The 109,367-nt window shown below is 41.6% G+C and overlaps 1 protein-coding gene across 3 annotated transcripts; it reads right to left on the bottom strand.

Moving 5' to 3' along the window:
• Nucleotides 1–24,052: 24,052 nt before the first annotated feature.
• Nucleotides 24,053–59,808, bottom strand: KCNJ15 (potassium inwardly rectifying channel subfamily J member 15). 3 transcript variants are annotated; one of them, XM_074929181.1, is made up of 2 exons: nt 59,733–59,808; nt 24,053–26,158 (listed from the first exon to the last, which is right to left on the bottom strand). In XM_074929181.1, the coding sequence occupies exon 2, from the start codon at nt 26,140–26,142 to the stop codon at nt 25,012–25,014; it is 1,131 nt and encodes a 376-aa protein (XP_074785282.1). In that variant the 5' UTR covers nt 26,143–26,158; nt 59,733–59,808; the 3' UTR covers nt 24,053–25,011. The 3 variants fall into 3 exon arrangements, with proteins under 3 accessions (XP_074785282.1, XP_074785290.1, XP_074785274.1); XM_074929189.1 differs by lacking the exon at nt 59,733–59,808 and adding an exon at nt 46,954–47,167; XM_074929173.1 differs by lacking the exon at nt 59,733–59,808 and adding an exon at nt 26,509–26,649.
• Between the last annotated feature and the right edge of the window lie 49,559 nt (nt 59,809–109,367).

The following is a 109,367-nucleotide window of genomic DNA, read 5'->3' as shown; positions in this document are numbered from 1 at the left end:
GTTGTGCTTAGCAGCACACTTCTGCGACTCATGACTTTGGATAGGAAGCTGGTCTGTTCAGTGGTCTACAAATTGCCACGCACTGTTACAGCACAACTAGTAATGAAATAATAAAGTGGTAGCACAGCCTCAGAGAGGACTACTCTGGGCTGGCTTCACCCATAGCCCTTCTGGAGGGCAGCAGTTTGCTGCCTTTTGTAAACTCAGGAAAGGCCGGACAGCAAAAAAAAAAAAAAAAGCAACTAAAAAAAAAAAAACCAAAAACAACCAAGCAACAACAAAAAAGGACTTTACAAAGCAGACCCTGACTGTGGAAATGCATTGTGTAAAGAGTATATATTTGAAATGCTTTGGAACAAAACACGTGGGCATGGGGGAACTGAGTGTTTTAAAATGTCCTGACACTAGATGGTGCGGTGGGTTAGAGTAATCTCCTCTTTGCCGGAGGCCCTCTTTGGAGCACGTTTCAGGCCAGTCCTGAGGTTTGGCAGGACCGTACATGTTTGTCAGCCTTCGCTCAAGAGGCACCCGGGTCTGAAGCAGCCGTGTGGTTTCGGGTGAGGACGCAGAGAGGTGCTCAGCTGTTTGCAGCTGTGCCAGCCCACTCTGACGCCAGTTCCTCTTCTCTTTCACTCTCTTTCATTAACAGCATCGTTGCCCAGAATTTACAGACAAAGCAAAGCTAATTACCAAAATTAATCATCCCCGAGAGGACAGAGGCTAACCATTAGTGCCGAAACAGGCACTGGATCGAGCCTCGCTGTGCTGCTGCAGGGACTGTTTCGCCGCACGTACTGACACGGGTGGGGCGGGCCGTGGGTGCAGAAGTCAGCATGTGTGCATCACTGTACCAGGGCATCGGCAACTTCATCTGCCAAGTGCTGAGCTGCCATGGGGAGCCAGCGGCGCCTGCCATGCTCACTGATGTCAACAGCGGCAAATAGGATTCGGTGCTTTGAGGATGGCTTGGCACCTTGCAGGCAGAAGGCTTTCATGTGGTTTCTTGGGTGTAACTGAAAGCAGCTTTTGGCCCAAGGGAATGAATATTTTTTGTCTTCATATATGCCCTGATTTTTGTAATCATGCTGTTAAATATGTCTTCTGGAGAGTGTTAATTAGCAGAGGATATATTTTAGTTAGTTCTTCAGAAGCCGTTGAGTATGGTTGTTCAAGGCATGTGTTTTTCCTCTTCTGAAGAGATGATTTTCTTTTCATCAACACACGTGACAGCAGCATACTGGGGGTCAGAACAATGACTTCTGAGGGATTTCTTTCATGACGCCATGGATTAGGCACATTAAATCCTACTGACCTATGTTGAACTCTGTGGTCTTCAGGCACTTCAGCAGTTTTGGTCACTTTCCCATCACCCCATAAAATATTCTGAGTGCAATTTAAACCTGTCCTAGTATTTGATACTTACCTACTTATTAGACCCTTCTTCAGTTATATGCATTAGTGGTCAAAACTGGGACATTGTGAGAGAGCAAAAGGTGCCTCCAGTTGAGGCATTGCTTTATAACTCATGAAAAACTGAAAAGGAAGTAAATGTGACACATTATAATAATTGAGTAAGGCTGTCAGCACAAACCATTATAACTGTTGTTCTGTAAATGTCGCTTTCTGTGGTCCATGCGATGTAAGCCTGAGCTTAGCTTCCCAGAAGAATAAAGTTTCTTTTAGCACATGAAAGAGGCTTTCAAAGCTTGAGCTTTTAAAGCCTATGGAAAAATAGGCATTGAAATGATGCACGAAAATAATAAGCTTGGGGAGGGAAAGAGGTATAAGATAATGATCGTAATAAAATGGTTACGGGCATGATTTCACCATGAGGAAAGCTGCAGCAGGAATCTGAGATTGTTTTATCATTCATCAAGAGGGACAAAACCTAAACAGTTGGCTCAGGAATATTTTTTATGAACAAACAAGGCAAGTTCAGTTTGCTGTGACTCCTCGATTCAGTTCTGAGGTGGACAGGGACCAGTTGCTTATCTTGCCGGACCTCCTTCATTAGCAGAAGTCACAGGATTTTATCCGGCCACTCCTGCAATGAACTTGACACTAGGAGAACAGGTTCCTAGTTTTTCATTAATATCCAGGCAGAACTACGAGAATTCTGTCACTTTCATCAGTTTTAGCACAAATGTGTGTTTCTGCCAAACATTCAGCCACTACTGTGTTTGTTGCTCTTTAGTTCCTTTATTTGTTTACTGTCTATAGCAAATATTATGTTCTCCCCTGTATAAGTGCCCACACGTCAGTCAGGGAATAAGAAACAATCCCACATCCCTGAGGTGACTCACACACCTCGTGGATACTGAATCATCATTAAGATGAGGTGAACATGTGGTGTGCAAAGCGGAGGCTGGAACATTTTCAGCCAAAACAGTCAGAAAATACTGGTACTCATTAAGGAATTCACGGGAGGGGAAAAAGAGCAGCTTGTGAATGGTTATTTACAACCCAAAGGACTAAACTAACAATTCCCAAATGTTTCTGGCTGTCACCCCCATTACAGACTATTCATTTTGTGTGACCCCAAAACCACAGAGAAATATAGAAAATTCAGCTTAACTTTGTCTAGCTCTAGCCCACAACCCATCCTCAGCAGTCTCTGCTCCAAGTCTGGGCACTATTGACCTAAACTATTATTTGCTTAGTACTTTGAGCACTAACAATACAGTGGTACACTGTCATACACCATATACCATCAAAAACTCCCTTTTTGGACTGAAAATAAGGCTCTGCTGTCCCTGTCATCCCCAGGAGAGGGCTGGAATTAGTGCCACCCAGCTCCCCAGAAGATGCTGCTCAGCTGTCATGGGCCGCCTCCTTCAGAGTTTCCACAAACATCCAGGTTGAGGAGGAGCAAGGATGTTCATCAATAGCTCCCAGGCAAACTCATCCCCTGTCTGGGCATGGTGCAGGTGGAAGCCATGTGTGTCTGATCATCGTGGTCCAAGCAAAGCCAGCTTCTCATCGGGGTCTCAGTATGTGAGCTCGGAGGCAGCATCTTGTTGAGACAATGGCCGGTCCCCCAGCAGCACTGAACACAGGCAAAGCTTGATTGTGGCAGCACAGCATGGCACAGGGGATTTTGAAATGTGGGCACAGCACAGGGGATTTAGAAACTCCATTCTTGAGTGACCTGGCCAAGGCTATACTAGAAGCACACTGAAATTGCAGGAACTGAGTCACAGATCCCAGCACAAGTATTCATGATGGATGCCTTTATAGGTTAAAAATAAATCCTCCTCAAGAGGTGCTTTTTTTTTTTTTTTTTTTTCCCCATATGAAGGTGATTTGGGGGGGGACTGTTTTGTTCAGAGTTGATGCATGATGTTTTGTTGTTGCTTGAACTGAGAAGTGCATGTGTTAAACACTGTTCCAGAGCTGTACCCGATTGTGTCCAGGTTAATAGACAAGCTTTTGTTAAAGACATTGTGCAAACACATTTCCACAAGACATTATTGTCTGGACACATGAACAAATATTTGCCTAAAAAGTGTAATTAACTATTGTTCAAGAACTGCCACCTGCCCCTTGGTTTTCTTGTAGAAGGGACTATGTTTTACAGCATTGCCTTCAGCCAACATTTCCACGGGAGCCAACTCTTGACCAACAATTAAGTAAACATTCAGCTTGCTGTCTTTTTTTTTTTCTTTTTTCCGCCAAGACTGCATAGCCTTTTTATAATGAAGGAAGTGTTACAAAGAAAAGGAGTAAAGGCAACAGCCATGCTCCAGCAATAGTGCTACAGGGAAATGATATACGTGGGGAATGGTAGTCTAACATGAAGGACACGCTGGAGTAGTCATGGACAAGAACAAGCAGCAACACAAAGGACAAACTCATCTGTGTTGTCAAGTTTATTGTATCAGCTGAAGCTATGAGAAGTGATGACAGTCATGATGCCAAGGGATGGACGGACAAAAGAAGACTGTGCAGCTGTCTTGTAATATGTGATGCATGACATGCCAGGCGGTTTGAGCAGGAGCTTTGCAACCTCCTTTTGCATCTCCAGTAAAGCTGCCCCAGACTGCAAATAAATGACTTCAGAGATAAACACTTGCCCACCTGCCGTAATCTTAAAGATATATTTATACAGAGAGATATTTTTGAAAGCTACACACTATTTCAAACTGGAAAACCAAATATTTTTGTTTGAGAATCCTGAAGTTAAATATTTTGTTGGTTAACCATTGTCTTCTCAGTCCTTTCTGGTTGAAGTAGTTCAACAAGTTTGATGAGAAATCACCAAAATATTTGGCCAATTAAAATAGATATTTTTCTGATTTAAATCCTTTTGTTAAACATGGTTTAATTGAGTTCCACTCATGAATGGCTGTCCAAACTGATATTTTTTTTTTTTTCATATTTATATAACATTTATTTCAAATTTCTTCTCCCCAAAACAAGTGATTTTATATCCAGGCTAAGCTGTGCCACAGGTTTTGTGGAGGTAGTGACTGACTAGAAATATGTAATTGCACCCATGATCCCCATGACCCTGGCTGTTGTAATTCTGCTGGCCTCAGAGCTCAGCAGATGAGTTTCTTTGAGCCCTCCTTTGTCTCTTCCCCTCAGACCCCCACTACCTGCTGAAATTGTCCCATCTTTTCAGAACTTCATCAAAATTGTCCTAATCTTGACCCTTATGTTCCCACTTGTACTTGTCTCATTGCAGAAAATATGGCCCATGGAATCCCTGCTCTGTTAAGACCTGGCTGAACCACTGAAATAGCTTGACTTTGCCCTGTACTCTTCTGTACTGTCACTGCAACCCCCCCAACTACCACAGCTCTTCAGAAACGTAGTTCACACATGGTGGTCATTATCTCTATCCTTGCTCATAAGATATGATTGCCAGGTAAGGAACATCTGGTCCTATCTAAAGATGACAAGAGTTGAGTGAAGATACCTGTGTTTACATGGTGGGACACATATACTGACCTGAGGCCCCTGAATTACCATCATCTTTTCCTTTTGATCTGTAACTGTACTTGTGTTATGGTAACCATCGATTCTGTTGACAAGAAGAGTAAAATAATGTTACCAAAACTTCCCCAAAATAGCCTCCTCTCCATCACTTGAGAAGCCCTTTTTCAACACCAGCTGTCAACTGCCCACAGCAGGAAATGCTTCCTCCGGTGTGTTTTCCTCCTGAGGGACTGTTAGCTCTGAAACATGCCATTGTGCAGAGCATGGATTCAATACACAAAAGGCTAAAAACTGCACAGCATCCTGTCCTTGCTATTCATAAAGTGGAGTCCTTCTCTCACTCTGCGGCACAGTGAGGGGCCAAAAAGAAAACCACAGGTGCCTAACCCAGAAATGCCATTGTCATAGCAGAGTCACATCTCTGAAAGCTGAATCCTATACTGAAGGTGAGCACGCTGAAAACAGAGCAACAGTTAGAGAGCTGACATGCCATCACTGCCCGGAAAGAGAGGGAAAAGAGACATTGAACTTTTTCTTTGCACAAGGACTACATGATCTGCTAAGCTGAAAGGAGGAGAGGTGCTGATGAGTTATAGTGATTTCTACCAGCAGATTGCCACCATTACCTTGCCTACCTTCTGAGAAAATTATTCACACTTGTCCTTTGCTGTGCAAGTGGCTTTACTGGCATAGTGCTCTAGGTTTCATATGGTAATGGCCTTGGCAATGTCTCTGCTGTCCAACCCATTTGGAAAAGGGAGCTGAGGTGAATGAAAAGTGGACCACAACGAATTGCCATTGAACCATCAAGAGTGTGAAGGCAGCAAATGCCCAGAAATGTCCTCTTGCTGCTTATATTTAGTCACCATTGAGGCTGCGCTGGTCCATAGCACACTGTGCCCTCTCTTGAACCAAGGAAAATCCAACAGTGTCTTTCCCGCCAGCTCAGGATCCAGGGAGACATGTGCAAAGGTTTTGCTGATGAAAAAGGAAGTAATTTCTTGATGCATGCCAAGGTTATAATGGGGGGGGGGGGATTTGCGCAACTGGGAAAAATCTAGACTTTTCTTCATCTCTCTTGAGGAAATTGAGAAGCTCTGTTGCCAAATATCTGTTGGGAGAATCAAGAGGAAGCAGAGGTGTTTATTCGCCGAAGGAAATGGGAGGGCTCAGCGGCTGCAGCAGTGACATTATCTGGGCGCGGGGCATGCACAGGGCCATGCTGGGACTCTCATCCTGTTGCCTTGCTGGAGCAGGAAGCTATCATCCCTGAGCCTTACGTCCTGCCAGTGCCCATGTTACACTGAGCCTCAGGGGAGACATGAGCCCTGTGGGTTTTTTTATTTTAACCTCTGCTTCAAAGACCACGTGTTTTTCTGTATGTGTGTCTATGTGAGATTTGCTTCTCATCCATGCCCTCCACAGCCCTCTTATTTGGCTTTTCCTGTTGACTGAAGGCTTGGTGCCACTCTGTAGAAAAAAGAAACAAAACACCAGAAATGCCTCTCTGTGCATCTCACTCATCCTCTGCTTTAGCTTAATAGAAATAGCTCTGTGAATTTTATTGAACAGAACTGTTCAGGCTGTTCTACGATTCATAGTTTGGGGGTTTTTCATTATACTGCTTTTATCTTCTCAGGACCTGTTCATAATTCCAGGAGTACATTATATCACATGATCAATATATGGTGCGTGTGGTTTGGTTTTCCTTTCCCAGAGGAAAAATCACTTGTGCAATGTTGTGTTTTGATTTAGTCTTTCAGGGGTTTCAGAATGCAGGGGTTTTTTTAAATATTCTCATTCCTCTGTGAATGTGTATTAGAGCGTGACAAAGGCTGAGATGTGGTCCACAGTTTCTGTGGACAGATGATTTCATGGTGCAGGACCAGCTTCCAAAGCAACTTTTTCTCCTGAACAGAGGAATATTAAATTTATGGGGGTAAGTTATTGGCAGTGGTAAAGTCATTCTCCAACTCAAAACTTGGGGCAATTTTTTTGAGATGCTGGGCTCAGGCCTGTGGCATGCCTGTGGCAGCTGGAATTGCAAAGCAGAGCTGCCACAGCTTTCTCTTGCAATTAGTGTTCCCATGGGCTGATGGCTTTATGGTTTTGCCTGTGGTCTACATCATAAGTGAGGAAGCCAAGGGAGTGTAAATGGCCATGTCCTAAAATAATGGCAGTTCATAGACAATGGAAGTTGAACAAAAGTGTTGTTCCTTGCTGCCATCATGCATTACTTAACACACAGGGAGGACCTGGCAGGTCCCTAAATCTACAGGCTAAATGATCTGCTTCAGTTCTGCAGATTGAGCCCCCAGTGGCTGCAGTAGAGCTGCAAACTCTTCCAACCACTGCCCTTGGCCAACCAGCACCGCTTTCACCCTCCACTTTGGCATTGGGTCAGAAATTGTGCTCTTCCCTGGTTATACTTGCCCATCTGGTCTGAAGAAAACAATGCTTATCCATCATTGGAACACCTCAAAGATCTGTTAAATAAAAATGTAAATGTTAAAGAAAAGACAGACAGCAATTATCTGGCATGTTTTTTTGGCATAATGCCCCTCTGGGAAATGTCAGTGCTGTGTAAGGGGTATAATTACCCCTGTTGAATAGGGAACTAAAATGACAAAAGCCTCTGTGACACTGGAGGTCTAGGACACATCATCAAATTTCTGCAGACACACTTGCTTTTCATTTTTTTCCCAGGACATCCCAGTCTATGAAACCTGTGAAACAACACAGAGTGCCCACAGAGCCCAGCCTGGGATGGCATGTGCTCTGCACCAGGTCCTCGAGGTGATTCCTGCCAGGCCTGCCCAGCTGAGCAGTGCCACCTTCAGCACAGAAAAAAAAGCGTCCACAAAAGCAGCCTGTGTGTTTACACCCCTATATGGGGCTGAACCATTGCCCGGTGCAGTCAGTGGGCAGCTCACCCCTGAACTGTATGCATTTCAGACAAGGCTCAGGGTGCCCTGGATCAGACACCTTTTTTCTTTATGTGTGAGTGCAAGTTGCGTTACTTTCCATCAGCTGGCCCATGCCCACTCCTACAGAGCCTTTCTAGGAGAATCTAACCAAGTTTTTAAAGTATCTGCCCATTTACAGCAAAACCACATTACATTATTGCAGATCCTATCAAAGCTCAGGGAGTATGTCCACAGAGCAGCATGATTTGGCCTTTAAACAGGAGCCCTCTTACTAAATTGAAAAATGCTGCAAAGACAAAGTCTTGTAAATAATTTATTTTACTTGGGTAGCTATGGAAAAGGAGAGCAGAGCAGGAAGGAAAGGGTACTTGCATTTGCAGCCAGCAAGATTGATATCAGCTCTGCAAAAATATCTGAGAAGGGATCAGAGAAAAACTGACAAAGATTGTCCTTTGTGTGTGATCTGAAATAACAAAAGGGGATGTAAATGACTTCCAAAGTAAACAGCAAACCTTCTCTCTTCTTTCAAGACATGTGTGACCAGTGGTGTCAGCAGCTCATGCCCGGGATCACGGTGAGGAGAGAGGCAGTGGGTGAAGCTCCGCAACTGCCAAGGCCAAGCTATAGCTGCCGTGTTGATAGGGAGCACCACAGCCCCTGTAGCTGCCATGTCAGGGGCAGGACTGTGTCAGAGCACAGGGTGACAAGGGAGCATGCTTTGGCCCATGAGATGCACCTGGAAGAGGAATATTTTCCCGTACAGCCTCATTGCTGCCAGTTAGCAAATGAACAACCTGTCTGACCCAGAGAGATCCACATGCTCTCTGAACCTCTCTCCCATGCCCTGAACCCCTGCTCTCTGTGTGCTGGGGGAGGCATGCCCCATGTCCACACAGGTCCCACAGGTCACCAGGCACTGCCAGCTGCAGGTGAAGGCACCTTCTTCATTGCCCACATCACTCTGGGCAGCTGGGCTTGTTTATGTGAGGCATTCTGACTTCAGGCAGGGATGGTGCTCTTCAGTGACAGGCACAACCTCCAGAACCAATGACTTTTAATTCAAGCAAATCCACTTCAGAGAAAAGGAAAAACAGAAAACCTGATTCTAGCCCCTTCCTAAGGGTTGACCCTTCCCTGCTCCTAGAGAGGCCTATCCCATCCTTTTCCTTTGCAGAAGCAAACCTGTCACTTGCTTAAGTTTACTCATCCTCTTACCTCCCACCAGCAAGTTTTAGTTCTCTAATGTCCTTTTGATCTCAAGCTTCACCAACATATAACTTTCAATGCACTGGAGACAAGACCTCTGAACCCAACAGCACTGCTTACTATCTTTTGATATAACGTTAAATCACCTTACCCAGGAAACTGGTAGGTTACTTCCCTGTTTATATTTTCCACATACTCCTTTAAATTAAAATGTACAGTATCTATTCCTGGACGCTGATAGAGTTTATACGGTTTCTCTTAACCACCTTCATAAAGTCATTAAGTTTATTACCTAATAATATATAGTTGGGAGTCATAAAATTTATTTACATTAGATAGTTTTCCAGGTATGTGGAAGGTAATTCAGCACCCCCAGCCTGTGTTCTGATAAGGTCAGACGGTTTCCTTAAAATACAGGAAGTTTACCAGCAAACCAATTTTTTTTAATCAAAGTAATATTCCTGCCAGCTCTGAGATATTTCTTTATAATGTGTTGACTTTCAAGAATAGTGTACTTTGTTCCTTTGTTCCTGTCATGCTACAGTAAGCGTAGCTGTTCATGTTTTTCTTTCCTCTTGGACCAAAATGAGCCACCTGAGAGCCAGCAGCCAGCCATTGCCCTTGGGAGGATGGGGGTGACCAAGCACTGCAGTTCACGCTATGCATCAGCACCAGTGATGCCCCCCTGTGCTGTGTGTCAGGACAAGTCCTGAAGTCACCCTCAGGTCACAGCTCACCTGACAGGGTCTGTGCTGCAGAAACATGTCTTTTGGCACCCGGGAACACCTGAGCAGGGATGCCTCCTTGCCCCAACAGGGACCCTGACCTCCCTGGATACCTCCCCTGCACAGGTGGTGGTGGCTGTGGGGGAGCTAGAGCGGAGCCTGATGACGGTTCATCTGGTGGGGGGTCACCTCAGGCTGCTGTCCGAGCATTACTGCTCTCATTTCTTTGGCTTTTGGTTGAAAGGAAGTCTTTGCGAGTAAGGCAGTTGCCTGGAAATCAGCATCTATGTTCAGTTTTGAGCTCTGCCATGGACTTCCTGAGATAGTGTGGGAAAGTCACACCATCTCGCCGTGCTGCACAGTGTCTGTCTGTGAAGGGGGAAGGGAAAGATAATCTCTCATTTCTTCCTCCCTTTGTTCATTTTGTCCTTTAAGACTAGCTTTTGAGGTTAATGGATGCTTCTCATAGCATGTATGACTATTCTGAGTTTGGCCAGGGCCCATAGGTGTTACTTTAATATAGACAATAAATAGTAATAAAAATAGCCTCGAAATTGCTGTCACCAGATATGAACCAAAAAGAAGTTAAATAAATGACATGCAGCTGAACTTCTATGGCAGTAGAAACTTTAGTTCTCTCTGTTATGTGGAGCTCCTATGGCAGGTCAATGTGACAGGTTCTTGTAATGGCACTAAGAAGTCTCACAATATTTGAGTTTTTCTGAAAACTTAATGTCCTATGGTCAGATGGTCACAGCTGAGTGTCAGCTTCCACTGGAAAACTGTTTGCTTCTAATGTTCTAGAGAAAAGCTTTAAAATATTAATCCTGGAGGAAGAGAGAGAGATGGAGAGTGAGAGAGAAATTGGAGGAGGGGAGGAGAAGAGAGAGAAAGCAAGGGAGAAAGAAAGAGGGAAAGAGATAGAAAGGATAGAAAGAATGCAAGACAGAAAGCGAGAAAGTAAGTGAGAAAGAAAGCAAGCGAGAAAGCAAGCAAGCAAGAAATAAGTATTTTCTTGTTTTTAAGGTCTCATGATGTTTATGCCAGTCTCAAGATCTCTAGTGGCCTGATTTGTGGTTACTGAATGGATATCTTTGGCAGCACAGGAATCTCATTTAAGACTTTAAACAATTACGTTCTCAGAGTCTCCAAATAAAATTCTCGTGCTTTAACAACAGTGGAAAAGTGAAAGGCTTGGCTTCTCTCCCTTTTGGATCAGCACTGGAATGAACGGAAAACCAGTGCTGTGTGCTGCACTGATAAAAGAGCAAACAGATTTGTTTCTAGCAATGCTGGGGCATGTCAGCTAGGAGGACCCAACGCATATTTCATCCGACTCTGCTGGTCTGTGGACAGATTGTGTTGTTCCTGCCAAAAAGTGTGTTTCTTCTATAAGCTGAGAGAGATGCCACCCTCATTAATTTTGAAGATCCCATCTTCTTTTTTAGTGTGTTTTTGGACATAGTGTTGTAAGAAGCTGTGGAAGGAAGTCTCACAGAAGTGAATGAAAAACTGATGATAAGCATCCTCTATTAAGCCCTTCTACTACAAAATCAAATTCAAAGAGCAAGCAGCCATGCATATTTATGGTACTGCCATCTGGCACAAGTCCCTTAGCCCAATCCCAGTGACCTGGCCAGCGCAGCAAACATGCTCACCTCCATAAACCATAGCAGTGCAAGTGCACACTCACACCCCCCCCCCCCCCCCCTCCCCCCAGCTAGATCAAGACAAAGCCCAGACCCAGGCATAGTCTAGGTATCACATAGAGGCTAGAAGTCACAATATCTGTCAGAGATCTAGGGCTTTGAACCCCACTGGCAAACCTGCTTCAGTGGATACTGTTCAGCATAAGAATTAGAAAATCATAAGGCTCACATAGTCTGGTTTTAGGGTTTGACTGCAAGGTCTTCTGGTCATACCATGGAAATCAGTGGATGCTGAGGGGATACTCTGTGTCCTGCTCTGCTTCATTGTGCCCCAAATCCAACAATAGCATCTGTTTTGGTAAGAATCCCCATCAGATGAATCCATGAGTTTTCCACTCCTCAGTTATGACTATGAACTCTAGTCCTGGGTCAGCTTCGAGCCACAAACCAAATCTAAACTTAATCTGGATGCAGACCCAGCCCCTTCCCCCGTTCAAAACATGCAGGAATTCCAAAGGCAAATTTTGGAATTTTCCATGGTTTGTGATAGTCTCTGTGGAGCAGCGTGTGGGCAAAGCAAGCACGTAACGTGGCTATTGAAGGCCAGATGAGTGGAAGCAGTTGTTTGCGTTGTGGGTAATACCTTGGAAGTCAATGAGGCTGCTCTCTAGGGAAAACATGGGAAATCAATGGCAGAATCTGGCTCTGTGTCTGTAACCTTCTATAACTACAGGGTTCAGCAAATATGCAAGAGGCAGAACTAGCAGGGAGCACTAGAGAGGCTGCTGCTAGCCCACTGCAGACCTGTTTTCTCCATGTTTGAAACCTTAAGGAGGAAAAAAGAAAGCGAGTGTTAGCTGTATCTGAGTTTCCCATCCTTTGGATTGTTCACCTCTAGGAGAATTTGCCCTGTGAACATCTGCCAAAGTGGAGCAAACTATTCAAAGTGGGTAAAAACTCTGTGCTATTCAAAGGGCTTACACAAAAGGCTTAGCCAGCTACTGAAGCTCATCAAGTCCCCATACCTGAGCCCTACTAGGTGAGCTGAGCGACTGCTTTGGTGGGCACAGGGCTGCCTCCCTGCCCAGGAACACCTGTTAGCCATGAATTCTCAGCTGGTTTTAACCTAAATGCCTCTTAGAGTGTTTTTTCCTGAATGTATTTTGCAAAACTGTCAAACTTCAGACATGCAAGTGTGTATGAAACCCAGTGGTGGAGTTGGTTTGGGAAGCACTGCGTCAGTTTGCCTAGAAACTGTTTCAGACATATATACCACTTAGACAGCACAAATGTTCAAATTCCTTGGCTGCTTTCTGGAGTCCCAGGTCTTTACCTTGGCTTCAAATCTGGATCAGACCAGAACTGCTTGGGAGTGATTTTCCTTTAACAACTACTTTACAGATAATTTACTAGCAGTTCAAGCTGTATATTTACTTTGAAGAGCAGAAACTCCATCTTTCAGATAAGATTACTTCCCTACAAGTAAATATTGGGCAGAACATAAGGAAGGGAAGAAAACTGCAGACAAAATGAAAAGGAAATGGCTGATCAGGCTGTGAGATAGTTCAGGTTGAAGTACCTTCAGAATCAGTCAGAGAGGAGATTAGAGGGGAAAAGAGTTCATGGCTTTGTAGGACCAAGTGTAGTGTTCTACACTGTCTTGTAATCCTTGTATTCACCTGGCAAGGTTACTAGGTTTAGACACTGAAAGTTAATTCAGAGACAATCTGAAGAGCTAGTATAAATACTATTCAGCTAAATGTGGCTATTCACTGTAGCACTGTCCAAAGTCTGTTGCTTGATAGCCCAAACTCTTGAACAGAATAATTAAATCCCTGCCTAGAAGCCTTTTCTCTGTGGAGGGGGTGCTACACCACAGGGCAGCAGGTACCAGGCTTGCCCACTGTTCCTGTGAGAGAGCTTTCAGAGGAGCAAACATTTGTAACAAGTTCTTTTGGAGCGAACACCATGGGAAGCATGCCAGGGTGGGGAACCTGGGAGAGAGACAAAGTGATGACGAGCTGCATCAGCTGCAAACCTGGGTGCCGCATTTCCATGTGGTGCTTAGCTACCCTGGTGACAGACATGTTATAAATACCTCAAGACAGACCCATTTTGGAGGGGTGCCTGCAGCTGTGGGGAAGCTGCAGATTAGAAATTCCAGCTGACTCGTCACAGGCATGAAAAATATTTCCCAATGCCACTCTGTGCTTGGGGGGGATTTTCTTAAGCAGACGAAACTTCACTAGTCTCATCAAACTGCTGTTAGAAAGGATTGTGAGAGCTGCATTCAGCCTGAAAACTGATTACTGCTGTTGTCAAAGCCAGTGTGATGTAATGCTTGCTCTTGGAGCAAAATAATAAGACTAGTGGGGAACTGACTGTGGCTGAGAGGCGAAGGCTCCAGCTGGCTGTTTAATGCCATCACTGGCTTGTGAAATGGAGGGGCCAGTAGAAGAGCCCACATGCGTACCTAGCTACTAGGTCATGCAGTCCAAAATGTGCTTATAGGGCTTATGTCATCCACATGACATTCGCCAGCAGAAGTCTACAGGCAGGATTATGTCACTACACTTATTCCAAACTATATTCAGAGAGACTAAGTGTCTACCTTCAGTAGCATGCTTTAAATTACATTTGACATCCAGTACAATGTCCAAAACATCCCCACCTATTTGTTCCTATGCTTTATGCTCCTAAAGAAGTGACCATCACACAAAGCCTATCTCATGATGGGTTGTCTGTGTAGGTGCCTACCTCATGCGTGATAGCAATATTGACAGCACAGTGCACCTCCTAGGTGAAAAGTGAGACAGATTTTATCTGGAATTATGAACCTCCTAGATCTAAAACCTTTCCAGGATAGACTGATATTACTACAAATGCAACTGTGAAGACTCTTAATAGGCTGAAAGCATTTTCATTTTTGAAATATAAACTTTTACCATCCTGACGTTTCAGCAAGTTCAGTTCCAGGCAGTACAATACCCAGGACACAATGAAGGCCTCGCTCCTGCGCAAACAACGGGAAGCAGAGGAAATGGTGCAAAGCCACACTGGAGCATGCACCTTCCCCTTCATGAAGACATGAATGAGAAATCATCAGGCTGAATCATTTCTTTCTGATAAACGACCCGGTATTAATTAAACCTAATCACCCTAGCATAGCTCCTTATATGGCTGTTAAATTGTTACCAGCTTACTGATGATCATGTTTAGGAAAAGTAATTGGGCTACCTTTTTATTGTCATTGTCAGAGTTTTCCACCCCTCACTACCTTGTTCCTTCCTCCACCACAGATCCCTTACATGTGCCAAATGCCAGATTAACTATTCATGGGGCTGCTGTCTGCCTGAAGGGGAAGAAATCTCCAAACTGAAGAAGGAGGCAGGTGCAATAACCATCTTTAATAGGGTTTTTCCTCCTCATCGATCACTGGTGGTGCTTACAAGGACAAACGAACAAACAAGAATAATATGGTGCAAAATACATTTGCTTCCCCGTAAGTGCCGTTTTTCTGCACTACCACAAAACTCCTCCTTGCCCAGACTGATATTAAAATCAGGCTTGTAATTACTCTTGGGGCCCTGATTACATTCACTCCTTCCCTTTGCCAACAAGTAATGTATATATTTTTTCATATATATTTTATGTGTTCATAAAAATCTATGCCCCACTTGACATCTATTACCTGGATTGAGACTATTCATTCAGCTGGCCAAAAAGGGATGGAAATCTGTGGAGCATTTAATTTGCCACAATCCACATATGATGGTCGTTTGTCAGGTTGATAATATGAACAAATCCAATAAAAAAAGCAATTAGCCTATGGACTTAAATAAAACAAAAGAAAGGGGAAGAAATACCAGGCCCTCCTGCATAATTCTCTCCTATTTATTATTTTTGTCTGTGTGGTCTTGTGATCACAAATATTGCCATTATGGTTTACATTACTTTCCTGCATGTATCACTGAGCAAGGGGTTTAGCACCAAGACCTTCTAGTAAAGAGAAGATAAAAAACAATGCTTTGAAGGTCTCCTCTGAATTCAAATGCCTGAACTGAAAATGGACAGTGTTGAGCCAACTCAGAATTACTGCTGCATTTGCTAGAGCTAGTAATGTCCAGAGTTATTTCCGCTCTGCTCATTTACAAGTCATGTGATTTCATTTCTCCTCTAGCAGCACTCTGGTAAATGAAAACCAGAATTATAATCAAACAATCAATTTTATTACATTGCCACTGTGTGAAAAAGAAGGTTTCAAATATTAAGCAGCATTTTAGATAAGGAGAGTGAGTAAACTGTGACTGCTTCAACAACAACAAAGAGAGAGCATTTAAATAAGTGATTGTGGAAAAGAACTATTTCGTATAGTCAAAATGTAATTGGGTACATAACATGGCCGATCTTCTGATGGCTGTGAAAATTTAATTACCTTCCGAACCACTGAATGAATTATGCAGCCTCTGATCGCTGCAGAACAAAGTTTATAGGCCAGATTCACTGTTGGCACAAGCAGTTACATTGGCTTCCATGGAGTTGTCATCATTTGTTCCAGCGGTGAGCTTGGCTTGCCATCCCTGCAGCATGGATTGAGAGTCCTTTGAAGTCAATGGAAAGGGTCTTTGACTTCAAGGGACTTTGGATCGTGCCTGGTGTACCATGTGTTTTGCCAGCAAGTGAATTAGTTATACTGCAGATCACCATGTACATACATATTTGGTGTCGTGACACGTACTGACCTGGGAGTGGGACTAGAAATGCATCCCTAGCAGCAAATACTCTATTTCTGTAACGCAAGCCCGCATTTGGAGCTAGTCTCTTCACATTTAGAATATTTCCACTCAGTGCCCAGCCCCTCAGTTTGTTTGCAGTATAATTCCTTCTAGTGTGTTATTCCATCACCCCCTCAAATCGCTCAGTAACTGCCTGAAAACTGAAGCTATTTTAGATGAAGCTTCATCGGAAAAGATGTGGTTATAAGCTAACATATTCTTGCCCTGCACCAGTTGTCTGTTCTCTAAACCTAGCTGTGAACATAATTTTCCCAAGAAAGCTTTCTGGCAGAAGTTAGGTAGGAGAAGGATGATGGGGAGCAAGCTCATGCATTTAACCACCAGTTAATAGCGTTAAATTGCAGAGCTTGCTCTTGTCAAATACTGTCCAACCTGGGTAGAGAAGGTACATGTGAACAATGCAGTGACTCCAGTCATCACTTAACTAAAGAAATGCAGAGAAAGTACAATGAAACATGAAGCTTTTCATAAGCTCTGCTTCCCAATGACTTGGTGGGGTGCATCTCTGCACCTCTGCATCCCATTCAGGATGCATCACCTGTGTTGTTCTCAGACAGACCTGTATCCTGTCCATCCTGGGCCTGTGGATGGAGCCACCGATCACATCAGTGGAAATCCACCTTTCCTGCTGACAGTCTGAGGGAGAAAAAGGATTTTAACTTGTCCATCCCAGCACAACAATGTTTGTGGGAGAAGGAAGCCAAGGAGAGAGGAAGACTGAGCAGACATATAAAAAAATAACCAAAGGCTGTCCTATCAGTCAGGAATGGCAGCATGGGCTGACCAAGGGAACTCAGGAGGACAACAAAAATTGTGCTGCTAACAGTGGTGTTTATCTCGATGGACAAACATCAGCATGAATTTGAACTATCTCCTGGATGGTAGCAGGATGAGCTAGAAAATCTGACACACACCACTTCTCAGGTAGCATCAAATGTATTAAAAATGTTTACATGCTTGATGTGACCTAATTGCAGCCTCACTGAACTAAAACTCAGGTGTCCAGCTTTGACATTTGGTATTGACACCTCCAGCTTTGACCTGCTGGGTTACCCTTGCTGTTTTGCTATTCTGTGCCACAGCTTCCCAGTTACGAAGAGGAATGACAGTAAATCACAATGACTGCTTTAATAAAGCACTAAAGAACCTCCTCCTCTAAAGAAGAGCAAAAGCAAAATAGCCAAAGTTACTATTATTTAGCAGCAGTATTCAGGTATGAGATGGATACTTGGTAAATGGGATGGTGATATCAGATTGCAGGTTTAAAATAGACACTTTTAGAATATGCAAGTCCGCAGATGAACTTGTGAAATACCAGTTCAGTCACTGACAATGGATTAGCAATGAATTCTAAGTTCAAATTCCAGCTAAAATGCCAAATTTATCGTTGTAAAATATAATGTTTAAACAAACCTGTATCTGACACCAACTGATCACCACAATACAGAATTAGAGCTGGCCACAATTCTTCGGGGCTAGCGTGAAACTACTGGAAGTTTAAAGCTTTTTCATGTTTTGTCACAATCTTGTTAATGGGCTTATTATGGGGGTTGTAAAATTTCATTACAGCGCATTCATTTCTTGAAGAAAATGAGGCTCATTTTTCCAGTGGAAATAGCCTGGTCTTGATGATGCTTCTCTCTACGCCAGAGAAAAGGTTCAGCTGGCTTCTTGGAACAGCTTTATGGCCTCTTTGCAACGCTAGGCTGCTGCAGAAAGGGGAACCATGGAGCCAAGAATCTGGCCTCTGGATTTCAGTGACATTAACACCCAGAAAGAATTCCTGGGAAGGACCACTTCCACGAACAAAACTGGAGCCATTCCTCGCAGTCTGGGACTTGTCTGCACATGCAAATAAATGCATCTGGAATAAGATAAGGTGTAAATTTAAAGTAGGAGAGTGGTAAAATGTAGTAACCCATGTGGCAATGTGCTTATTTCTTTTTTATTTCTGATGGAATCGGTCATGAAAGTCAGTGAGGTTGATGCAGGGAAAGACACCCGCATTCCAGTCTCACAGCGTCCACGTGTACTATGACTCCAGACTGAGTTACTTGGAGTTGTTAAGTGATTGTGCTGGAATAATTCCATGTGCAGACAAGCTCTCATTTTTCTGTAGAACTGGGGAATGGCAGAAGTCTATCAGGGAATAAATTCATCTTGTTTATTTCCTCCCAGTACTAAAAATTTGCCCAGGCTTGTGAAGTTAGTATAAATAAAATCCCCAGGATAAAGGAATCAGTGTTTTATTAATGGACATTTCACAGCTGAGTAAACTTTTTTGCAACGTATCAGCTGGAAGATTCAAAACACAAGTTTTCAAAACGTAAGTTTTGAGTGTCTGTTCTAGCTTTCAAGCAGTTTGGTTGAAGGATAAAAGATCAGCTATCATATTCACCCTGATATAAGCCAAAAAATGGGTTTAGGGCAATTTTCTAGGAAAAAAACCCCAACTTGCCTTATACTAGGTGCAATTCATTTGAAGAGGAAAGCAAGTCTCCATTCTGAAGTGCTACACATTTAGAGAAGGTATTTATCTGTTCCTCTTTTTCTTTCCTGTCTTTTGATAAACGTTTTCCTTATTTTTTTACCAGCCATAAATTGTCATAATAGGCACCCAAGTCTACAGCTTTTAGACATGCTTCATGTACATACAGAACTTTTAGAGATGGCGTTTTTTATTCACTGATATTTCAGGTCATTTGGTGTACAGAACAGAACCTCTCAAAGTGAATTCATGGAAGAAAGCAGAGGAGAGAGGGAGGGAGGAAGAAACTTGGGTATCTCTTTGGAATTACTCTTAACCTCCATTCTGACCTTCCCCAGACACTTGATAGTATGCACTGAGATTGAAATTAATGATTCTGTCACATGAATATGAGTTGGACATGCTTTGGGAAATGAACATTGCCTAAACCTTTGTTTCTCACAGAAAAGCAGCTATACATCTGCAGCTTTACAATGAAAAACTATCTTGACTTATAACAAGCATCTTTCATAGGCCACTATGGTATATACTGTTCTTTCCAAACTTTGTCTACCATCAGGGCAGCATTTATGATACTTTTTTTTCTGAAAATAGCAATCTAGTTTTTTCCAATAACTAGCAAGATTGGCCATTTAGCATGAATCACCTAATTCATTCCAGATCTTGGACTTTGATATTTATTTTAAGAAATTTCTTATTTTGGAGCACAGAGAAGGGTACATTTCACAGACCATTCTACTGATTTCATTGGGTAAAGAATGAATAACAATTCCCTCACTTGACAATTGTTTTTTAACTGTAGCTGTTAAGTGAAATCTTAGTCTGTTTATGATTCAAGCATGTATCTTTGTTGCAAAGGAAAGGTAAATTAATTAGGATCCTAGTTAGCATTAGATAATTAGGTGCTTAATATGAGCAGTAGAAGGGAAAAGATGTTGAAATAGGTCTATGGGAGGTGAACAATTTGTACTGTAAAAGCTGTTAATGAGTGCTGGAGCCATCTGACCTCTGCTAAGTCTGTTTCTCAGACACCTCAGCCCTTTTTAATGTATAGCAACTCAGACTCGCTGCATTTTAGTTTGAGGCTGGTGTGTTCCCGAGAGAGAGTATATATACAGTGAGGGTGGCTGAAGACAGCTTTATGCTGCTGTCCCCATCAGACACTTCTGCTCTGCATGAAAGTCAGCAGAACAGAACACACATCTTGCACCTCCACAGTGCAGGATCTTAGCACCAGCTTACTTCCCTGAGCTGGTTTTGGTTTCATCAGAGCCTGCACATGACTGAATCTTAGCTGGAGTCTCAGTAGTGACAGGCAGTGCTCCATTCTGCTGCTGGTCCTGAGAATGCTGTTCCTGGGCAAAGGAGAGGAGTACAGTCTTTGACCACTCCGAAAGATTCATGGCCTGTCAGTCATAAATCACATGTTCTTAAACACTTTCCTCCTCTCAGTATCACTAATGTCAGTCATCATGTCATATTCTATCTGGATAAACATTTACAGGGTATAATAAAGAAGGAATGAATTTGACAGTCATGCAGTATGGTGGGCTGTACAGTGACCACTGCAGAATTTATTGTTAAAGAGGAGATGCAAAAAGCATATGTGTGTTGCGCTACTTTTGGAATTACATTGTTTTGCTGCATGTAATATGTGCTAATGCAGGACAGGGCAGCTCTGAACAGTCTCTGCTGAGGGAATACATGACATCCTGGAAATGTTCCAAAAGCTCTTTCAAGCCATTTAGGTACAAGATGTTCAACCAGTACCTATTGCATTAAAAGGGTTCTTGGTAATCTAATATTTGCAGAGAGTATCTGCTGAAGGCTGAGCAGGCAAGTCAGGGTAACATTCCTTTATTCATGTAATCCCAACACATGAGTGTGACCAGGACACGACTGCTTTGCAGCCAAACAGTTTATTAGCAATGAATAAGCAAGAGCTAGAGCATACACTATGCTTTTTTAAGCTTCTCTCCATCACCGATTTGATAGAGTGAGACTCATCACAGAGTCTTACCTGTTCTCTTTCAAGATCAGACTGTCATCAGACTAACACTGAGCAAACACATTCAGAAGTCATCAGGAACATTTGTTCAAATACAGAACTTGCATTCACTTTTCCCAGACCTCTGAGTCATCTCAGCAAATATGAGAGGTTGTTGTTTGTTTTGTTTTGGGTTTGTTTTGTCTTTTTTTTTAACCTGGCATCCTATGGAAGTGGCAAATGTCCAGTCATACAGCCAAGTATGTGTGTGCATGTTTGTTTTTTTTTTTTTTTCTCTCAATTTTTCCATTCTGCATCCCCTCCCCAGTATCTTTTGGACCTAATGAATATTTGCTGTCTTACATCTCTTCAGAAAATTAGAGAACCACATTTTTCTGAAGACCGCTATGTTCCCCTGTCAAATTCTTGGCTTTCCACAAATATTGTCATCAGTTTGGAAGATGAAGTGTGACATTTGTGAAGGATGGTGGATCTGACTGTGGCACAGTCAGCCTGCAGTGTCTGGGGGTTCATTTCTTATCTTCCTAAGTCACTGAAAGGAAGAAACAGATATGAAATTATGCTTCTTCAATCACCCACTTCCAAAGAAAAAATAAATTAAAAAAAGAGGGGGAAAAAATAACAATAAAGTATTGAAGCATAAGCCAAAGCAAACAGTTCAGAAACACTCCATGGACTTAAATGAGTTCTCATTCAGCTGCGTACTGTACAAATCCAAAGGATTAAAAAAACTCTAAAAATGTTCTGGTCACTCATGAATAAAAGAAATAGGAGTATGTCGTGTTTCTCAATAAATTTTAAAAAGTAAATTTTGATCTACCATGACTATTTTCTTCTGAATGGTCTAGTGACTTGAATGGAGGATTTACTTGAAGGACATACTCATGCACTTAGTGCACACAGGGATGTGGGGCTCCACTGCTTTCTTTTGTCCCTGATATTTTAGATTCAGATTTCATTTAAATTTATTCATAAAGTTAGTACATTTTAGAGACCAGTATAACCATCAAACTCAGTGGTTCCCAAAGTGGTATCTTCCATGTGTGGGGCAGGGAGAGGAGTGAGAAGGTGCTGCTGCTGGCTGTGTAGGGACCTGACCTGCTAGAGCTGTGAATGCTCTGCCCTGACGCCCTGGGGACCAGCAGACAAGAAGGCTCTCACACTCTCAGTCACCATGTGGGCAGGACAGTACTAACTCATGAGTAAGGCAGCTTTGGGATGGTCATGAAGTTTTGCTTTCTGCTCCATCCTGTCAGTATTCAGCTGAGGTAAATCACCACAGTTACGTTGACACAACCAGAAGAACTTACCACAAGCAGTGAGAGGTTGTGGTTTGCTGGTGATTCATATCAGATCCACATGTCATGACATTTTTCCACTACAATTCAGTACTTTGCAGCTAAGCATACTGCTCCAAGGCCACTTCTGGTCTTCTTAACTTGTAGATAGAGCAATGTAAGTTATGCTTGCACAAAAGCAAGAAGGAAAAGTACAGATCATTGCGAAGAAAGACTGCGTTCTGAAGCTGTAATGAATAGCAGAGCATTATATACTATACAATCTCTCACTACCTGATGAAGGTTTGCTTTGACTTTGACAAAGATTTCTAGTGTTCTGTTTCTTCTCTTCTTTCTTGACTTGTACAACTGAAAGTTCAGAGAAAATAATTTCTGTGATGCTTTTTTTCTTTCCAAGATTTTGGCTTATGGTGTTTTTAATTTAGGATAACCTAATGACTGGAATGCTGTAGTGAAAATAGTGACTGAACCTTGGGATTAGTGTACATGGGGATTTAAGTCTCTACCTGCTTCCTTAGCTCCCAAAGTGAAGATCCTAAAAAATTACTGCTCAGCAGCTGTCAAAGCCTGGAGAAGCCTTGTCTCTAGGCTCCTAAAAGGTTGTGACAAAAGTCCCACATAAGTACATTGCTGCAGCTGGGTACTCACAGGATTTCCTAGATCTGACACTCAAGAAATATGTAGGCCCACTGGGACTTGGCATGTGTATACCCTACACGGCTTAATGCACTAGGATTTATTGGAAAGTGTAATAACAAACAAGTTTATTCAAATCAATGGAATGCTCACCTGAGAGATACAAATTGGCATGTCTCTATTTCCAGGGATGGGAAGAGGATGGTGAGAAGGGCATCAGTTCATCATCAGATATTTCTGGAGAAGAACCAGCTCACTTGCTGTTGGTGAAGCTGCTTTACAGTTAATACACAGCTGAGACTATGACTTTAGGAATGATCTGAGCCCTTACACAGATAAGAAAGAATTGGAGTGTATGTTTGATTATGAAAACATGGAGGCTAAGGCTTGGCAGAAGAAGAGTTAAGAGACCTGCACTCTTTCACCTCAGCATCCCAAAGCAGTCTATGAGGTGACTGCAAAAATTTATGAAGCATGTTTCCTTGCAATGAAACAAGTGTCCAGACGAAGTGAAGGAAAATTGAAAATTAACAAACAATAATTTATACATTAACATCCTCTATATGTGGTTGCAGATGAAAACTTGTGTGACAACACAGCATAATACACCAGGAAATTCTTTCCAAAAATGCTAGGCGATTACCATGGTTTGAGAAAACTTGGTCACATTGTAGTGGGTAGGGAACCTTCTTGGATTAAGTTAAATCGCTCTCTTCGGACAGGTACTTGGATCTCTGACTTCTCACACAGGAGAGCTAACCATCTACTTAAGTGAGCAGTTTTAAGTCTCTCATGCTCCCCCTTACCACTACCACCCCCTGCAGTATGTGCTCCCTTCTTCTTGGTGCCATGGCCATCTCTGTGATCAACTTGCTTCATGCCTCTTTAGGCACAAAGCCAGACTCATTTATTGTATAGAATATGGCACACTGAAGGAATGCATTCCACTAGGCCACACAGTGCCAGGAAACTAAGCACATTAACAGTAAGCTTGATGATGCCAAAAGTCCTTTCATCACTGCAAGGCTTGGTGGCTCTCAGGCCAAGACCTGGCCCACAGACCCCAAACTCATACTTAATACAGTTCTTCCTTGCCAAAGCTTTAGAGAAACAAAATCTATAGAACTCAGAAAGCTACCAAAGTGATATGAGTCAGAAATAATTTCTAAGTCCCATTAAAAAAGCTGACCTACATATAATAGGCATGCTACATGTACACCACTGCTACCTGGTTTGCTTCCTGTAATCTGACCACTTTAGTGACCTTTTGAGTCCCTGAGTTGGATGCAACTGCTTATGCCAAGCACTCAGCTCTTTCAACATCTCTGAGGTACCACACCCTCTCCCCGTGACACAAAGAGATCAGGAGCTGCTCAAATGAAATTCCTTTATTAATGGAATGGTTTTAATAGAATAAAAATGAAATGGATGAAAGGAATGCTTGTCCTTAACGGTTGCCAGAAAAAGTAAATATTGTCTACAGACATTATACAGGTTTCTTTTAACCAAAATTAAATATGGTCCATAGCAAAGCAAGCAATCTGTAGAAATGTACTGTTATGCTGCTATTACAAACTATTTACATTCGATAAAAAACAGGTGTCTCAGAGCCAGCTTTAACCTTAGTCGATTACTGTTATGATTCTTTGTATGTTGCCCTCATTTCCCCTTTTTACTATGATATATAAATCAGGCATTAACAAGGTTAAAAAAGTGAGTGATCACAAAACAAGCTCTGAGTAGCAGACACAGAGAGCGATCTCCCTTCCTCACCACCCAGCACGACTACTCTGTCACCCTCCTTCAAGATTTAAGGAGTTTATCACATTCCTGCAGCTCTTCCCACACCCAACCATTTGTCTCTCCAATCAACTTACTTTAAGTGCCAGGAATCTCTGTGAAGGCAATACCTGGTACAATAATATACACTTTAAATATATGTATTTAAAGGAGCATATTTTTGTCTAGCAGTACTGTGTGCTGTCTCTGCGAATACATGTTCACAGTAAAACCATGTCAACTAAATATTTGAAGGAATCAGCACAGTATATCCAGTTTCACTTTCCAAACGGAAAGTGGTATGTCTGCTTTTAGTGGTGGTATAAGGCAGCGACTTAATACAAATCCAACTTTGCTAAGTCAAGATCATGGACAAAGAAATCCTGCCTAATTACAAAATACTTGATTAACAGCTCAGCCAAAGGAACAGGTTTACTATACACCAAACGTTTTTGCTGGAAAGGACTTCACTGCTGGTTTCATAGAAGACATACATCACAGAGAGCATGTTTTTTTCATTTTGCAAAAAGGATTAATCAGAACAGTTTGTCCATTCAATCAAACATTGCTCTGCTGCAATAACATTGTTCTCAGTTCCCTCTCTCTTTGATCCTCCTGCCTGTATTTCTCCTCTAGTTTTTGTTTTTCAGAGTCCATACTATAAAAAGTGGAATCTGTGCTTCTCCTAATCTTCTCAAACTGACTGAAATCTGCAACGTACTTTCCATTTGGAGAGAGAGAAACCACAGGCACGAACTCATAGCCCCAGTGAATCTCCTCAGGGATGTAGGAAGTCCTGCTTTGGCAGACAGCGCTGGTAGACTCCACCGTGGCGTTCAGAAGCACCACAAGCTCGAAGTCCTTTTCCTTGAGATTTTGAGGTGTCAGATCTCTCAAAGGGCTGCTTTCATCCAAAATATGGTAGAAGGTTAAAGGCAAAATGAGAAATGGACTCTCTGAAGAGGAGTCAACATTGAACTTGACACTGGCTTGATTCAGCAGGATCCGCTCCCCTTCTTTGGTTTCATATGTCTGAAGAAGCTTCCCAGACAGCTGACACTGTATCAGAAGACTCTTCCTCATATTTGCTACTCTGATCACCAGGCAAAGTTCTCCATTGTGCTTGGTAATGACAGCACAGTGGCTGAATTTAATAGTCTCTGCCCGTTTTTTAGGTCTTGCAATTTTAGCCAGAAATGTCCCTGTGATGAAGATTTCAATCAAGGTGGTGATGACCAGTTGGGCCACAAGTAAGAAAATGGCATGAGGACACTCCTCTGTAATGAAACGAAATCCATAGCCAATGGTCGTCTGTGACTCCAGGGAGAAGAGGAATGCCCCAGTCAGAGAGTCTACATTCTTGACACATGGCTCACGCTTTGGGGTGAATTTGTTTATTTCTAAATCACCATGAAGGAATGCAATGGCATAGTAGATAACTCCAAAGAGGAACCAGGTCATAACAAAAGTAGCAGCAAATAAGGTGAGTTTGTACCTCCACTTCATGTCTATAACTGTAGTCCACAAATCTTGAAGGTAGAGTAGGTAAATGCCATCGACTTTGTCTATGCGCACGTTGCTGTGACCGCTTTTGGACATCACACGGGGTTTGTGTGCCTTGAGCATGGCAGTGTCGATGCCTCCATTAACCAGAGGGATGCGGGACATATTAATCTTTGTGGTTTCCATTCTCACTGCTTCAGTCCTAAGGAGAGAATAAAAGAAGATTGTTACTTAATGAAATCAAAGCACATAACCGATTCTGAAAGCATTTGAAAATGTTGATGGAGAGAAGGCACAAACATAATCTAAACACAACAGCAGTGAATAAAGACAGTTGGAATATAAAGTTATCATCATACAATTTGACATTACAAATAATTTTATATACATTTTCCCAGTTTAAAAAAAAAAATAAATCATTCTTTGATTCTGGTGGCCACTAAATATGGAGAAGTAGGTTTCTTTATGATAGCCTGCAAAAGAAATTTGACAAAGCTGAAATTTTATATTAGTACTTTATTTCTGTAAAATGCATTAAATTTTTTTTCTTACGTTTCTCTAGAGAAGAGGCTCTTTTTGATTACTGAGCAGGTTTTCTTTAATGCCCTGAAGAGAGACATCTGATCAAAATTAAAGTCTCGTCAATGCTTGGTTTAGAACGCAGATCCAGCACACCGCCTCTGTCTCTTCCTGCGACGGAGGCAAAATGAGCCAGACCAGCTTTCACTGTGAACAATTAACTTCCACAAGTGATTTACTCAATCGGATCTGGCTCTTTGTTACAAACCTACAACTAACCTAGAGGGAAACAAAGCAGACCTGAACACATCAAAGTCGAGTTTTGGAAAGGAATATTTACACCTGAAAACACTTCGAAGCTGTTTGCACTTTACAGCACTATGATTTTAAGCTGTCTAAGGAAAAAAAAAGGAAGCAATTCACAAAGTCAGCATTCTAGCCGTGGGCCCTGACCTGCGCGAACCCAGCAATCATTGGACCACCCGACTCCTGAAGTTTGTTTACTGTGCATCAGTCCGGATGGAGAGTAAGTGTGCGGACACTCAGGACTGAACAAAGCCCACAGAGTGAAGCAGAACGGTGCCTGTGCCAGTTTGATGAGGCTTGCAGGACCAGACAGTGATTACGTAGAGCAAGGACAGTGCATGTTATAGTCGTTTCCAACAACAAAACTTCCTGCTGATAAAAACAACAAAGAAAAAAACAACCCATGCATCCTTTGTGCTTTGGCAGGTCATACAAAAAGCATTGTTTTGTTCCATTGTTTTCCTCAAAAAGAGCCTTAAGTAAGGGATTCGTTTTCGTGAACCACTGAAAAAAAAAAAAAAGAACGTCTTCCTTATAGCTACTTAAAAGAATTTTGCAGGAAGTACAAGATATATTTGTGGTACACACATGTGCCAGTCCAGGACATCAGCATAATTGCTCACTGAAGTACCTTTCCTGTTATGTCAATCAAGGAGAATTTTTGTTTATGGCCATACTCATCACACCGTTGCAGGTTTTCTGGGAAAGGGTAATTAAACTTAACTCACATTAACACCTGTAGGTCATTCCAATTTTGGTTAAATCACCAACATTTCTCTTCCATAGCTTAGGAGCCATTGCCATATATATATATATAAATATATATATATATATATATAAATAAATATATATATATATATATATAAATATATAAAAGAAAGGAATGCATCAATGATCCCAGTAGGAGATTCCTTATGTGACAGTCAAATCAACACAGTGCGCAGCATGTCCGGATAATAAACAGGAAAAAACCTTCAAGTGATCTGAAAAAGAACAACGGGAGGAAATGGGGGGGCGTAGGAGGGGTAAGGGTGGGAAGAAGCGTACATGCAATTGCTCTTTAGACAAACTCAAAATCAAGCACGGCTGTCAGTGCATGGTAAATATATGCAACCTCTAATGTGAAACCTTTTAGGAAAATGCATACTGCTTAGTGAAAAGCCTCCATTCCCCACACCAAGCCTCACACTGGATAAGTCATGGATATAAAATATGTGCAGAAATCTGTCTCCAGATATACACATCTTCCTTCTCCATAGCCATTGCTTCCAGGCACAAACATTACATTGTCAGAACAGATTTCACTGCTACAAATTGCTAGGCAAAGAGATAGCTGGCCTCTCCAATCCAGTTCCAGGGACATATCCCCATCCCATCCCCCTGCACAGCCTACCTGGACGCCTACTCCTGGGAGCAGCTCCCAAGGGCTGGCGGCTCCTCCTTCTCTGGAGGCCACAAGGATGGAGACAGCCAAGTCTCCACCTTTCCTCCTCAGTGCTCCAGCTGGTGGGCTTAAGCTGGTGGGGCAGGGACGGGGCTTGTAGGCTTGGCAAAGAGCAGACTTACCTGTCTTGTGCACAAATAGTGGGCCTGTGTGTAATAAATCTGGCATGTTTGGGATACGCTGGGCATGCTGTGCACAGCAGCTCTGCCCCACATACACTGTGGCTCTGATACTGCCTTCATATACCCAGCTTGGTATGCACACACCACACCATTCACCTGCAGCACCAGCTGGGTCCACAGTTTCAACCCGCACAAGGGCCTGGTAAGAGTTCTTGCCCTGCCTCTGCTCTGCTCTGCCCTGAAATACATTGTTCCCTGTGCAGGAGCCCTGAATGGAGAAAATCCTGAGACTGCAGCCTGCCACATTTCCAGACCCAGTGGAGGACACCTAACATCAGACATACTAAAATGCCATAGCAGAAGAGTTACCCCCACCAGATGGGAGACAGGGAGGCAGTTCCAAGGCACAATGTCTTCCCTGGGCTATGCCAACAGATGGACAGCTGCAAAATTTGCCATTTCAGGCTTAATCTGAAAAGTAAAGCTGTTCTGCTGCCCTAGGCAATGTCTGGCACGCTCCAGACTGTGTTTCAACTCACAACCAAAGCCGTTTCTCACTGTGCCTTTCTCCTGTCCCCATGTGTAGAGTTGATCTTGCACATGTGAGGTCAGCATGGCAGAGCTGTTAGTTTTGGAGTCTGCCATAGATGAAAGAGGCTGTATCAGAGCTCCCCTGTCATCTTTTGTGTCCTCCCTTGATTTGTATTTCTGTATGTGACAAAGTTACTCAGCTTTACAGTGATTTCCTGAAATGGATCCCAGCCAATTTCTGGTGCTTTTTTTGGTAGTAGGGTATTTTTTTGTGTTGATTTGCTTCCTATTTTTTTCTCTTACATCACTTTTTCCTGTGTGATCCTGAATTCCTCTAGTGCTTTTTTCCTCCCCAGGGAAATTAATCTTGGTTTCCTTTCCCTGCAGAAATACTTCACTTTTTCTCTGACACACTGATACGGGAAGAGAGGATCTGTCACGCTGTCTTGGAGCAGCACTGCCTCTGCTCCCCTCCCTTATCACTGGCAGCAGCCAGCAGCAGTCATCTGGGGAAAGAAACTCTGATGAAACCAATAGCGGAACAAAATCGGGCTTCAGACGAGGGTTTTCCCCTGTCATCCACTTCCCCACTGCTTCCTGAGTGAAGTGACCAGTACGATATCCCACAATAAATCATTCATGGGTGTCCATATGTATAAACCCCATGTTATATATAATACCTGCATTACTATTTCCCATCTTATACCTTACACAGGCACCTCAGATACTCTACACCCTGACAACCATTCCCAGGACCTCTGCCGAAATCTTTTGGTTTGTTTGGTTTCTACTCCTTTCGCTCTAAATCAGAAAGCATGTCTAACACAGTAAGTTTCTATAAGCAAACAAGCCTGAATCAAAATAGTAGTATACATTTTTAAATTAAAAGAACATCTACTGTCCATTAACTAACTGATAAAGTATTTTTTATTACTGTAAAAAAACCCTATTGAATCTGTAGCTGCAAATAAAAGTGAACTGAAGTAGAGTTAAGGAAACAGATACTTCAAGAGGGAAGAAAATAAAACTGTCTCAGACTTGTCTAGGGCTCTACTGTCCTGTGAATTATCTCCTTTCCTCACCAGCCCTTTGGAACAACCAAAGGAAACTCCCCATCAGCACACATGCTGGTAAGGAAGTTTAGTGCAGACAAAGTCAATAAAACATAGAGCTACATACCAAACCACCAACCATGAATACCTTGATATTAAGGTAATTCCAGCAGCCAGGGATATAACAAGCACATTAACACTGCTTCCAGAGACCACATTTTCAAGAAGTCAAAGCCAGCTTGCATACATGCAAAAATGTTCCTGTTGCATGAAGCCAGATTTGCTTGTGCAAGATCTCTTTTGGCAGACACAACTGATTAAAAGTGTACAGGAGCATGACTTTTCGAATGGCCTCAGCTGTTTGGTTTTTCTCAAATCAGATAAGCTTTGCCACTTGAGCAAACCCTCACGCACGCTTCATTGCCACTCTGATACAGGGGCAAAATTTGAACTGTTTTTTCAACCAGCATAAACCATTAGCAGGCTTGGCATTAAAAAAAAAAAGCAGGGGTGAGGAAAGAAAACATTGAAAAGAACTACATAATCTTTAGATCTTTCCTAGGTCTTATGTGGTTCAGTAGGTTATAAAAGCCCCTCCTGAATTCTCAGTGCTCTGCCTAGCATGAACACCCTCCTCCCTTTGGGCTATGAACCAGGTTATGCTGCGCAATTGTCAACCAGCAAAATCCTCCTCTGTAGCTGAGTTATGGAATACGAAAAGAGAGAGCAGAGGTAGAGGGAGGGAAGGAGCGGTTTCAAAAGGATGCTCCACCTCCACCACCAGCTGCAGCATGCAGTCATACAGCCAGATACTGCCGCTCTGGACTTCATAATTGTCCCTCAGTGCTAGGACTGATCAGTGTTGAGAGTGGTGATAGGCAGGCTGGCAGTCAGTCATATTGTGAAAGGTGCTGCCTTTAAAAACTAAATTAATGCCTTTTTATTTTCTTTCACAAAAGGACTGAGCCAAGAGAACTGTTAAATACACCCCTCAAGTCAAAATCGGTTCCCAAAGCTCTGCCTTTAGCTCTCCATCCTTCTATAGAGCCACCTGTCAGCACAGGGCAGCCCTGTGGATGGTGACTGTCCCCAGGCTTGGGCACCCAGGAACAGTAGAAAGCAGAGTCGCAGCCGAGCCTGCAGGCAGGGTAGTGTCAGGGGCTGAAGAGCTGACTGCATCAGAGGTGGGGGTGAGTGGCATGGTGGGGGAGCTTGAGGCATGTTTTTCAACACCCACGTCAGGGCCAGGGCAACACCCATTCACAGACCAATGTTCAGAAAGTGAATATCCAAATCCATCTTCATCTCTCCTAGGCTGCCTGCCTGACATCTGGCCATGGAAGGTGAGTTAAAGCTGGAAAAGTCTCATGGTACATTGTTTCTGAGGGAGATGTTTACAGGAATCTTGTTCTTTTCAAGGGCGGGATGTAAGGCTTTGCAACAACTATTGATTTATGTAGATGAGCCTTGGAAACTACAGTGATGTAAGCAAATAGGAAAACAACCAAGCAGGCAGAGAGAAAGCAAGAGATGACTTAAAGCTTATTGAGGTTAATGGAGAAGCTCCCAGTGATTTCACAGGTCTCTGGATCAGGCCTCCAAGTGTAGAAAAAAGCACATACCACTAGTGTCTGAACAGCTAACACACTGCAAGTGAGCCATCAGTCCTTCCAAAAATCTGCCCTCCAGCCTCTGCCCTGGGCTCTGCAGATGAACAGGGGACTTGGCTGTACCGAGCCTTCAGTCCAGGAACCTTCATGTACACTAAAGTCTTCTTTCAGAACTGATCAGTTTCTGAAACTCTCCTTTTTGTGTTTGGTAATTTGGTTTATATAATGCCACTGGAAAAGAGAGAAAGGTTCCCCAGAAACCTGTTCTGCTTTTTTTATTTTTACAAATGGTTTTCTTCAGCAGTGCAACATTCAATACTTCTGAATGTCTCCCTTGCTGGCATATTGTTGCTTCAAAATCTTTTAAGTTTCAAACACTCCACTAGCACAGTTTAAGCATTTAAAAACTGCCTCTGCTGTGATGCTTTTCCCACCCTCTAACCTTTTCCTCGTTCTTGCTGTGCAAACCTTACCTGGCTCTTTCTACACAGGCAAGTCTAAACAGACTCTCGAGAGCCTGTCCTTTCTGTTTCTGGGGAGCTGGGTGCCAGAATTATTCTGCAAGGCTGAAAGGGACATTATTGTTGCATTATGCTTATCAAACTCACACCCTGTACTTCCACTTTCATTTACATCTTTGACCTGATGTTGGAACATCAGTGATCCCTCACAGTAGGCCTCTGGCACAGGAAAACATCTCAATAACACTACAGAGAAGGAACGGAGCTAAGGGAGGACAGGAGTCTTGTCCTATCCCAATCAAGGTAAGGAGTCAATACTAAGGCCAGGACCAGACCTTCAGAGAGCTTAATACCTAATGTTGTCCTGTTCTGCAGGCACTGCCACTATTTCTTCATTCTTCACTTCTAGGATGCCTTTGGGGGCTTTTAGTAGCCACATTCTGTCCTCCCTTCTCCCTTAGGTATTTCTCTTTTCCATGAGAGTATCTCTCATTATCCTATTTTCCCCCATTTTGCTTAGTATGCCGCTGCTCTCCTCTTTCCAGCAGAGTACCTCATTTCTGGCTCTTCTTGTTTAGACATGAGATAAACTAATCCATTTGGTATCTTATAGGGTGCTTTGTGGCATGCCCAAATGGAGACTGTTGGGCATCCAGCAAAATGAGGTGCAGAAATGGAGACACCTGTACGTGTGGAGCACTTCCAGCACAAAACAGAAGCTGGGCAGGGATTTTCTGCAAAATAGTTTTTCACTTAGTCAACTAAAGCCTACCTAAGTCCTACTTAAGTACTTAATTCCCTTTTTGGGAACGGGCCCTTTGCCAGCCAGCGGCTCTGGCCGCTGAGAGAATGTGCTTTCACACAGCTCCCACCGCCTTCTCCATCCTGGCGTGAGGACAGGCCACCTTGCTAGAGCACAGCTCCCAGAGGAGCACTGGCTGCGCTGCTCTTTTCTCTGATTTCAGGGCTGGGGCTCAAGGTCGCTGAGCTGTTTTCCCAGAGGCCTATTTTACTTCTCTTTATGCTTACTTATATACTGCCTGGTATAAATCACCTGGCTATAATCTGACCCCATGAGCTCATGTGCCAAGGGAGTTTCATGTTTCTGTACACAACCAGGGGACAACTGTGTTTCCTTCTAGTATTTTAGCCACATGATGGTGGGTTTTATAACAATATAGAAGATAATGAGTCTGAACCCATCTGCTGCTCGGGTTGTTAAGTCCAGCAAAGTTCACAGGGAAGGGAGCCCCTTCCCAGGTCAGTATAGAGCACAAATGTACTGAAATGGGCTGCTGTCTGTTTGCTGGGACTGTCATTCCCTGCTCACTGTAGGTTGGCTGTGTTCTTGTTTTTCCTTCTTTCACAGCAGGTAAGGGACAGCACCTTGTTTTTAACCTCCACAGTATGTACCCATCACTTCGCAAGCTGGCAGATGCCTACTCTACTACTCAGTAATAGTAATAATAAAGTTAAACTGAGAGTAACTGACTTGCCAATCCACAGTTGGTTTGAAATTTGCTGGTTTTGTTTCAGACCTGAAGAAGGGTTAGTGGGACAGAAAGTTTGTCTGCTTTCCTTGCTTGTTTGTTCGTTTTTTTTGTCTGAATTCATTTCTGGTCTAATAAAAATCTGCTTTCATTTAAAAACAAATAAGCAAACAAAACCAAAACCAGACATTTACTCTAGATTTTTAACTTAAATTGTCAGCAGGTGGCTGAAAATGAACAGTAATGTGCCTAGTCATGGTTATGCAAGAGGCAGGGAGAAAAGTTAGCACTTTGCTGATAGTTCATGAAAGCTGGCTAAAACATCTGCAGTCTGCCTTCCCCAGGGCCACTTCTTCTCCCTGTTTCTTAGCTACCACAGTTGGTACATGAAAGATATTTATCAGGCAGCAGTGGGATGTTTCAAATCTTTTAGAGAGGTTTGTGCCTCTTTTTCCTTTCTTGGAGTACAGATACCCTGAGCCTCAAACCCAGCATTGGACACCAGGACCCAGCACCAGCCTTGTCTCACTCGGAGGAGCAGTGTCTTCAGCTCCTACCTGTATGCCAGATGTACAATATGAATACATCCAGTGGCTCAGCAGCTCTCTTTTTAATTATCATTTATGATGCCAGTTCATCGCGTGATATATGCACTGTATCCCAGTCAAGTTGGGTTTTGTTTCTTAATTAGTCATTGCACACCAGTGCTCTCATAGCTCAGTGTAGGTGTGGCCGTGAGGTGAGGCTCCCTGAAGGGTGTCAGGCTTCTGCTGTGGCAGATTTTTTAATGTGCTCTCTCCATACAAAAGCTGCATTTCCTGCAAATCAAAGCACTCCTCTAGCCCATACCATGAGACATTATGCTGGTGGAGGAATGACCTTAGTACCCCACAAATATCCCACTGTATGTACACATTCACAAACACTGGCCAAATAAACACGTCTATAATTATCCATCTTTATGCAGTCACTAAATCTCAAAACTGGAATACCAGTCTATGAAAAGAATTTTCCACCAAAAAAAATATTTCTGTGCCTTTTACATATGTAAAAACCTCAGTAGTATTGAAAATAATCATAGGGCTGCAAAAAGCAAGGAAACTGGCAAAGGTAAAGAACATTTTATTTAAAGGTCTGTATACCGGTAACCTTTTGTTCATCTGGTGCCTAATGTAGACAGAATCAAATCTAACTGGGGAAATAGCACACCTTGACCCAGCAGGAAGGTGAATGCTGTTACAGTAGTAAAACTTCTCCTCTGGGACAGTTTCTGGGTCTCTCTTACCTGTGTGGTGTAGCTGCTTTATGCTGCTTCATCTAGGCAGAGTAACAGTAAATGCAAAGTAACCTGCTAATTAAGCCAAATCTGTGACTTCTCTGCATGGCTAGGACATATCCCTGAATCTGGCCTTCTGATTTTTGCAATACTACAAAGCACATTTCCAAGAAAGAAGGATAGGTTTGTCATGGTTTCATCTTAAAACTTGTTACAAGCTGATTTTCTCAGGAAGTTATTTGGTTATGAAGAATTGCCCTACCTGTGTGAACAAGTTCATGCTGTGGAAAATATTTTCAAAAAGTGACTCTTATTTCATGCTAGCAAAATGCAGCCTCTGAGATGAAGTATCCACTTCCCTCACCCAAACCAAGTGATTCTTAAATTGGATGTCTTTCTCTCTGAGGCAAAGCACAGGTGATACTACTTACTTATTTTCTGATAATGGATTACTTTATTGTGAATTACAAAGTGTGGCCAGTATTCTCTTTGAGAGACACAGCAGCTTCAAAAATGTTAATTCCTACTCCATTTTCTTTGCACTACAAAGATTTCAAATTGCACCATTTCCCTTGATTGTCCAAGTCTGATAAACAGAGAGCAAGATCTACTTGATCTCAAACAAATATTTGGTAGCTACTTAATAAAAACAAAACGTTAAAACTTTTAAATGCTGGAAAGAAAATGCAATAGTGTCCAATAAAATCAGGACATATGATATTTCACAGGCAAGCATATATATATATATATGCATTTACATAGAAATAACAGGTTCAGTTTTACTATTTAAAATATTACTTCAGTGTATGTGTGTTTTTATAAATGATGAATTGCCTATTCTGCAAAGCTCAAGCAGTTGCAAATGTAGAGTATCAATGTGGCAGATTTTTGTGTATCTAGAGTCAGTTGTGAATCTGATTCTTCTTTTATGTACATTTTCCTTTGTGCCATTATTGCCCTTAATAAAGTCTCTAGATCTTGACACAAAATAATTTTCCCAAATGGCAAGTCTCGAACACATCTGCAATGACCAGCAACCACAACCTATGCTTATGGTCTCAGAGCAAATTCCAATCCTAGTCAAGTCACCCCTTGATCTTTGCCAAAGCACTGCCCAAACAGTCACAACACAGTCCCCAGGAGGCCACTGGTGTCACCCTGGGGCTCATGCATACTGTCCCCATCCCCATCTCCATCCCTGGCCCCATCCCATCCTGGCTCTGCCTCTGCCCCCAGCCAAGCACTGCCTCCTCACTGGCCTCACAGAAGGCAGCCATAGCTCCCTGCAGGGACAGAAATGGTCACAGGGGTCCTATAAACCTTTAAAATGCTGCACCGGGATATAAACCGGGACCTTTCACCTGCCTCTTTGAAGTGATCAGAGACAAATTAAAAATATCAGTGACACTCATATTGGTGTAGGGTTGCTTATTCTCAGTACTGCCCAAGAGTTTTATTTCAGGGTAGGTTTCTCTTTTTTTTTTTTTTTTTTTTTTCCCTGACCAATCCATGGATGTGGTTAATTTAAGGTTTAAAAGGCTTTTTCTCACACATACACACACACACCCATATATGTTTTCCACTGAAGTCTGTGCTTTTTCCTAGACCCACCCAAATTCCAGTACATAGCTTACTTGTGTGCCAAGCTTTCATACTCTCCCTGCAGTGAATGGAAAAATGCCCTTTTTTCCACTTCTGCACATTTTGGGGGGAGGAGGAGGAAAGCATGTAGAGAAGAGGGAGGAAAGACCTCCAGAGGAGTTTAGATATACCTGTTATTTCAGAGCAGAAACAGGAGATAGTTCCAGCATCATTCATGGGAATAATCTGTTTCTGTCCACAGGTGGAGGGGCATGGGGTGCAAACCCCACTGCCTGCTTGGGACTCAGCTGTATTAGATGAGTGCTAAGAAGATTTAAAATTTAAACATCATAGAGTAAAACTAGCATAATCTGCTGTCTGGTATGTGTTTCCTTTCTGTTTATATGAAGTACTTTAGTAACACTCTTGAATGCACTGATATTTTATGAGGGGGATAAAAAAAAAATAAATCAAAGCTTAATGGTGAGAAATGTTGGACAGTTTTAAATGGAAATGATAGTTTTCAGCTGTGTCATTCTATGCTCTCTTTAGTAGGGTATTTCAGGCCATAATCATCTTGGTAAAAGGTGCTGGACTGAGAGCAAAGGGCTTGTCTTGTCACCTACAGCAGCCTGGCAGGGATAAGGCTGCAGGACTGCCTCCCACCTTTCCACCCCTGCCCACACCTTCCCTCCTGCAAGGGCTGCTGTTGCAGCTCATGGGGTGGCAGGAGTTGCCATGCCATATGCCAGCCAGCAAAGCTCTGTTCCCTCCTGCTACTGCATCTCCAGTGGGAACTCCAGGGCTGTAACAACATGCAAGCTCCGTGCAAAGCTTTTTCTATTGCACTCTCCTCCGTGGGGATTCTCTGATGTCTGGTTAAGGCTCATCCCCCTTGATTTCCTCTTCTCAGTGAAGGCATTAATAAAGTCTCTCTGAGTTACAGAACCACCTAGTTTCACAAAGCTTGTTGGAACGTAATTCATGAAGCCTCTGTTCATCTGCCAAGTTAAGCTGAAGTTAGCCCGTGGATTTAAATATGTGGGCTGTTTTGTATCCTTTCATTGTGAGGGGATGGAAATGAAAATATGCTATGTTAATTATTTCTCTTTTCCATCAGAAAAATGTTATCATTGTACAGAACCTTATTGTCACTCTTATGTTGCAAAAATTGGAATAAAAATTATAGGCTTTTTTAAAGACAAAGATGTTTCCTGAGTTTCTTGACTAGGAGGTTACACAGCCCAGGATTGTATGTCTTCCAGATAAACTCCCAAGGAATCAGAGGGAAAAGAATATTTGTTTTCCTCATTGCTTTCCCAAATTACTCAATTCCTGCCAATTTCCATGACACAGACCCCTCAGTCTGCTCAGAGACTGGCTTCTGAAAGGGAGGAAATAGCATGAGTGTACTGGTGCACATCAATGTTTTTTTATTTTCTCGCCAAACCAAAAATATCAAAACAAACAAAAAATGAAAAAAAAAAGTTTCAACTTTTCTGGCAAAATAAAAAAAAAAAAAAAAGGAGTCATTCTGGACAGAAGACACCGTTCAAAGCAAAACTAAACCTTTCATTTTGCTTTGACATTTGTATAGATATGTGTTGTATGTGTCTAATTTAAATCAAGTGAGGAACAAAACACTGCTTGAAATGATAGATCTCAGCATCTTGCTTCCACAAAGTCAAAATGAAATGCTTTACCTTCCAAAATTGTTTTCAGACTTTTTCAGTCTAAGCTGCTCTATCTTGTTCATATGAATTCATTATATCTTTCATCTGGCCTAAATCTGCATTTTCAGCCCATATGACTTTTGGCTGAAAAATCTCAGCCTACTGTAACTCTAAAGACCACATGAGTTTCCCATCTGGTTCTGTGACAAGTGAATCTTGTGCAATGAACTACTGTCCCTCTAGGAGAACACAGCAGAAGCAATGCCTGTCCCCATTATTGGGATCTGGGGACGTAACTGTGCATTCACTAGTCATTTTTCTCTGTCCTATAGTTTCTTGGGAACCTCCATAAAAGCTTTGTGGTGCTATGCTAGAACAGGCTGAAAAAAAGCAGTGATAATGTGCCCAAACAAGAAAAAAAGCTCATGCTGTTTTTCAAAGTTGCTACATTTCCTTATACTCAAAGGAGATTATTTTGCTTGTTTATTTACACATACCTTATCTTTATGACTGCTCCTTTATGATCCCATGTCATCTCAAAAGCTCCGCAATCTTTTACAGTTGGGAACTTGGGAAGGTCTAGCTTTGATCACTGAAGTAATTAGACTGAATAGAACATTGTTCATGTTCTGCTGAGAATAGTTTCCGAGTACATTCAGAATACCACAAACTTATTTTTAAAATTCTACAATATTCAGCAACTTCTACCTTGTTTTTTGTAAGTTTTACAGATGCCATGAATTTCAGAAGTCACTTTGATGTTTTCCAAGCAGCCTGATTTATGAGAACAAAAAATACCACCATTGCCCAATTATTTTCTGTCGCCTTGTTATAAGGCTTGATACATCAACAGAAATATAGTCTGGCTGAGGAGTCCAGGCATAAAGAATAACTGGGGTATGAAGAAATCAGCTACATCTCCCACAGCAGATCATTCTTTCAGTGGAAAAAAATCAAACTTTTTGATCTCTAACCCTCTGTGCTTTTCCTGTAATTTTTAATTAAATGAAGCTTCCCTTTTCATTGAAAAATATACTTGATGGGAAATGTGTAAGTGGACCTAGTAGATGCTTGTATGTTATTTTACTGCTGTTTATATGTTAGTGTTATTGAACAGAACTCATATTTTGTAAAAAATTGCTAAATGTTAAGTGGTTGCAAAAAGTAGCTAAGCAGGACTATGAATATATCAAACTGCAGCAGCATATTTCAAATGTGGTTAAGATAGTGCCATTGCTGAAAGTCCCAGAGACTGTGACTCCACCAGTCAGATGACAGCTCAATGGCAATGCAGAAAACTCCTTCACTCACTCTTCTGTTGACACATTGTCAAATCTAGTCTTTCCCAAAAGGACATGTCCTTTCTGAAACCACTCCCTCTGCTCCACTTGCTGTATGGTTCAGAATTCTTGTCTGTAGGCAGCCTGGTGCCACAGTATCGCCAAAATTCATCTTTCCTTCAAGTCCAGAATTTCAGTTTATTAATTAACCATTTCAAGATTTGCCTCTTGTTCACAGTCCTTCTCATCTGTTCCATGACCAAATCACTCAAACTTCTAGTATAAAAATCTTACTTCCTTTCTTCCATCCTGACCATTATTTTCTCCTTCATTAATGCAAACATCTCTTTCATTATTTCATACCATAAGGCTCACAGCCTAACATTTCCACAGCTACTGCCCTGGCCCCCATAGCTCTGCTTTCTTTTGCTCTTTATTGGCATTTCATTCCTCTTACTCATCAATGCCTACACATTGTGATTTTTAGCTCCCTTCATGTTTTAGACTTCTCTTACACCGTTCCACAATAGTTTCCCATTTGACATACATGAAATTCCCCCTTCACCAGCTTCCAACCAAATCCTGAAAATACACCTGTTTTAAGACACATTACAACTTCAGCAAACATCTGCTCATTGTTCATCTAGTAGGTTCCTTCTTTGTGTTGCATCATGCCTCACTTGCTGTTAGATCTGAAATCATTTAGAGCAGATCTAAAGTTTTCCTCTTGTTTGTTCATCTGACTGCAAAGCATGTTGAGGAACTACAGCATGGTGAGAAATAACTTGCTCTGGTTATAGGCTATGTTCAGCATCAGCATTGATAACAAGTGATTCATTTTCTTGGAGACACTCCTTTTCCAGGATGTCTCTGCCTGCTACACACCTGGGATATCTTGAATAATGCTTCTTTATCTAACAGTAAATTTCATCTGAAAGAAATTTTGAGCTATGCTTTTCTTAAAATTTGACTGGGAATATCAGACATCTGGAAAACTCACTGTGAGACAGTAGTTCTGATCTGGCTGCCAGGTGTCTACCAAACTGAGTACATGCTAAAGGTACATGCACTGCAAGGCCTATTGTTGGTTTCTGTAGGTCAAAATTTCTCTTTTTTCACATTAGTTCTCTAAAAGGTTTCAATCTACTCTGGGGTAGTCTTCTCAGGCACCAGAGTCAATGGACAGAGCTGGACACCTCCACACAGTAAGTGTGACTCTTCATCCTCTAATGCCTGGAGATGCCCATCTCCTTGCAGCGCCTGATGAGTTGAGACCAGATCTTTAATTTTCAGATAGCTGAGATGCATCTTATCCTTGCTTCCGTACAGCAAGGCCAGTGCTTATGAGAGGTGCCAAGGTTACTGCTTGTATGGACATCAACTGTTTCAGTGTATGTGAAGGTACCCCTACTCTTCCTGGAAGCATGAGGCTTACATATGTAAATAATGTAGTACATGTGTGTATTTTAAGTAGGAATATCCTAAATAAATACAGGTCACTCTGACTTGTGCTGATGAAGCCTTTCGGGTTAAATCCTGTAGAAGATGCTGTACAGTGTGAATCCAATGTAAGATTACACAACATGACGTACTCTTTCCATCACATATACAGTTTAATTATTGTAAAAGAATGCAAATTACGCACTGAAGCAGATGAACAAGGTTATTTTGTAAAAGCAAGCTATCTAAGAATCTAAAGCAAGATATAGGATATGTCTGCTCTGTTTTACAGGTTCTTGCCTATCACATTCCCTACCAAACATCAGCTTGCTTGTCTATGCCATCAATATACACACTGCTACCACGTCCCTTACCAAGTATGGAGTTCTCATGCTTGTCCTGCTAAAGGCTCCCTCATCCATGATGTTCTTACCTATTCACCTCCATCTGGACCTGCCTGTGAACAACCTGCACCCTACATCCCTGTCACCACTGCTTCTTTTGAAGGTTCCACTTTTCACGGTGCAGCTCAAATCTACCTCCGTTTTTTACCACACCTAACTTGCCATTCAGCAAGATGGAGCTAGTAATCAGCTGAAAAGAGAAGATGACTAAACCAGAGCCATTCAGTGGCATGTATTGTCTTAAGCTGAGCAAAGCCAAAGATCAGAAGTAATTTCTGTTAATAGCACCTGGAGTTTTAGGAATTGATCAAATCCTGAAACTTTGACCATTGTTTTCTTCTGAGGCTGGGGAATGAGGATCTGGTCCTTCTTCCAGGTTTTTTTTGTGGATTTCAGTGTTAATGTTTGAGCTCATATAATGTCTTATTAGCAACATGCTTAAATCAAAGTTTGTAGTGACAACACAAAGGTTATTGACTTCTGTGACAATGTCAGTCTTTCTGTGACAACTTGGGTGGTTAACAAGATCGTTAAGATCATATAAAGCAATCAGAAATAAAAGCTTTTCTTATATTTTGCAATAATTGTTTATAAGATCTGAAGAAGTAAGGTAGTACTGAAAGGCATGGTGTACCCCTTTTACATTTTTACTGCTTATAAACCAGAAATATATCTGCAAAGGCAGAATCCCACACCAAGGTACAGTAGGAGGATATATCACTGGGACTGCTCCACTGAAATGCTTTCTGGATTTCTGCACTTAAACACTAAGAAATGGTCTTAAAATAAGATTTTATGTTCCCTATCATCTGAGACCTTACAAAGGGGAGGCAGATTTACTACTGATAAATATTATTCTGGGTCATAATGAAGTCACAGCTTTGGTCATTTTACACTGACAAGAAAAGAAATCAACACTAAATTTTAGACTTTTTTTGTTCAAAAAAATATATATTTAAGGTTCAGTATGTCTTTTTGTTGTTTTGTTGGTTTGGGTTTTTTTTTCTTCTTTAAACTTCATCAACAGAACAGAGTAGGAGTGAACTTCAAGGACAAGGCACTTCCTTAAGACTTGGGATGAAGCACAGATAATGTTGCTACCTGTACTGCGGAAAGGGACTGAGTTTTGTAGCCTGAAGTGTGTTGGTATAATTATCTCAAGAAGAGCAAGGATATGAGGAAAAATAAGATATATTACTAGGATTCCTGACAGTTCAAAAGACTTTAAGGCCTCTGCAAAGCTAACAGAAGTATAGCATAATTCTATGAATTTTGCTTGTTGAAATCTGTTCTCACAAGATGAACGTGGAGCTCATGGTGTGATGCCACCAGCTTAAGAGCTCCTTCTGGCCTCTACATTTCCTATAGCAGTATAAAAGGGCCACAGTGTGAATGAGAACCAGACCTGAAGCTTTTTTTTTGTGCATTATACATAGATAAAAATTGCATTGTTAGCTTTCCCACACCTGCCTGAGTTATGTTCATTCTCCTCTGGTCTTGTGGAAGCATTTTACATTGCAGGCCATTTCAACCTTGACTCTTTTTTGTGCCTTGACAAGAGCTTTCAGCACTTTTTACATAGCACATTTCACAGGTAAGAGACATATTGAAGGCCAGCACCCACGAGCTGACGTTCCCTATGTTGTAACTTATAAATGGAGTCCCTTATAACATCTGACTTTCTACTTAATTTTACAGAAAGAGAAGTTGTGAATCTAAAAACAGTAAGCTGGGAGCAGTCAAGAGACCAACTACCATGTACCACAGAGGCCACCAAGTGTGCCACTTAATGAAACTCAATATAGAAGTAAAATAAAATATTGCCTTTAAAGTTTTTATTTTTTTCATCCTAAGCTTTTGCATTGTTGCAAGAATGTTTTGGCGTTTGCCTAAGAAAAGGAATCAGAATTGCAAGTGCTCTGTATCATTCAAACACCTCCTCCCATATGCTGATACACCTTTGTTGTGTGAATGAAGCCCAGCCTTGCTCAAATGCTGTGAAAGTTAGAAAGCACATATTTACTTGTCTTTCCTCGGTCCTTTTATCCATCGCTGCAGTACCCAGAGCTGTGGTTTGACTGTTTAGTGTCGAGAGAAGGGACTGTTGATAGGTTTGGTGTTGAAGCGTATGAGGAAGGAAACTTTCAGGAAACGTTATTTCAGGATAAGGCAGCAGTAACCTGAAGCCTGTTTGCTTGGGTGAGAGGCTGGAGGGGGTTCAGAAGAAGACAGCTGGCATGGGAGTTTCCAGGAGTAAGGGTAGGCAGCTTTGAATGGGATCACAATGAACAGAAAACAAGGGGACACTTTAGGGGGACCTTTACAGACAAGGTCAGAAAAAAAATCAGAAACATTTTCTTGGTTGACATTTTTTCTTGGAATATGTTGACTGAAATAAAAATCATTTAAGCAGGAAGAATACTGATCAGAATGTTGTGAACATATATGTTTTTGTCAGGCTGTGTAATTAGAGTGAGAAAAAGGGAAAATTTTGATCATATATATTTGTCCCTTTTGTCTTCATGACCTCATGCTAATGATACACATTTTAAGTCATCTAAGTAGGTGTACTGTTACATATACTGCTTCATTGCAGATTACAGTCATTTATTCAACAGATAAACATTTTTATCATGTAGCCTCAATGAAAAAGTGTTAATTGTAGATAAGTAAAAGTTCATAATGTAAAACCAGGGAGGTATCCTGCAAGCTATGATCTAACCAAGAGTGAATCACCTCAGTTAAAGCAATGGAGATTAAATTAATCTAATCAGACCATACTATTGTTCCAGTCAAGACTTATTTTACTTTATCACTTTTGATTTACAAAGAGAAGGTAGCTTACCTAGGCTCTCTAAGCATGGACAAATCTAGCTGACAACCTCCATGAGAAAAACAAACCAGGAAGGATTCAAGTGTCATTTTAAAAGGCACCAAGCTGCAGTTCCCAAGCTTTAGACCTCCCCTCCACCTTAAAAGCCAGCTAAAATGTAGTATGCCCTGAAGGTCAAATTGCAGGGGCTACTTTGAACCATGTGGAAGAAAGACATTTCTTAATCAAGAAGCCTTCCTGGGAGGCAACAGAAAGGCAGCTGGCTCTCATACCTTGGCAGACACAGTGCAGGGAGGGAAGGGGCTTTGCAAGTAATGAAATGCCTAGAACAAAATGACCAAAAGCTCACCACTGACACCAGCAAAATGAGTCAGATCTCCTCATCAAGGAGGCCAAGGGGATTCTCAAGACTTAGTGACTAAAAGATTTCAAGGCTTCCCAGTATCCCCAAGGGTGCCCTGCAGACATAGGGAATCTGCACAGCACCATGGTACTTCCCTGAGATACATGCTGAGTCCAAACTATGTCCCTGCAGTTCCGTTTCAACTTTTCACCAAAGGCAGCCCAAGGTTTCCAAAGGGCTCTGCTGGAAGACCAAATTTGCCAAACACCTTTCTACCCAGCAGGTAAAAATGACTGCAAATGTGTTATCCCAAAACATATGCCTACCCTCTTTCTGTCCAAGCATTTATTTTGTCCGGTAAAGGATGCTAATATTTACAGCATTCATGTCATTGCTTGCTCCCTCTCTGTCTGACCATGACCTCTAACTTACCGTGAACCTCAGAATCTGCTAGTCATACAAAGACAACTTCATACACTTAGGAGGAGGGAAAGATACTATGGTTCTTACTTGCCGTTTTTATTTCTTCCTCTAGCCCAATTAGTAATATATCCACTGGTTTTGGCTGTTCTCCATGGGTGTTTCACACTATTCAGCTAGATAGGTATAGAATGAGCAGGCGTTTCTAATTCATGCAAGCCAATACAAGGGAGCTTCTTTTTCCAGCTGTACGGTGTTTACTCCAAGAGCGTGCACATGCTTAACACCAGGCTATTTACCATATTAATGATACAAACACATTGAGTGCTAAAATGATCCTCAAGCCTGTAGTAACTCATTCAAGTAAGTCATGAATGTTTTCTCATCTCAGTTAAGGACAGCTCAGGAAGAAGATATCTTTCAAGTGTTTAACATTTAGTGAATTCATTTGGACTGAAAAGGTTGATTTTTAACTTACACTCCAGCCAATATTTTTTTCTAATTTTCATTTGCGCAGTATAGCCAATAAAGTAAAGACCTTTCCCTCCATTAAAAAAAAAAGTAATCCGTAATCTTCTTTGTTTTTCCTGGAAGTGAATCAAAATTTATTTCAAAATGTTCTGAGGTTCAACATGCATAACAGTTAAGTTACTGTTTTTCTTGGCCCCTCTCAAGAGTACCACATGGTACTTCACAGCTTTGGCCTCTACCTGTTCCCAAAGAACACAGCCTGTCCATGTGAACTGTGTGTATAGAGAGAAACAGTACAGGAGGAGGGAATAATATTCCAGACTGCTTTAGTGAAATCTGGACAAACAAAAATTTCGTCTCCAATCAGGGCTGTGGGTTGATGGCTTGTTTGTTTCATTGCAGGAGCCAGGATAAAAAAGAACTATTTGTTTTCATTTGAAATTCTATAAAAAGTAACAGGACTGAAGTATTGTATGTATGTTGGAAGACTGAAGCCCAAGTCATCTGCTGCTGTTTTTGTCTCTAGGCCATGCCTCATTTACTGGGATGAAATTCTTGGGGAAGTTTTTGGTCTCGTCTATACTCTGCTTTACAAAAGCGATGCCAGTTTGTACTGTACAACCAGCACTATGTTACATTCCAGACTTGTTTCCTCCCTCCTAGAAGCTAAGTATTAGAGAGTGCAGAGAGCACAGTGACATTTCACAACCAAGGAAATGAAGAAGACATTTCTGTAATAACAAATTACCCCCTTTCACTCTCAATTTTAAAAGAAGAAAGCACAGATAATAATATCACAGGAGAACACAGATAATAGGCTTGGTAGATAGGTATGCAGGCACTGTGGTCAGAAAGACCCTAGAAATACAATACAGCCAAAGGCAAGCAAGGAAACAAGGTTAGTTAAAAAGTAATGTAGATACCCCTGGTTCACAAAGGAAAGCCAGCTTTGTTCCTTTTTATGACCAGCACGTCATGGAGAAAAAGAGAACTTATCTGTAAATCTCTTTACAGCATGGTCTCTATGTGAAAATAAAAAGGGAGACAAAAACGAGCTACAATGAAGTAAAGGGGAATTTGCACCACAGGCTCAGACTGTGATTACTGAGGATAAGCCAAACCTGTTGTAAACAAGTATAATATGAAGATACATGCAAAAGTTGGAAGAAAATGCATGACGTTCTCCAACTCAGACATGTTTACATTCTTTATACCTACCACAGAAAACTTACATAATCTTTTCTTATACAGATAGGTAACAGGGACTGGATAAAGTTCTAGGCAAGCTTTCCCACTATGTCAATGAAAACTGATTTCTGCATTGAAAAAAAAAGAACAAAAACTGACTGAAAGATATGCTTCTAAGACCCTAAAAAGCACTATGTATTTCTACAAGAAAAAGAGTCTGGCAAGCATTTACAAAGACACATTCAGTATCTGACCCCCTCCCCAACATACAAAAATATCAGCGAACATGCATTACAAATCTCACATTCAGGAGCTTGCATCGGTGGAAAGACCAAACCATGACAGCTTTTGCTTTATCATTGCTAAACTGCCTGTATCTCAAAGTTCACATGAAGGCATAATCTTACAAACATTTTTCTTTTACAGACAGTTTCTAAATCCTTAGATTACTAAAATAAGAGAAAAATAGGAAAAGAACCTACGCATTAGCTTTCATTCCGCAGTTTCCAAAGCACTGTTAAGCATGTATGCATTTTTGACAAATACCTCTTACCTGTAAAAGAGCAATGTTCAGATTCCTTACTAGATGTTATCGTCATGTCAAGTCAAGCAATCTTTTTTATAAGAGGTTGGATGTCTTTTCAATAAAGCATGTGTGAATGGTTTAAAAAAACCCACAAAATACAACCCTCAGAGAGTCTCCCTTCCCTCACTGTCAGTCAAAAACAAGTTGGAATAAGTCTGAGTTGGAATTACCTGAATAAAGAAACTGAAGAGAGGGAGGGAGGAGAGGGAGGGAGGGGGAAAGAGAAAGAAAGAGAGAAAAAAAAAATAGTCCGAGAGGAGACTCAGTGATGTCAGCAGTATGTCTTAAGGAAATCTACAGCTGAGCCCGGCAAACTTTATAACTACATAGCACTCAACACCCAGTTATGTGGTAAGCAAATACCTGCTTAAGAGGAAACTGATGTACTTTTAAAGAAAGTCAGTTAATCTTTGAAGAAACTTTAGCCAGGCTGATCAAAGTCCCTTAAAGGCCTTATTGCCTAAATAAACAAGATTACCAGTGGTTGTATAATGTTAAGAAAAGAGTAAGAAGAATAAAAAAATCAACATTATTGATTTACCCCTTTCCTGTTGGCAAAAGGGAGGCTGAAACTCATCTGAAATAAATTCATACTATGGTTGTAACACACTGAGCTGCAGCAGCCACGGACACAGCTGAAATCCCTGACCACCAAAGTTTCCAATCTGTTTAGCCAATCTGATGACTTACTCTGGGTTTGCTTCAGTGCCTTTCTGCTCTTGTTTCCTAGATGCAGAAAGCACAGATAGCGTTATTTAGAACTGGCAAAAGTCAGGTACCTTGAACACAGCGAGGAAGAGGTGTGGATGTTTGCCTTCTGTAAAGCCAGTACACTGCCATTAGTACCCCTCTGGTATTTGATGGGATTCCCAGAACCGAATGCAAACAGCAGCAGTGAAAGGGAAATCACTGCAGCTCTAGAAAGGCTTATGTAATAGCCCTTGGATATCATTCTTCTGTGCCCATATTCCCAGGGATAATGCTTCCAGGAATTACATATCTCCGCAAGCTAGTCTAATACACCTGTAGCTCAGCACCACCCGCAGGGACATCCCATGGTCCAACCGATGTCAGGTGAACTTCATTCCGTTTTTCTTGGAGGAAAGAGGAGATCAGCACACGGGGTGAGTGGTTTACTAACAAAATTCTGCCCACCTCAAATTCACAGAGAACATATTAGCAACAGAAAAATCTCTCCTTTCCTCAGCAGCGTTGGTAAACAGACATTTAAGTGCTGTTAACAGACGGTAATAATGTCGTGATAGGCAACCACAGGAAAGTGGAGGCTGGAATTCCGCCGTCAAGTGGTCAAGTATGTAGGCATTCAGGCAGTGCCAGTAGGCAGCAGCTGTTTTACATTTAAAAGGACAACAGTTAGATGTGATTTTTTTCACTTTGCCAGAGACTAAAGAATTTCACACAGCTTGGATTGTTCCCCAAATCCATGAACCTGTTGCACTGCTATCTCTTTCTCTATATTTACTATGAGGGAAATCGCAACACTTCCTATCGATTTTCATTTTATACGTATAAAAAAAATGCTTGTGAATGTCTTTTTCTGCTTTCAGATAAGCTCTTTTGTTTGCAGAGCCCTCTGCAATGTCATGGGATGTAGCACCTGTACTAGAAATTCTTTTTCACTATCCACTTAAATCAAGTTTAGCTATAACTGAATGATACATTATTAAAAATCCCCAATTACACCTTTCCTCTTTTTTCCTCTGGCAAAGTTTGCGAAACTGCCCAGATCATAACTGAATACGAATATTCTAATGTGCTAGTCCCACACATCCCCCAAATCATCATCTGTAGCAACGGTGCCCGTGAATTCAGCTTTAGTGTGAGTGGTTATTAGAAGAGCATAACACGAGGGTATGCTCTGAATGATGCATTTCACACATTGTGCAAACACACTACAGTTTAGTCTTTAATTCTTGTGCTGTTTTACTAATACCCTGTGGATCCCTATCCCATTCTAGAAGACAGAGCAGCAGAGCAGAGGGTAGTCTATAACTTGCATGGGCATTTCCCAGCTTTGCACGCTTGACTTCAAAATGTAAATACCCTTCTTTGAACACAGTTTTTCATTCTTTGTTTAGCAGAGAGCCCGCAGGTGATCAGGGCTCTTAGGAGGAAATAGTGACTACAAAACCTCTCTCCCAGGAAGCTATGAAGAAGCTCCAGAAGCTGACTGACTATGCTGCTCATGGCCATGCAAAGTGGTCTTCCAATTTCTCATTCCCCATTTTCTCTCTGCTTTACCTGTGCTGTCCCTTCCTTACATTTGCACCATCTATGGTGCTTGTCCGACACTCAGTGAATCCTGTCAGCTTGCTAAATCAGACAGAAAGTCTGTATATCTGTTAGTTTCTGCAGGGTTACTTCTCTTCCAGTCTAGCGATCTGAGGCACCTCATCTAGAGGTCACCTGAGTTTGGGAGCTCCTGCAAGAGGAGTGATAGAAGCATGTGGCCAGCAGAGGAAGAGCAGGACATGGGTTGCCACAAGTCAGCTGCCTGCCAATAATTGTCTCTGCTCAGCTCCTATTCCTCCTTTATTACAAGCAAACTATCTTAAACAAGCATAGTTTCCTGTTGAGTGACCACACACTCCTGGACTGTTACTACACTGCTGCTGAGGTGGGCTAAAAGGAGAAACTAATTTGTTAGTTCATGCAATCCAAAACACATAAGTTCATATGTTGTTTCTTCAGATTTACCTCTACTGAAAATCTGTCTCCTTACAGCAACAACAGGTAAAAGTTCAAAAGTTTGGGCTAGATAAGTTGAAATACTTATCCAAACTTTTTCAATCAATAAAGCTGAGCAGGAAATCCCTTGATGTTAAGAGGCTTGCTCAGGGTATTTTCTGTTCTTATGTTGGCTCTGGATAGACTTAAGTTAGGAAAAGAGACAATAAAACTAGAATACCTGGCAGAAAAGTTAGTCCTACACATCAGATCTGCACCTCCAACTTATCCTTGATCCAGAAGTCAGTTTTTCTTTTACTGAAAAAGTGCTTTGGGCTTCTCATGTGGATAGTGACGCTCAGCTCATGAGGATGTGCACAGTGAGAAAGGGGAAAAGTCACAGTGACACTTCAAGCCTTGTCTCTTTTTCTCTGTTCCTGTGAACCTCAAATTAATGAGTTAAAAATCAGATACAGGACATAAAGAAATTGGAATTGTTATATAAAACCAGACACAAGACTAGAAATTGACCTTGTACAAAATAAGTTCCAGACATCCTGAGCAGACATGTCACCTGAGAACTGCTAAAAACCTATTTGTACTTTTATGCACCTAAATATCTCTGTACAGCTGAGCCTTGTCTACCCTTGCCCAGATCCTTGGAAGTGCTGAGGAGCACAGCTCTCAAAGAAATCACACCAGTGCCTAAACACTGTTGCATACATGGTGTCTCAGGACTCAGACTCCCTCTGTAACACTGGGAGAACAGTACAGCCAAACCTTAGAAACATGTCATGAAAAATACAAGATGGAAAGAAAAGCATAAAAATGTATCTCTTGTAAGAGTGCATTTATTTGCAGTGCATTCTCCAAGTCAAAACAAGGTGGTAAAGCGTTCAGTTCTGTTGGCTGGAGGCCAGAACTGTTCTGCCATGATTCATGGCACTCTGGCATTCTGCAGCCATTTCAGTCCTGCAGCCCAAACACTGCTTTTACGTTTCGGTACTATACTGCTAGAACTTAGTTTTCTGCATGTACCAGCTGGCTTTCCAGCTTAATCTATACAAGCTATTTTTTCTCCTTTTATTGTAGGCTTTTGAAAAATTGCATCAATAATAACAAAGACTTCAGTCAGTAGAAGTGTTAGTGAAAAGCTGGTAGGAATGCTGCTTAAGTTGTCCGTGTACTCATTACTTCAAAATGTGTCTTGATTTGAAAGCAAGTACTATAGAACTAATGCAACAGAAACGATCCAGTTCATATTATCATTAACAAAATATAACACACAATGCAGAACTAAGCCCAAATACCATTTTATCAAGCATTATTTGAAATATACCTTGTCATTCAGTATGAGACACCTCCAGGATTAAAACTACATTTCTTAAAAATGGTAAAAAACCCCAAGTTGCTGTGCACATGAAAGAATTTGATTCTAAAAGTAAGAAACTAACCTGAAATTTATTTTCCTATTCATAAGCTTGCCGGAAGACCCCTTGCAGCTAAATTTTCACTGACCTTCTGGTATGGAAGTAGAAATATATTCTTTCCAAACCAGAACACTTGAATTTGAGACATGTGAAGTATTTAATCCAAAACTGGTTCTTGTTAAACACAGAGAAACTCTCCTGTGACTTTGCACTTTCTTTACTGTGTGTTTTCTTTAATTGTTTTAAAAGTCTCCTATTTTTTGTATTTTTCCCCTGTGAACTATTTATCTAAACAGTAAATCAAACCATTCACCTGCTTCTTATTGATGAAATTCTTAATAAAAGAAGAATTGAAAGGGCTAAAATTCATTACACATATTCCCATGAAATTAGGTAAAACGTTGGACCTGAAGGTGCTCTAGGAAATGCAATTCTCCAAGCATGTGAATGCTAATGGACACATGAATCTTCACCCCCTAAAGAAATCAGAAACCATGTTCTCACTGCATATGCGTGCTCTTAGGATGATTGATACACAGTTTTCCATCTTCTTTCTTTTCTCGCCTCTTTGTTGACATTGCAACAGCGGCCGACCAAGGAATTCACAGCATATTACCTAGCCTGCTATGGTTTAAAGCGGTGGTTTGCATACAAGCCCTCTGCCATATGTTCCTTGCATTATGAGAGGTTGTGGCTGACACTTTAGTTCCTAAGGGAGATTTGTGCACATGAAAAGCATATAATTGGAACTGGATTTTATTCCACTTGATGAGCTTCACACGGAAGGATCTGGCTGAGGAGGGCCCAGCTCTGTTCTTAATGAAGCAAGAAGTGACCTTTGTGGAAACCCTGTTACCGCAGCAGTTAATGCTTTCAAAAGCTTCAGCTTCACCCCAGGTAATCTGGATTCGAGAAGACTGCAGTTGCTGAGATGTGTCTTATCAGTTCACATTAGAGAAGGTGGTTGTTCTTCATCCAAATGGCTCGGGGTTTCAGAACCTCAGCAAGGCTGCTGTTCTGCTAGGGAGGGAAGGATTTTAATGACAAACCTCAGCTTCCAAATTTAAGCTTCTGCCAGAAGTGTTGTTTCTGGATGACAGAGGTACTGATATGTTACCGCCCAAGATGTCAAAAGGACTACCAGATAGCAGAAAGCTCTGGAGAAAAAGCAGCCCCTTGAGAAAAGCCACTCATTCCCAGGTGTGTTTGGCTGCCTTCTTCCTGGATGCAGAGACAAGCATCCTCCGGTTTTGGTTCTAGCCCAGAACTGAGGCAGATTCATAAGCAGGAAGTCAAATCCAAGCTGACTTTCCACACCAGAATGAAAATGACAATGGGCTTCAGATCCAAGAGGGATTTCAATTTCCCCTCCCCTGTCATTCTGGTCAAAATGTCCAAACCAGCCAAAATTTTCACCTCAGATTCCTGGAACTGGGCTACATGGCTTTGCTTTCTGAAACTGTGTGGTGGGTGCATGCTCAGTTTGCCACATCATGAGCCATCAGGATGTATAAATGTCTCCATGGAGATGGTCTGCTCACACTGCTAGTAGCACCCCAGCAGGCAACGATGCTTCCTGTTTATGCTCATTCTTATGGGAGTAAGAGTAGACAGCTCTCCAGGTCATTCAGGTCGTAGGTCTAACATAACATTGGTTTTGTTGCAACAGGATCGAATCCACAGTCATGGAAAACTATGCTCTGCAGGACCCAATCCTGAAAACTGGTCTCAGCTACAGCAGGATATCTGGCCTAAGAAATGGCCCTGGGTTATGGTCCAGAAGAGCTGCTCCAGGGGATGCTGGGAGAAGCTGGATGGGGTGAGAAGAGCTGTCTCCCAGAAGAGCTGCTGGGAGGATGCTGGGCTGAAAGCAGTCAGTTGTGAGAACCACTGACCACAAAAAAAGAAGGCAGCTTTTTCTGATCTAGCATTTTCCTCCGCTTGACCCATGATGGTCAGTCCCCCTGGTGTTCTTGTGGCTTCTCCTCAAGTGTGAATTTCCCTAGTTAGAGCTGCCCTGACGACCAGAAATCCTTCTGGGAAATGCTGGAAAGCCCCACGTCTAAGCCATTTGATCCCTCCTTCTATTGATGTGTTTTCTGTGGCACAAAGAACATTCCTCAGTCAAAGAGAAACTTGCATATTCAATACCTCCTAGCTATATCCTGTCACATATCTTCAATAGCACACTTCAGAGGACAGCAAGGGGAAGGGAAATCTATCCCTGTCAGCTTTGTTTATTGGGGTCATTGAATTTGGAGAGTCCACTCTGAATTCTCCACCATGGGGCCACAATCTCTACTTCTCAAACATTTCTTTGCAGTCTCCAGGTAGGTTAGTTTTTTTCCTTACTTTTAAAACTCAGTGTTATTTTACCGGAACTCTGCGTTGGAGTAATTTGAAAAATAATGCATTGGAAAATTATTTTCATGAGCCGCAACAAAAGCTGTGTGAAAATACCCATTCTGGACTTTCTTTACTCATTTTCTTTGAGCTGTACAAGCCTGTGACTATTTGGGAAAATAACGTTGCATTACTACTACCAGTTTCAGATGCCCAGACTAGTTGACCTCTCAGGAAGCAGTACTAAAAAGCCAGCACAAGTTAAATGAGTACCTTTGTGCATTTTAAATGTGTCTTCCTGGAAAATAACTTCTGGCTTGAACAAAAGGAACTGAAGTGTATACTTTTGCCAAACTTTATCAAAGAGGATTGTGAAGTGAGGCTAAATGCAGCTATTGAGGTTGACAGAGCATATGACACTACTGAAAGTGCACAAAGAGAGGGTAATAAAGGGGACGGTACAGAGTTTGCAGTACAGGGTGTATGTACAAAGACTATCCCCAGGCTCACTATCACCAAGACAGATCCAGGCATCCCTACTACAAAAAGATTAGGAAAGTGGTCTTCCAAAACCAGAGTGCAAACATTTGTCCAGACAATGTGAAAAAGACTCAACGTTTAGATCAAACTTTGTAGAAAGCAGAGTTGTCGTCATTTACCTATGGAACTCAACTTTGAGAGGAAGTAAAATATAATCCATGATATTACAGGCAAGAAAATTATTGTTTCGTGACAAGAAGATGGCACCGGGGTGTTCGCCGCACCCATTGTCACTGTGATTGCACCACAGTTTCCATCGCAACCTTCTATTTCATATGCCATAAGCATTGCAAAACGCTGACCTTTGGGGCTGCATTTTTCCATGCTTGCTCCCTGCCCCAAAGGTGAATTCTTTCAGAAAGTCGGAGCAAAATCTTTTCAGGGACCATGGCTATTACGCCCGTTGCCAGGACGGCTTGCCTGGGGCAGATTATATAGCAACTGCTTTGTTCCTCTGAGCTATAATAAATCCTACCATCCATCATGTAAAGCAGAAAATTAAAAGCATGAAAAGCAAATCAGAGCTCTCCTGATTTTAATGTTTGCAAGGACTGTTTAGGCTTGCAAATGGCAGCAAGTAAAGAGAAGAGAGATCTAACTGGGAGATACCGAACTGAGCAAGATTCTCCTTTAATGACAATTGCCAACACTACCATATTCCTATCTTGGGTTACAGAGACAACTACTGACAAATGTTGTTAAATATAGCCTTCAAGACACAGCCACACGATAAGCCACGTGACAGGAGACTGGGTCTGTTTTTTCCCTTTGAGTGTCTCTTAAATGGGATACTTACTTTTCTCAAGCAGTTCATTAAGAAGTAAAAGGGTGAGCATTCCCACCCACTGACATAAGTTAGCTAGTTTCCTAAAAGGGTGGGTGGGTCAGTACCAAGGGCATTAGATGCTCTGCATTTTCCAAAAGCAGGACACTTGAAGAAGCCTTAAAACATGGATATAGATGCTGAACTACAGGTAACCGTACCTGAAAAAGCTCTCTCAGGGCTTTAAAGACCACAGACTATGCATTAAAGTAGAGATGATGAGCAGCACTCAAAGCCAAAAACAATCCTAAAACAAAACCCCATACCTACTATTAAGACGTAGCATCCAGGTGGCCTTATATACCCCCCCACATTCTCCTGATTTTATCATTTAGGTAAAATATGTCTGAACGATACTGTACAGACAGGAAAAGCCAGTCTTCTTACAGGCGGTAATAAAGACTAGAGCTGTCCAAAGGTCTCTGGGAGTGCAAATGTATTTGTTTCAGTAGATCTAGTCTGTGAGGATGCACAGCCTCCAGATTACAGCTTCATTTGGTGCCAAGTTGCAGGCAAAGAAAATTTGATTACAATATGATCTTTAATACTGCTGAACAGTTGATTAATATTCAGCTCTAAGTTCGTCTCTCATGGTTTGGTCCTACAGGGATTTCAGTCACAGATTTTAAAGAACAAGCTGCATGAATATCTGAGACAGGCTTTCTAGAAACATATAAGATGGCTTCAGTAAAAAATCACAACAGGTATACAGGAGTCCAAAGACAAGTTACACTGAAACCTTATTCACGAAAACATTTGCAGGCAAATATGAACGATCTGTTGAAACGCATTCTCTCTCTGCATCTACCAGGCTTTCAGCAGACACTGAGAACAGAGCAGCATTGCTGCTTAGGGACTTGTTCCTGGGGACGTGTTCCTCCACTGAGTCCAGTCTGGCTCACATCCCTGCGTAGGGCACCCAAACCCATTCAATCTATTTCTTGTTGAATTGACCTTGGCTGCATTTGCATGACTATCTCTGGCATTCTGTTATCTGTTTGATTTCAGCAGTATTCCCACCATCATAATCTTTTCAGGTTCAGTCGCTCCCATGCCTAGATTTCACCTCCTACCCTCCTTCCAGTTTCCTCATTTGTCTCCAAATGATTACACTTTACGTCTGTTATTGTTCCAACTTCAGCCTTTGACTGGTTATCTACTTTAGTTGACTACACTGTTCAGTCCACAAAAACATACTGTTCATGCAGTCTTGATACATTTGTATTTGACATTATATATAACACTTTAATGCAATACTTTTAATCTCAAACACAAGAGAATGCCCAGCAAAGATTAAATTTACAAGGTACACAAAATAATCTGCTTGTTTTATAATTTCCTTTTCCTAGTTGCAACTAATTCATAGACATGACAACTGTTAAATAATTCCTCCAGTTTTGTATGCTGTCTAAGGATATGTCAGATATGTGATTGTAGCTTGACATCAGACCATCAGTGGCTTTGTTCTTTAATACACCTAGCATTTGTAGTACCTGATTAAAAGTAAAAGGAGTGAATTCATACTGGTTTGTCATTCACTAAACTTTTATATGAAACAATTTCTTAATCCCCATAAATCCTTACAGCACTGTTATGTAGCTATTCAATCATAGCTTTTATCAGTGCATTTATGTGGATCTCCGTGTGTTTCTTCCACTTTCCACAGCATATCTGAGCTGAATGCTATGATAAATCCAGCAGAAGCAGTGACAGCGGAGTCACAGTGGAGTGCCTCCACTCTCTATACTTTTCCATGTACTGCTGGAGTACTGATATCTTGACCACTGCAACATACCCTGGTTTGAAGTCACACTGTCTCTTCCCCCTACTCGGCAGCTAACTGCAGCCTGTTGACAATTGATTTCATCAGGACAATGAACTTATACCTCTGGATTGCTTGGAATGAAAGGAACTCCTTTCCTCAGGGTTCACTCAGCTATTTATTCAGCTACCTTGAACCTCCACTTGCTCCAATATACCTTTGCAGATTATTTTTTCTGCTTTGGCAGAATTTGTTCCTCCAGACCCTAAGAGGCCAGCTATGCTATTCATCTCTTCTTGGAGGACATCTGCTTTTAACTCTTTCTTAGAGCAGAGTTTTCTGATGAAGGAACTGTTTCCATTCAAGCGTGTTTACTGTGTTTGCATTGCAGGATGGACTGCAAGCTTCTAAAGCTGGCTAAGGCAGCTTTTTTCCTCTATATTTACTTCACCTTTGTGGTATGTGGTTCACCACTCTTTTTTCACCCTAATTGTTGGTATTATTGGCCCAACTGCTTTTCCACAGAAATTAAGCTATAGCACACTGCTCCTGTTCCTTGTTTTCTTGATCTTCCCTCTGATCTTCCCCTGCTTGTCCAGCCTCAGAATGATTTGCTCAATTTTCTGCAAGATACTTTTACTTCTTTTGTTTCCTTCAGGCTTGGCTTGTTTACATTTCCCCCATATTGCCTTGTTTTATTGCTCATCTAGACTGTTTTTAACTATGTGTACTTTCCAATAACTTCCTTCACTTTGTTTTTTATCACTTCCTTGAATATATCACAGCTGATCTGTAGTGAGATTTTTTCTTCCTTGCAAGTCAGTGGCCTGAAAAGTCACCAAAAACCACCTCAGAAGACTGCCTCTAAGAGCTCTCATTTAACACAACCCTGTACTTGGACACAAAAGGTTTGAGGTGCTTTCCACAGGTGAACAGAAGCAGGAAAGCACTCCACCTTGACTGAAGCCATAATGTTTCCACTGAATAACATGGATAAGATGCTACAGAGCCAGGTGCGGTGGGGACACAAACTCCAAGCAAGCAGCTCACAGAGCTATACAGGTGAGTCTGTCTCAGGGGACAGCCCTGAGTTCCCACCTGGATGATGGAAACTGTCTTGCTTTGAACAGCAAGAGGGCAACATCTGGTCCTGGCCACACAGCAGGCCCTGACGTGGCTCTCCTTCCTTCTGCACAAAATAGGCTGGCCAAAAAGGCACCCACTCTGTCCAGAAGAATGCAGTGAGCCACACTGATTTTTCTGGAGCTTGGCCATCAGGCCTAGGCCATGGAAAGGGCTCTGGATTTCCAATAAGTTGAACCTCCAGGAATCTGGAACTATCAAAATGGAGTGAGGCAATTTAATTCCAGCATTGGCAAGACAGTATTTGGACGCAACACATTACAAGATGTCCTGCCAGTTCTGGTTTTGGACACATACTCCAAAGCAGGTGAATCCTTCCTTATTTGTAGTTTCACAGCGAGTAAAACTTTTCACGGAGCTCTAGCAAAGATGAAACTAGCTGGCTGCTAGAACAAGAGAGCTGAGAGAAGTGGTCCACCTTGAAAGAGCTACTGTGCCTGTTGCCAGCAGTTTCTGAAATGAAAGCAAATTAAATTAAAATAATTGTAGCCTACCACTCAATATGCATTGAGACAGATACCTGTGTGTAAGCAAAACCTGTATTTGCATACACAGACTTGTACTAGATGGCGTATGTGTTTTGTGTGCATGTGGGCACACAGGAGCAGAGGTACTTTCTAGGAATGAGCTTTTCAGACTTTCCTTGTCAGACCAGACCACCTTCACCTCTGTGATCTCAGATGCCCTGGTGTTTGCTTCTCCTGGATTTCTGAAACCACTTCACTTCAGACTCTCATTTTTATGTCTCTGCTTCTGACATATTTGCCAATCAAAGTACATCTCTATCTCCCTCACTCTCTTACTGTCATGTTAAGAGTAGGCCAAGTATTGTGGACTTTGGCAATTGAGTCCTAAAAAAAATTAATCTCAGGAGCTTTGTTATAGAATAAAGAAGGTTGGGCTGGATGGTGTTGCCAAACGTTGAAAAGCTTCCGTAAAAATGTACATTTTCCTATAGTGCTACAAAGCCCATATTTACCGAATAGACTGTCAAGAGTCCAAAGGAGCTTCTACAAAATTTCTGGTAAATAGTATTTGTTTTAAGAATTGATAGGCATGCCAAAAACAACGTACTGCATTTATCAGCTTGGAACTATTACAATCTTTTCAGTAAATAATATCCTGGTTTCTGAAAAAGCCTAAAATGTGTGTGTAATCCAATTGTGTCACCTCTCATTTCCTTCAAAGAGGGGGAAAAAGGCAAAACTAAGTCTTAAATTCTGTTTTGAATTAACTGCCACTTTGTGACCTCTTTGTGCAAAGCTATTACTGCAAATACTATCTCTGAGATCATTCAGTCATCTCTGATCCCTGCAACGCATAACTACAAGGTAGTTAATACTATCGGCACTATCAACTTGCATTTGTGCAGGGCTTCTCATCCAAAATGTTCTAGCTCCTTGCTGGGTGATCTTCTCACCGGGGACCAGGCTGTGCTCTCCAGGGACAGGCTCATACTGTGGGTGCTGTATTAATTATTGCAAAGCACAGGGCATCTGGGAGCAGGGGGGAGCTTGTATCATACACTTTAACTCCACTTCAGTGTGCCACTGTTAAAGCAAATAACCCTCCCTAAGGTGAAAACCAGCAACAAGTACTCTACAGTGCTGCACAGCCATTGAGAGAAGGACTTGAAGAATATTCCAGGTATTATTCTCAATTCCACTCAGTTCTTTTTATATACCTCTGACAGTATGGAGAGACCTAAGTGTAAGAAAGGTTCAGACTCTCTAACAGAAACTGCAAGGCTAGAAGGGGTACTTAAACAGAGAGACTTGGTTAATCAAGCTTTGATAGAGCCCTAATTCTAGTCAGGACAATCTGGTGTGGTAAAAGCTTGAACATTTCAATTAGGATGATTAAAAACCCAATTAATTTTCATTAGAATAAAGGCAATTTAAACTCATTACACTATTCTTTGTTGTCAGTCATGCCAGCCCCTCACTCTCTGCATTCAGCCATGCACCCAAAAATACCTTTCCACACTATGCCATTTATTCCTGGTCCTCCTCCTCACCTTCCTCAGCAGACAAGGGCTCCTCTTCTCAATGGTATCTTCTGAGTGTGTTAGCAGTTGCCGAGGATTGTGAAGCTCATCTCACCTCTCTTCTGCCCTGCTGGTTACTGAGGGTCTGTTGTTTCTTCTAGTCAAACCTGTTTCTGAATGCTCCTGCAGCTTTCTCTCTCTCAGCTGCTGGAGAAGGTTGAGGTGGTGAGCTGGAGAGCTGGAGAGCAAAGAAGAAAGAAGAGAATTTATACTTTGGTATTTTGGAAGCTGGAATCCAGGGAGAAGCTTAAGAACGTGACTTGAGGCCAAAATGCTTGGCTCTCCAGTTACAGAGTGGAGAGAGGCAGGTTTATTCCTATCACAACACTGTGGCCCATGTCTTCTCAGGAGCTGCCAGCATCAGTGATGTGTGGTGGGTTCAGAGGAACCTCTCCTTCTTGCATCTCCTTTCCGCAGCACTGTGGGAGGAAAGGGATAACAGAAGAATTAGCAGCAGTGCAAGAAACTTGCCTGAGCTAGAGTGGTCTACTGTGGAGCATAATACATACCACATTATGAGAACATGTGCCTGGGAGTTATTATCGGGACATCTGGCGGTTACAATTCCTCCTGTCACTGTCCTCCTCAACTGTCCTCCCTTCCCCTCATTCCAGCAGACTTGTGGCCCTCAAACTGTTAATTTGGTCTTTGACTACTATTTCATTTATCCCAGCTGCTGAGTTAGGGGAAAAAAAAAAGCAGCATCTCACTGAAAACAGATGCTACCTCTGCACTAAGCGATAAATTAAATACATAAAGCATGGGTTGTTTACAATGTTGATTCTTTGTAAATTTTTAGTGTTTTTATCCTTGATATTAAAATTCCAAGTACATTGTATCACTGTATTTTTGATCTATCTGGATTAGTGAAATAGCCCGTTGGCATTTCTTAAGAGTTCTGTAAATTAAATGGACTACAATTTACCACAGAAATGATAGTAAGGAGAAAAAAAAAAATGGAGATCTGCTTTTATTCCCATAGAACATATGCAGCTTTTCTAGCCTGCATTTTTTCACTGTCATTTACATTTCTATGTTATTTTTCCCTATATCCAACATGGATAACTTTAATGCACTGGAGTAAACCACACACTCCCAACATAGACCTGCATACACAGATGCACAGAGAAATACAGCTCCACGCAGAGATGCTGGACTAAAGCCATTCCAGCACGCTGTTCTTCTTGGAGATTGCTGGCTCCACAACAAACAGTGATGTATTTTGTTATCTAGTTAGCAGGACTGAGACAAACACATTTGTTTAGTACAGTGCAATAGTCAAAGCTGACCTTAGAGCCTCTGAGAGAAAAAGTGCTCTTTTTGTTGGAAACACCTGATCAGTGTTTACAGTTCTATGGAAATACAACAATGTGCATAGTACAATAATCCTGAAAAGTCAAATGAGAAATGCCTGTGATTTTCAGGTGTCAAAGGTAACAGACGATCTTTGCAACTTCTTAGATCTATGGAAACAGAGAAACTCTTCTCTTAGAAAAGACAGGCAGGGAGTTTGCGGTCTGCCAGGGCCATCAGAATTTGGAATTTGTTAAAGTTTCAAGGTTTTGTGTCTCAAGTTACATTAAACAGAATATGTATATGAAAGCATATCAGTGTCTACATTGATGTATGCTGATTTTCATCTCAGTAATATAAAAAAATAAATTACAACAAAAATGGTTTGGCAGCAAAGCCGTCTTCAGACATGGTTAGGGCAATATGAGTGGAAGAGTGAGCTACGGTCAAAGTCAAAGCACGGCAACTGCAGAATTTCATGCACTACATGTTTATATAGGTTTTCATCTCCTTTTGCCTCCTTTGGCACTTATGATGTATGCCCCAGGCAGATCCAAGAAAGTTGCCACAGACATCCTGGAAATCACTACATCTGGGGTCCAGACTAGAGTAGTGGTGGGGTATAGGGAGGGGGTAGTGGCAGATTCTCACAGGACAAGGCAGTCCCAATGACTGACGCTTGCGGTCCTTTCATTACACCTTCTGCACAGGACTTAGATGGCTCAGTCACTGTTTCGCCTCATTTCTGTGAAAACTGTCTGAATGCAGATGTGAAAAGTCTGTCACGCTTACTTCTCACAATACAAGATGGGGCAAGATTTACCTTTGTGCTGTTCTCCTTGGAAAACTTGTAAAAGAGAGCTACATAGTTGAAGCAGATAATTTGGCTAGTTTTGATTTGTAGATAGGCACCTGGCGTTCTGTGTATAGCCCAGACTCTGAGATTATGCTTGTTACTGATGTTAGAGAGTTCAGAGAAGCCCTTATAAGCACACTCTTGTATGTTCTCTGCTAAACCAAGGGTAAAGTAACAGGAAATAGCAGGAAGCCCTGATCTTTTTGATTCCTTTTGGGCAAATCACCCGAAATCTGGAAGTCTGGTGTCATCCAAATCCTTTACTGGAGTCACACTACTCAGAAATTGCTGTAGCCCAGTTGGAGATCAAGGCTTCCTACTCTGTCCTGTTGCTTTACCTCTGGTTTGCTGGACAGCATGCAAGAATGTGCTTATGGGGGCATCGAAAACTTAACCCTTAGGAACACAGGCACTCAGAAGCAGCCTTTTGCAAACCTCTTTGGGGCAGTCACGTACTCTTTTTGTCAGAACTAGGACAGGTTTTGCAGTGGTTGGAGATGGTGTTCGTGATTTATAGAGCTATCGTTTACACTCTCCCCCAAGAACTAGGATAACTGAATGGCTCTCCTCAGTCACAGAAGTCTTCTGCTCAGGAATAATCCCAGACTATGCAGACACAGGCTGAACTCTGACCCTGTGTGTTCCTCCCTCCTGTACAAGCTGGCTGCTGAAAACTGCCATATACTCAAGTAAAGCATCACAGGTACATCTTGTGAGGCGGTTTGATTTCCATCAGGGTGTCATAAGTGTCCTGACCTGAACACTGACCTGAATACTGACCTTGTAGCAGCATAGTCTCCTGTTAGTCTAGGTAGAAACTCAGGCTTTAGCTGGTTACAGCAGGAAAATCCTGGCCATATGCAGAAGCAGAGCTGTGTGTCTAATGCGTTGCTCTAAACTGATCAGAATTACAAGCCTATTTGAAATTATGGATCACCAAACCAGTCTTTTCATCCCAGTCACTTCAAAAATAACTTCCCTTGTTAATGTACTGGGAAGGTTAACGGATTGCCAGGAAAATGATTTCCTGAAACTTATTTTTTGATGATCTGACTCGTGAGTGGTTAGTGAGGGTCAGTTGATCACTATGGGTTTTACATGTGAAGAAATTAATCCTTTCCTATTCGTATCTGAACAACTGTCATTGCTTTTTCCATAGATCACTCAGATATAAAATCAATTATTCAGTCCACTCATTTATCAAATAAAAGTTTTTATATGCTTGTATTCTCCTTGTCACTGGGCAATTGTTTTCAGCTAAAACTGCTTGTAGTGAAACTACAACTATAGTCACTCTAACAAACCCATTAACTGCAGTAGCTCTTATAGAGTCCCTTCTTTCTACTTCTTGTGAAAGCCAAAACTCAGTGCTAGTGTGACACCCTAGCAGGCAAACAGGAATCCAAAGGAGGCTTCAGCAGACAACTGAAACCTTCTTGTACTTTTACTGAGAAAACTACACTGTGTTTTCCAAAAAGCAAAAACTGTGCTCATTTTTTGGAAGACATTATGACAATGGTAAAACCTATATCTGAAAGCACATGACAAATCACTTCTGATAGCACAAGGGCCAAGATTCAGCACATATTTGTCAAACAACCTTCAATCAGCAAGTACAAAAGCTGTCTGCAGTGCAGCAGGAACCACTGCGGTATTAAATCTTTGGTTCAAGAACAGCAACTTCCACAATGTTTAACACATCAGTAAGATTCCTGTTATGTATGAACTGTATTCTGGCTATTTTTTAACCATTCCTGGTGAGCAAAATCCTGAAAATGTACACTGACTCAGTTGTTAAGTAATCCTAGGATGAATTCCTACCCTTAAGTAATTGCTCTCACAGTTCTTACATCCTTTTTCAGCAATTAGAGGTCCAGAGGTTAACTGAGGATCTAACCAGCTTCTTATAAATATGTGAGGACAAATCCTGCTCAGTGGCTCATTCACTGACATGCCTGCATGAACCAAGCCATCAGGATCTGCCCATTATCATAGTGAACAAAAGAATGGCCATGAAATTCAGTGGTGAGCGAGCACCACTGTGGGAGAAGGTGCTGAATCAGGCCTTTATCTCAGAATAAGTTAGCACCAGTCAAGGGAGTTGGGGAATGAAATTGCCAGTTTAAACTGCAGTGTAGTTTTTATTTAATTTGACAGCTTTCAAAGTATACATCCTGTAACATTTTGCAAAAAAAGCAAGAACTGACTGTCATATCGGGGTCCTGTAAATGTCTCTCACTACCAGAAATAATTAGAAAGTGTAAAAGTATACTTTGCACTAAGAAAAAATAAATTAGGGTACAGTGATCAGATTTTCTCTGTGTCAACATGAAGATCAAGGTCAGAAAACTGAGCCAAATATCCTCAGCTATCTTTTAACACAAGGGCCTTTTTTCCTTGTAGTACTGCCATAGCAAAACAGATGCTAGAAATTCTCACTCCAAAACTCTTTGCTTTTCATCCAGTTTTAAAGCTGTGGTGACGTTCCAAGTTAAACTCACAAAGGAGAAAGAAATATGCTGGTGTTTTCATTGTAATATGAATTTTCCATTGAAGATGTGGTTGAATTAGCAGTTCATTTTTTCACTATTACTTTAATTTGCTCCTTGTGGTCAGTCTTTTTTTTTCCTTTCTATAAAAGTCATGCCTCAGTCCTACGCCTTTTGAGACACCTCAACATAAAATGTTTTAAAGGGAAGGGAACTGTCTAATTATATGTCTGTAAAGTGGCTAGAGAACTTCATTTGTGTGGAGTAAAACAAATAAGAGAAAATGTGGAGGAATGTGCTGCTGAATGAATGTGGACATACCCATCTTGTTCCCATAAATGGTCAGTAATATGAAGGTGTTGGGAGTGATTCCGAGTCTAGACATCCATTATAGGTTTGTATTTTCAGCCCCTCTTTTAACTTGTGCCTGAAGTAACGGATGTGTTCACACACTGGGTCATTTAAAACAAGGCAGAGGGAAACATTTTTTTTTCCCACTTTTTTACTCCTTAGCATATGGAAAGTAAAGATTTTTTTATTATTATTATTATTATAAACTTCTCACACTTTATTTACCTCCCAGGTGCTATGCTTTAGGGGTTGTCCAGTTCTGATCAACGATGGGCTTTCAGAGCCTAGGATGCAGACATTTTAAGTTGTGACATTAAGTTAAGACATTTTAAATTGTGGACCATTTTTCAGGAGGTAACTCATAAGGAATTCAAGGCTGGTGGGTCCCCTTTAGCTGGACAATCAATGCAGAGTTGTAATCTCAATGCCAGTGCTAGCCTCTATGAGTGTGTGAGAAGAACAAATGCAACTCATGATAGTTTTCTTTTATGGAAGGTCATAGAGACTATGAGTGGTTAAGCCAAAGGCATACTGGAGAGGAAATTGGCAGTAGAAAACGCAGAGGAGGCAGCTGCCTGAGACCCCCATCTTGAAGCTAAATAGGGACGCAGTGAATTTGGCTCACTGAAAAGATGGAAAGGCTAGTCAGGCTGTGGGCTGTGAAAAGTGGGAACGAAGGGCTCTTGGGGAACAAAGATGACTTTTCCCTCCGTTCGCAGTAATGGTTGTCTACCCCCAAAGAGGCAGTGCTGAACAGGAGCTGCACTTCAGCTCCTTCCAACCTGTCATCTTGCAGGATATGGCTACTACATACATATTGTATGCCAAGGCAATATGAAGAAACCTCAGGTGCCCTGTACAGACCCTGATGAAATAAACATTCAGCTACATTTAATGAAGCTAAGGTTATTTAGAAGCAGCAGCAGCAGTTGTTGGAAACTCAGAGAAAGCACAGGCCAGCAAACCTTAAAAGAGCCCAATTCCTTTCCCCAAGGGATGCTTTCCCAGGCTGTGGTAATGACACTAGACCGTAACTAATGAAACAAGACTTTTTAGTAATGGCTGGATAAAGTTGCCTGGGGGTTCTGTTTCCTTGCCTAAGGCAGCACCAGAGGGAGCCCAGATAAAGTTGTCTGGGTGGTTTGACTGGGCGTTTTCACAGGATCGGGTTCTTTTCAGTTCCACTTAGAGTCTACATTTTACAGATGTTTAAAGTTTCCTGCAATCTGCAATACTGCTTCAGGAGTTTTCTTCCCCAAGTAATAGCTGTGGATGCTCAGAAAGCTTTCCTTAACTTGATTGCACTGGAGTTTTAAAGTATTCTTAAACTGAGTTTGTGTTTGAAAGTTATTTCCCCTTTCTCAGTGTGCAATTGGCAAAGAGAAGCGTGAAGAAAGAGCCCTGTAAGGGACTGGCTGCCCTTATGCCACGCCTGAGTACAGAAGTTAACAGACTTCTGATAATTTATTGTATAGGTACACAAACACTTTTTCAGCCACTCCTGATACAACATTTAATCTGGGAAGAAACAGGACAGTGCTCTAACAACATAACAAAACCCCACACAGTGCAATAATTCATGAAGTGAAAAGAATCATTGCCAGGTTAAAAATAAACTTTGCAAGACAGACATCTGCTACGTCTTCTGTCATCCATTCTAAGGGATGAAAGTTTCTGTATTTATAGCGGCATATATAGGTATATATGGCCCTAACAATATACAGTCTATTTTGCCTTCCGAAAGTTAACCCATCTTCCATACTAATACATTTTAATACTATCCAAATTGATCACATCTTAAACTAAATTCTGTCAAATACATTTTCTGTAACAAAATATGCCTTGATATAAAAAACATCAAATGGTCTTGACCCTGAATGCCACTCAGAAATATGGTACTCAGAAGACACTGATTCTGCAGTGGCCTTTTAGCCTCTGTCGATTCCTTCTTGATAGTTAATAAGCAGATTTTTGAGAGCTTTTTCTGAAGAGTATCCTTAACTTCTGGGACTGGAGAAGTGTGTGAAGTCTAACCACTCTTCTGGCAGTTCTTCTTCAGCTGTATTTTCTGCTCAGGAGTCCTCCTCTGTTCCTTGTAGTCTGTAGGTTCAGGCCCCAGCCCTGTCTCTCCTTTATTTCTTCCCCAAAGAAGTTGAATTTGAACCAGATTCTGTTCTATTTTAGTGTAACTCTCTGGATATTAATGATCATTTACAACTATTACGGGTTTAACCAGAAGCAAACTGTGCCCTCATGACTCGTGATTTTTATATTATTTGACTGCAGTAAGCACAACTGCACTCAGGGAGCAATGACTCATCTCACTCCAGCCAAAGGAGTTTCCTGTAGAAAGAAAGGCTCAAGGCTGAGCAGTATATTTTCAACCAATTAAAATCCTGATTCATCATCAAATTTGAGCAGGTACTTCATGTGCACTTAAGGTACCTCCTTGTTCAACAAGGCACAGCTTGTGACCCTCTCTACTGAGACTAATTCCATAGAAATATAGGCCTAAATGCTTTGCTAAATATGTGGACTTCAATACATCCTTATATGTTTATCTATATCTGTGCTTCCCAACCTGTAGAAAAAAAAAATTAATTTGAATATGGCAGAGATACACATGGGAATTTAAGAAAAGGCTGTGTGTAGGTAGCTGTGGTACTTAGATCCTGGTGGTAGGAAAGGGAAATAAAAGATACAGCTAGAAGGTGACCGATGACATCTGAAAACAGACTGTAGTACAGATGTGAGATCTGCAACCTTGCCTGTGTGCTGAATCTACAGTGCTTGAGGCTGCTCAGCTCAACCCCTGCGTGCTCTCAGTGATCCTTGCAAGCCAACAGCTAGTAGGGTTTAACAAGAGAGGCTACTGAAGCCCTTCATCCCCTGGTTTCAGCATGCTGCTCCAATAAGCTTCAAAATCCCTTTATTTTCTCTCTATTGAAAGAAATCACCACCTCGACATGTCAGTGAATAACATACCTACCCTACCTCTCCCTATTGCTGCATCAGAGAAAGAAGATGACCGTGTACCTACTGCCTTTGGGGAATTGTTTTCTTTCCCATCTTTGAGATTGGATGGTGCTGAGCACTTCTAAGAGGCCCTCAGCAAAACTGACTCTCCCTGAAGTATAACCATGTAGTCCTGTATTACAGTATTGCCACCGTTAGTCACAGATCATAAGCTCAGTACTGAGTATGCAAAGCCCCAGGACTGGGACTTCTCAGTCTTGTTCAGCCTGAACTGCAACTTGACCTGCCTGCAGTTTTCATTTACTTGGTATGACATCCATTTCTCTAACTGACTGGATGTCGATGGCTATTTGTTCTACTTTTGTTTATTTTTGTGTGGTACAACCATAGATTTAGATGGAATAACTGCTTGTTACTTCTATCTATACAGAAGGAGGTATTTGTGACTCCAAAATGATGATGTCCTGTAAAGAAATACAGCCCTGATATGACAGCAGAGGCCTTGAGAAGTGGAGACACAGGATGCAACATAAGGAGTACAGGCACAAGATGACAAGAGATAGGGTGCAGACTTGGCACTGCTATAAACAACTCACCAACAGTCAAAGACATGCCAGACCTACATCTGGACAAATACAATTTTAGGAGTAACAAAAATACAGTATCTAACATAAGTAAAAGTCCCTATATATATGGTAAATTAAAATGTAACAGGGTGCTGCAGATTAACAAAAACAGAGCAAAGGTGTAACAGCATGTTAGTAGACATGAAAGTCACTCCAAGTGGATCCTTGAGTGAGGAGGAAGAAACCATCAGCATGAACATCACTTTCCTCCCAGAGAAGGACTCTGCATGCCGACAGCTGTCTAACCCCATGGCTACAGCAATGAAACTGCCAACTTTAGTACCTAGAGGAGTGGTGGAGGGGTGAGCATAACACCAGGAAAATGGGCAGAAACTAAGAATTGTATGGATATCAATTTGAATTCAAGCGTTATTATTTATTCTTTTGTAACTATTAGATCTGGTCTAGTCATGGTTAAATTCCTAAGATTTCAATAAATGCATAGCTTTATTTCTACATAAGGTGTGCTTTGCCTTTGCCATAAACGAGATTTTAAGAGCAGCTTTGTCAGCTTAGCAGGTCCCAGCACAGACCTCAAGTCAAGAGGAATGAGAGCTATGAATTTAGACACGAATTTCAAGTGTCATGGAAACCAAATGGACACACACATATATATATATATATATATATATATAAATAAATACACATGTTCAGATCAGGCTTGGGAACAAGTGCTTTCCCTAGCAGAGGTGTAAATGCAGCATTAGGTTTGAGACCCGACAGTGAGTACTATAAACAGAAGATGGGGCAGGGTTCAGCTCCAGCACTGCTCAGGTCTTCTGTGCACTGAGCCCATGCACAGGGACTCATTTTGATCAAACTTTCCCTCCCACAGCCCATCCTATTCTCTTCTTTCTCACTATAGTTCAGCATCCACACAGCTGAAATTGCACCAGAGCAGGCTGCGCAAATAGAAAGGCACAGCAAGAGCAGATCAATAGCACTAACCAGTCCATGCCAGGGACCTGACTGTTCCCAGATATGCTGTCAGTGAGTTTTATTTCAAACTAGCCCTAGTCTGGGTCTGTGGAGGGTGTGCTGTCAGTGACTGCATGCCCAGATCACACCTCCCAGGCAGACACCATGCAGAACCACTCTGGTTTGTTCATGCAGGCCCCTACAAAAGCAGGGTAAGTGGGCGTGCTGGAAAGATCACCCTCAGCAGCATGGTCCTGAGCTGATCTAAAACACCCATACAGGTGGCAGCACCCTCTAATAATCCTTTTCCACCATGACCATTTTCCTAAGAGAGTTACCCTTTTAAACTACTCCTGGGGTGACCTCTGGGCTTTCTACCTCTTGTTAGCCTTTGAGGTTGCAGTCTCATCTGTTCAGTTGCCTGCCTTCTCTAGCCACTGACTCCTCAGCTATGTACACAAGCTTCCAGGGTTGTTATTTTGCTGTTCTAATCATTCCACTTGAAATGGCTGAATTTTGGTGATTCCTTCTTTGTTTAGAAATGGAGAGTCAGTGGTTGATTTATAACAGTAAATTACTTGCTTTCAGGAGACGATATGCAGCATTTTGGCAAGCAGTAAACACAAAATTCTTGCATTTTGCCAAATTTTAAAATACATCAAACCACCTCTGAATTAGGTGATTGGAAATCTGCATGTGTTTTAAAACTTTGCATCAAGTTAATACTCTGCTTTAATCTTAAAAACTGCCTGAGGGGGAGGTTTTGTTTAAATTCCAGGCCGGTTAAAATTCAGATCCTGTGTTTGAGGAGAAATCAGCATCAAACTTTTGGTATAGACTGCTTACTAGTAAGTCTTACAAGCAATGGGCAATTTAAAACACAAACCAAAAGAAACTTACTAAGCAAGTGTGTTGAGCTTCATAATGCGTCATTTCAGACAGAAAAGCCTAGTCTACAGAAAGGCAGAAAGCCAAAACTAAATACTTTGTTAATGTTAATAAAAAAAATCAGTCTACTGGTGATTTGTGATTAACTAACGGAGCCCCGAGGCATACGAACTCAGCAAAAAAGATGTGGTTACAAAACAGCTATCTGTTGGCACAGTTATTTTCATTTTCACAAGGCTACTGGATAGCAGGGATAATTATTTGCTGCATAAACTGCTGTCTAAGCTTCAGTTTACCCTCACAGCTCCCACAGTCAGCATGGGAACAGGCAATTAATGGCTGGGCAACTACGGACAACCAAACCTGCTGGAGTTCCTGGTTAGTGCCACGTCCCTCACATAGCGAGGCACAGAGGGATGTGGGACTGACCTCGGGAACTCCCAATTCCCTGTCTTGTGCTAAGTATCACTCTCTAAGGAGGGTGCAAAAGGGGCTGGCTGGATTACCTTTTACCTTACTGGAAGGTGGGGGGCCCAGGCAAACTCTGTATGAAATGAATCCTATTGCCTTGTATTTCTGTTTATTTCTCTGTGTTCTATTCATTGAAGAAACTGAAAGCTTTCAGGGTTTATAGTTCAATGGTAGCTGTATTAACAGTAGTGCTGACATCACTTTGCTGACATTTAGCACTTACTTTGATAACTTCTTTCAGAGGCCACAGAAAAAGTTAGCTTTAAATTTTTTGTCGTGGCTTCTTCTTATTATTACTCAGCACAACTTCATTCCTTTCCTCAAAGGCAGAGCCAAGCAGGTCCAGGTAGATAGGAATTATGACTTTGCCTCAGATTATAGATAGTTTTTCATCAGGTTATTTCAAACTGGCCTTCTTCAAGCTAACCCAAATCAGTTTTGTGATTCTCCATGCGGAGTAGAGCAAATACAGTTCTTCTTGTCCTGAAGCTGTGCGAGTCCTACCACGCTCATGTCAGAGCTACTTGGATGGTTTCGTGGAGGTATTTTGCACATGTGTAATTTATCCATCGGTTGATTGAAGGCATGATTAAGGAGAACTCTAAACTGACATTTAATTATGATTAAACTTTAATATAACAAGTCAATCAACAAACATTAGAGGAAAAAAGTAGTCAGACAGGAGGGGGAACTATGCTCCTCTCAGTTAATCAAGCTGTAAACACCAGAGCGAACACACAGCAATTGGTCTAAACTAGAATGTGCCAGGGAACGTTATATTTCAGCCTGAGATGTTTATAAAGCCAGCTACATTTACATGGAAGAAACTATATGATTTACTGGAACATGGCCATTAATTAAGCTTTATTTCGTAATTATGTCTTTACATTAAATTATTGGCATTTAGTTTTATGTTAGCTCCAAGATAATGAAGAGTCTTTTATACATAAGAATACTGGACAAAACAACAAAAAAGCAAAAAGTACAACGTAATCTCAGAATTAGAAGGATTTTTTCATTACTTGTGGTTAATTATCTCTAGAACTGCTAGCTCTATGCCATTTGGACAAAAAAGTGGAAATTTGTTTCCTCTTCCATGAAACAAATGCTGCATGTAGCGTCACTAACAAATAGACTGATCCCATACTGAAAGTTTCAGTATTAATCATAGAGCAGGGCAGTATACACTGATTTTGGGAGTCTGACACTGGTATCCTAGCTTGAAAATGGTACTGTGCTTTTTAGAAGGTACTCCTATTGTGCTGTAAGATGATGCTCAAGTCACCAAGCAGGAAATCATATTTCAGAGCAGTAACTTTGCTACTAAAAGACATGAGAAGAAACCAATCTGTCTGCTTTCTTCTTTCTTTTTTATTCTTTCCAGGAACTGAGGTTTTCACTGACTCCTCTTCCATCAAACAGTATTTTTAATCATTCGCCATAAAAAATGTTACAAGTCATAACAAAGATTGGGGTCTAAGTGTCTTTGACACCATGTATCAGGAGAGCTGGTTGATAATTCTCTACTGACCATATTTCTGCGGGGTAAGTTTAAGTTTCCTGATGTTTTCTGATTTCTTAGCAGACCATCCCAAATGAAATGTTTCATTGTGGTTGACCTTGAGCTATTGGTTACAAAATAAGCACCCTCCTGGCAGACAGGTTTTGGCTGGAGCCCAGTATGAGAGGGGTGTAGTAGGAAGGCCTGTTGGATCAAGCAGATCCACAGGTGAGATGAGCTTGGAAACAGCTCACCTGTGAATGCCAGCAGGGCTTAGCCATGGGATAAGCACTCAGACCTGTCAAGACTGCGCAGGAGCTTTAAGAACCAAGGGAACCTTCTTGTAAGAAATGTCAGCATTTCTAAGAGGAGGCTTCAATGGACAGAGTCTTTGGCAGAAACCTGAGCTGTGGTACTTGTCCTGCTGTATGCCTCCAACAAAAAGCATTTTTCCAGATATGTAATTTGGTCTCTTTCCACTAAATCATCTCTTGTTCACCTGTTCTCCCACTGTTACACAAATGAAAGAGCTACACTTGTGGTTGTACATAAAAAGCACGGGGGACAGAAGCGTTTGCTACTTCTTACAGAAGGAAAAGCCCCATCTTTGCTTTTTTCAAGCTTTCCAAGTTATGTCTCGACCTGAGGACTATAGAGGTGGATGTTCAGTCCTGACCCCATACAAAAGATGATGCAAGACTTGACAAAATAACACCTTTTCCCTGATGATTCAGATTATTTCTTACCACAGTTTGCAAAAGATGTTTTTCATTCAACCATGTTAATAATTGTTGCAACTTTCAAAATATTTGCTTCTTGACATGTCTTCACAGATCTCTTTGTCCAGGACAGCTCTATCAAAGCAATGTTTCTCATGAGTGCAAGAGCCACCCAATGGACCCTGTTGCAACAAGCAGAATTTCCCTACTGAATTTTGACTTCCAGACCCTTCCCAGCCCAGTCATAGCATCAGTTTCCTTTTGATGTGAGAACAAACATTGTAATGGCAGAAAGCAACACCTTTGCAGGACTTCAGGAAGTCTTGGGATTCATTAGTGTCTTTCACCATCTGTAAGTTACCATCACCACTGCTTTCAGCCTTGGTGTGTGACCAGTGTTTTCCTCCATTTAGGGCACAATGGCTACAGTATTGAGCTCTCAGTAGCATACTGACTATAATTACATTTTATGCTAAAAGCTTTTTAAGTCAGAGGCTATCTTTTCATTCTGCCTCTGTGCTAGTTCTGAATTGATATAAATATCAGAAGAGTCACTCAATATTTTTTTTACTTTTCTGAATAATGGAGACCAGAAACACTAAAAACATATACCTGTTCCATCTCCTTGTCAATGTAAAAAGGATAATAGCACACACTTAATAATATCCAACTTAATTTAATAATACTCTTTATTAGCATCTAATAAAAACACTATTAAAATAATCCTCGTTTGTAACATCTTAATAACATCCAAAGACATGGCTTTTCATTGTAAAGCCTTTTCTGTCAGAAGCTATGGGCAGACAAGCAGGCATCCCTACCACCGTGTCTTCCTTCCGGCAACCTAAACTTCAGCCCCCTTTTCCCCTTGCAGCCTCTCCCAGTCACTTTGCTCCCCTGCCTTTTTGTAGGCTTCAGCTTTGCCAGAGGCTCCTTCCCATCTCTGGCACTGCCCATAGCTCTGCAAGAAAAGGTCCTTACACTTTTCCTCGCCAACTGGTTACTCTGTCCCTTTTGTCTGTGTATTGATATTCTCTGGAGTAGTCCTGCTGAGTACAAGTGAAGTTATGTGAAGTTTTCCCCCCCCTTTTTTTTTTTTTTTTTTTTTTTTTTTGTTGTTGATCTGTATAGGCATTTAAAGGCTTCCCCACACCAGGCTTGCTACATCTATGCCATCTTCTGGATGTTCAGTGAATTATATTTATCCCAGAGCATGTCTGGTGGTTGGATGTTCTGACTAATGTCTAAATCTCTTTAACAAATGTTACCATTTCCTGAAATCAGTAAAGGGCAGATGAATGATAATCAAGAGACGGACAAGGTTTTAGGGCCAGGGTCACAGTTTCAGATGTGTTTCCTTTGTTTACTGTCTGTATACCAGGAAAAGTGATTCCTCTGTTGCTCAGTGAACTGTCACTTCTATGCTAAGAATAGTTACTGAACCTAGAAATAAATTCCTCTCTAATAAAGAAGCTACTTTCACTCAGTTAAGCATTTATCAATTTATTTTTTTTTAGTGCACTGAACACCTGTTTAGAATTTTCTCACTTTTTTTTTTTCTCTGCAAAATGTTTAATTTACAATTTAATTTCCAGTATTTTCTCACCTTTTATGTCTGGGTTTCACGCCACTGTTTCATCAAGATGTATAGCTAGCCTTCTTTCAACTGTTTTAGAAACAATTGTATCTGAATAATGTACAATTTATGATCTCCCTGGATGATAAAGGATCATCTTCATTTTGGTCATTCTTCTGCTTTTATATATAAATAGAAATTAAAATAATATTGTGGGGGTTTTGTGATGAAAACGAGCTAGAATTCTTCAATAGTCCTTCCTGTATGGAGCCCAGAATTAGTGGGGACTTCAGTTAAATAAACAAATTCGTTCTCGCATATTTAAATGTTAGCTGTATGCTTAAATGACTTGGTAAATCAAAGACTCACTAGTAAAGACTCAGAGAGATTATTTCAGCTTTAGACAGAGAGACGATGAATAATACTCATTACTTCAGGTTTCCACTTAATCTCCTCCATTGTCTAAAGAAGTGTAAACAATTCATTGGAAAACTAGAGAAACGGTAAGCTGTTTCATTATTTTAAAAGCTTCTTTTAACCAGGCAATTCTAGACTGATCAGTGAGGCTGTGCTGCTTGCTGTATAATACTTTCTTGATTTTGAAGTCAAACACTAAACAATTTGTTTTTAGAAACAAATATCACAGTTGCTACAAAGTGAGACTTCTTATGAAAGTTGGCTACCTTGGATATTACAAATTAAACATACAAATAAATCAAGCTTTCATTGCCAGAAAGCACTTACAGTAACTTACTGTTGAATGGTACTTTCATAGACTGATGATTCCTACAGTCAGTTGGAAAAAAAAGTAATTTTTCTCTCAATCATAGATTCAGATTATGGCCAGGAATGAAAGTATTGAAATTCCTCAATGAGAGTTATGCTTTTTCCCAGATGATTGGAAGCAGAAAGCATTGAGCTGTTACATGTCTATCACTTTTTTGTATATGTAGAATTTCAGCTATATATCAGAGACCGTAAATTTCTGAACTGACAGGGACTTACATAGCCAGAACAAACTCTGAAGTCTTTTTGACTTTATGAATGGTTCTAAGTAGAAAATACCAGCCTCACACACCAACACAGGGATTGTGTGATCTCATTTGACTTCTTAAGGAATTTCTGATGCAGAGATGGCAAAACCCAGACACAGCTCTGGGACCATTGAAATAACAGCAACCACTGGAATGGTCCTGGCAAGTTATATGTGCACAGCCTGGGTTATTAACTCGATTCTTCTGCTGCTTCTATGTTCATGGTGGTTTCTTCCTAGACACATGTGTTTCAGTTTCACTTTCTTATCAAACAAATTCCAGAAACGAGGAAGATTCATATTCTAGCTTACATTCACCTGCAAAGACTCAGAATCTTATATCTTACTTATTCTACCCCACAGATGAAGGTAAAGATGTGAACATAAAAATATTCCTGGCCCAAGTCCTGGATCTCACAGAATCACAGAATTGTCCAGGTTGGAAAAGACCTTGAAGATCATCCAGTCCAACAGTTAACAGTTGGACAGTTCCCAACTACACCAGATCCCTCAGTGCTATGTTGACCCGACTCTCAAACACCCCCAGGGATGGGAACTCCACCACCTCCCTGGGCAGCCCATTCCAACACCTAACAACCCCTTCTGGAAAGAAATGCTTCCTAATATCTAGTCTAAACCTTCCCTGGTGCAACTTGAGGCCATTACCTCTTGTCCTATTGCTTATCACTCAAGTGCAAGGGTAGACAACTACAAGCCTCAGTACACCCAGAATGATCCTGCTGTTGTCAAACTTGCTGTTATCTCAAGCAAAATTCCAAACCTTCCCTCCAAGGAGCAGTTCAAGAGCAGGCTGACCTCTTACACATTGTGCTTATTCCTTTTAATTAGGAGCTTGGCCAGGGTGAGATAAATAGGGTGTAAAAAATTCAGATACTCTGGATGTCCATCCAACATGCACAGCTCCAACCATGCTAAATCCCTTCTAGACCAACTCCTGCTTACATCTCATGGTATTAAGACTAGAACAATGTATTTTGTGTGAGGTACATTGTCTGCAAACAAGGGAGCTTGCTAGACTGAGGCATATGACCAAGTTAGTACATTTACCAGCACAAGGGAGAGCAGTTTGCAGATAACAGACAGGAAAATCATAGAATCACAGAATCATTTAGGTTGGAGAAGACCGTTAAGATCACCAAGTCCAACTGTTAACCTAGCACTGCAAAGTCCACCACTAAACCATGTCCCTAAGCACCACATCTACACATCTTTTAAACACCTCCAGGGACGGTGACTCAACCTGGGCAGCCTGTTCTGATTCTTGACAACCCTTTTGGTGAAGAAATTTTTCATAAGATCCAATATAAACCTCCCCTGATGCAACTTGAGGCTGTTTCCTCTCCTATCACTTGTTACCTGGGAAAAGAGGCCAACACCCACTTTACTACAACCTCCTTTCAGGTAGTTGTAGGGAGGGATAAGGTCTCACCTGAGTATCCTTTTCTTCAGACTATACAACCCCAGTTCCCTCTGCCACTCCTCGTAAGACTCTGGACACTTCACCAGCTTTGTGGCTTTTTGGACATGCTCCAGCACCTCAATGTCTTTCTTGGAGTGAGGGGCCTAAAACTGAACACAGTATTTGAGGTGCAGCCTCACCAGTGCCAAGTTATACAGAGACAATCACTTCCCTAGTCCTGCTGGTCACACTATTTCTGATACAAGCCAAACCCAAAGATATGTGAGAATGAACATGAAACCGCTTGGCTGTAGCAAGCGTGTTCAGGATTTCAAAACACTTGAAAAACTCCAATTTAGCTATCCGACAGCTGTAGATGGAGAGAACAGATAGAGGTTAAGGCCAGTATTTCTGAAGCATCTGCTTCTTTTTATGGTCTCATTACTTTTAGAGCTCACTTTTGGGTTCATATGCCAGGAACCTAGACTGAAAAGTAGAATTCAACACATCATATACCTAGTTTTCAAAAGGGCTGAGCATCCAGTCTTCATTTACAGAGTAGAGCACTGTTGCTGACTATCTCTGAAGATCAGACAGCTCCATGGACATTTTGGAAAGGTGAAGCATGAATGTGTACTGCCATCCTAACAAAGTGCAAGCAAGGAGAGTTAGCAATTTCCCCTCACAGTCCATACCAGGGTGGGATTCATCTTACCTAAAATATCCACTTAACTGCATAAACTGGTGATCTTTGCTCTCTCCAGAAGCAATGGGGACAGAGAACTCCAAGGGGTAATCCAGCTACACCTAATTTAGACATCTGCTTCAGTGGGAATTTACTAGACTAGTCTAGAAGTTTAACTGGTGGTTGGCAAAAGTTAGGTGGAATGGAACCTATCTTGTACGAATTTCACCTTGAGATTTTAATGTTTTCCAAAGATCAAATTAAGAAAATAAAAGAATAAATGTTGTTGCTGATCAAGAAAGGTATTACACTTACAAAGCAGTCTGGAGAATTCAAAGGTAGGCAAAGAGAGAGAACCCCCATCTACTCCCCTGTGAGAGAGAAGTGGGGAAGGGGACAGACATAGTGAAAGATTGATAAAATCAAGCTGACTATATCTTTTAAAAGAGTGCTAATACCCCTGCTCTGAATTATATGATGTCTTTACCTAAAGTGAAACAGTCCCACTTAACAATCCATTGTTATAGTTTGTGTTGTCCTAAGTGTAAGAATAATCCATTTCACTCCAAAATGAGTCATAAACTTCTGGAAGAAGGACTGTAAACAGGACCATTCAATATTTAGACCTTAGCATTGTTTTGTAAAGAACCTTCACTAATCTAATGATCTGGTTCAGTATATTTATGCTGCTGCTCCCAAATCCACTTTGTATTGCTAACAGATTATTTCTGTCTAAGTAATGGGGTTGTCTCTTGTTTGCTGTTTATTCATTATTTCTCAAGTAATTGATGTTAAACACACAGACTTTTGGATGAAAGCTCTGACAGATTTGCTCTAGGTTTGCAAAAGTTCTAATATACCCTTTTAATTTCAGTCTACATGAAAAAGCTAACTCAAGCATGTTCTACAGTAGAGATCCATGGTTTTAAAACTCATGTAGTAGGTATCAGTCTGGTCACAGCTGACTAAACACAGAGAATCAAGTGTTTTGCCCCAGTTTTCATGCCAAGGTCTTGATCCTGTGAGGAGGTAGGCATGCCTTCACATGCACTGCAGTCAAATAAAGCACGAGCTGTGCTTACAGCTCAACCTAATTTAATTTTTCCCTTAGTTTAAAATGTCCAGAGCACTAGTGGACTATGGGAGAGAGAAAAAGTGAAATATATATGAGTGAGAAGTAGAAATTCCTCTCATAGAAAGGTCTGTATTTGTATCCCGTTAACCAAAGAGATCAGTGTCACATTAAGCAGCTACTGTCCTCTAAGAAACCCAAATGCACGAAGGGGTTTCTTGCACTAACAGGAAGGGAAGATATGGCGTTGTACGGGAAGACAGCCACTGACTCAGGTTCCCTGTTGCTCTGTTCCTCATTTCTACCGAGGCACACAGTTTGGTAGGGTCAAGTGCCTGCTTTGTATCAAAATGGGCTGGACTAAGCAAATGTACAAGACAGAGAAGCTGACCGTGTGTTAACTTAAAGCCACCCTGATTAACAAAGAAGTCTTCATCTTCATGTGTGGATCCAAATGGCAAGCGCACTTCTACACAGAACGTTTGTTCAAAAATTGCCAATACTTGGTAGCAAATGTGGGATTTTATGTTAACAAACATACTGCCCATATTTCAAGAAGGTGAACAGACATATATGCAAAACACTTGCTACATCTATGCTGATAAATTCAAATTCTTTGGCACTGGGGCTAATAGGCAAGGAACTGTTCCATTCGTACTAATGAACCCTCAGTCTCTCTGTCACCTCAGCCACATACAAGCTATTTATTGGGAACTACCTCTAGGACGTGCTAACTCCCAAACCGGGACTAAGAGATATTTGGGAAAGTCCTATCTGTCGGAGACTAAAACCATATTAGGGACTGCTCTAAAAGTCGCATTGAACAGGAGACAAATTCAAGGCAGCTGAGAATATTTTCTGGCACTGTTTAATTTACTGGTAGACATATAGCCTCTATAGAAAGACATGGTTAGTAATCTAAATAAAATACACCCCACAAATTTAACATTACAGAAAAATTTTCAAGAAGAGATAAATACATAGCAGAATGACACTCAAAGTGGATTAGAAGGGATTGCTTTCTGCCTCTTCTTTAGTTTAACACCCAGTCTAATTTCCTCTCAATGATTTTTTTGTCACATGAAAGATGAGAATCTGGCTAGATGCCTGTTGTAACTGGAAATGAATTTTAAATGCTGCAGCACAGTGAAAACTCTTTGACTCTTCAGCATAGATAAAAAGAGATACACTCAATTCACCTTAGCAGCTTCCAGCGTATTTCCATGCGAAATTTGTAAACCTGGCTAGCTGACCATCCATGCAGTAATAGCTACACTGTGTTTAAAATGGCTGGCCCTCCTCCTTACCCAGAGGGGATGGAGTCATTAACCACCTGGGTCTGCTGTGCTTCCGGATGTACGGATCCCAGTTTAAATTGCCTTTGGTTTACTGGGATTTGGAACAAATCCTGCGACAACAAAACCCGGACTGTACTGCTCCTTTTATCAGGGGCAGACTTCTATACATATTTTATGATGAAAGACAGCATACAAATATACACGAGAGAGCTGAGGTTTTATTAAGACCTTCAAACACTGGGTAAGATCCAGATAAATTCCAATTTAGCAGCTACCAGGCTAAGGCTACTAAGGACTTCTGGTTAGATGAGGCTCTTAAAGCACTGCTATTCCATTTTTCATATAGTAAACAGGGCTGGAAATGACACGCTCTATGCAGAACAGGAAAATGAAAGCAGCACCTGAACCTCCCAATGTCCTCGTCCTTAGCTCTGTTCACTCAGCAGAGATCAGAGCAAGTCAGATGAATGAAGTATTCCTGTTATTTTTATTCTAAAAGATAGATACTGATTCATCTTTCTTTAGTGAGTGTAGAAGTCTGTGTAATCTTGTGGTAGAGTTGAAAGATTAATATTTTAGTAAAAGAGCTTTTCTTCTTACCTTTTTAGTAAAATCATCTGGAGGCTGAGGAACCCACTATTTGCATAAACGCTCCCTCCTTCTGGTAGCTGGAGGTTAAGATTATTTCTTGCATCTATTCTTAAGAATTTATTAGGCAAAAAACCCCACATAGACACATAGAAATACACATAATACACATTTTTAAAGGCACAGATACACCCTGCACTTATCAGAAAGTGTATGGAAGTACCAACAGGAATATTTGCAAGTTTTATTTATTTATCACTGACTGGGGTCAGGATACGGCCCTAAAGTGGCCCTACACAACACCAGCCCATGCCGATGCAGTTCAGTGACTTTGTACACAGCTGTATGAAGGTGTGAAAAGTTGTCATACACCAAATAAGGGACTACCACTGTTTCTTTCCATCTTGAATTATGCACTCAGCAAGGACAGTAAGGGCTAAGAAGAAGGAGAAATTAAAAAGTCAGCAGATGTCATCAGTCACACGTCTACATCCAGGCAACAGTGCCCAGTTTTAAAAATTGCTTTTATTTCTTAGTTGAAGGAAACCGAACATGGTTTTGAAGCCAGTGGCATTTAGCAACACTGCTCTGATAGAGCTGTTAACAAATCTGAAGCAAGCAAAGCAAAACTTGACATTGTTTTCAATACAGTCTTGCATTCCTTTTTTTCCTCAGTTCTCTCCTCATTACAAATTGCTTTCCTAGCCGATAAACCAATTTACCATGTGGGGTTTTTTTTTCTTTTCTTTTTTTTTTTTTTTTATTCCCAGCTTATTTATGTACATGAAACAGACTGAGGATGAAAATATTATGCGTACCACCCAGCTGCTGTTTTGCTTGCTACTCCAGGGCTGGCAGGATCTGAATTGCTGTTGTAACAGCTGACAAGGCTCTTGTCAGAGAGGAAAGGTTACTTATACCAAAGCAAAATTCATAAAGACAATCTACCCAGAGTGCTTAGATAGCACTGTTCACCTCTAGGAGAAAGCTTGAAAGGCAATTTACGAGAGCAAGCTGTGAGACTGATAAAATGAATTTGGTAGTTTTAAAAGTTTATATAAGCCACAGTGACTGGAAAACAAGCCTTAGCTAATCAGCAGTGAGTGTAGAAATGGATGGGGCACCAGTTGGTGAAGAGCATTAGTCTATGTCAGCATTATCATGGAATGCAGTGCAATAGGAGCAAATCAGCTGTTTCTGAAACCTCCAGGTTCATGAAAATTTCAGCATCCATGTGCAGCTTCTGGTTCAAAGTAGCTTGTTTTGACAGAGAATTTGACAGTGTCAAATTATTATTATTATTATTATTATTACCACTACTACTTTGCTCTGAGGGTCTTTTGCTAAGGATTCAAAGCAATGGCTCATGGCAGCTCTTCCACCTAGTTATTGACCCAGCTGGACATACTGGCCAGAATCATACACATGACTTAGGCTGCAGAGTGTTTTGGCTTTGCAGTCATTTTACAAACTGAGGTATTTTTTTCTTTTTTTTCCCCTCTTTTTTCTTTTTTTATCAGCATGGGCTTGACTGCTATATTTTGAGTAATAATAATAATAATAATAATGAAAATTCCTCCCTTATACTCTTAAAATTTCCAGTGAAAAGAAAAGCCAACATCCATTTTTTTTGCCTTGTTATTTTTTCCCCCTCTGTACATGAAGTGCTAATGATCAGTTCTTAAATAAATGACCTGAAAAACATCTTGGCAAGCTTATGGCCCGTTCAAGCATTGATCTGCTTTCAGCAGAGAAGGAAGAAGAGAGACCAAAAGAAATAGACACAGAAGGAATAACGAAGAGCTGTACTATTGCAAAAGCAAACAAAGCAGCCTGTGAGAAGCAGTCCCTGCTGTCCAGGCAAAGAGTGAGGTATAAATAATACTTCTCACACAGAAGCAGTCTGCTGCAGAGTGAACTGCGGCAGGCACCGAGGAAAAACAAGCTCTTAACTGAGAACTGGAAGAAAAATGTCTATGTCTATCTGCTCTTGGAAAACAACCTGCTACTGACAAGGATGTCAGCATCTGAAATCCCTCCTTTCCCCCCACTTTGAATATCTCTTAACCATCTTCTTTTCAACTGGTGTTGACAGTGACTTGGTTACTTGAGTCAATAGGGCAGAAAGAATTTGCACCACTATTGCAGTAGACTTGCCTAGCAGAAAAGTATAGTACCCTTTATACTTTCAAGTCTCCCTCATACTAACAGTTAAGCATTTTTTCTGTGCCAACTGTGGGGAAGCCAGTTGCTGACAACCCATGTCAGCCACACGTCATTCTGTGGTGTAACTGGTTTCTGGAGTTTTGCTTCTACCATTGGTAACATAGACTCAGCTATGGGAAATGACAGAGCAAACAGACCTTTGGCTGCAGTGACCATCTTATGCAACAGGGCATCTTATTCATGCTCAGCAGATGTTTGGAGCATCATATGAAACACCAACACCCTTTACTGCAACCATGGGAGCAGCAGTTCGTTTGCTTTAAGAGCTATCTATGCCTTTACCATGATTTAGAGTATGAGCAACAATGGATGACTTCTACAAAATTTCTTTAGCACAGATGGCACTCCAAGGAGTTGGGGAGCTTTTCCATCATCAAAATATATTCAACTGCAGAGATAATTAGAGACTTGATCAACCTGAGGATGTCAGTGCCAAGTTCTACAAGAAACTTCACCATCCTGAAGACACAAAATTCCTTTATTTTTTCTAGTTTCTGACTCCCATAGGTGGGATCTATAACCCTGGTTTTAGTATCAAGGTCCCTCCCTACAGAATGCAGAGAGGTAGAGTTCTGCTGCAGTGGACAGTTTCCGCTTTAATGGCCTCACAGAAGTCACATGGGATCCCTGGTCCTACCACATTCTGCCTCTTGTGTAGAACAGCAGAGCCAGGCCAATTCCCCTGCACCCAGGTCTTTCTGCAGCTCAAGTCAGCACATTCAGGCTCTTGGCGGACAAAATGATCAGGCTTTGATGATAATAAGAGCTGCTCTAACACTGCTTTGGGACCAGGCACTTGAGTAGCTATTTATAGATGAGAGAAGAGCAGCAACAGGGAAAAAGAAGGAAAAAATGGAACTGGCTGAATATGTGAGCGACATTTTTCATTTTTAAATTATACATCTGCAAAGTGATCTCAGGAGCTAACAACTCATATTCTGTTCTCCAAACATCTGATTTCATAAAGAATTATTAAGGACATTATAGTCCCTAATTCACAGTTGTGGATTAAGAAAAAAGACTAAATATATACGTAATGCTCTGGATCTTCATAGCCCTCAGTGATTACTGGTGCAGTGACCCTTGCTATAGTCTTGTGATGTAGGAAGTGAACACTGGTCCTGTTTAATGCTTAAGAATCATATGGAAATGGTTCTGTCCTCAAGACCAGCTCTCACACCTTGAGTCTCCAGGCACTGGCAAGGTCCCTATGAGAAATTCAAAAGCAAAGCCTGTTTTGCTCTAAACTGAAGTGGATGAAGCAGCCTCCCAGAGTCTGGTCTGGAGAGGAGAATGGTGAGGGAAGAGCTGAACTCCAGGGCACTTTGTCCCAGTTCTAGAGCCATCCAGTGGCTCCTGCTATCTCACCTCACCCCTCCCACATCACTGCTACCCATTGGCGTACTGCAGTGTATTCCCTCCTGCACCCTGACCAATGCAGCACAATAAGGAGCTAGATCCCCAACACTTATTATATTATATGGGGATTCATTTGATCTTGCAGGCATCATGTCATCAGCTGTTAACATGCTTTGCCAAAAAAAAAAAAAAAAAAAAAAGTGCCAGACTGAGATACTGATGTGAGGTTGAAATCAGCCCCCATCCCCTTCTCCTTTAGGTTCAGAAGGTGACTCCTTCACAGCCAGCTTGAGCATCTCATACTTCAATCCATTTCATGACAGAGACACTCACTGCCTATCACCCTTTCTGAGAAAATGGGCTACTCTGAGAAGAACACCCCTTCATTTGCTCCTGTTGAACCTGTTTTGCTTGTCATCAGCCCAGAGAGACAAAGCAGCAGAGGGAGGGAAAGAACGACTTACTGTGTCCGAGATTGGACTTCCCCAGGACTTTCCACAGCAGGATTCCTCTCTCAGCCCCAGGTTTCAAGCACCCTGAGTATGACTGGTTTTCAGTACAACTGTCAACAGACAGTTCAGGAATCAAGGAAAGCACAGATTACTTTTTTTTTTTTTTTTTTTTTTTTTTCCCACGCTATTGAAAGCTTTGGCACTTGGGGACCTAGTCGGGTGTCACTATATGTCCCCATCCCAGGGATGCGTGCGGCACTGGGGCTCAGCTGTCGGCATGTCCCGACAGAGGTGGGGAGGGGACAGTGAGGTGCCAGGACCGTCTCCTCCTGCAGAGAGATCCAGGGGCTGTTTCCACTAGATGGCATCTCCGTTCCGCAAACATCCCCCGCTCCTGTGGCGTTATCTAACCCTCATGGATTTAGACGGCTCGTAGAACATCGTTCTAGCATTTAGCAATTAAAGACAGGCAAATATTTCATCAGCCTACTCCAGGATACCACAAATAAGTCTCACAGACTAGCGGTGTTGGAGCATCTTCCTTTCAAACATCCCTTCCAAAACACCGTTACTGCTGTAAATGATCTCCTGTTTGTTCTCTCAGTACTTCAGCACATTTATTTCCAGGTGTGTTTCCTGATTAGTGCAATCTTTTCAATACTGATAAATTTTTGAGATTTGTCATACTTGTAGGCTAATCCATCAGCTCAAAGGTAGCAAAACAACATATTTACTAACACTGAGAAATTCCATCTGTGAATTGCATCATAATATGCAAGGTATATAGATTGGGCTGACTAGTGTCATGAACAAAATATGAGCTATAACAGACCTCTTCAAGTCTCCTGTGCTATGGACTCATCAGAACCTGTGCTGTCTGAACCTTGTAATAAATGCCAAACTGATGCGTCTGGAGCAATAAGGGTAGCGCATGGAAACTGGGTCTGCAACAACTACTTTGTCTGCTGCACCAGAAGGGCTAAGGAGCCTTCCTTTAGTTAACCGGGTTTGTCAAAGCACCTGCAGCTCCGCAGCGGCTGATAGACAGCACTATCCTGGAGCCAAAGGAGTATGTTTTGGTGAACGTTCTTAGGGACACCTGTGTACTTGCCTCTCTGCTCTACCACATTATTTAAATACTGTGGGTATGAGTGGGGTACAGCTAAACTAACAGAAGAGAAGCCAGTCCAAAGAAACTTGAAACAGAATCGTTAAAATTACCTGTTATGGTAGAATAACACCTGTAGAAACAAATCCCCAGTGCTGCCACACAAAACTACTCTTCAATAGCAGTCCTCCTCAGGAGAGTTGAGGGGCTCTGATGTTAAAGTGAGATAGATATACACATATCCCATCCTATTCAACGGATTATGACGCAGGTCCTAAATTACCCTGATTCCCTCTCTGGACATTTCCTAAGTGGAGAACAAAATTTCTGAACTTTTTTGAGGCAAATGCACCAGAAGAAACACCAAGCGTCAGCCCAATAGCTGGTGAAAGACAGATTTGTACCTAGGGAATTCATCTGTTTCTGCAGCACTTTTCTTGAATCACTGCAGCTGCTGTAACTGGGAAAATGTGTCAGAAATTAGATTAGTTTGGTTTCCAATGGAAGATACCACTGAGGTGGATATGGTGATATCAAGTCAGTATGTCATACCCATTGAGATTCACATTATTTTTACAGTATTTGAGTAAGTTAGGCTCTGACAGATCAATTGCCGTGAATAAACTGAACACAAGGAGTAGTGCAGATGCCATAATAACGTTAATCAAACAAGTTTAAACTGTAACTTTCCTCATGACTATTGCATGGTTAGAAGGGCAAGGAAGCAATATATATGCAAAAATACAACACTGTGGTTATGGTTGGGTGGGCACAGGTTATAAATTATTGAACTGAAATACTAGATAAATGAAAATCGATATTACGGTATTTCCATTTATTTAAAGATTGTGTACTCTGGTACAAAAGAAACATGGTACCCCCAGCCTCCCTGTTCTTGCAGATTGTAATGAGAGTGACAACAAAAATAGTGTGATAAGAAACAAATGCTATCCAAACCTCAGATGCCAGGTGGCAGCCTAATGAAGCACCACAGGTGAGTTGCTGAAACATCAGGCTGGAAGCCTCAGGCAAGTTTAAGTTTCTTATGTGCCTTTGGCAGATCCTATCCCCTCAAGAATCTCTTGTGTTTTCCACCACATCCAGGGCCCTAAGAGTGACTCTAACCTGATGGGCACCTCTCACACAAGTGAGGATGTCCTCCTTGCAATTTTCTTAGAGATGAGGCACCCATGTTTCTAAGTGCAGATAGAAGAGCTCACACAACAAGAAGTCATTTTCCAGTTGCGATCTCAAGGCCACAACAGGTATGGAGCATGTTACTATTCCTTCCCACAGGCTCACATCTTTGTGAGGGGAGGAAGATTATTCTGCCAGCTTAGCACTAAAATTTTTCATCACTTCTACTGCCTCCAGCAGGAATCCGGTGGATTAGGTATGAAGATAAAAATACATCAAGTTTACAACCTTGAGGGACTATCTGAGTTTGAAATCCTGGCAAATCTTCTCTCTGGTAGTATATTGCTAACATCATTGCTCAAAGAACATTTGCTTTAAAAAGCTCTTTCTTCTGTGGCGCTCTCTATTGTGATGGTGATACTGATGTGATACAGGTAAAAGCATAAGCACTTCTTAATTCACATGCACATTTATTCTAAATAAGCAGTATGTCAGGAGATTTCAGGTATGTTCTTTTGTGAGAAAAAATTGTGCCCCAAGCCCCCTGTAACTGGTTTGACTTTTTTAGTTGGGTAGTCAATTCCTTAAAAAAATTAAAAGTATAATGAAGGAAAATGTCACCATCTGTCTGAAACTGGCATACAAAGTGAAATGCTTAAAAAATACATATTATTCCCAAAAGTAATTTATCATTTTGACCCAAAGATAAAGAAAAATTACTATGAAACCAGTATTATACCAGTTACGATATCCGTGTGCTCAGAGGCTTTGAACCTTTTTAGTTACTTCTAGACATTTGCCAGCACCTGCTGATGTCAGTGCCAGCAGGAGAGCACTGCATGCAGAGCAAGAAACAAATAAATCAGAAAAGGCAAAACAGAACATGGGCAGCATGAAACTCCTAACTCTTAGCACAACGCTGGCACTTCATTGGGAACAATTTCCTATACAAGTAAGGTCTGTATGCAGCCTGCTGTAGGATGATTTGTGTGGCCCACTATGCCCAGGCAAGCTGCAAAACTGAGGTGATTCCATTGCAATGGAATTGTGGCTATAGTTAGGGAAGGTAAGTTCTGATCAAATAAGATGTAAGAGCACTTCATAACTCTCCTGCTTGTCTTCCCTTTCAGTGAAGCAGACTTTGTGCCTTCCATTTTTTTTTCTTTTTTTTTTTTTTTCTTCCTCTTCTTTTGATTACAGCCTAGCTGAAATAATAAACGTCTGTGTGGGAAAGCATGGGTAGGATTTTTATGTCCTGTCTCTAGTGGCACAACATGTTGCCAAAGTTATAAAACATAATGTGGGAACTTTTGGATTCGGTGAAATCTATGACCATCTTCCTGCTAATTCTTAGCATCACCCTTGATTTCTTTAACATACCAGATCTCCGTGTCTCTGACTCTAGAGGCCATTTCTAAGGATAATGCCCTAAAAAAATGTTTCATTTCAAGAGGTGGCTTCATTAGGAGGAACAGTCACCATTCCTGGTGTGAGACATGTGGGGAACAGTTGTACCACGAGAAGTCATACTCGGCTTTGCCATGTGTCACTGCTGCGTGTTGTAACCAGCCCTCTGAGTTTGTCAGCTCTACTGAAGCTATAGACAAGAAAGTAACTTGAGGGCTATCTGCAACGTCTTAATTTCATGGGGGCTCCACTTGAATTTATTCCCGCTTCCACACTTTGAATTTAGAGCTAAATACAAATACAGAAAGGAAGAAAAAAGAAGAAAAATAAAATAAAGATTATTATTTTATCACTCAAATTTCTGCCCACCCACAAATCCCACATTGAAAGAGAGACAACACTGTGAGTCTCAAAAAGTGTAGCACTCATATATTGTGTTTGATATTCATAAAATCTCACTGAGCTTTACAAAGGAGGTAAATTCGGTCCTCAGTGATTCATACATGAAGAAAGTACAGAAGAGAAATAACTTGCCCAAGAACACACAACAAGTAAACAGAAGGACTGAGACTAGGACACACATACCCCATGGCATTTCCCACCAGCTCAGTTGTCCTGGCCATGTACTGCTCTTCCACAGAGATTCCATTGAGCTCCAACCATCTTCAGAGCCCCAGGGTGATTCAGGGTGGTTATAGGTTGTTATATCACTTCATGAACGCTTTCATTTTGGCAGGTCTTTGGTCACTCATAACTATTCAGTGCTTCATCCTTTGTGTTCATTTCTTCACAGCTCTGTTTCTGATTTCTATCACAGTGGTCAAATTTTTTATCAGAGTACCGGGAATTTTGCCACAAATTATATAATTTGTAATTCACAAATCAAGTCTTTGGACTCTCCCTAGAAGTGAAGAAGCTGAGAGGGGTCCCAGACAGCAGGTGAGAATGGCTGTTTGGCACACAAGGTTACTGCAGCCACCTCTAGTCTGCCCTGACAACACCCCATCAGATGGATTGAGTGGCCCATGGAGACCCCAAGGTGGGGTCACTGGGGGCCTGGTGGTCCAGCCCATGTGGCAGAGAATGAACAGTACCAAGTAAGACATGATCTGGCCCATAAGCATTTTTGATGCAGTAGTCTGTCTAAATCAGCAGGAACCAGGTCTTTGCCTCTGCTCAGAGCTGAAGCTAAGTCCTGACACAAGAGAGAACTGTGCCTTCAGGATCAGCTGCTTCCCTTGCACTCTCTTGGTTTGCTGCTTTGCTGCCAAGATGCTGAATTGCTTTAATCAGATGTATAACAGAGACTATGGGTATCGTCCCAGAGCCCTCTGTTGTTGTTCTGCCCTAGAGCAATCACCTACAATCACAGCAGTCAGGCACTTTAGAAGCAGAACTGGGAGTACATGGCTTTTTCTTGGCAGTTTGTTAAGGGAATAAGGGAGCAGGGATGGAGTAGAGACCAGGACTGCACAGCCCAGAAGGAAGCAGCAGAGGAAGAGAAGATGCACTCCTGTCATTTTCCTGGGCAGAAATTTTGGAGGTTGGGAAGAGCAAAGGAGTCCAAGTTCTGGATTCAAAGCCAGATCAGCTGTCTACAACTTCAACAAATCTCCACTAGCAAGCAAGGGAATGGCAGAAGCTCCCAGAGCATATCTGAAACAGGTATGAATGAGGAGAGTTGTGATGGCTTCTGTCCAGGCTGCATCACATTGCAATCTGCCTCCAAAACAGGCCCCACAGAATTGGGACTGCACGCTGCACTGGGGGCAGTTAGCATTTCTTCCACCTTGTCACCTTACTGCTTGCTGTGCCTGCATATGGCCACTTAAGGTAGGGCTGAAGCAGGAACAATCATATTAGAAAGCAAGCAGGTTTCCCTTCAGATTTCAAAAGCAGAGGTGCAAAGAAAGCTAGCTCAGGCAGATTCTTGCAAGGCTTCACTGCTCACAACATCATTCTATTTTTCATTTGTTCCTCAGCTCCCAGAATCTCTCTCTCCTGCCTTCTTATCACTCCTTTGAGAAACTCCATCTCTCCTCTGCAATGGGTTTACTATTACTTGGGACAGATCTATGAATCCTGCAGACAAGCCTGCCATTTCCCTCCCCTTTTACATTTGACCTAAAATCATAGCTGCTCTAAAAGGTGATCCTTAGCTAAACTGTGAGTAATGCTGAGCATCGCCAGTCAATGCTGAGATTGCCAATCGGGAAACAGAACTAGCCATCCAGGTATGTGGTGGGAACAACACAGGATTCATCATTGCCTTTTCACAGTCATGCAGAGACTTTGCACAGCTCCAGTTCCTGCCTTAAAATCTTACCTCGGCAAATAATAAACAAAAATAAAAATTAATTAGCAAGAATCTCTTTGATGTTGGCTCCCAAGATATTGAAATTATTTCTACATTATTTTATTTCCAAAAAAAGGATTGACAGCAATGAAGTATTCAATGAAAAAAAAAAAAAAAATCAAGAGCAGTTCACAGAAGGGAATTCTGCTGTCTCACACACATAACTTTGTTTTCAGCAGGATTTGCTCTGTTAAAAATCAGATTTGATCCCTAGATTAATGTAGTAAAAAACATCTTTACATGCACAACTCCAGAGGGGTGTAACCACATACAGACTCTGAGAAGGGGAGTTGTAGGGGATTAAGTTTCTTCTTTGTTTGGCAGACTGAAATAGGTTTGGCAAGAGGAGTCTTACAGACTTTGCATAGCTTCTGGGGATGAAAGAGGGGAAATCATAACAAATGGGAGACAAGTCCAAACTCATCGGTAACACAAGAACATTGGAAAGGTATTTCACAAGCAGGACAATCACCTGCTGCAGTGGTTGACCTCGTCTGCCTGCCAGCTGCCCACCCAGCTGCTCTCCCACTCCCCTTCCTTCTGCTCTGCCCTTGTGCTGCAGGATTGCTTCTCACACCTTTCAAAACTCACTCTCACACAACTGCTGCACCATGGTTTTTTACCCTTTCTTAAATATGTTTTCACATATGACCCACCAGCTTGGCTGAAGGGCTCAGCATTTGCCAGCGGTGGGTCTATTCTGGGGACACCTGGAACCAGCTGTGTCCAGCACAGGGTAGCCCTGGCTTCTTCTCACAGAGGCTGCCTCTGCCGCACCCCTCACTACCAAAACCTTGTCACGTAGAGACAATACACATGTAAAATCTGCAAATCTTGGAGACAGTGAGCAGAAGTTGAATGGGTCTCCAATATTGGCTATGATGGATCTGACTGTTTTCTTCTATGTATCTCTTGTACCATGTATCTCTCAAAGTCCCCTTTCAGAGAAATAAATCCTTTACCTCCAGGCATTCTGTTAACTGAAGCTCTAGTGTACTTATCCCAGCACACCTGTCCAATGCCAGGGCGCAGTACATTGCCCTCCAGCAGCCAACCAAGAAACAAGCTCAGCGTTAACCAGATTAATATGGGGATTGCTGTGCTTTTCAGGGTCTGTGTGTGTGTGTGCTTGTGCATATTCACACACTGTCTCAAGAAAGCCTAGAGTTTCTAAACCCTAGGGGAGATAATACCTACAACTGGTGGTTACTCTGAGCTATGAAACGGAAGAGATTGCTGGAGATGGCAGCAAATCTCCAAGTCCAGCCACATAAGAGATGCTATAGTGAAATTGCTGTTCAGATTGCTGATATACAAGCTGGTCCCATGTTCAAGTAAAATGAATCTAGAGTTCATTTTAAGGGCAAATAGCCTCATCAAGCAAGCAATGTACAATAAAGCAAAAGGAGAAAGGGCAATCAAAAGTCATTTTTCCTCATGTTCAGCAATCTTTTTCTGATCTACTGAGATCTATTGACCCAACTTTTACATGAGCATGGACAAGACCCAGGGGATAAGTTACCCTGCACAAGCTGCTAAAGACAGATCATTGATCAGAAAATCAAGGATGATTAGCCAGATTTCTTATGAGCATGTCACTCTTAGTTCAGATTTTAAAATGGAAACTGTGTAAAATATAACAAAAGGCTGCAGTCATGTCTGGTTTTTTGGCAAAAAATACAGACAGATGAATGTGCTTGAAGAGGGGGAGCTGTGTGTGAAACACATGGGATTTCAGATGTCCCTGGTGTTTAGCAGTCTTTTCCAGTGCAGCAGAGTCCACGACCTGCCTCTGTCTGAAGCTCAAAGTGGGACCAGAATGGTGGGAGAAGAAAGACATCACTTGTCCAAAGGCCAACTAACTTCTTGGCTGTGTTGGGTCAAGCTTACAGCCTCTGCCTGTAGGTTCTCTCCTGCCAGTCCCTCTGTGCTCTGACTCCTGTGCTTAGAAAGGGGAAAAGGTGGATGGGGATATATTATTATTGAACTCCCATTTCAGCCAAGTATAACTTTTTGTTAACATCATCTAAATTACCAGGATCTAAGCCAGAAAGCTCTGAAATAACTCATGAACTAAATTCTCACACTGGACCAGAAGTCTTGGATGTAATGTAAAAGATTTTAGGAGGAAATGAGGTGATTCCCTAGACGACAGATATGGATTTGAACATCTTAAGGAAGTTCAGGATTACAATTGTTTTCTTACTTTTTATTTCTGGCAAGTTCCAAGAAAAAGAACCATCCTCACATTTTGGGTGGAGGAGAACTTTACAGAGCTATTTAAAGAAGTATGCATAATCATCTGAAAATTAACACAATTAAGTTGTATTGCAGGCTTCCATGGTTGTTATCTTTTATTGGCCCCATTTCAAATTTGCCAGTTTTCCCAGTGGAGAGTGTGGGGTTTTTTTCTCTCATTCTGTATACAAAAAAACTAAGCTGACAAATCCAAACAACATTTGACTAAAAGAAAAGTCCAAAGCCAAGCTAGGAATATTCTGCCCTTCAGCAAGCCCCAGACTAAAACTCGTGCAATCGATGCTGTGAGAAATGAAACAGAAGTTTCTCTAACATAGCTTGTTTTCTGTACAGAGGTAACCCTGTTTTCTAGAAAGGCTGGACCCACTGTCTCCTGTTACCCTGGAAAAATGTTACTATTCCTGGAAAACTAAAGATAAGGCCAAAAATGGGAAACTTGATACAGAAATTTATAGATGCCAGGAAAGAGAATTAAAAATTCAGTATTTTAGAAGACTGTAAATACAAGGGGAAATACAAGGGGGGGGGGGGAGCAGCAGAAACCCTAGTCTGTCAACATTTAAAAATAGGATTTTGAATAGCAACTGAGCAAGGAGGTGTTACAATCAACATTGTCCTAAAACTCAGTGCATCTTCTACCCCTGACCCACAGAGGGAAAGCCCCAGTTTATCTGAAATGAAAACTGAGCCCTTCAAGCCTGTGTCTCACAGAGCTCACATGGTAATGCCCCAGCACTCACAGACCTGGACCTTGCTCTGGGGTGCTCCTTTGCATGACTAGTGGGACAAAGGGGACCTGAGCTCCTGGGCCAGTAAGAAATAGCTCTAGTATCACCTTCAGTTTCAGGGATAGGAAATACAGCTGTACAAATCACAGCTGAGCACAAACATGTCTCAAAAGGTAAGCTGTCCTATCCATTCATCCTATAGTATCTCACCTAGATGTGTCTAAAATTATCTAGATTCTTTATCTGGTCATTAGACAGATAGAAATACCTTCAGTGTGAGATTTCTCACCAAAGAAATTCAGATAATTGCCTCACATAAGACATTTACCTTGCAGTTGGGCAAGATAAATCCCACTGACAATTATGACCTTAAGAAGCCTCACAGAAAATCTCCCCTCTTCTGGGATCCCCAGGTATAATTACAACCATTCCCTGTGGTTGTGGGAGCAAACTCATTATCCTGCAGAGAAAAGATACTCAAAAGGCACAGCTTGTGGATGTTTGTAAACCCCTCACATACCATGGCCAAATCAATTAAGTGCATAAGCCCTTGTGCTGGCAATGCAGATTTTCATTAAGGACTTGTTTAAACAAAAAGACCTCTGTGAAATGAAATATGGGGTGCAAAACAGAAGCTACATACAGGAACTATTTGCATATAGACAACTCTAAATGTTTTCCTACATTTTCAAGCATTTAAAAGATGATTATATTTTAAGTCCCAATTTCTTGCATTCCCAGGGACTATAAACACATTTTCTATCAGTTTTCAGGGAAAAAAAATGTGAAGGCACTTGAGTCAATTTCAAACTTCAGCTGACGTTCACTTAACTCAGTGTTCAGCTGTGAAGTCTCAGCTTCTTAGCATAGATGGAGGGAAAGTTGAAAGTAGTTGAAGACTACAGTTATATTCCTACTGACAGCTGGACTGTGGGCTGTTTCCATCAATGTCATAGTTACTTGCCAACCTCCAAATCCCTTTTGTGAAAGGGTGGACTTTTTAGCTGTGTAACTGTGAATTTTTATCGGTGTAAAGAAGCAAGCGGATATCGTAGTGCTGAGCTTCTGTGGAAGGTGGATGCAAAGGGTTATGACTCCCCTAAAACCACAGTCTTCTGGGGAATCCTGAACTAACATGGCACAGACACAGATTTATGCAGGGGACACGCTCTAGCCTCAGTGCAAATGTAAAGATTTGCACAGGATATTCTAGGATGGACAGGCCTTAAATCTGCATGCTACTAACCCAGAAAGTTTTTGGTTTTGTTTTTGTTTTTTTTTGTCTTGAGCAGATAGCTAAAATACCAATTTTTTTCTTTCACTTCCTAAACACAAAGACCACAGCAGGACTGAGTAATTTGCTTAAAAGCAGCCTGAATTTCCCAAATAAATACAGCACTGTGGAAGAACAGCACAGTACACAGCACAGCAAGCAGATAACATGCAGAGACACAGCTTTTATTGAAAAACTACAACCCACTGCAGCAAGCCGCAATGACAGAAAGAGGGAGAATGATCTCTTACATTGCTTAGAAGATCTGTATACAGAGAACTGATTTTTTTCCCTTCAAGGCTGAGCACCTCAACCGTCCAACACTGTCAACTACTTCACAGCTGGCAGCACATTAAATAAAGATGACTGAAGACTTTGCCAAGGGTGGGACTCATCTCTGCAGGTAAAGCATCCTGAGGAACCAGCTAGTTTAAACGGGCTGATGCTGCAATCAGTGGGATGGGATCCACAGCAGAGATGTGCACTGGCACCACTGGCAGAATGAGACCTGACTTATTTCCCCTCACCATCAACTTGTTACACCAGGCAGAGGGTCTGGGGGAGGGCAGATGCCAAGTTCAGTGAAGGTGGCAGATTTCCTGTGAACTCTGTTTAGTCCCCTGGAAGTTCTACTCCCTTTTTCTAGCCAAGGGAAGTGGGATGTAGCTTGATTTTATACATCAGATAGACAGATAGGCATATAGACAAAGATATGTACTGAATAAGGAAGATGAGACAAAAATATATCACTTTTTACCTACTTGATTTAATCCTGGCCCAGGAGCAAGCAAGAGGGAGAAAACATCATAGCCCCATGAAGCAGAGCTGTGCAGAACGAAGCCCTGAGTGCTCTTTTGGACTGAAAGCTAGAAGAAAATTGAATACGTTTGCTCTGAAGCGTCTGCATCACCAGCCCTAGAAAATGCTTAGGATTTCTAAAACTTACTATTGTACATATTTGCCCAAAGCTGGCACTTGAAAGACAAATCAGAGTAAACAGACACTATTCTGAACTTTCAGACTAGTTTATCCCAGGAAGCTGATGGATAAACTGAAGAGCAGAGCAAAACTAATAAAGGAAAGTTGAAACTGAGTCTTTAGCAGAGGGTTTGCACTGGGGCTGCGTGACACAGCCTCAAAACAGGGATTAGGCAGGGTTTAAGAAATCCAGGAACTTGATTCTGTGTGTCTGCAAAACTTGAAATTTCTCCCTAAGCAGACTGGCAGCTATAGAGGAATCAGTGTTCCGCCTAAGAGAGTAGATTCAAGTGCTGCGGTAGTTCAGCATTTCATATACAGTGTCAAATAATTTTGTATGCCTACTAGCTCTGTTTAAACCAAGGTAACAAATCAATACATGTATCATCAAGTCGGTAACTAAAGTGATCTGATTTTCCTTGTGTGTCCCAGCATTCAGCTTTTGTAGAAGTTTAGTTATACATAGATGGATTTAATGGATATAACCTTTGTGCTGACAACCTGCTTAAATAAGTACAGAGGTATATATACCTAACTACTGCAGTCAGATAAGAGCATTCACCTCCCCAGAGCTGCACCATTTTCAATGTATTTGTATAAAACATATATTCATATATAGTAACAAAAAATATTAATAATTTATAAAAAACTATCATTAGGGCATACCTAAACTTAGTAGGCTAAACTAACTTGAGAGAACGTTCAAGAATAACAGGTAAATCAGAATAAGTGTGGAGGCTACACCACTGTTTCATTTCTACAACATTCATATAATCTTTTCTTCCCACCATCTTCAGTGCTGAGTGTGTCTTTTCCCTTCTCAAAGTTTTGTACAACCTCCTGTGCCATCTGAATAGCTCCTGGTCTACCCTGAAATTGCTTTTAGAGTTCATTCTTCCTTATGTCTAGGTACTCCAGAAAGCCATGCAAAGCACTTTTATTCATGAAGAGGGGTAGGAAGGTCTAAAAACAGCAGTTAAACCAAATCCAAACCTACAATTTCACAACAGGCAGGAAGCAAAGCCAGAAAAACAGAACAGAGGAGGCCCCAGTCTTACAGTGACTGTTCGGTTCAGTCATGTTGCTTGCCTGAGACAATCAGTCAAACCCTCAATTATGACATGTAAATATGTATCTTGACGTGCAGCACTTATGCAGTCAACTTTTGAAGTATCAGCCATCAGTTCTGAATGTTAATAACACCTTCCTACAGATTACTATATCTTCTTTAGCTGATGTTTTGAAATGTCATTTGTCCTAAACATGAGTGTTTGTTTCCCTGAGTAGTACATATTTTTTATGGTTTTCAAACACCCTTCTACTTTCTTTACAGCACTCTCTTTTGGAGAAGCAAGTTGCTTTGCTGTACCCCTGTATTATACAGTGGCATGCTACTCAGTCTTTATTTCAAGGCAAACACGTATGGATATTGATTCTATTATTTGTCTACCTAGGAGCCATTTAATTAGAGCCAAAACCACAAAGATAATTAACTGAGAACCATGACAAATCACACAAACTACTTCTTCAGGGACCTTGTCATATTGTCACATTTGATGTGATGCCAAGCAACTTGGCATGTAGACCAGATGGGCAGATGGGTTCTCCTTGGAAATATACACAGATCTTAAGTGTATACCTAAATCCATGTTCTTCCATCATCCTCATGTCTTTCACATTTTCAGTCTGACCTCAGTCAAAAGAAATCCCATAGGTTCTTCAAGCCAAGCTGCCCAGCTATGGGGAGGTCTGGGGTTGAGCAGGGCTTGCATCTGAGCCCATAAAACCAGTGTGGGTGTAGATTTCTTGAGTCACAGAGGTCGGGAATTAAACCCAAACTTACCCAAAGACAACATAAGTGTAGTCCTAATGGACTCTATAGCACACATGTCAAAGATCAGTCTAACTCTCAGTAGCAAACACACAGAACCAGAAACTGCTTTGTTCTGGCAAACTGAGTCTCTCTCTCTCCCTCTGTCTCTTTAAACTCCCTCCACACAGCCGTGAACAGCTAGGTGAGGAGGAGAATAGGCAGCACACATGTGTTGGCACTGTGCAGAGTGGGCATTCTCTCCCTGGGGAAGCAGAGCCATCTGAGCTCAGGTTAAAGCAATCCCCAGGCTGCTGCAACCAGACACAAATCCTTCGTAATTGGCTTCCTGGCAACCCCAGCCCCAGCAGACCTCGGCTGCAACAGACTCTGACCCCAAATGCCTTGTAGTTCCCAAAGTATTTCTGCATCTGAATAGCATCAGGTCTTGTTTTCCACCATTAGCTTCTTTCTTGCAGAAGGAATTGCTGCCCGGGACAGAGAAGTGTATTTGCCACCCAAAAGCTGCTATTTCTTTCAAATAACACTACAAGGGAAATCTATAGTCTGTTGTGATCAATTAAATCCCTGCTGCCTGTACTGTGATAGAGTCAGCCATGAAAACATAAAACAACCAAACACAATCTGCAGGTTGATGGAACCTGTGAACACTACTTTGTTTTCCTGGTATTGTAATATCTGAGACAGAGCTAGCAGCAAAGAATTGCAAGAAAAATAGTTAAGAGATGAAAATGTACTAGTTCCAGCCTCCATGACAGATAATAACTATGCTCAGTAAACATTTCAGATAAATGAGGGAATGACAGCAAACCAAATATTGCAGCAACATGAGCTCTTCTTTCCTCAGTAAGGGATGCCTAGCGTTTTTGTGCCAAGCCCAAGGGCTCCTCAGTGGCATACAGTGTGGTTCTTCTTGTTCATTCATGTGGACAAGCAACGATTATTGACAATTAACATCTCTCTTGATGAAGGCAAATTAAGTGCTGTGAAAAACCCAGATGCCATGCTAAAAAAAAATAAGGGAAGAAAGGAAAGAAAGCACACACTAAGTCTAAGCTAGCGTGCATATCATTTAGGCACTTTGTAATCGGAAAGCTACCTGGGTTTTGCTTTCTGACCTATTCAACAAAACCCTATTAAATGAGGCTCCAGGTGAAATACAGCGGTGATTAATGCAATGTCCTGCTGTGACAAAGCACGGTACTGTAGGGAGGTAGGGAATTAGTAGGTAGCAGCCACATTCACAATACTAATATCCAAGTTCAAAATAGGATTTTTCTAATTCACTAACACAGTGGTCCAAAGGAAACCATTCAGTAGCCCATACCTTTCACTACTTTATAGTTCTCTAGCATTCAGGGAAAACAAATTCACAAAGTAGTATGGATTCATTGCCAGCACTTCTGTACCATGTTTATCATCATGGTTTCTGAGCAGCTTTCTAATGTTAGGTCAAATGTTAGGACAAGATGTGCAGAGAGGAAGGAAGAGCAAAGGGAGCCAGCTGGGCTGGAAAGCAAAGAGAGCACAGTGACAGCCAGCCCAAACACTCAGCCCTCCTTGGCAATGTCGCCAGTTGGGCTCTTCTTGCAAGGTCACAGAAGCTGAAAGGGGGAGGGGATGGCAGCAGAGGGAATGCACCCACATGTTTCTCATGCATCAGCGGGAGGATGTGGCATACATCTGAAGCCAGGGGACTGCTGCCTTCCAAGGCATTTTCTTTAAATGCAGGTCCTGCTAGGAATTGCGAGCATGTGAGTGCTCAGAAGGGCCATGGCTTCCCCTTCTGCTGGGGGTGGATGTCCGAGCAGGTTCTCCTCTGTACTGGGTCCTGCAGAGAAGCAGCAGTCCCTCTCCTAGAAATGTGTCAGCTGGCAGCACAACAGCGGAGAATCAGAAGATGGAGACATTCCCCAAAGATCACAGATCAGTATCTGACACTGTGCCCCTGGACAGAAAACTGTGTTAGATGTTATCCTTGCCCTCAGCTCAGGATTCCATGTGCAGACTTTCTCTAGACCTTTGCTATTTTGACTTACTTGATCAGACCTGGACATCTCTACACCCCACAAAGATTACCTACTCCTTCTGGGTGAACTTATCTCACCCCCAATGTGCAGCCTAGGTACCAGGCAGAATGACAAAGGGCATCCAGAAACTCAGGACATGAAGAGCGGAGCTAGCAGCAAAGAAATGGTGAGAAACAGTCCCACATATGCAAAGTGCACCACACAAGCTGTTTAACTACCTTCAGCGCTGGCTCATACCATCCAGGAGTTCTCACGCAATCAGCGGCTGCATCTCAACTGAAGTAGTAAACAGACAACAGTTTAAAGTGAAGCCTGAGCCTTGCCAATTGTCTTATAGCTGCAATTTCCAGAACTGCCAGCAGAAGAAGGTTTTGGAACAAGATTACCAGTCATATATATTCTGGTGACTAAATCTGTTCTGAAATCTTCCTTCTCCTTCAGGGAACAGCTCACCAACTGCAGCTGTGCAAGTCTTGGCTTGGCTGTTGCTTGTGAATGTATATGCGTGGCTCAGACATAACAGCAGGTTAGGAGGTTTGCTGGCCTCAGGTCTGTGGCCAAAGTATACAGTGTAGACCCACTTGTGAATTCTCACCTCTATCAAATCCTCATTAGAAACCATGAAAAGGACACTGTGTACACAGAGGAAGTTAAGGCATTAAAGGTCTATAGAAACAACCTACAAAAACCAGAGCACTAGCACTGCTTGAAAGCTCAAGTGAGTGGACACACGGGTTAGCTAGGGCATATTCCATTCATAAGAAAAGAGAAAGAAATTATGTGCTTCAAAACAGCAGAAACACTCTTGCAGATGGTCTCTGACCTTGGAAGGAAATTTGGCTGCCTATGTTTGTGCCCAGCAGTGAGAGGACATAGGTGTCAGATTGCTGGCAGTGAAAGTGTCATATACCATAAACACCACAGAGACCACAAGCTGCCCAGTTTCCACAGAGCCACTGCACTCTCTGCAAGCTGAATCTGCCTATCAAAATAGCTACATACTCTCAATCAAAAAAATGATGTTGTAGGGTGGTTAGCTTCACAGAGTATGCTTCTTTATGTACACCCAGAAAAGCATGTGCCATGCAGGCAGAAGGGACAGGTGGCAGGCACCCATGTACCTCTCTGCTCAGGCATTATCTTCTCTGTCATTCTGCTCTCCAGGGGGAGGAGTTCTGCTGGATGGGGTACTTTGGCAGTGTGGGCACAGCTCTGCCATAGGGCACTGCTGGGCAAATGCCACCAAGATCAGAGGGCAGGATGAGATGCATCAACCTCCAGTCAAGATCTCAGGCTCTGGAGGCTCCTGAAACATATTAATGGGAAGCAAGCTGAAAAAGAAATCAGAAAATGTGCAAACATTAGCAGAGCAAGAGTCCTTGAACTCCATCCACCTCACACCAAATGCCTCTTCCCTCCCAACCAAGCCTTCCTGTCCCTGCTCCCTCTTTCTCCCATAGGCTCTATATAGATCTTTCTGCCCAGTCAGCCCTCAGCTAGTCCAGGCAGCAGTGGCACAACTTTCAGAGTTGGTCATATTTGCCCTTATTTTCTATAGGTGAGAGGGTATGTAGGTGGCCTTTTAAGTCCCTGCTTCTTCAAATTCTTCAGTGCTCGTACAAGCTTGCAGAGGCTGAGGTCACCTCCAGCAACGGGCACCCATGCCCCAGCTCACAGTCACAGACACCAGTGGCTACAGACCCCCTAGGTGATTTATATGCTGGGTGATCCATCAGACCTCCTCCGTCTCTGCATGTCCAGGTGTGCTGGTGTCATGCTAAACAATTGGGGTGATCAAATGAAGCAGAATAAACACATCGTGGTATCAAGGGTGATTGCTGTTGGGTCCTGGAGCAGGGGTAATGATCAGTAAAATAATTTCTTTCTCCTACAGATTACTTTATAGAGCTCTCAGCATGAGAAAAGGATCAAGGGAACACCCCAGTACTGCTTGATTATTTGGCATGCAGTCTTTAAATTAATTTCCTGTTTTGTTTTAGCTTTATATCAATAACAGAAATACAAAAAAGGCAGGATCAACATGAAAAATATTATCTCAAGTCAGAAAATGGATCCTCATTTTAGTCAGAAAAGAGATCTTACTATATCTAATAAAATATAGTGATGATCATGACTAATTCAGTGTAACAAACTACTGGTTTCTGCTTAGGAGATGGGGGTTCATGCCCAAATTTAATTCACAGAATAATGATTTCCTCCTTACTTATTCATAGCAATTGAGGAATGCTACTGCCAAATTCAGAAAAATGCACCCCCAAGAGTTTAGATTTGTTCATTTGTGGTTTTCTAAACACAGAAGAGTCTTTTTACTGAAAGTTGAGCTAAGTTCTTGACAAATAGGAGTCCTCAGTAATCATGACTCCCATAGTTTCTGAGAAAATTAGTGTCAGTCAGATATCTAGGCAAATTCTTTCAGAACAAAATCCCGTTGCTTAGTTAGACTAAGTCCTTGTGGTGTTCATCGACAGCAGAAGCTTATATAAGTTTGTATAGCTTAGATCTGATATGCTGGGCCATATGGTACTATCCTTTTATAAAGAGAGGTCTTCACTAAAATGAACTTCTGTCTCAAAACTGATGGCATATATTTTGCAGATTTCTGCACAGCAGCTGATGTTGCTGGGAAGCTTAAAATACCACCTTTAGCACACTGGGCAATAACAACAGGTGTGTTGGGGAGTGTTCATTGTACCTAATTATAGGCACCTATCCTTGCTGTCTGGTCTTCTCAGGCCAGTCTGGAGTTACTGGAGAAAGACAGGCTTCTCTCTCAGGGTGATCCAGAGTGACTAAGTTAGGTTTTGACTTGGACTTACTCCCCCAGAATAATCTCTCTCACTTTTCAAAAGACAACCAACTTCCAAAAAGACAATCAACTTTCAAAACTAAGCCCCCTCACTTCTTTGGTTTGGCTTACTTTCTTCAAAGAAAGCTTTCAAGCCTGAGTGTCTAGCAATATCCTGATACCTATAACTGGGCATGAACATTTTTATTCTGTCTTTGAGAAATGTGTGCATGTTCAAGTCTTGTTCTGCAGCAGAGTAAAACCAAGTTTCTTCAGATCTTTTCGGAAAGAGGAGAGAGCAGATCCTCTGAGAAGGGCCAGCTAATCAGTGTCTGTGGATTCAGAATAACCAGAGTCAATCTTCTTCTCTACTGTACTTACTTTGGAGTAGACACTACACTTCCAAGGTGACAGCCTGAGCCCTTCCTTTGCCATATTTTGGAAGGAGAAGATGTATCTTGCTCTTGGTATCCTTTAGTCTTCTATCCCCCAGATTCCTTTCTGGACTGGAGATACGTAGGCTGATGAACACGTGTGATTTCTGAAAGCAGTGCATGCCTGAAAATGTCCCAGTTTTTCACACATTTGACAAAAACACTTCCAAAACCTGAAATACTCCAACCTGCTCAATTCTTACATCAATATTTAAATATTCGAGCCAGAATGTCCCACTTTTCAGAAGTAGTGAACAACCCAAAATTCAGGCCAAGTAAGGTACCTAATATTTTTCATCTGAACACGTCTAAGAAACTGAAGTCAGGTAGTTCACTTAATTGTCTTGGGAGGAAAAACGATGTTTGAATGTTACTAAATATAAGAAATCACCAGGTCTGGCAAACCATTGCAGAGCCTAATTCACTAAATAAGAGGTCTCTTTGTTTGTAAAAACAATAGCTCTAAAAGATAATGATTGTTTCTATTCAGCTCACATTAAGGTATTTTATATAGCTTTACATCTCAAGACATTTAATACATTTTTTATTATGCCAGTATAGTGTTAATGTCATTAGCTTCATCTATTCCTATCTGCTATTCAAACCCCCTAGCTGACAGCTTAAACCCCTGTGAGTGGGAAAATGTATGAGGCATTATATATGAAATGTCTAATAACCATGTCTACAGAGAGAGACAATAAATAGCATTTTGATGGAGAGTATAAGAATATTTTGAAGAGACAGGCTTATGAAATGAGTGGGAGTAGAGGCTCACGATCATATTTGATTCTTCTGAGGTTATGACTGTGCATTCATTTTTACTTTTAAAGAGGCAGGAATAGTACTGAAGACTAAGTGAATTAACTTCTGTAATCACTTCACTAATGGAAAATGCTGAGCAAGGTTTTTGCAGTTTTGATCACTAGAATGGAACTAGTATAATGTGTTAACAGGTTAACAGTCTGTCATCTAAAATGAGCAGAAATATCACAAGTGATAAGGCTAAAATGAGGCCACAGCATTACATGATTTTTCCATAGGGAATAGGCATAAGCTATTCTGATGTCATAAGAAGATAAACTAAAACTATCTCTCCACCTCATATCCAAGCTGCACAGGAGATTTATTAAGGTGCCAAAAGAGTTCCCGGTAGTGAACTGATAAACAATAATCTTCCATGCATCCTGATTAAAAGGTGAATCAATTAGTTTTCCTTAATGGGATTCTGCTTTACAACAAAACCACAGCTGGTTTATTTCAAAACAAGTGAGCACGGAGCCTAAAAACCGCTTTGAGCAGAATGAAACTCTGACTGCCACATATTTTTTTAATCCCAAGTCTACTTCATGGAATTAGGAAAGCAAAATGTACTGATATGAGCAAATTCCAAATCCTTGGAATATATGATTATCTGTATCACCAGAAAGTGTATCCCTACTACACTAGACCCACTGCACTCTTATATGACAGCTAATCAAGCTGCTGGGGAACACTCGCTCATTAAAAGTATCAGTTCCAAACCATTAGGATCTGAACCTGTTTTCTCATTATCCAGTGAGGCCTGTTCAGTACATTCAGAGAGATAGTTTCAAATAAACACGCTGCCTTTCTCTAAGTTTTATTCTGCTGTTCATACTGGGAGTCACACTTCGCTTGCCTTGCTGTGCGGGTGCTCAGCTTTGGATCAATAAGAGAGCTCCCTTCCACCCTGTGGTACCATGGCACACAATAGCTAGGCTGATCCTTGGTGTTTCTTTCCACCCTCTCACAGAATACTTTCTACCAACTTACTCTTTTTTTGTCTCGAGTCTGTGTAAATGCAGTGTACCTTTTCCTTAAGTTTTCTGCACACCCACTTCTGCTGCTGCACAGCAGAGAAAGCCATGCACCCTTTGGGCTTCCCTGATGTAGACATCAACACTATTTTCATCCTATATATGCCTTATAATTACCCACATCTGTAACAAATGCTCTTTCACGTGACTTAACTCTTCCATGTGAGGTTATTGACACCATCTCCAGGAATAAAAAATTGTTCTGCCTGAACCCCCATAGATGTGTATACATGTATTTGGGTTTGTATATAGAAGATGTTTGCATTAGAGTCACCGCTGAGAGAAGGAAACATAAGAAAGGTTCAGTCCATCTTTATACTTACCACAGATGACTCCAGAGTTGGATGGTTTTCTTTTCTGTTAACACATTGCTCCTCCACCCATTCTCAAACCTGACTCACTGCCCACTGCTGCAGGTGACCAGTTTGATTAACACTAGCTTGCCCCTTGGCTCACCACGCATGCCAAGGGGTCTTGTTGGGCAGAGCAAGCCGAAGGAGGGCCAGAATGGGGAAAAGATACTATCAGTCAGCTCTTCTTAAATGCTCACAAGAGTTTCTCAGAAGCTGACATGTAGAGACTTCCTGGATGGTAAGTTTATTAGTATTAGTGAAATAGTCAGTTAGTGTAGTCACAGCTAGCACACAAACACTTCTTCAGACACTCACCCCCTTTCCCCACATGTTGGTAAGCTTCAAACTAGCAAGTCAAGTCTAGGTAAACCTTTTCCAAAACACTTTGACTTTCAATTCCCTGTGGACTTCTCATGTGAAATTTATAATGTTTTATGGCCTAGAATGTGAAATTTAAAATCATACCCTGATTTTAAGTTCTGTATTCCAGTATTTTGTCTTGTACTTGAATACATACTGAAGAAGTCCAGGTCACTCCATTGGCATTATCTGTGCAGTGAGGTGCAATCTAATGCCACTTGGTTCCTTATCTTTTTATCTAACTTGTTCAAAGCTTGCACTACTGCACAGAACAAACACTGTGGGTAGCTACAAACTCATGTATCTGTGTGTGCTGCTTTTGATGATGAACACAATTTAAAACAGAAAGGAATTAAAATGCCAAATTATTTTCTCTGAAAGACAGGGTCCCACTGATGGAATGCTACCTAAATAGAAAAAAGTGGGTTAGAAAAGAACATATGATTAGGGGTAACACAGCTTAAATTTTAATTACCAGTGATAAAATGTCATTACAATGTCAACATTGGAGTGCTACAGTAATAGATCAGAAATGACACTGGCATTGGAGGCTGTAGCTGTAGCTATGTATTCACATCAAACAGATACTGGACGTGCACACTGAAACCGAGCTCTCCCCAGCTCAGAGGAGGGCACAGGTCCAAGGCATGTTTCCCAACTCAGTGAGTTGGTTGTTCCCTTTTGCCAAGTGGAATAGCTTCAAACGAAGGAAGAACTCCTTTCTTCTTACCTGCCTTGTGGTCTAGGAGGGCTCCAAGGGAGGAGCTGGAAGTCTGAATCCTTAAGGGTATGAAAAACGCACAGTGCTCCTGCTTCCTGGACGTGTTCCCTGTCTGTGAGCAGTGGCATCACACCCATCACTATCATCTTCTAAGGACGGTCATCTCTCTGCTTTGTTCGCAAGACAAAAAGCGTTTGGACTTACTTTTCAGAGCTGGGAGAGAAACATCTCTTAGCAGTGCTGGTTGAGGCACCAGGTTTGAGACATACCTTTCTACTAAGCTTTTGTTACTGATTGCTTTGGGTGGTTGGTGGTCTGTGTTATGATAGTCATGAATGTCGTCCTGCGCAGCCCTCTGTGTTTGCAGTGCAAGGAGCTGTGGTGCCTTTCCCAGGCTGAGAGACTCTGTAGGAGTGGGCAAAGCAAGGGTCTTTGACACTCCATGGCACCAATCTCCCCTTTTCTCAGGGGTAGTGACTGGCTGCACTGACAGTGCCTTTTCTCAGCATGGCAGTTCCCTGGTTTTACTGCACTCTTGCTAGTATAAAAACATTCAATCTGCAATGGGGATGAGGATCACACATGCCATTGATGAAGAGTAATAGCTACAGCACGATATTTAATGGTGTAGAGATAAGCATTCCTCTTCTTACTGCTCCTTGTAAGTGCCTCCAGGTCCATTTCCTTGGTCTATAAACTGTTGTTTGTACAGTTCCTGCACAGTGGGTTCTGGATTCAGGGCCTAGATACAACCAGCACAATTGGCATTTCCTCTGCTATACGGTGTGCTCTTATAGAAGAAATTTTACTACTGTGTATAGATTTTTACAGAAGCCACCTTCCATGGTGTATGTTAAAAGTATGATTTTACTTAATCTCTGGGAGAAATACAATGTTTCTGATATGTGCTTATTAGCTTCATTACACAAATAATATTTCATGTATACACAAAAGATAAAAATTTTGCGGCTGAGTCACAGAGGCTGTGCATGCTATCTTATTCTTCTTTTTGTGACAGCCAGCCCTTTGAGAAAATAATGCCTTTTGTGACAGGTTCTTGAAAACACTGGGCCAGAGAAATCCTAACATATGCTTTGTTCAGGCTAGCTGTTAGCTTTGATAGTAAATAATTGGCCATTTTTTCTATGGTGGAGCTGCCATCAGCATACATTCAGCACAGGAGAGGGGAGGGAAAGTGCTATATGCTATGAATAAGTCTGAAGTTGGTGAAATATAGAACTGTGTCAGGGCTATAAAAAATGGCACTTCATTCCCCTAAAGTGGACTTTCTAACACCGATGATCACCCTTAGCAGAATGTCTCATGCAAGGAGGCAGAGGGCAGATTCAAGTTGAGTGATTCTTCTCAGTAATTTTTTTTAGAACAAATGAACTTTGGAGAATAATGTACTTCCATACTCCCACCTCCCAGCAAGAAGTCATGAGTCATGGGTAGAAATAAAAAAAACCCCAAAGAATCAAACATAGGTTGGAAGGTTACTAGAGCAATTTATAGCATTTATAAACTGCATAAGATAACATCATAAATTTCTGAAAGATTTTGTTCTCAATAGGTGAGGACCTACCAAAGCACAAGCTAGGAGCCCTTTTCATCATGTATACTTAAACACAATTTAAGAATCTAGCTATGAGAACATGAGAAAGGTAGCCTAATTGCAAGAAGTATAGAGGTTGCTTGGCATGGGGTTCGTTCAAAAGTTTTGCTACAAAAATCATCGTAAGGCTATTTTCAACTCTTGTTTCAATGGCTACTCACACCTCCATTTAAAACTGCAATTGCAGATGACATGAAACTGCTGTGCATTTCACCCAGCTTTCTAGACATGTCATAGAACAAATATTACCACCAAGATTGCAATGTGATTACAATTTCTTTCATCGTCTCTATTAATACACCTCAGAAAAATTACAGTCAGTCTTTACAGTTTGGTTTTCACTCGTACTACTTTAACTTCAATGACCGATTAACCTTTCTGGAGAAAAGCAGCCCTCTTTAAAGATGTAACACTTTCCCCCTAAAGTGAGATCAAATCCGTTCAACACTCCTACTCACACTGCTCTTGAGAAGAACCAGGGAAGAGAGGAGAAAATATATTTTAAAAACATGCCCAGACATTTCTTAAACAAAGTAAGGTGACATAAAAAGCCATATCTTTCAAAAATACTTTTCATATCACTTTTAATAACAGCTTTCTCCTATGTATGTGTTCTCCATTCAGATCTATTCTTTCCAGAGCAGGAAAGGGAGCTTCGGTCTTCTGTCTTGCTGGATGCCCACTCAGAAGTGCCAAGGTCCATGATAGCATTGATCACTGTGGCTAAATCCCCCCAAAACAGGGGTCCAGAGCAGAACAGAGAAAGGCAGAGCTGAGGTTGAAACAGAAACCAGGGCAGGAGTTCTGATGTCCAGCTGGAGGAGAGAATTGGAGCAGGAGGTTCACCATCCTCCAGGAAACCTCCAGGAGGAAGAGCTGGGCAGCAGTTCTCCCTATAAGGCACCATTTCTTCACTGTGATCAGTTAGGCATGATGAAACAATAATTATAGCTGCTCTGGGGTAAGGACACCAGCCATACAGGTTAAAAAGCACTATCTCTATATTTCTGCCTCCAGGGTTCTTCCTACCCCTCAGACCAAAGCCTCAAACAAGGAGATGGATGCAGTGCATAGTAAAATTTCTTGCTGATACTGGAGTATCAAAACTGCACGGCAATATTACAAAGCTAGCAGCCACAGCCTGCAGATACTGAGCAAAGTAGGTCAACAGGTAATACCAAATGGAATGGGATGTCAACCTTTAATACAAGTTCACCTTCAAAGGCACAGCATCCCCATTACAGTCCACATTACTGTACAACAGCCAAAGGCCTCTTCATGTTTCCATCCCTCACGTAAATGTCATTTCAGTGTAAGCATTCATTTAAACACAACACCTTATGATGCTGAAGGTGACTTAAGCTCCCCACATGCAGGCTGGGCTCTCCAGGGCTGCATGGGGCTCGCTGCTGAGAAGGGGGAAACCACTGCACTCTCCTCTGCTGCCTGCAGCCAGCGTGCCTCTGCCCTTGGAGAATTTCCTCCCACTACATCTTCCCCTCTGTTCACAACAGGCAGGACCAAAAGCCCTGGCTTTCCTCTCTAGATCCCACACAGCAGCACTGCGATGCCATGGT

This window comes from Athene noctua, chromosome 1 (assembly GCF_965140245.1).
Source record: "Athene noctua chromosome 1, bAthNoc1.hap1.1, whole genome shotgun sequence".
NCBI classification, from domain to species: Eukaryota; Metazoa; Chordata; class Aves; order Strigiformes; family Strigidae; genus Athene; species Athene noctua.
Note: the sequence above shows the minus strand (reverse complement) of the source record. Positions and strands in the feature narration are given on the sequence as shown.

Excerpts from the sequence above, each read along its gene's own strand:
- KCNJ15 (XM_074929173.1), bottom strand. The coding sequence starts at position 26,576 with ATGTCTCTCTTCAGGGCATTAAAGAAAACCTGCTCAGTAATCAAAAAG. Across the intron at positions 26,159-26,508 it reads AGCCTCTTCTCTAGAGAAAC|GACTGAAGCAGTGAGAATGG; the intron begins GTAAGAAAAAAA and ends TTCTCTCCTTAG.